Source organism: Pseudophryne corroboree, chromosome 10 (assembly GCF_028390025.1).
Source record: "Pseudophryne corroboree isolate aPseCor3 chromosome 10, aPseCor3.hap2, whole genome shotgun sequence".
NCBI classification, from domain to species: domain Eukaryota; kingdom Metazoa; phylum Chordata; class Amphibia; order Anura; family Myobatrachidae; genus Pseudophryne; species Pseudophryne corroboree.
In genome coordinates this window covers 351,884,804-352,026,026 of record NC_086453.1, presented here as the reverse complement: position 1 = coordinate 352,026,026, position 141,223 = coordinate 351,884,804, and the positions used below count along the sequence as shown (strand labels likewise).

Genomic DNA, 141,223 nt, shown 5'->3' with positions numbered 1-141,223 from the left:
TGAAATATAGCACCTGAGATTGAATGGTAGGATCCAGGTAGAACATTCTCTTTTCAACCTGGTACATAAATGCGTTGGCGTACGACGGGGCCACTGCGGACCCCATCGCACACCCCGCTAATTGAAGCATGAATTTGCCATTAAACACAAAGTAATTACGTTTGAGAACCTTATCCAGAAGGGAGAAAAAGAAAGGTATGTCAGGGCCAGAATAGGCCTCACTTTCCTGAATGAGGAGTCTAACGGCCTCCATGCCTGCCTCATGCGGAATACATATGCTATATTTCAAGAGGTATATAGACGACTTGATAGTATTGTGGCAGGGATCTAGAGAGGATCTTATTGCATTGTGGGAGGAGCATAATTTAACGCAGCACCCAGTACAATTTACATATGTCATTGATGATACTAGCATCAATTATCTTGATGTGACTATTACAGCCAGGGAGGGCCATTTGTCTACCACCCTTTTCATGAAAAAGACAGATAGAAACATGCTCCTGGACCATCGCAGCTTCCACCCTGACTCATTACGTAAAGGTTTGCCTTATTCCCAATTCATGCGGGTACGCCGCATCACCTCAGACCCAGATCAAACCATGAAAGCCATGGATAATATGCTAATTAAGTTTGCGGAGAGAGGCTACCCTTTAGGAGAATTACAAAGTGCAAAGGCTAGAGCTATGAAGGGTTCTCGGGAACAGGCACATAACCCCCCACACAGCCAACAGAGGGAGTCTAGTCCCAAACTCCCCTGGGTCAATAGATTTTCGACAGCTACTAAGAAGATGGTGGGTAGGGCTAAAGCCCTGTGGCCCATAATTCAGTCTGAGGCAGCTCTATCGTCCTTGGCTAAAACGTCGCTCCTACCTAGTTACACCAGGGGTAGGAACATTGGAGATCATATTGTTAAATTGGATGTAACACGCCTAACGGGTGTACAGGAAACACATTTTTTAAGAACTAGATTGGGCTGTTTCCGATGTCTTGGATGTGCCACTTGCAATACACTTATGATAGGGAGCACGTTCAATCACCCCCTCACAGGCAAGAAGCTAGCTATAAAACACCGTCTTACATGCACCTTTACCCACGTGGTGTATTTGTTGACCTGCTCGTGTGGTCTTGCCTACGTGGGCAAAACGATCCGTCAATTTCGGGAACGTATGGCGCTACACAGAAGTGCCATAAAAAAAGCTTTTGAGAAAGGGAGTAGTGACCAACCCTTCGCCCGCCACTGTCTAGCGTTCAAACATGGGGTGGCCAGTATCAGAGCCATCCTGATTGATCAAGTCCCTAAATCATTAAGAGGGGGTGATAGGGATCGTACCCTCTTACAACGGGAATCCAGATGGATCCATAAGTTGGGTACATTATCCCCCCGTGGCTTGAATGAAAACCTTGGCTTACAATGCTTTTTATGATATGCTTTTTATGATATGCTTGCTATCCAATCTGATTAACAAAGGTATGAGTTATATAGTGCATAATGTCCTCAGTTAGCGCTAGTTGTCCTTCAATTAACTTTGTTTTAATGATCGATTTATATACATTACAATATCAGCCCTATAGGCTTTGATCTGTCTACTTTGTGCTATGAGATGTAAAAGTTATTTGTTTTAATGTATCACGTTTTGTTTGCTTTGCTTTTCTCTTCCACTTTGTTTTGCAGGTTGCTTAGTTACTGCCCTGCGACATGGCGCCGTATGACGTCACGGGCCGGCAGCGTGAGACCCGTGGTACAGCCTGTAATGACGAACGAGCGAGGCCTGTGAGTTGCCAAGGTGACGGACTCCGGGCGCCGCTTGATGACGTCACCGAGGGGCGACGAGGGAGCGCTGCTGAGTGTCCGGACGAACAGGATGGCGCCACCGAGCAGGTGAGTCACATTAGGGCTTTTTGATTGTTTGTCATTTGGTGATGTATATATGTCTCACTTGTGGTTCAGCTAGGGTTGTTTGAGGCCCTGAGGAAGGGGTATAGCCCCGAAACATGTCGGTTCAATAGAGCTGACCTTTTTTCATACCGCCTACAAGTCTGCTGAGTGCCGCCTTTATTCTGCTGCATATATATATATATACACATATATATATATATATATTTATTTATTGTATGTGATGTCTGGAGGAGGGGTTGAGGAGGGTGGGCAGAGGTAGGTTGAGGGGGGGGGGGCAGAGATATTGGTGTACTGGGCCCCATGATTTCTGTTGCCGGCCCTGATCACAGGCCCCACTCCTAGATGGTGTTGGTGCAGGTGTGGGGTTGGCACAACTACTGGCAGTACTTGATTCCTCAGGAAGGTAACAAATAATTTGCTGTCCTAGGAATTTGAAATTTTCATTCATGTCCCTAAGAAAATTGTTTTGGCTTTCAAATAGATATACGAAGTTTTGTTGAAGGGCCATATCTGAATTTGTTTGTGCCTCTCAAAGACGGTGGTTTGCTTTTAGGATTCTGGTCATAATATGAAAACTCTCTGACAAATTGGTATTAACATGGCTGACATTTTGATTCAAAGAACACATTTTTTCATTAAAGAGCATGAAATTGCATTAATTTACTGTCATGTTTTCACCAAATATGATATTATCGTGATAAGTGCTTCATTTGTGTATCTAATAGTGTCACAAGCTGGTCATGGAATGAAGCCATGGAAGAGAGGAAGCCACAGGCAGCATCAGCACCTACTTGTCTTGTTGGCATCTGTAAGTCTGGGCTGGGTGGGCTTAAAGTTTGGGGCTGTGGTAGTGTCATGGCAAGCAATTGTAAACTGAATGTTCCATCCTCTTCTGTTTCCGCAGGGTCAGCTCTTGGGGACCAAGACTCATTGCTCTGTGGGTGTAAAAAAAAACATGAGGTCAGATTGAATCAATGTAGGAAATACAAGGGCACATACAGCAGAATGACCAATAGCGGTGTCTGGAACAGAAAACAAAGTTAACAAAACTGCACGTCCCTAAAACAGTTTGGCATTGTAATATGCAGTCCATTGTTTTGTGTTCAAATGGAAACAGGATGAAGTATGATGGTTCTTTCTTCATCATCCAAAAAGACGGACACTTGTCCAGTTCAGATTCCAGACTTTTATTTCCATTATTTGCAGATTTTTTTTGTCTAAGATAATCTACTTCATTTTGCAACTTTGAAAATGTACTAGGGCCCTCATTCCGAGTTGATCGGTCTCAAGGCGAATTTAGCAGAGTTACACACGCTAAGCCTACGCCTACTCGGAGTGTATCTTAGCTTCTTAAAATTGCGACCGATGTAATCGCAATATTGCGAATACAAACTACTTTGCAGTTTCTGAGTAACTTCAACCTTACTCTGCCTGTGCGATCAGTTCAGTGCTTGTCGTTCCTGGTTTGACGTCACAAACACACCCAGCGTTCGCTCAGACACTCCCCCGTTTCTCCAGCCACTCCTGCGTTTTTTCCGGAAACGGTAGCGTTTTCATCCACACGCCCATAAAACGCCGTGTTTCCGCCCAGTAACACCCTTTTCCTGTCAATCACATTACGATCGCCGGAGCGATGAAAAAGCCGTGAGTAAAAATACTATCTTCATTGTTAAATTACTTGGCGCAGTCGCAGTGCGAATATTGCGCATGCATACTAAGCGGATTTTCATTGCGATGCGATGAAAAATACCGAGCGAAAGACTCGGAATGAGGGCCTAGATACAAAGATAAGGTTGCAGGTGCGCAAGTCAAACACTACCAATTTATTAATAATAATCATTGCAATAAAATTTTGCATTTTGAGCGAGGGTCTTCGCATACTGTAGGTATGGCCATAAATAACAGCTTGCTCACCGCGTCCAGGTGACCTCATTAGTCGGGCAAGTCCCTGGACGTGGTGGGCAAGCCGTTATTTATGCGAAGAACCTCGCTCAAAATTGAAAATTTTATTGCAATGGTTATTATTAATAAATTGGTGTTTGAATTGTGCACCTGCAACCTTTGTCTTTGTACGCAGTACTACTGAAAGGTCTCCGTAGGGTCGCACCTCTCATTACCGGTGTGCACCCCAGGATCCCTCCCCTGTATACCCAACTTTGAAAATGTATTAGGGACTTCAAACATGTAAGTGTACATTTGTAAAATAAAAATTGCTGAAAAAGACATTTGCCTGGGGCGTGGCCTAAAAAGCTCAGAGAGAATACGCGTTCAGCTTGTGCTCTGGCCTGAAAAGGGCAATTTCATCACCTAATCTCTACCCAGGGGCTCCTCTCTGCACCTTCTCTGCATCTTCTCTCCCAACTACCCTTTACCAGTTACTGCAACTGCTGGACCCGGGGACCACCGCTTACAGCCCCTACAGCGTTCGGCCTACCTGCTCTCCAGAATCCAGGGGCTAGTTTACTCAGCGTGGCCAGCGCTGACTCCCAGGGGTCGTAAACTGGAAGTTCGTGCCCTGTGACTATTGCTGCATCCCTCTGACCATCTTTCCTCTGGGCGGTGATCCTCTGGTTGCTGCCACCCAGGGATACTTCTAACCGCTGCCTGCACCAGGGGAGGTGGTCTGTGCGGCTCTGTCCTCATCTGGAGTGCAACATCAGCTCTTGGCAGCAATCTTTGTTGAGGCTCCTACCAGATCTCTGTTGCGATGCAACGCCAGCAATCGGGGTGGTCACTGGAGGGGCCTGGTCACTGCAGGTCCGTGACCGGCACCCTTCACCCGCCTGCAACACAAAGAGGTCCGGGATCAGTGAGCCCAGGACATTATTGAAAGAGGGTAAGTCTGCCAAAGTGCTCACAGCTCCCTTCTGTCACCCACTGTGAAGTCTATTGCTGACATATTTTCAGCTGTTTCTGCAGTGCAGGAGCTCCCTCTTGCATCCAATTGTTTGTACTACATGTAACTAGTATTTAGAAAGCTGACAGCACTTCTCATTTGTTTTTTTTTCTTGCTGCATTGAGACTTAACTACCATTTGATTCATACGCCAGTGTCGTACCTGTTTCTGCCAGTCTACAGAGTAATTCATCACAGTTGTGATAAAATATCTGTAAAGGCTTCACCCATGCTTTGAATACATCCATCCCTCCCCACCACTCTTTACTTGATTACACATGAACTGAGGGTTTATCAGCAAGGATCTGTTCCACTTTACTCTCTAGCTACACCCAATCCACTATTTCTTTTTTCTTTTTTTTGAGTGGCTACCTACTTTGAGTCATCATGCCTCCCAAACATCAGAAGGAACACTGTGGAGTTTCCCTTAGTGAGCTTCTTTAAAAACCCATCTCCCACACAGGGTCTTAAACCTACTACTTCCGGTGAAAAAAATCACAAACTACTTTCAGCATTAACAGCTCCATTCCAACCAACGACATCAACGCGTTTCGGAAACTGACCTGGGTGACGATGCGCCACTGACCATCGAATCCATGAAACAACTACTTCCCTCATTCAAAACTGACATTTATATGGAATTCAAAACTGCTTTCCAATCCTGCCAACAATATATCGATAATATCAGCCAACGAATCGATAATCTTGAATCTAAGGGGGTCATTCCGAGTTGATCATAGCTGTGCTAAATTTAGCACAGTTATGATCATTCACACTGACATTCGAGTAAACACCCAGCACAGGACTTGCCCACCCTGCATGTCAGTGCCGCCCACCCCCCCCCCCACAGAAGTGTAAAGGCATCGCACAGCGGCGATGCCTTTGCACTTCAAGAGTAGCTCCCGGCCAGTGCAGCTTTAGAATGCTGGCCGGGAACTACTCATCGCTCCCCGGTCCGCAGCGCCTGCGTTGGCCGGACCGCTCCCCCTATACGGTGGCTTAACGCCGCCGTTCAGCCCCCTCCTGCCCAGCAACCGCCTCTGTCTCAGAGGTGATCGCTAGGCACCGACGGCTGCCATGCGCCAGTGCACTGTGGTGCTGGCGCATGCGCAGTCCCGACCCGATCGCTGCGCTGCGACAAACTGCAGCGAGCAATTGGGTCGGAATGACCCCCTAAATCCGAAGAAGTACTGTAGTTCGATCTCATAATGATCTTATAACTCAACATGAGGACCTACAAACAGAAGTGTCAACGCTACATAGCAAAGCCAGAGATTTGTATGACAAGTCACGCCGTAACAACGTTAAAGTCCGTGAGATTCCAAAATCCATTTCCAACTCCGAGTAGGATGATTATGTCATGGACGTCTTTAAAAAGCTGCTCCCGCATGTCCCTGTCAAAGACCTTCTCTTGGACCATATACATCGCCTTCCTAAGGCCAGAGCTGCACCTTCCAATGCTCCTAAAGACACCTTCATGCGGTTCCATTACTATCACATAAAAGAAATGGTGATCCATGCAGCTAGGTCTTTAGATACGGCCTCTCCCAACTTAGGACACCTTCAGAGTTTCAGTGATTTATCGGCTGCTACACTAGCTCTCCACCGGTCCTTTTTACCGGTCACTAGGGCCCTCCAAAAGGCTGAAATTCTCTACAGATGGGGTTTTCCAACTAAGCTTCTTATTCATCTAAATGGTACCACAACGGTTGTGAATACAACTGATGATGAAAAACACATTTGCCTGATAAAGAACAAACTAAGCCTTTCATTCTTCTATGTAGATACTCACCAAGTGGCTGTGCACAACTAGGTGTGTGTGGGCCTTCCACTAGGTGCTCCTCCCACTCCTCACTGAAGAAGCCGGCGGTAGTGTTGGACATCTGCCAGATGGACCATAAAATATATTTGGTAAAGTTACTAATTGACATTTCCAGCCCAGCACAATACACATGTTACTATTTGTAAAGCACTATTCAGAATTTGGGTAAAACACATATATTTATCCAGCAACATTTGCTAGCTAGCATGACATTGTATAACAAGCATTGTTAACAAGCATTAGTATATGACTACCCTGTTTTGTGCAGCATCCTAGTCCTACATATGGAGCACCGGAACCACTTCTTGGGGAAGTGGCTCTTCATACCCCAGCCCCTCCTGCTGGAAGGGAGAGCCAGTGCCACTCTGCCTATTCAGCCGGGCCTCTGTGGCCATTTTACGGCTTCACACAATGTATTATGTAGTTAAAGCACTTTTTGGCCACCTCCATAGTTGTCTCAGTGTGCTGGAGCAATTTACCTCCTCCAAGATTTGGTGCCACTTCCTCTGGCTACAGGTCCTGGAGCAGTAGTGCCCATAGAAGTTGTCATAATGGCACATGACTCCCTTATAAGGGCATCTTTATCTCTCACATTGATTATTATAATAGTCTCCTGACTGGTCTTCCCAAACATAGGCTCTCTCCACTACAATCCATTTTGAATGCAGCTGAAAGGCTAATCTTCCTCACTAGATGTTCATCGTCTGCAGAGCTACTCTACTGCCATTGGCTACCGGTATTTTACCGTATTAAATATAACATACTTCTACTTACATACAAGGCTATTAACCAGACTGCAGATACATACATCTCTTCACTCATCTCAAAATATCTCCCTACCCGATCTCTCCGCTCTACACAAGATCTGCGTCTTTCATCCACACTGTCACGATCCGGGTATCTGGACGCCATTACCTGCCGTTTAGGTGTCTTCTGAGACTGGCCCAGCGTTCCAAGTCTGGATCTCATCTGTGTCAACACTCTGCACATCCCTCCTGTCATTCTGAGATACTACCGCAGCGGCGCCATGTTTGAATCCAACATGGCGTCTCCCGTCCTCCGCGGCCTCCGCCGCCATTCCTGTGTTATTGCTGCAGGTTCTCAGTGTAGTGTATCAAGCCTGCCGGGGCCACTGCTGCCCTCCAAGTGTCTCTGCAGATAACAGTCATCTGGTGCCGCCATTATCACTATGTTTGCACATTTCATTTCAAACCAGTTTTCCCTCCAGGTTCCAGCATGGGCGCAGCCATGTTGGATTTGATCACATGCTCCAATTCCTCCAATCCACCTTCTCTGGAATCTGAATAATTGCCTAGCCAATGCCTGCATAGCAGCAGGTATAAGTATCCTGTGTCTAGGCCAGATAGATGTCAGTGCTTTGAATGTCATACCTTGTTCCAGTCTCTCTCTCCTGTGGTTTGTTTCTCCAGGTTCTAGTTCCTGTCTCCAGCATCCACAAAGAGACCCCCACCTGCTTTCCATCTTGCGGTGCAGCCTGACTCTACAGTCTTCCGTGGCTGTCCAGTTTCCAGCTATCTACTTTCTGCTTCCAAGCAGCCAGCTTACAAACAGATTCCAGCTCCTACAAAACACCGGTGCTGATCCAGCGGATCTTATCTTACCAGCAGTATCCACTACCACCGGTAATCAGCTATCAGCTATTCTGTTTCATCACCTCTCTGGTTCCACCCAGCATTCATTCAGTGACTTTACCATCTGGCTGATTCCATTCCGCATCCACTCCGTGTCTTACCACCTGGCTGGTTCTATCCAGCAAATACAACAGCTGATTCAAGTTACCAATTTCATCTGTTCCATCTACTGGCATGTTCTTTGGATATCTTCACTACTACAGCCAGGCCTGGTAAGGTTATTCCATCTAAGGACTTTAACAGCTGTTCTTACCTACCAGTGTCCTGTGTAACCATTTCATGACCAGAGTGCTCCAGGAATCATATTAATTATCATTGCCATTATTTACCTTGAATGCTGTTTGTTTACACGGAGTCTGTTAATAAACTTTTATTTTGACTTTTACCTGGTTGTCATGGTCACACCTTCGGGTTTCATTTTAACACTTACATGTCCAGGGGTCTGATTAAACCTCCCCGGTTTAAGTTCCTCTCAGCCCATACAACTGAGGCTTTCTCCTGTCAGTCAAAATCCTCAGTTGTGACAGTAAGCACTGACCATATGAATTCAGCCGGAGACCAGGATCAAGCGGCTAGACCTATGCAAGAACTGGCAGCCAGACTCGAACATCAGGAGGCTGCACAAGGTCAAACCATCCGCTGTCTCCAGGATCTCTCTACTCGGCTAGATGGGATTCAGACGACCCTCCGTGGAGCTGGCGCGTCTGGTGCGTCCACCACAGTGACTCCAGCTGTAACCCCACCCACCTTACCCATTTCCATACCACGTCTTCATCTTCCAACGCCAGCAAAATTTGACGGATCTCCAAAGTTCTGCAGGGGATTTCTCAACCAATGCGAAATCCATTTTGAGCTTCAACCTGGCAACTTCCCCAGTGACCGTACCAAAGTTGCTTATATTATTTCTCTTTTCAGTGGCTCAGCCCTTGATTGGGCATCAACGTTATGGGAGAAATCTGATCCCCTGCTGTCCTCCTATACTGACTTTGTAGCATCATTCAGGCGCATCTTCGACGAGCTAGTCCGGGTATCCTCTGCTTCATCTGAGATTCTCCATCTACGCCAGGGAACATGTACTGTGGGACAGTATCTTATACAGTTCAAAATCCTGGCATTTGAACTGGCCTGGAACGACGAGGCCCTGTATGCTGCATTCTGGCATGGCTTGTCAGAACGCATTAAAGATGAGTTAGCTACCAGAGACTTGCCTTTTAAGTTGGATGAGCTAATTTCACTATGCACGAAGGTTGATCTACGGTTCAGAGAGAGAGCAACCCAGCGAGGAAGATCATCCGTTCCTAAATCTTCTGCTCCTCCTCCTCGTCAACCATCTCCATCCAAGGATGAGCCTATGCAAATTGGTCATTCCCGTCTATCTCCCGCTGAGCGCCGAAGACGCCTCTCCAAGTCTCTATGTCTCTACTGTGCAGCTCCGTCGCACACTATCAACGCCTGTCCCAAACGCTCGGGAAAACTCCAGACCCTAGCTCGCCAAGGAGAGGGCCGGCTAGGAGTAATGATCTCCTCTCCATCTCCTCATGATTGTAACCTCCCAGTGTCGCTCCAAATTGCTCAACGTTACAGGAACATCATTGCCCTCCTTGATTCCCGAGCAGCTGGGAATTTCATAACCGAAGCTTATGTTAAACGGTGGTCCCTACCCACCGAGAGACTGTCCTCGTCCATCTCTTTGACTGCCATGGATGGCAGCAAGATCTTTGACGCAGTCATTTCCTTAAGGACTCTTCCAGTTCGTCTGAGAGTGGGAGTTCTTCATTCTGAGTATATTTCTTTTCTAGTGATTCCAAGAGCCACACATCCAGTGGTTTTAGGCCTTCCATGGCTCCGTCTCCACAACCCATCGATTGACTGGTCGACTTCGCAAAAACTGGCATGGGGTCCCTCCTGTGCTGAGACTTGTTTAGCCAAAGTTCTTCCTGTTTGTTCTTCCTTCCCCAGGTCATCTGATGTTCCACCTCCTCCATATCAAGACTTCACGGACGTGTTCAGTAAAGCCTCTGCTGATATCCTTCCTCCTCATAGAGAATGGGACTGCCCAATCGACCTCATTCCAGGGAAGGTTCCACCGCGAGGCCGAACTTATCCGTTGTCTCTGCCTGAGACACACTCCATGGAAGAGTACATCAAAGAGAACCTGGCGAAGGGTTTCATCCGACCATCTTCTTCTCCAGCCGGCGCAGGCTTCTTCTTCGTTAAGAAGAAAGACGGTGGTCTGCGTCCGTGCATCGACTACAGAGGTCTGAACGACATTACCGTCAAGAACCGATACCCTTTACCCCTGATTACAGAGCTCTCTGATAGAGTTAGTGGTGCAACCATTTTTACAAAGCTGGACTTGAGGGGTGCCTACAATCTCATCTGAATCCGTGAGGGTGACGAGATGAAGACCGCCTTTAACACCCGTGACGGACATTATGAGTACCTCGTCATGCCCTTCGGATTGAGCAACGCTCCAGCAGTCTTCCAGCACTTCGTGAATGAGATCTTCAGGGACATCTTATACCTCCATGTCGTAGTTTATCTAGATGACATCCTCATCTTTGCTAATAGAAGATCATCGTTTCTGGGTAAAGGAGGTTCTTTCCCGTCTCCGTGTCAATCACCTCTATTGTAAATTGGAGAAGTGTGTGTTTGAAGTTAAAACCATTCCGTTTCTAGGTTACATTGTGTCCGGTTCCGGACTAGAGATGGATCCTGAGAAACTCCAAGCAATCCAGAATTGGCCTATACCCTTAACCCTCAAAGGGGTCCAGAGGTTCTTAGGGTTCGCCAATTATTATAGAAAGTTTATACGAGACTTTTCCACCATTGTGGCACCTATCACTGCATTAAACAAGAAAGGTGCTAATCCGTCCAAGTGGTCCGAAGAAGCTACGCAGGCCTTTCACCTTCTGAAGCAACGGTTCATCTCTGCACCAGTTCTGAAACAGCCCGACACCGACTCTCCTTTTATCTTAGAGGTAGATGCCTCCTCCGTTGGAGTAGGAGCGGTGTTATCCCAGAGGGCCAAAGATGGACATCTACATCCTTGCAGTTTCTTCTCCCGGAAGTTCTCCCCAGCTGAGCGCAACTATGCCATTGGCGATCAGGAGTTGCTAGCCATCAAGCTCGCTCTGGAGGAGTGGAGATACCTGTTGGAGGGAGCTTCTCATTCAATCACCATACTTACCGACCATAAAAATCTTTTATATCTCAAAGGCGTACAATGTCTGAACCCTCGTCAGGCCAGATGGGCACTTTTCTTCTCTAGGTTTGACTTTAAACTCCAGTTCTGTCCGGATTCTCAGAATTGTAAGGCCGATGCCCTTTCCCGCTCATGGGAGCAAGAAAATGAGTCAGAGTCTGCAGACAAGCATCCTATTATTAATCCGTTGGCATTCTCCACGGTAGGGATGGACTCTATGCCCCCACCAGGGAAAAGTTTTGTTAAGCCAGTTCTAAGGAAGAAGCTCATGCATTGGGCCCATGCTTCCCGTTTTGCTGGACATACAGGCATTCAGAAAACCCTTGAATTTATCTCTAGGTCCTACTGGTGGCCAACTCTGAAGAAGGATGTTATGGAATTTATTGCCTCCTGCCCAAAGTGTGCCCAACACAAAGTCTCCTGCCAGCCGCCTGTGGGGCAACTGGTTCCATTATCTGTTCCCCGTCGACCATGGACCCATTTGTCGATGGACTTTGATTCCGATCTACCTATCTGCAACAAGTTTAATACCATCTGGGTGGTAGTTGACCGGTTCACCAAGATGGCACATTTCATCCCTCTCACCGGTCTTCCGTCAGCTTCCAAGTTGGCTCAAGTGTTTATACACTTCCGACTTCACTGTCTTCCTGAAGAGATCATCTCGGATCGTGGAGTACAATTTGTAGCCAAATTTTGGCGAAGTTTGTGTCAAGCCCTCCAAGTCAAGTTAAAGTTTTCCACAGCTTACCATCCTCAGACCAATGGTCAAACCGAGAGGGTGAATCAGGACTTGGAGGCCTTCCTCCGTATATATGTGTCTTCCTCTCAAGATGACTGGGTTCAACTCCTTCCTTGGGCCGAGTTCAGCCACAACAATCAATACCATTCCTCGTCTTCTTCGACACCATTCTTCATCAATTATGGATTCCACCCTAAAGTCCCAGAATTTCAACCGCTTCTCGCAACTTCTGTTCCAGCAGTGGATGTCACCTTGCGTCAGTTTTCAAATAACTGGAAGAACGTCCGCGCAGCCCTGCTTAAAGCCTCATTCAGGTATAAGAAGTTTGCCGATAGGAAGCATAGAGCGGTTCCTGCTCTCAAGGTGGGTGATCGTGTGTGGATGTCCACGAAGAATTTGAGGTTGAGAGTTCCCAGCATGAAATTTGCACCTCGCTACATCGGTCCCTTCAAGATTGAACAAGTCATCAATCCTGTTTTCTACAGATTACAGTTACCACCCTTCTTGAAAACACCCAGGACATTTCATGTTTCCTTGTTGAAACCGCTGATCCTGAATCAGTTTCATTCCGCACTTCCTCCAGCTCCCAAAGTTCAGACTCAACGGGGAGTCGAGTACGAGGTGGCCAAGATTTTGGACTCACGTTTCCGTTACGGTCAGTTACAGTATCTCATTGACTGGAAGGGCTATGGTCCTGAAGAACGCTCTTGGACCAATGCCTCAGACGTCCATGCTCCTGCCTTGGTCCGAAATTTCCACTCAAAGTTTCCTTTAAAGCCTAAGAAGTGTCCTGGGGCCACTCCTAAAGGGGGGGGGTGCTGTCACGATCCGGGTATCTGGACGCCATTACCTGCCGTTTAGGTGTCTTCTGAGACTGGCCCAGCGTTCCAAGTCTGGATCTCATCTGTGTCAACACTCTGCACATACCTCCTGTCATTCTGAGACACTACCGCAGCGGCGCCATGTTTGAATTCAACCTGGCGTCTCCCGTCCTCCACGGCCTCCGCCGTCGTTCCTGTGTTATTGCTGCAGGTTCTTAGTGTAGTGTATCAAGCCTGCCGTGGCCTCTGCTGCCCTCCAAGTGTCTCAGCAGATAACAGTCATCTGGCGCCGCCATTATCACTATGTTTGCACATTTCATTTCAAACCAGTTTTCCCTCCAGGTTCCAGCATGGGCGCAGCCATGTTGGATTTGATCACATGCTCCAATTCCTCCAATCCACCTTCTCTCGAATCTGCATAATTGCCTAGCCAATGCCTGCATAGCAGCAGGTATAAGAATCCTGTGTCTAGGCCAGATAGATGTCAGTGCTTTGAATGTCATACCTTGTTCCTGTCTCTCTCTCCTGTGGTTTGTTTCTCCAGGTTTCAGTTACTGTCTCCAGCATCCACAAAGAGACCCCCACCTGCTTTCCATCTTGCGGTGCAGCCTGACTCTACAGTCTTCCGTGGCTGTCCAGTTTCCAGCTATCTACTTTCTGCTTCCAAGCAGCCAGCTTCCAAACAGATTCCAGCTCCTACAAAACACCGGTGCTGATCCAGCGGATCCTATCTTACCAGCAGTATCCACTACCACCGGTAATCAGCTATCAGCTATTCTGTTTCATCACCTCTCTGGTTCCACCCAGCATTCATTCAGTGACTTTACCATCTGGCTGATTCCATTCCGCATCCACTCCGTGTCTTACCACCTGGCTGGTTCTATCCAGCAAATACAACAGCTGATTCAAGTTACCAATTTCATCTGTTCCATCTACTGGCATGTTCTTTGGATATCTTCACTACTACAGCCAGGCCTGGTAAGGTTATTCCATCTAAGGACTTTAACAGCTGTTCTTACCTACTAGAGATGAGCGCCGGAAATTTTTCGGGTTTTGTGTTTCGGTTTTGGGTTCGGTTCCGCGGCCGTGTTTTGGGTTCGACCGCGTTTTGGCAAAACCTCACCGAATTTTTTTTGTCGGATTCGGGTGTGTTTTGGATTCGGGTGTTTTTTTCAAAAAACCCTAAAAAACAGCTTAAATCATAGAATTTGGGGGTCATTTTGATCCCAAAGTATTATTAACCTCAAAAACCATAATTTCCACTCATTTTCAGTCTATTCTGAATACCTCACACCTCACAATATTATTTTTAGTCCTAAAATTTGCACCGAGGTCGCTGTGTGAGTAAGATAAGCGACCCTAGTGGCCGACACAAACACCGGGCCCATCTAGGAGTGGCACTGCAGTGTCACGCAGGATGTCCCTTCCAAAAAACCCTCCCCAAACAGCACATGACGCAAAGAAAAAAAGAGGCGCAATGAGGTAGCTGTGTGAGTAAGATAAGCGACCCTAGTGGCCGACACAAACACCGGGCCCATCTAGGAGTGCCACTGCAGTGTCACGCAGGATGTCCCTTCCATAAAACCCTCCCCAAACAGCACATGACGCAAAGAAAAAAAGAGGCGCAATGAGGTAGCTGACTGTGTGAGTAAGATAAGCGACCCTAGTGGCCGACACAAACACCGGGCCCATCTAGGAGTGGCACTGCAGTGTCACGCAGGATGTCCCTTCCAAAAAACCCTCCCCAAACAGCACATGACGCAAAGAAAAAAAGAGGCGCAATGAGGTAGCTGTGTGAGTAAGATAAGCGACCCTAGTGGCCGACACAAACACCGGGCCCATCTAGGAGTGCCACTGCAGTGTCACGCAGGATGTCCCTTCCATAAAACCCTCCCCAAACAGCACATGACGCAAAGAAAAAAAGAGGCGCAATGAGGTAGCTGACTGTGTGAGTAAGATAAGCGACCCTAGTGGCCGACACAAACACCGGGCCCATCTAGGAGTGGCACTGCAGTGTCACGCAGGATGTCCCTTCCAAAAAACCCTCCCCAAACAGCACATGACGCAAAGAAAAAAAGAGGCGCAATGAGGTAGCTGTGTGAGTAAGATAAGCGACCCTAGTGGCCGACACAAACACCGGGCCCATCTAGGAGTGGCACTGCAGTGTCACGCAGGATGTCCCTTCCATAAAACCCTCCCCAAACAGCACATGACGCAAAGAAAAAAAGAGGCGCAATGAGGTAGCTGACTGTGTGAGTAAGATAAGCGACCCTAGTGGCCGACACAAACACCGGGCCCATCTAGGAGTGGCACTGCAGTGTCACGCAGGATGTCCCTTCCAAAAAACCCTCCCCAAACAGCACATGACGCAAAGAAAAAAAGAGGCGCAATGAGGTAGCTGACTGTGTGAGTAAGATAAGCGACCCTAGTGGCCGACACAAACACCGGGCCCATCTAGGAGTGGCACTGCAGTGTCACGCAGGATGGCCCTTCCAAAAAACCCTCCCCAAACAGCACATGACGCAAAGAAAAATAAAAGAAAAAAGAGGTGCAAGATGGAATTGTCCTTGGGCCCTCCCACCCACCCTTATGTTGTATAAACAAAACAGGACATGCACACTTTAACCAACCCATCATTTCAGTGACAGGGTCTGCCACACGACTGTGACTGATATGACGGGTTGGTTTGGACCCCCCCCAAAAAAGAAGCAATTAATCTCTCCTTGCACAAACTGGCTCTACAGAGGCAAGATGTCCACCTCATCATCATCCTCCGATATATCACCGTGTACATCCCCCTCCTCACAGATTATCAATTCGTCCCCACTGGAATCCACCATCTCAGCTCCCTGTGTACTTTGTGGAGGCAATTGCTGCTGGTCAATGTCTCCGCGGAGGAATTGATTATAATTCATTTTAATGAACATCATCTTCTCCACATTTTCTGGATGTAACCTCGTACGCCGATTGCTGACAAGGTGAGCGGCGGCACTAACCACTCTTTCGGAGTACACACTTGTGGGATGGCAACTTAGGTAGAATAAAGCCAGTTTGTGCAAGGGCCTCCAAATTGCCTCTTTTTCCTGCCACTATAAGTACGGACTGTGTGACGTGCCTACTTGGATGCGGTCACTCATATAATCCTCCACCATTCTTTCAATGTTGAGAGAATCATATGCAGTGACAGTAGACGACATGTCCGTAATCGTTGTCAGGTCCTTCAGTCCGGACCAGATGTCAGCATCAGCAGTCGCTCCAGACTGCCCTGCATCACCGCCAGCGGGTGGGCTCGGAATTCTGAGCCTTTTCCTCGCACCCCCAGTTGCGGGAGAATGTGAAGGAGGAGATGTTGACAGGTCGCGTTCCGCTTGACTTGACAATTTTCTCACCAGCAGGTCTTCCAACCCCAGCAGACTTGTGTCTGCCGGAAAGAGAGATCCAAGGTAGGCTTTAAATCTAGGATCGAGCATGGTGGCCAAAATGTAGTGCTCTGATTTCAACAGATTGACCACCCGTGAATCCCTGTTAAGCGAATTAAGGGCTCCATCCACAAGTCCCACATGCCTAGCGGAATCGCTCCGTGTTAGCTCCTCCTTCAATGTCTCCAGCTTCTTCTGCAAAAGCCTGATGAGGGGAATGACCTGACTCAGGCTGGCAGTGTCTGAACTGACTTCACGTGTGGCAAGTTCAAAGGGCAGCAGAACCTTGCACAACGTTGAAATCATTCTCCACTGCGCTTGAGACAGGTGCATTCCACCTCCTATATCGTGCTCAATTGTATAGGCTTGAATGGCCTTTTGCTGCTCCTCCAACCTCTAAAGCATATAGAGGGTTGAATTCCACCTCGTTACCACTTCTTGCTTCAGATGATGGCAGGGCAGGTTCAGTAGTTTTTGGTGGTGCTCCAGTCTTCTGTACGTGGTGCCTGTACGCCGAAAGTGTCCCGCAATTCTTCTGGCCACCGACAGCATCTCTTGCACGCCCCTGTCGTTTTTTAAAAAATTCTGCACCACCAAATTCAAGGTATGTGCAAAACATGGGACGTGCTGGAATTTGCCCATATTTAATGCACACACAATATTGCTGGCATTGTCCGATGCCACAAATCCACAGGAGAGTCCAATTGGGGTAAGCCATTCCGCGATGATCTTCCTCAGTTGCCGTAAGAGGTTTTCAGCTGTGTGCGTATTCTGGAAACCGGTGATACAAAGCGTAGCCTGCCTAGGAAAGAGTTGGTGTTTGCGAGATGCTGCTACTGGTGCCGCCGCTGCTGTTCTTGCGGCGGGAGTCCATACATCTACCCAGTGGGCTGTCACAGTCATATAGTCCTGACCCTGCCCTGCTCCACTTGTCCACATGTCCGTGGTTAAGTGGACATTGGGTACAGCTGCATTTTTTAGGACACTGGTGACTCTTTTTCTGAGGTCTGTGTACATTTTCGGTATCGCCTGCCTAGAGAAATGGAACCTAGATGGTATTTGGTACCGGGGACACAGTACCTCCAACAAGTCTCTAGTTGGCTCTGCAGTAATGATGGATACCGGAACCACGTTTCTCACCACCCAGGATGCCAAGGCCTCAGTTATCCGCTTTGCAGTAGGATGACTGCTGTGATATTTCATCTTCCTCGCAAAGGACTGTTGGACAGTCAATTGCTTGGTGGAAGTAGTAAAAGTGGTCTTACGACTTCCCCTCTGGGATGACCATCGACTCCCAGCAGCAACAACAGCAGCGCCAGCAGCAGTAGGCGTTACACGCAAGGATGCATCGGAGGAATCCCAGGCAGGAGAGGAATCATCAGAATTGCCAGTGACATGGCCTGCAGGACTATTGGCATTCCTGGGGAAGGAGGAAATTGACACTGAGGGAGTTGGTGGGGTGGTTTGCGTGAGCTTGGTTACAAGAGGAAGGAATTTACTGGTCAGTGGACTGCTTCCGCTGTCGGCCAAAGTTTTTGAACTTGTCACTGACTTATTATGAATGCGCTGCAGGTGACGTATAAGGGAGGATGTTCCGAGGTGGTTAACGTCCTTACCCCTACTTATTACAGCTTGACAAAGGGAACACACGGCTTGACAAATGTTGTCCGCATTTCTGGTGAAATACTTCCACACCGAAGAGCTGATTTTTTTTGTATTTTCACCAGGCATGTCAACGGCCATATTCCTCCCACGGACAACAGGTGTCTCCCCGGGTGCCTGACTTAAACAAACCACCTCACCATCAGAATCCTCCTGGTCAATTTCCTCCCCAGCGCCAGCAACACCCATATCCTCCTCATCCTGGTGTACTTCAACACTGACATCTTCAATCTGACTATCAGGAACTGGACTGCGGGTGCTCCTTCCAGCACTTGCAGGGGGCGTGCAAATGGTGGAAGGCGCATGCTCTTCACGTCCAGTGTTGGGAAGGTCAGGCATCGCAACCGACACAATTGGACTCTCCTTGTGGATTTGGGATTTCGAAGAACACACAGTTCTTTGCTGTGCTTTTTCCAGCTTGAGTCTTTTCATTTTTCTAGCGAGAGGCTGAGTGCTTCCATCCTCATGTGAAGCTGAACCACTAGCCATGAACATAGGCCAGGGCCTCAGCCGTTCCTTGCCACTCCGTGTGGTAAATGGCATATTGGCAAGTTTACGCTTCTCCTCCGACAATTTTATTTTAGGTTTTGGAGTCCTTTTTTTACTGATATTTGGTGTTTTGGATTTGACATGCTCTGTACTATGACATTGGGCATCGGCCTTGGCAGACGACGTTGCTGGCATTTCATCGTCTCGGCCATGACTAGTGGCAGCAGCTTCAGCACGAGGTGGAAGTGGATCTTGATCTTTCCCTAATTTTGGAACCTCAACATTTTTGTTCTCCATATTTTAATAGGCACAACTAAAAGGCACCTCAGGTAAACAATGGAGATGGATGGATACTAGTATACAATTATGGATGGACTGCCGAGTGCCGACACAGAGGTAGCTACAGCCGTGGACTACCGTACTGTACTGTGTCTGCTGCTAATATAGACTGGATGATAATGAGATGTAGTATGTATAAAGAAGAAAAAAAAAACCACGGGTAGGTGGTATACAATTATGGATGGACTGCCGAGTGCCGACACAGAGGTAGCTACAGCCGTGGACTACCGTACTGTACTGTGTCTGCTGCTAATATAGACTGGTTGATAATGAGATGTAGTATGTATGTATAAAGAAGAAAGAAAAAAAAACCACGGGTAGGTGGTATACAATTATGGACGGACTGCCGAGTGCCGACACAGAGGTAGCTACAGCCGTGGACTACCGTACTGTACTGTGTCTGCTGCTAATATAGACTGGATGATAATGAGATGTAGTATGTATAAAGAAGAAAGAAAAAAAACCACGGGTAGGTGGTATACAATTATGGATGGACTGCCGAGTGCCGACACAGAGGTAGCTACAGCCGTGGACTACCGTACTGTACTGTGTCTGCTGCTAATATAGACTGGATGATAATGAGATGTAGTATGTATAAAGAAGAAAAAAAAACCACGGGTAGGTGGTATACAATTATGGATGGACTGCCGAGTGCCGACACAGAGGTAGCTACAGCCATGGACTACCGTACTGTACTGTGTCTGCTGCTAATATAGACTGGATGATAATGAGATGTAGTATGTATAAAGAAGAAAGAAAAAAAAACCACGGGTAGGTGGTATACAATTATGGACGGACTGCCGAGTGCCGACACAGAGGTAGCTACAGCCGTGGACTACCGTACTGTACTGTGTCTGCTGCTAATATAGACTGGTTGATAATGAGATGTAGTATGTATAAAGAAGAAAGAAAAAAAAACCACGGGTAGGTGGTATACAATTATGGATGGACTGCCGAGTGCCGACACAGAGGTAGCTACAGCCGTGGACTACCGTACTGTACTGTGTCTGCTGCTAATATAGACTGGATGATAATGAGATGTAGTATGTATAAAGAAGGAAAAAAAACCACGGGTAGGTGGTATACAATTATGGATGGACTGCCGAGTGCCGACACAGAGGTAGCTACAGCCGTGGACTACCGTACTGTACTGTGTCTGCTGCTAATATAGACTGGATGATAATGAGATGTAGTATGTATAAAGAAGAAAGAAAAAAAAACCACGGGTAGGTGGTATACAATTATGGACGGACTGCCGAGTGCCGACACAGAGGTAGCTACAGCCGTGGACTACCGTACTGTACTGTGTCTGCTGCTAATATAGACTGGTTGATAATGAGATGTAGTATGTATAAAGAAGAAAGAAAAAAAAACCACGGGTAGGTGGTATACAATTATGGATGGACTGCCGAGTGCCGACACAGAGGTAGCTACAGCCGTGGACTACCGTACTGTACTGTGTCTGCTGCTAATATAGACTGGATGATAATGAGATGTAGTATGTATAAAGAAGAAAGAAAAAAAAAACACGGGTAGGTGGTATACAATTATGGACGAACTGCCGAGTGCCGACACAGAGGTAGCTACAGCCGTGGACTACCGTACTGTACTGTGTCTGCTGCTAATATAGACTGGTTGATAATGAGATGTAGTATGTATAAAGAAGAAAGAAAAAAAAACCACGGGTAGGTGGTATACAATTATGGACGGACTGCCGAGTGCCGACACAGAGGTAGCTACAGCCGTGGACTACCGTACTGTACTGTGTCTGCTGCTAATATAGACTGGTTGATAATGAGATGTAGTATGTATAAAGAAGAAAGAAAAAAAAACCACGGGTAGGTGGTATACAATTATGGATGGACTGCCGAGTGCCGACACAGAGGTAGCTACAGCCGTGGACTACCGTACTGTACTGTGTCTGCTGCTAATATAGACTGGATGATAATGAGATGTAGTATGTATAAAGAAGAAAGAAAAAAAAATCCACGGGTAGGTGGTATACAATTATGGATGGACTGCCGAGTGCCGACACAGAGGTAGCTACAGCCGTGAACTACCGTACTGTGTCTGCTGCGACTGGATGATAAATAATGATATAAAAAATATATATATATCACTACTGCAGCCGGACAGGTATATGTTATATAATGACGGACCTGCTGGACACTGTCTGTCAGCAGAATGAGTTTTTTATAGAATAAAAAAACACCACACAAGTCACACGACGAGTGTTTAACTTTTTCAGGCAATCACAATATAGTATACTATACTGGTGGTCAGTGTGGTCAGGTCACTGGTCAGTCACACTGGCAGTGGCACTCCTGCAGCAAAAGTGTGCACTGTTTAATTTTAATAATATGTACTCCTGGCTCCTGCTATAACCTATAACTGCTCCCCAGTCTCCCCCACAATTAAGCTGTGTGAGCACAGTCAGATATTATACATAGATGATGCAGCACACTGGGCTGAGCACAGATATGGTATGTGACTGAGTCACTGTGTATCGTTTTTTTCAGGCAGAGAACGGATTATATTAAATAAAACTGCACTGGTGGTCACTGGTCAGTGGTCAGTCACTAGTAAACTCTGCACTCTCTAGTACTCATAAGCTCCAGTAAATCAAGTGTCTCTGTCTCAATCTCACTCTCTCTCTTCTAATCTAAATGGAGAGGACGCCAGCCACGTCCTCTCCCTATCAATCTCAATGCACGTGTGAAAATGGCGGCGACGCGCGGCTCCTTATATAGAATCCGAGTCTCGCGATAGAATCCGAGCCTCGCGAGAATCCGACAGCGTCATGATGACGTTCGGGCGCACTCGGGTTAACCGAGCAAGGCGGGAAGATCCGAGTCGCTCGGATCCGTGTAAAAAAAGCTGAAGTTCGGGCGGGTTCGGATTCCGAGGAACCGAACCCGCTCATCTCTATTACCTACCAGTGTCCTGTGTAACCATTTCATGACCAGAGTGCTCGAGGAATCATATTAATTATCATTGCCATTATTTACCTTGAATGCTGTTTGTTTACACGGAGTCTGTTAATAAACTTTTATTTTGACTTTTACCTGGTTGTCATGGTCACACCTTCGGGTTTCATTTTAACACTTACATGTCCAGGGGTCTGATTAAACCTCCCCGGTTTAAGTTCCTATCAGCCCCTACAACTGAGGCTTTCTCCTGTCAGTCAAAATCCTCAGATGTGACACACACGTATTACTTGTTCCCATTCAAAATTACAGGACTTTACCCGGGCTTCACCCACTATGTGGAATGCCCTCCCACGCACAATAAGACTCGCCTCTAGTCTCCAAACCTTTAAACGTTCTCTGAAACGTTCTCTCACCTCTTCAGACTAGCCTATCAAATTCCAGACCCACCCACATAACCTTCATGCTTCCCTATATAATTAGATCCTCTATACAGTAAACATAACATCACATATCTTGTCTTTCTTTACTCTCACACCCTCCTGACCCTTGGCCAACATTGCTGGGTGATCATATCATGTAGCCCATTAAGAACCTAGCAATCTAGTGGACCGTTATGCAATAGGTAGCATCTATCCTTGTGTATCAATGCCTATTTCGCTAGAGATTGTAAGCTTGTGAGCAGGGCCTTCCTACCTCTATGTCTATGTATTTACCGAGTTTTGTTCTATTACTGCTGTTCTAATTGTAATGTGCAACAGAATATGATGCTCTATATAAGGTACTGATAAGAAATAAATCATTCTCCTTATATGTAAAGTGCAAATTGCACTCACTCTCTGTCTTGCCCACAGCCACAAACACCTCACCATCATCCTCCTCCCACTGTCATCCACAGGCTTCAGCCAAGACACGTTCTCTACATCCAACTTTACATCTCCTCAGCCCTCCTGCTCCCACACTCCTCTTCCAGAACAACACAAAACACTTAACATTGCAAAATCAACCAAAAAAAGCACACTAATGGGTAAAACCATGCTGCACTGCAGGGGAGGGGGCAGGTGTAACACATGCAGAGAGATGTAGATTTGGGTGGGGTGTGTTCAAACTGAAATCTAAATTGCAGTATAGAAATTAAGCAGCCAGTATTTACCCTGCACAGAAACAAAATAACCCACCCAAATCTAACTCTCTCTGCACATGTTACATCTGCCCCACCTGCAGTGCAGCATGGTTTTGCCCATTAGTGTGCATTTTTAGTTTGCTAACAACCCTGAATAACCCCCAATTTTTCTATATGTGTTTGCACTAGAAATATGTTTATTTGTCAATATATAAATTTAAAAAAAGCAAAATGTTTATAATGGTAATGTATTCTGTTCTAGGAGATAATCCCACATCACCAGCATTCCCATGACCAGCTCATGAGGATGATAAACCACTGTGATAATATTGATGTTCCGGCTCCTGATGAATAATGTATACATACCTAGGTTCTGCTGAATATAAACAAAGTTCCTGGACCAGTCATATAAAAGAGGGAAGACGTGAGAGTCAGCCAGTCTGTGTCACAGTAATACAAGATGGATTGCAGCTCACATAAATTCTACCCTCAAGATGGCTTTAATTCTAGGGAACATCTGGAAACATATTTTTCCGGTAAAGAAGAAATGGTCTTTACAGAGGATACAATTAAATTTCCAATGGAGACTTTACACCAAATTTTCAATGAGGGTATGTATACTATACTGACTGACAGTAGTTAGTGTTTGTGCATGTAGGTGTGCAGTTGTGTTAGGGCACTTAGAATATAAGCACTAATGGGAAGGGATCTATATACAAGACAAATATCTGCTCGGTGGAGCACTGCATAAAAAATTGGAGCTATATACATTATATTAATAGATAATTTTGAAACTAGGGTTATATGTTTTTATTTTTAGATGAATTTGTTAAAGATAAGAATTCATTTTTTTCAATTACTAAATGAAGTTGTCTTTGATGTACAAACATGTGACCATATCAAGGAGGTCTCTAGACTGCACACCCAAACTGTAATCAGAGGTGTTAACTTGCTGAGGCTTATAGTGCCACACTCAATGAGAAAAAAAGATGCAGGTGCACTATACAAACATTACTACTTATAATATATTTGACAATACATTTTGCAATAAATAGAGGTTTTTAGCATAATCGTGGCCAAGGTTATGGGCTTACCCACCACATCCGGGTAACCTCATCGGGTAAGTTCCTAATATTCTAAGGGTTAAAGTCTAGGATGTGGGACACCTCCAAACCAGCCCAGCCAATACATGGCCGCGGGGGCTTCTGGCTGTTGCCTGGCAATGTGCGCTGCACTTTTTGATGGCCCGGCTGTTCCTAAGCAGCTAGGAAGCTACCCCTGTGTACAAGCAGCCACACAGCTGCACTAGGGCCCTCATTACGAGTTGTTCGCTCGCAAGCTGCTTTTAGCAGCTTTGCACACGCTAAGCCGCCGCCTACTGGGAGTGAATCTTAGCTTCTTAAATTTGCGAACTAAAGATTCTCAAAATTGCGATTACACACCTCTTAGCAGTTTCTGAGTAGCTCCAGACTTACTCGGCATCTGCGATCAGTTCAGTGCTTGTCGTTCCTGGTTTGACGTCACAAACACACCCAGCGTTCGCCCAGACACTCCTTCGTTTCTCCAGCCACTCCTGCGTTTTTCCCAGAAACGGTAGCGTTTTTCCGCACACACCCATAAAACGGGCAGTTTCCGCCCAGAAACACCCACTTCCTGTCAATCACACTACGATCGCCTGAACGAAGAAAAAGCCATGAGTAAAATACCTAACTTCATAGCAAATTTACTTGGCGCAGTCGCAGTGCGAACATTGCGCATGCGCACTAAGCGGAAAATCGCTGCAATGCGAAGAAATTTACCGAGCGAACAACTCGGAATGAGGGCCCAGGTTTTGTAATAGAAGGCAGAGCTGGATGGAACTCTCTGATTGGCTCCTGTTTCTTCTATTAGTCTGCCAGTCCAGTATTTCAATGCCGGTGACAGTTTAATTATGCAACTCTGTATTGTATGCATCCTGGCTCAGCTCTGTGTCCTGAAACCCTGGTCCTGGCTTGGGTGAAATCTCCAGATTTTTCCTGTTAATTTCTGTCTGTGCCTTGTACTGTAACTGGAATTGGAAACTCAGTTATCCCTGCATAATATCCAGCCTCCGTCAGTTGGATCAAGTACTACAGTGTGTTATATTATTATTACTATTATTATTATTATTATTATATTATTATTATTATTATTATTATTATTATTATTCTTTTAAATATATGGCATCAGAAGGGATCCACATCACCCAATTATAGAGTACATAATTAAGTAAAACAGGAAAACAGCGACTTACAGTTGAAGACAATATAGGACAAGTACAGGGTACATAAACATAGCTGCATCAGCAGACGACACTGACATAAGTATCAGGGTGTCACAAATCTGCAGGATTTGGTGTTGTCGAAGATGGTTTAAGTAAGAGAAGGAAAAGTACATAAGGTACATGCCATCCCCTCTGGATATCCACCCAGCTCTTCTCCTCTTTCTACACTGTCTTTGTCCCCATGAAATGCTGCTGAGCTCTTTGTGGGCTTGGGAATTATCATGCAAGCCTGTTATCTAGCTACGGAGCATATGTTCCCCTGTCTCCACTATAATCATATGCTTATTCCTCCATAATGACGGACTACAGCATTACTGATCCTAGCTGCCCAGCTGGAGTGGCAGCAGTTGTGTCTGGCATGTATTTTTTTTGTATGGACCGTTGGATTTTGTGTCTTCTGTAATCTCTCTCTGACTCTCTCTATCTCCTCTCCCCCTCTCTCGGTCCTTCCTCCCTCTCTTCCATGTATTCTCTTTCTGCCTCAGTCTCTCTCTCTCTCTCTGCTTCTTTACTCTACGCTCTCTCTCTCTCTCTCTCTCTCTGTACTTTCTCTCTCTTCTCTGCCCTTCTCTCTCTCTGCTAATCTTGCTCTCTCTCTCTTATTAAATGTCTACCGCCAGCTCCCATCTCGCTACTTGTACCTGTCCACTGTCTCTCTCTCTCCTTTTGTTGTTGACCCCTCAGGGATGCCAGAAAGGTGGAGAAACACAGTAGTCCAGTTTGGAGATGACCAGTGAGTGGAAAAGAGAATTAGCAGCATCCTAGGTTAGAAAGGGTCTCATCCTGCAAATATTTTTGAGATGAACATGGCAGGTTTGTGAGAGGTGCGGAATGTATGGTTTGACTGAGAATGAGAAGTAAAGAATTACTCCAAGACAGCGTACTTGGGGACTAGAGAAGATATTAGTGCCATCAATAGATAATGAGATTGTAGGAGGTGAGGTTATGCGGGAGGATTGGAAGATGATCAGCTCAGTCATAGGCATGTTAAGTTTAAGAAAGCATTGGGACATCCAAGAAGAGAAAGCAGAGAGACAGTTGGAGATACGAGCAAGGAGAGTGGTGGAAAGGTCACAGGAGGAAACAGATTTCAGTAGAGTATAATCAGCATAGAGATATTAGAAGTCCAAAAAGCTATTGAGTTTACCTAAAGAAGAGGTATAGAGAGAGAAAAAGAGAGAGCCAAGAACAGTACCTTGGGGGACACCAACAGTTAGTGGAAGTAGGCAGGGCAGTATTTTCATATGGGCTCAATGAGCAGTTCCCCAAGGGCCCTAGGAGTATATGGAACTTAGGCTGATAGCTCCTTTTTCCAGTGGTACCAGATTTTCAAAATGGGCCCTGGGGAACCGGAGATATCTGACTCCAAAAGCGGTGGTCCCCATCTGAGCCTGTTTATTACGCTTCCCAGAAAGATGTCTTGGGTTCTGCCTGAGTTTTTTTTAGGTAACTTCCAAAAGCTGGAACTCTCCCCTTTGGGTGGACAGTGGCAGCTTCTCTTTAATATGCCCAGAACCAGAGATATCAGCCTTGCAGCAGTTGGTCCCTGCTCCAGCTCCACACGCCTGGTATGCAGTTTTATATTTTCATTGTGGATTGCTCTGGCTCCTGCACTCTGATCCCCAGTACCTCTAAAAGGTGAGACTCTCTAGTTTTTAATCTCATTGAAAGCCAAGAAATCTATTTCCAGGAACTAGAAAAATCTTAAGTCAAGCAAGCTGCCCTCCCATCGGAAAATTATGAATCTTAAGTCCACTCCACTATCCATCCCTCCCCTGCATATTAAACACCTCCTAAGTCATGTACCGGGGCCCCTTTATTCAGCCCACTGCCCTCTTCTACAGTTTAGTGTTCTCGCTCCTGCTCCATCTCACACCATCTGTGCTGTGAAGGACATCAAAGCTGCCACTAATAGCACCCCCACCCCTACCACTGGAGAATGAGTAGGGACCCCAGAGCATTGCTTTGCCCAGGGGCCTACACACTGCTGTTAAGATGGCCCTGGAAGTGGGGAAAGATGGAGTCATGAGAGGAGACAGAGGAGGAATGGTCTGGGGGGTAGGAGGACAGCCAGGAGAGGGCAGTAGCACACAGACCAAGGAAGTAAAGGATTTGCAGAAGCAGAATGTGGTCCAGAGTGTCAAAAGCAGCAAATAGGTAAAAAATCAAATAAAATAGTAGTGGCCCTCAGATTTGGCAGCATGGAGGTCTTTGCAGACTTTTGTTAGAGCAGTTTCAATGGACTGGAGAAGATGGAATGGGTCAAGCAGTGAGTGGGAGAAAATAAAGATAGTAAGGTGGTTACAGGCAAAAGGTTTAAGGAGATTAGAGGCAAAAGGGTGGACAGAGATAGGTCGGCAGTTGGAGAGGATATTTTGATCAAGAGATTTTTTTTAAGAATAGGGGAGATGAGAGCATGTTTGAATGCAGAGAGGACAGTGCCTGATAACAGGGATAGATTGAGAAATTGGGCAAGATGGAAACAGTCAGAAAGAGAGAGGCAGCAGAGGAGGTGAGAGGGTATAGGGTCAAGTGGGGAGGTGGTAGTGGGGAGGGGGAATGGATGAGGCTCATGACTTCCACACCAGATACATAAGATAAAGATGTCAGAGTTGGAAAGATGGATGGGAAGGGGTGGTAAGGGAAAGGAGGTGGCTGGTTGCTTATGGTCCAGTGAGATGTCATGTCCTGATATGGAGTAAATTTTGGATTTGAAGTACAGATGGAGCTGCGCTCATCTGAGGTGGCTCCATTGCAAACAAGCACTCCCGGCGTGACTAGGCGATCCGTCCGTCTAGTCACGCTGGGAGTGCACAGAGACGCTCCCATTCAGAGCGTATCTGTCCAGGCACGCAGATGGAGATGCTCTCTATTCAAGTGAATGGGGCATGTCTCGATCACGGGCGCGCACGCCCAAGTGGACAGAGATGCTCTTGGTGGTAGGCGCACCCGGGCAGGTGCGCCTAGTCACAGACGGAGCCATGACTAGCGTGGCTCCATCTGTAAGTGGAAAAGTCAAGAACAGATAGAAAGGAGGGAAGACAAGGTGGGAAGGGGAAGAATTTGACAGTGGAAAAGTGGCACTGGAGGGTTGGAAGACTGGGAGGAGATGAATTTCTAGAAGTATGACTGTTTATTATTATTATTATTATTATCCTTTATTTATATGGCGCCACAAGGGTTCCGCAGCGCCCAATTACAGAGTACATACAGTATACGCGTAATCAAAACAGGAAGACAGTGACTTACAGTTGAAGACAATATAGGTCAAGTACAGGGTAACTAAGCAAAACTACACCAGTAAATGACAGAGATAAGTTCCAAGGTGGCCACAAAACGGGATTTGGGCAGTTGAGGATTATTAAAGTAAGAAAAGGATAAGCACATGAGGGAAGAGGACCCTGCTCGTGAGAGCTTACATTCTAAAGGGGAGGGGTAGACAGACAGGGGTGACACGAGGGAACGGGCAGCACTGAAGCATGAAACCATAAGTTAGAAATTGAGGAAGTCTGCCTCAGAGCATGATTTCCTACACTGTCGCTTGGCAGTACGTGAGCATTTTTGCAGATATCTGGGGCATTTGGAATGCCAGGGTTGAGGTGATGATCTGCAAGGATGAATAGTGGTCAGTGGAGTGACAGAGCCAAGAGCAGAAGTAAGGGATGCATTTTATATAGGGTAGAGGCTTGTTCAGGGCATAACAGAGAGAGAGAGAGAAAATAGGAGAAAAAGAGAAAGAATTGAGTCAAACAGGGAGGATAAAGAGGTGGTGTTGATAGTCCAAATGTTATGCCTCGTAATGGTGCTTTAGGAGATAGAGAAAGAGAACCAGAGAGGGTAACTTAAGAGAGAGAAGCTAGCATTTAGAAAGGAGAAATGGGGAGTTGGAAAATCAGATATCACAATGGTAGGTAAGACCAGGTCAAGTGGGTTCCCATTCACATGGGCGTGTGAGGCGGTCCACTGGGAGAGACCAAGTGAAAACATGAGATTCAGGAGTTTATAGGCAGGGGATTTTGTGGGATAGCGATAGAGATGTTAAAATCACTTAAGATAAGATGTTGAGGAAATTGGAAGGGATGCCTGGGACGCAGTAAATAACAGCAACTAAAAATATTAGCAGGTTGGAAGAGGTGTATAACATGGACCTCAAATGTAGAGAATGTAAGGAATGGTTCTGGGGTTATAAGTTGGTAGGAGAATCTAGAAGGAAAAAGAACCCCAACACAACCACCATGGTGACCTCTGAGTCGGGGGGGGGGGGGTGATGGAAATGTGAGGACCCCATTAGAGAGAGCAGCAAGAGAAGTAGTCTCAGAGGGGGTTATCCAAGTCTCAGTGATAGCTATAAGATGTTGGGAGTTGGAAATGAAAAGGTCATGAGTGGGGACCAGTTTGTTACAACAGATTTGGCATCCCAGGGGCAGAGGCGTATTTATGGCAGGGCGAGCAGGGCACTTGCCCTGGGCGCCATAACAGGTCCGACAGAGGGGGGCGCAGCCGGCCAATGGCTGTGTTCCCTGGGCAGTGTCTGCGCTGGACTCTCTCACTACTCCGCCTCTACCTCCGAGTTGTACTGCCCAGGGTGGTGTGGGACTGGGTAGCCACGCCCGCAATGCATTTTGCCGGGCCAATAGGTATATGCAAGGGCGGGGATGGGGAAGTATCTACCAGAGCCAGCATTAGTGGATGGGCGGGATGTCCGGACGACGGAGGTTTCTTGTGTGTGTGTTTGCGCTGCCGCTGGCCCCGGCAGAAGAAGGGGGGGGGGGGCGGCGGCCATGCTCCTGCGGGTGTGACTGACACCAGAGTGAGTGGCAGCGGTGTCCGCGGGCCGGGTATATTTGCTGATTCAGGCGTGCAGCAGCCGCCGGATCACACCACCCGGCACACGCTCCTTTCCTCGAGTCTTGACACCACCTCCTCACTCACTGCTGCGGAAGTATGCTGCCGCGGGTCCTAACTCCCGCTCCTCCTCCACGGCATCCATTAATGCAGGCTGCAATGACAGGTTGAATAGAGCAAGGAGCGGAATTCCTTAATGAGATGGTGGTTATTATTACATTGTCCATGCTCTGTCTCTCCCTGCTGTCTCTCTCTGACTCCGCTCTCTCGCTCTCTCTCTCTCTCTCTCTCTCTCTCCTGTTGTCTGCCACTTTATATCCCTGCTGTGTCTCTCTGTCCCTGATGTCTCTCTCTGTCCCTGATCTCTCTCTGTCCCTGATGCCCCTCTCTCTTTGTCCCTGTTGTCTCTCTCAGTCCCCGCTGCTTCTCTCTCTGTCCCTGTTGTCTCTCTCAGTCCCCGCTGCTTCTCTCTCTGTCCCTGATGTCTCACTCTGTCCCCGCTGCCTCTCTCTGTCCCTGATGTCTCACTCTGTCCCCACTGCCTCTCTCTGTCCCTGATGTCTCTCTCTGTCCCCGCTTCCTCTCTCTCTCTCTCTCTAATGTCTCTCTCTGTCCCCGCTTCCTCCCTCTCTCTCTGTCTCTAATGTCTCACTCTGTCCCCGCTGCCTCTCTCTCTCTGTCCCTGATGTCTCTCTCTGACCCTGATGTCTCACTCTGTCCCCGCTGCCTCTCTCTCTGTCCCTGATATCTCACTCTGTTCCCGCTGTCTCTCTCTCTGTCCCCGCTGCCTGTCTCTCTCTGTCCCCGCTGCCTGTCTCTCTCTGTCCCTGATGTCTCACTCTGTCCCCGCTGCCTCTCTATGTCCCTGATGTCTTTCTCTGTCCCCGCTGCCTCTCTATCTCTGTCCCTAATGTCTCTCTCTGTCCCCGCTGCCTGTCTCTCTTTGTCCTTGATGTCTCTCTCTGTCCCCGCTGCCTGTCTCTCTCTGTCCTTGATGTCTCTCTCTGTCCCCGCTGCCTCTCTCTGTCCCCGCTGCCTGTCTCTCTCTGTCCCCGCTGCCTGTCTCTCTCTGTCCCTGCTGCCTGTTTCTCTCTGTCCCTGATGTCTCTCTCTGTCCCCGCTGCCTCTCTCTGTCCCTGATGTCTTTCTCTGTCCCCGCTGCCTGTCTCTCTCTGTCCTTGATGTCTCTCTCTGTCCCCGCTGCCTCTCTCTCTGTCCCTGATGTCTCACTCTGTTCCCGCTGCCTCTCTCTGTCCCTGATGTCTCTCTCTGTCCCCGCTGTCTCTCTCTGTCCCCGCTGCCTGTCTCTCTCTGTCCCCGCTGCCTGTCTCTCTCTGTCCCTGATGTCTCACTCTGTCCCCGCTGCCTCTCTCTGTCCCTGATGTCTTTCTCTGTCCCCGCTGCCTGTCTCTCTCTGTCCTTGATGTCTCTCTCTGTCCCCACTGCCTCTCTCTCTGTCCCCGCTGCCTGTCTCTCTCTGTCCCTGATGTCTCACTCTGTCCCTGATGTCTCACTCTGTCCCTGATGTCTCACTCTGTCCTTGATGTCTCTCTCTCTGTCCTTGATGTCTCTCTCTGTCCTTGATGTCTCTCTCTGTCCCCGCTGCCTCTCGCTCTGTCGCTGATGTCTCTCTCTGTCCCTGATGTGTCTCTCTGTCCCTGATGTCTCTCTCTCTGTTCCTGATGTCTCACTCTGTCCCCGCTGCCTCTCTCTGTCCTTGATGTCTCTCTGTCCTGACTGCCTGTCTCTCTATGTCCTTGATGTCTCTCTGTCCCTGCTGCCTCTCTCTCTGTCCCTGATGTCTCTCTCTGTCCCCGCTGCCTCTCTCTGTCCCTGATGTCTTTCTCTGTCCCCGCTGCCTCTCTCTCTGTTCCTGATGTCTCACTCTGTCCCTGCTGCCTCTCTCTGTCCCTTATGTCTCTCTCTGTCCCCGCTGCCTGTCTCTCTCTGTCCCTGATGTGTTTCTCTGTCCCCGCTGCCTGTCTCTCTCTGTCCCTGATGTCTCTCTCTGTCTATGCTGACTCTCTCTCTCTGTCCCTGATGTCTCAATCTTTCCCCGCTGCCTCTCTCTGTCCCTTATGTCTCTCTCTGTCCCCGCTGCTTGTCTCTCTCTGTCCCTGATGTCTTTCTCTGTCCCCGTTGCCTCTCTTTCCCTTATGTCTCTCTCTGTCCCCGCTGCCTGTCTCTCTCTGTCCCTGATGTCTCACTCTGTACCTGCTGCCTCTCTCTGTCCCTTATGTCTCTCTCTCTGTCCCCGCTGCCTGTCTCTCTCTGTCCCTGATGTCTTTCTCTGTCCCCGCTGCCTCTCTCTCTGTCCCTGATGTCTCTCTCTGTCCCCGCTGCCTCCCTCTCTCTGTCCCTGATGTGTCTCTCTCTGTCCCCGCTGCCTCTCTCTTCCTGCCCCTGATGTGTCTCTCTGTCCCTGCTGCCTATCTCTCTATTCCTGCTGCCTCTCTCTCTGTCCCTGATGTCTCTCTCTGTCCCCACTGCCTCTCTCTCTGTCCCTGATGTCTCTCTCTGTCCCCACTGCCTCTCTCTCTGTCCCTGATGTCTCACTCTGTTCCCGCTGCCTCTCTCTGTCCCTGATGTCTCTCTCTGTCCCCGCTGCCTGTCTCTCTCTGTCCCCACTGCCTCTCTCTCTGTCCCTGATGTTTCTCTCTGTCCCCACTGCCTCTCTCTCTGTCCCAACTAGAGGCATAACTAGGGCGTCATGGCAGGTCCAGTAGAGGGGGCCGCCGCCGGTCAGGGACTGTGCACCGGACTACCCATCGCCTATCCACCATGTTCACCCAGTCAGGGCTCTGCCTCCCCTGTCTTCTAAAAAATGAAATCCGCCCCTTCTGATGACGTCACCCGCGTGCACTCCACTGTGTCAGGGGAAGAAGAACCTCGCTGGAGCTGCGGACCCATGCCATAGAACGGAGGTCACCACACAGTTAGAGGGACTGCTGACAGCTGCCTGTCCCTGGCATAGGAGAGAGATCCAGTCACAGAAGCCTCAGATTTCAGGTGAGTATATTTTTTAATCTGTCTTTATTTTAATGATTTTTTCTTTGCTCTTACTCTCCCCACCCATATCCTCTGCTCTGTTCCTGGTCACCCCACAGCCTGTCACCCCACTCCCACTGACCCCACTCACAGCCTGTCACCCCAGCCCCGCTGCGCTCTCCTCCCCTCACATAGAAGACAGCACAGGCACTGTGGGGCAATGTGTATCTGGCACTGTGGGGCACTGTGTATCTGGCACTGTGGGGCACTGTGTATCTGGCACTGTGGGGCACTGTGTATCTGGCACTGTGGGGCATTGTGTATCTGGCACTGTGGGGCACTGTGTATCTGGCACTGTGTATCTGGCACTGTGGGACACTGTGTATCTGGCACTGTGTATCTGGCACTGTGGGGCACTGTGTATCTGACACTGTGGGGCACTGTGTATCTGGCACTGTGGGGCACTGTGTATCTGGCACTGTGGGGGCACTGTGTATCTGGCACTGTGTATCTGGCACTGTGGGACACTGTGTATCTGGCACTGTGGGGCACTGTGTATCTGGCACTGTGTATCTGGCACTGTGGGGCACTGTGTATCTGGCACTGTGTATCTGGCACTGTGGGGCACTGTGTACCTGGCACTGTGGGGCACTGTGTATCTGGCACTGTGGGGCAATATGTATCTGGCACTGTGGGGCATTGTGTATCTGGCACTGTGGGGCAATTGTGTATCTGGCACTGTGTGTACTGTGTAAAAAGGGGACTCTGCCTGCGTACTGTGTAAAAAGAAGACTGCCTGCGTACTGTGTAAAAAGGGGACTGCCTGCGTACTGTGTAAAAAGGGGACTCTGCCTGCGTACTGTGTAAAAAGGGAACTCTGCCTGCATACTGTGTAAAAAGGGCACTCTACTGCCATAATGTGCAAAAATTGAATGAAGGTGTGCTGAGAGACGACACAAGGGGTAGGTGATAGTGTGACTAGAGGCGACACGGGGTAGGTAATAGTAATGTTGGCACGCCCCATTTTCAGTGGCCAAGCACCTTCTGGTATGTGGCCACGCCCCTTCTGGTGTGTGACCACGCCCATTTTCATAGTTAAATTTGCTTTTTTTTGGGGGGGGGGCGCCACTCTTCATCTTGCCCTGGGCTCCGAAAACCCTAGTTACGCCTCTGCCCAGGGGGAATAGGAGAGGGGATAGGAATTTGTGGGAGAGATGTGAATAAATTCATTTGAAATGCAGGGATATAGATGGTGTAGTGGTGGTGCTTGGTCCTGGAGTACTGTAGGAAGGTAAACTGCAAGAGTCAGACAGGGAGGGAGAATAGTGTGATACTGATGAAGAGGTAACGTGACAGGGAGAGGAGGGAGACTTTTATGTAACACCGGAGTCATGCCAAATAGGTTCTGTTAAAGCATAGAGAACACCATTTATATGCCAAGCTGGAGAAATGTGAATTCAAAGTCAAGGAGGTGTCCTAACTAAGTTACAGCATTACCCCAAAAGGGTTCTTGGTGGACCCTGGGAAACTCCAGTCCATCATTAACTAGGTAAGGCTTATGCCCCATACACACGGGACGACTTGTGCCTGCGTGCTAAGTGATCTAGTTAGCACCGATCGCTAAGCACACATCACTATACACACAGCGATGTGTGCTGATCGATCTGTGCTAACCAGTGTTTTCTTTATGCATGCTAGGTGATCTGACTAGATTTATACTGCATGCATGCATGAATGATCTGAGCCGGCGATAGCGATGCACGGGGCCATGCATCGCTATCGCTATGGGACATACTATACACACGGAGCGATTTGTGCTTCATTTCTAAGCAACCTGGTCAGAAAATAGGCAAAAATCGCTCAGTGTGCAGCCTCCACTAGTAACCTAAAAGCCGTCCAAAGGATTTTGGGCTTTGTAAATTATTATAGACAATTTATTATCTCATTTTCTGCATTAGTAGCTCCAATTACTGCTTTGACCAAGAAAGGTACTGACCCATTCAACTGGTCCCCTCAAGCTATCCAAGCCTTTGAAACAAGTTTTCATCTCAGCTATAGTTCTCCAGCATCCAAACCTAGAACTATCCTTTGTCATGGAGGTGGATGCCTCAGAAGTAAGAGTTGGAGCAATCCCGCCTCAGAGGGTCTCCAAGTATAATCAGTTACACCCCTGGGCCTTCTGGGAAATTTTCAGCTACAGAAGTAACATACTATGTTGAGTATCATAAATTTATAGCAATCAAATGGGCCTTTGAGGACTGGGGACCTTGGTTAGAGTCAAGCACAGTGTCGGGAAGCAGAGCTGCTCGGTCTGCCCCTGTCAATATGAGCCATGCAGCCCAGCCGAGTGCTCAGCCAACACTGTTCCCTCTGCCAGGGCTACCATCAGAAATTGTGGGGCCCGGGACTGACAAAATAGACAGGGCCCCTCCCTTATAAAAAAAGAGATACTACCACACTGCTCCACCCCCATGTGATGTCATACATTGTGACATTACATATAGGTGGGGTGTTGCGGACCAGCAGGAATGGTTTACAGAGAGCTGATGTGCATATAAGACTTGTTTTAAGAAGTCCTCCATGCACATCAGCCTGCTGTTGATTCACAGACTGGTGCAGCTCTACAGGTATTGGCGGTAGGAGCCATGGGTGGGTCCCCCTCTCTGTAAGGGCCCAGGACACCAGTCCCCACAGCCCGCCCTGATTGCTGCCCTGCCCTCTGCCAACCACCTTTTTGGCATTTGCCAGAAGTGCTAGATGGACAGTCTATCCCTGTGCTACTGTGAGTTGCCACCTTTATCCCATTGTTCCTGTGTGCAGCACATCACTGATTTATGAACCTTGCGCTACTGAGTTACACTACCTGCTAAATCCCAGTGTTTCCTGTATGCTGCACTGAACTGATTCATGGACTATGCTACAGTGATCTATCTATTATACTCCAGCGTCTACCTGTGTGTTTGCCTGCATAGTCCTAGTGCTTGTATCAACTGCAAGAATCCTCCATACTCAAAGTGCCTGCGTTAACTGCTTAGAACCTGCTTCACGATGCACTAACTTGTGTGTGTTCAATAACGCCTTCAGTTCACTTATCTCTGTTGTTCTTGAATGTTTCCCGCATTACACACACAGGAATTTTCTCATGAACCAAAGCTATTATCTTCCCAAACTGACAAGTGCCACAGTCATCGACAAAAAGAAAAGACACTTTATAAAAATGGCATACCTACAGATGGGGTGTATTCATGATCCAGACGGTCAGCATACTAACACTGGGATCCCGGCCGCTAGAATGCCGGCCGAGGGATGTTCCCACTCGTGGGTGTCCAAGACACCCATAGGGTGGGAATAGAACCTGTGGTGACCGCAGCAAGCCACTGAGACTGCAGCATGGCGAGCACAATGAGCCCACAAGGGGCTGCGTTGAAGTTCGCCACTCTGCCGGCATTCTGGTGGACGGGATCCCGGCATCGGTATGCTGAATGCCAGGATACCAGACCCAACCCCTACAGATGTGTCCTCCTTCATGCTACACTCAACGCATATGCATACTCATCATGTGCAAGTTTAGCCACGCTGCGATGCATATAGTCACCCAGCGATTATAGAATGCTGTGTCTATGGGATGCAGGTGTGACCGTATGCATGCATCTGTTGGTGGGCAATCTTGCCGCATCTGCATTACCACAATGCATACGCATTACAGATAGGCCCAACACGGACACAACTTACTGACTATGACATACGAGATCTAGACTTTCACCAATGAATGGGACATCTCACATGATACCAGTACACGGGTGTCACCCTCGGAAAGGGTGACAACAAAGCACCCACTCTTCTGCAGTGACAGGAGCCGGGTGCTGCAGTGTGACATACTCATGCAGTACTCGGCTCCTGTCACTACACACAGACCAAACCCCGAGGAAGCCAGCATCTCTTTAAATGCTGAACATTCCCCCAGAATGACAGAACAGAGATCCCTGCAAGGCCAGGCCCCTTTTTTATTAGGTCACACCCCCTTTTGGATGGCTTTGTCTCTGGCACGGAGGAGTAAGGCTGAGTGCACACCGGGTGTCACCACACCCAGTGACACCTATGTTCTGATGTGTTGATGGTGCTTCTGAATTTGAGAAACAATTTGTGAGATATATAACACCCATAGTATGTTAGAAGTTCAGCTGGTGTGGGATGCTGCGTTTGATGAGTCACTCAAGTTGCTTCTTCTGGACTTCGCACACGCCCACAGCAGAGAGGCAGGTGATCTCCAAAACTCAACTCAGTAAATAACACAATAGATAAAAGTCACAATCACTTTATTGAACAGGAAGTCTTTAGCAGAAGGGGTTGTCTTTGGAATCTTTACCTTAATGTTCCTATAATAACACTAACAGATGACTTAACGCACACACACATATATATATATATATATATTAAGTAACAATTACTATGCAATCTTATTTAGAAAAGTGTGCCAGACCATTTTTGCTGGCTTTTGGTTTTGGTTTTAATTCATCATCTGGTTTTGGTTTTGTATTTTTTTTTCCAATCAGGGGAGTCAGATGTTTTGTGGTTGGGGGGAATGAAGAAAATAAATTTTGTCGCTCCCACCGATTATCTCTCCCCCCCCCCCCCTGCAGGAAGCACTTACCACAGGATCCCCACGGAGACTCCTACTTCAGAGAGAGTTTTCTGTGCTGCTGCAGCGTGCTGTCCCCTGTCCTGTCCTGGTCGGCTTTTCACTGAGGCATTACTGGGAGGAGGCGTGGCCATGCTGAGCCTGCTGGGACATCCCCGCCTCCTCCCAGTAATGCATCAGTGAAGAGCTGATGAGATGGCTCTCTCAGCCAATCAGTGATCATTGAATTTAGTAGGACATTGTAGTCTGGTGCCCGAGGCAGAACCCGCGAGAACCAACAGCGGGATCATAAGGTTTTGCCTGGGTTAGGGATCCAGGGCAGAGCGGGAGATCTGAGCTAAGGCTCAGATTAGCTCGGATCCCAGAAGTTTGGGTGGGTTCAGCTTCCTTAGAAACTGAACCGCTCATCTTAATCCTATTACCTATACTTATCTACTAACTTTATCTTTTACCACTGTTAAACCACAAAATCATGTCAATATCGCACATACAGTGTAAATATCAATCTTCCACCAAGAATAATGTTAGGAAACAAGCTATAACTCTTTACATCAACATGCATACAACTGTAATTTATTAATCAACTATACACCACTCCCAGGCTAGTCCTGGTAGTTCTGCCTGGCCAGGTCTTTCAATGATGCACTAGAAAACACAGGTAGGTTAAATGTTTTGGTACTGTAACTTGCCAAAAAAATCCCTCTGTGTTTTCCTGGTAGGCTGTATTTTGTTGTTTATCAACTTTAGGAGAGAGAATTGACAGCATAGGAAAGGAATAAGTTAAACATCTTTGGAAAAGGGGAGGGTTAGTATATATATATAGGGAAGATTAGCCATTTTGTATCTCTCTTGTTGGTGAAATTGCCTTTGAGTGGGTGAGTGCTGCATAGCAGGCTTCCCAACTTTTACTGTGCTTTCCCCTGGGGCTCATTGAATTTTTCTTAAAACTCTCCCCTGCATTCCTCCTCTGCCCTTCAACATGACTGTCCGCCCTCGCCGTTCCGCCGGGATCCCAGCTCGTTACCGCGCGTCTGGCGGTGGGGCTGGGCCCGCGGAAGGGGTGGCTGGCCTGGGGGACGGGGCCACGTCCCCCGGGGCCTCCACGGGCTCGGGCAGGGCCGCGGTGTGGCGGTCCAGGTCAGCTTTGTCGCTGGGGTCCAGGCAGGACTTGAGCAGCGGGGTAGGCCAGCGGTGCGTCCCGGCCACCCGGAGGCGGAAGGGCGGCTGCCCTCACCTCCGAGCGCGGCGAGTGATCAGTGGGAGTTGGGCAACCGAAGGCGCGCGCATGCGCGCCGCGGTGGGCGCCCGTCCGTGGAGCCGCACTATGCTCCTATTCAGCTACTTCTGATGAGGCAGCGTGGAGGGGCCAGAGGGGAGTCGGCTGCCAGCCGCGCGAGGTCTGTCACTGGGCCTCGCGCGGCGGATCTGCAGGAGGATGCGGCCGGGAGTTCACGGGCGGGAAGCGGTGGGTCGCGCGCACCCACGCTCGCTTCTGGCGTCACCGTTCGCGCGGGTGCGCGCAGTGGCGTCGTTAGCCTCCCTGTCTCCCCAGCTCGCTCCCCTGCAGCCGGAGTCCGGCGGGGGGTGGGGGGGGGGAGAGGCAGGGCTCAGAGGGGTGATATCAGGGCTCTGCATACAGGGAGGAACGGCCAGGGGGAACACGGGGGTTAGCGGCACTAGGAGTCGGGGCGCGTGCACGAGGTGCGCAGGTGCCCGTACTCACGACAGGTGGCGCCGTTCGCGCACGTGCGCGCGCAGCGGCGCCGCACGTCTCTCTGTCTCCCCAACTTGCTCCCCTGGAACCGGATTCCAGCAGCTTGCGGGGGGAGGAGGGGGGGCAGGGAAGGGGTTGGTGGCCGCAGGGCTGCTGCGGGCGCTAACCGGCCTCGCCGCCGCTCCCTCCCATCTTGTGAGGGGTGGACCTAGCTGGAAGGAAAGTACAGCCCTTTGGAAAAGGGGAGGGTTAGTATATATAGGGAAGATTAGCCATTTTGTATCTCTCTTGTTGGTGAAATTGCCTTTGAGTGGGTGAGTGCTGCATAGCAGGCTTCCCAACTTTTACTGTGCTTTCCCCTGGGGCTCATTGAATTTTTCTTAAAACTCTCCCCTGCATTCCTCCTCTGCCCTTCAACATGACTGCCCGCAGCGGCGCCGCACATCTCTCTGTCTCCTCAACTCGCTCCCCTGGAACCGGATTCCAGCGGCTTGCGGGGGGAGGAGGGGGGGCAGGGAAGGGGTTGGTGGCCGCAGGGCTGCTGCGGGCGCTAACCGGCCTTGCCGCCGCTCCCTCCCAGCGGGCGGAGATGGCTCCGGTCTGCAGGGGGTGGGGGCGAGTGTATGCTCGGAGAGCGAGGGCAGCGCTGGCGCCGACGGCCAGTCCCTCGGTAGAGGCGGAGTTTGGTGGGGGACTGGTTCGCAGTGGGTCAGGGGCGCCCCCTTTTCCCCGCCAAGGCGGACGGGTCGGCAGACGTCGGGTTTCCGGATGACGCCCGTCGGGCATCATGCGGGTAGGCGCGAGCGGGCCCCGGCTGGGGGTACAGAGAGATCCGGCGCCACAGTTTGGGGCGGTCAGGGCCCCTCCGGAGCACTGGCGTCAACTCTGGCCACGGTGGTGGTGGCGTTAGGGCCGCTGGCTGCGCCTGCATCACCGGGGGTAGCGGCAAGCTCTGACGCGGCCGTGATGGAAGGCGGGTCCGGAAGGCGGTCAGCTTCAGCGGCGCAGCAAATTGCCCGCGCCTGCAGGGAGCTCGGGGAGGCCGCCGTGGACCTGGATCATTGTCCGGGACAGGACGGGCAGGGACGCGCTGCGGGGACAACCCCCTCACGAGTTGCTCGGCATGCGCCGCGGTTGCTTCCTGGGTCTTTTGCCCCTTTCTCGCCTGCAGGGGATCGAGGCGAAGTGGAGATGGTGGGGTACGAGAAAGAAGACATCGGTTTTGCCACGCCGGAGGATACCGTGTCGGTGCAGTCGACGGGATCAGGTGAGGTGTTACAGTCGGTAGCGGGCTAGTCCACGAGCTCCAGTTCTCGCAGCTTTTCCTCTTCCTCCTCTTCCTCTTCTCTGTCGTCGCAGGCGTCCGAAGTCAGTAGTTTGACTAGGGCGAGGAAGCGGGCGACTAAATTCGCCAAGAGGGTCGGCGAGTCAGCAGAAGAGGCGGAAGAGGCGCAGGCGGCTTAGTGAGGAAGCTCGCAGGGCCAAGAAACGCAGCGATTTGCCCGGGGTTGTTCACTGCGACTACACTGCAGTGATGCGGGGGCTGCAGGATAGCTGCCGCAGGAAGATTCGCAGAGGGGACTTCGTGGATGTGGTCGTCTTGGCGAAGGAAGCGAAGAAGGAGTATAAGTCGGCGGCTGCAAAGAAGGGCATCGGGGTGAGGCCTTCCGTACCTTCGATAACTGGCTGTCCGGTTTTCAGGTCTTCGCGGCGTGTTACCTGGAAGATAGGCCGGACGAGCACATGAACGTGATTCGGTACCTGCATCTCATACATGATATGCAGCGCACATCTTCGGGCTCAGAGTGGCGTAGGTATGACCAGGAATTCAGGGAGAAGCAGGACGGTTTGCAGGTCATGGACTTTGGGTTCAAGGACGTTTAGGTCTGGCTCAAAGTCACTCGAGGGTCGCAGCAGGCGGAGGAGCCCCGGAAACCAGGGGCGGACGGGCACCGCGCAGGGTCGTCCGCCCAAGGGTCCGGCGCGGACGGTGGATCGGCCAAACCAGGTAGGTCGGCCGTCCATGCAGGGGGGCGAGCCGCCACAAAAGGAAATGTTTCGCGTTTAACAACGCGGCCTGTTCCTTCGGCAAGCAGTGTCGTTTTCGACACTTGTGCTTGCAATACGGCGGATCCCACCCAGCCTCCTCCTGCTTCAAAGGCAGTCGTCAAGGTGCTTGGGGTAAGCAAACTTATCCCAGGCAGGCCGCGGGCGGGAGCGCTCCACAGAGCTCCAACGCCAATTAATTTAGAGACGATGGGCAAGTGGTTAAATTGGTATCCAAATAAGGCGGATGCGAAATTTCTGTTTTCCGGTTTTAGTTTTGGTTATCGCTTGCCTGTTGCGAGCGAGGTGTCGGTTCAGGCCCAGCGGAACCTCCAGTCTGCCCGAGCCTTGCCGTTGGTGCTGAGGGAGAAAGTAGATAAGGAGGTCAGGTTGGGCAGGATGGAGGGACCGTTCATCGCACCCCCGCTGGATGGTTTGGTCATCTCTCCCGTGGGGGTGGTTCCCAAGAAGACTCCAGGCGCTTTCCGGCTCATTCAGCATCTTTCTTACCCGTCGGGGGCGTCGGTCAATGACGCAATACCGCCGGCTCATTGCTCGTGGTGTATCAGTCGTTTGACGAGGCGTTGGAGTTGGTCCGCAGTTACGGGACTGGGGCCCTCATGGCTAAGATTGATGTTGAGTCCGCTTTTCGGTTGCTGCCGCTACATCCGGACTCATTCCGTTTTATGGGTTTCCGGATTGGAGCGGAGTATTTCATCGATAAATGTTTGCCGATGGGATGTTCCGTTTCCTGCTCGTTTTTCGAGCGGTTTAGCACGTTTCTACATTGGTGCGTGGAGTCTTCGTCAGGGGGTCACGGGGTCACCCATTACCTCGATGACTTTGTGTGTGCGGGTCCGGCATATTCTTCACATTGCGGCGACTTGCTTTTCAGCATTCGAGCGCTGTTTTTCCACTTCGGCGTTCCTGTAGCCGAGGAGAAAACAGAGGGCCCGGCCTCCTGTTTGTCCTTTTTGGGGATTGAGATTGACACAGTGGCAGGATCGTGTCGGCTGCCTCGGGACAAGGTGGTGAAGCTCCACGACCCTATTTGCCGGTTCGTGGGGTCGCGTAAGGTCACACTGCGGCAGGCGCAGTCCTTGCTGGGCATGTTGAACTTTGCTTGTCGGGTAATCCCGATGGGCAGGGTTTTCTGCCGGAAGCTAGAAAGGGCGACGGTGGGGTGTGCCAGACCACACCATTTCGTGCGATTGTCCTCCGAGATTAAGAGGGATTTGGCCGTATGGGCCTCGTTCCTGGAGGACTTCAACGGGGTGTGTATATGGCAGGCCCCAATGGTGGACAGCGCTAGGTTGCAGCTGTTCACCGATGCAGCGGGTGCCTCTTGTATTCGGTTGCTATCTGGAGGGATCTTGATGCGTGGCCTCGTGGCCGGCGGAATGGCATCGCGAAGGTTTCACTAAGGACCTTTTGCTTCTGGAGCTTTTCCCCATTATGGTGGCGCTGGAGGTCTGGGGCGATCGGCTGGCTCATCGCAGCATCTTGTTTAGATGTGACAATTTGGGCGTGGTGCATGCGATAAATAACCAGAGGGCGAAGTCACTGGTCGTTCTGCGGGTGCTGGGGCAGTTGCTGTTGACATGCCTACATCAGAACGTGTGGTTTCGCGCGCAGCATGTGCCTGGGCTGGAGAACGGAATTGCTGATGCGTTGTCACGAGGGCAGTGGGAAAGGTTTTGTTTGTTGGCACCCGAGGCCGACGTACATGGTTTTCATTGTCCCGGTTATGTTTGGCAGGTGATCGGGCCGAACTGGGGGGTCTAACGTTGCGGTCAGTCGCGCCAACCACGCTTAAGGCTTACAGGCAAGCTTGTGATTGAGTGGGAGGAGTTTGTTCAAGGACGAAATTCACAAGGTAAGAGCGGGCATCGGATGATGCTTTCTTTTATTTGGCAGCTGTATGTTTCGGGTAGGTCCAGAGCGGTGGTATCCTGGTACTTGGCTGGTATTTCGTTTTTCAGCAAAATAACGGGCGTCCCAGACGTGACGAAAAGTGGGATTCTGCTGAAGGCGATGAAAGGATGGGCGCGAGTTGCGCCGCCGCCGCCTGACAGGAGGCGGCCCATTGATGCGGCCTTGTTGCCGGCTGTCATCAGGGCGGTGGGAGGTGTCGCATCGTCCAGGTTTGAGTCGCTGTTGTTCAGTTTGGCGTTCTCAATGGCTTACCACGGGGCCTTTAGGGTTTCGGAATTGGTAGCGCCTTCTAAGCGAGCAGATTCGCGCATGCTTGTCGGGGACGTGGTGGTGGGTGAGAGGTCCTTGCTTTGCAGATTGCGTCGCTCTAAGACGGACCAAGTGGGGAGAGGTCGATGGGTCACCTTGGTTCCGGCACTTGATGAGAGCATTTGCCCAGGAAGTTTGGCAGTGCAGTATGAGGCAGTACGGCCTGACGGTCGGGGGTCATGGCTGCTGCATTATGACGGGCTGCCGATGACGAAGTATCAATTTCGTTGGATGCTGGGATGCTGTCTTGCGAGCTTGGGCCTTCCACCCGCTGCGTTCGGGACGCATTCCTTCGGCATAGGGGCTGCGACGTCGGCTGCGGCGGTGGGATTTTCCATGGCTGAGATCCAGGCGGTGGGGCGATGGAAGTCGTCAAGTTACAGACGGTATATTCGCCCCGTTGCATGAGATGTTGGCTCGCGCGTACTTTTTGTTCAATTGCAGTTGTTTAATCATGTTCTTACAGTTCAGTACGTTATGGTGTTGTGCGTTTGTTTGTCTTCCCGTTTTTTATCCTACTCAGGGATTAGCTACTTGCCATTGCGGGCATGAGCCGGCAGCAGGGGTCTGGAGTTATTTTGCGATTTTTTGCCTGACTTGACGGACTGAATTCTAATCCACAATTCGGCTAATCTGTTCTAATCAGAGTCCCTCAGCAGGTCTTTACGCTTTCACCTCCAGCTGAGTTCTTACATGTTTTACCCCTTTTTTACCCCCCCCCCCCCTTTATTTTCTTAATTTTGTTTTCATCTTTCCCATTTGTGTGTTCATGTTTTGCTTCAAATTGGCAGGAAGCTCGTGCAGATCGGCTAGGCCGAGACTGCTGCAATATGCGGAAACAAAATTTTTCTTTTTGGCAGATCCTTCAGGTTAATGCAGTAAATTAAACAATGGTATAGATGATTAGTAACCAATTTTACCCCCTTTTCCTCCTCTTCAGGTTGGTTGGAAGATGACTTGTCTATTTGGGTGGTTGGCCACTCTTATGTGTATTGGGCCGCCCAGTTTTTGGCCTCGGAGGGGGCTCAGATGTTTCCAAGGGCTCGAGGAGTTCGTTGGGATGATGTGGACGGAGTTGAGAAGTAGACTAGTCAGTCAGGCCGGCAAGCATGGAGTCCCTATGGTGTTGGTTGTCCATTTAGGTGGCAACGACCTGGGGAAGAGGACTTCTTTGGAGATGCGGTGGGCCATGATACAGGATCTGGCAAGTGTGGCCGCAGCATGGACCAATTGTGTATTGGTGTTCTCCTTGATGGTGCCAAGGTTGAGTTGGCTAGGTGTGGCGGACGGTCGCGTAATTGATGAGGCCAGAAAGAAGGTGAATGGGGCGGTGGCGAAGTGGGTGCTGTCCCACGGAGGCAAGGTAGTTCGCCACCCTAGGATTCTGTTCCGAGACAGTCACCTTTTTCGGCCTGATGGTGTGCATCTATCCAATGAGGGGATGATGCTTTTACTGGAGGATCTGTTCCTAGTGTTGCAGGAGTTAGGGTGAGGTTATGGTGGCGGTGCGAAGAATCTGGGGAGGAGTCTTTCGCTGTTGGCAGAAAAGAACGGCAGTTTGTAGCTGTATGGTAAGCTGTAGTGATTTACAGTTTGATTTGGTTTAGGTGCACTCACCTCCATCGATTTATTGGCCGCTCGACCACCCGACCGGGAGGCAGCGGAATGGGCACCCATCAGGGTGGGTAGTCACTGTGGGGGTTGAGCTAGCACCTATTACCATTTTTGATAGTTTGTAGTTAAATTAGGATGGTTTTGATTTTAGCATTTTAAGGTTAGCGTCAGTTTAATAGAGCCGTTCTTTTTTCTGCCACCATATGCCGGCTGGATCGGCATCTTAACAAAGTTTTATTTACAGGTTTGCTTTGGTTAGGGTCAAATAAATAGCTAGCAATTTTTCTGCCAAATTCAAGTCTCCGTGTCTTTATTTCTTGGTATTAGAGGTAACGAATGCTTTACTTAGAATGAAGGGGTCCACCAAATGTCACTAGGATGTTTAGGAGAGAGAATTGACAGCATAGGAAAGGAATGAGTTAGACATCTTGTGAGGGGTGGACCTAGCTGGAAGGAAAGTACAGCCCTTTGGAAAAGGGGAGGGTTAGTATATATAGGGCAGGATAGCCATTTTCTCTCTCTCTCTCTCTTGTTGTTGAAATTGCCTTCCCGCCCTCCCGCCCTGTTGGTAGAGGTTCTGGCATGGAGTGCCTTGGCATTGAATTGTTGGCTGGTTTTATCGTTGGCTATTTATTGGCGGAAAAGAACGGCAGTTTGTAGTTGTATGGTAAGCTGTAGTGATTTACAGTTTGATTTAGTTTAGGTGCACTCACCTCCATCGACTTATTGGCCGCTCGACCACCCGACCGGGAGGCAGCAGAATGGGAACCCATCAGGGTGGGTAGTCACTGTGGGGGTTGAGCTAGCACCTATTAGCGTTTTTGATAGTTTGTAGTAAAATTAGGATGGTTTTGATTTTAGCATTTTAAGGTTAGCGTCAGTTTAATAGAGCAGTTCTTTTTTCTGCCACCATATGCTGGCTGGATCGGCATCTTAACAAAGTTTTCATTTACAGGTTTGCTTTGGTTAGGGTCAAATAAATAGCTAGCAATTTTTCTGCCAAATTCAAGTCTCCGTGTCTTTATTTCTGGGTATTAGAGGTAACAAATGCTTTACTTAGAATGAAGGGGTCCACCAAATGTCACTAGGATGTTCAATACTCCCTGGCTTGGTCTCAAAACTGTACAGACGTTATTGTTTCAGTAGTTGAGTAATCGCTGAATGAAATATATATGTGTCCTTGTTTAGTTGAGAGGGCTTGGCACAGGATAATTTCTCTGGCGGCGTTCATTCACCTATACTAGCCTAGAGTGTGCTTCACTCCACTTTGATCCCCAAGATCTACTTTGAAAGTTCCAAATCACACTTGTTTTATAGCTAAAGGGGTGTACTCACGGAGCGATATTCTAAGCAATCTGACTAGATTGCTTAGAATATCAGCATGATCGCTCTGTGTGTAGCCCCCTCAGCGATAGCGATGCGCGGCCCCGCACATCGCTATCACTGCTGCTAGATTGGCCTGCATGCAGGCCAATCTAGCGAATCGCTCACTTCACCCGCTGGGTGAAGTGAGCGGTCCCCCGTCTCCTCCCGCACGCTCAGCACAGATCGCACTGTGCTGAGCGGCGGGAGAGATGTGTGCTGAGCGGTTCACTCAGCACACATCTCTCCTGCATCGGCCCGTCTATATGGGCCTTAAGACTTCAGTTTTGATGAATGCCTGCAGAGTACTGTAGATTATTGACAATGTTTAATGTTCTGAAAGGGTGTGAATAACTTTCCACAGGCCTGTCTCAGCAGTCACTGGCAAGCTGAACCTCTGCTGCCTTAGTCCTCCTCCTCACTGAAAATAGCCTGCACTCTAAGGTCATATTGATATTTGTTCCTAGATCCCTGCCTTCAGTGAAACCTCCTGAGCCAATTCATAAGTGTATTTTAGCTGGATATATACTGTGTATGAGTTTGACCTTTAGGGAAGTCCTAAAGCAGGGATGGGGAACCTTCATCCCTCCAGCTGTTGTTAAACTACACATCCCAGCATGCCATGCAACAGTTTATAGCAAATCTATTGCAAGGCATGCTGGTATGCAGTGGCGTAACTACTGCCCCCGCACCCCTCGCGGTGGCTCGGGAGCGAAGGGCTGCGGGGGCGCCACTGATTTAGCGCAGATTGACATGCGGTCTCCTTCCCTCCGCTGCTGCCTGCTGTAAGGAGGGACACGGAAGGCACAGAGCGCACCTCTCCTGTGTCCCTCCTGGGTCTCCGGCGGCGGCGGGTCTGTTAAAGGAAGTGCCGTTCGTGAGCTCTGATTGGCTCACGAACCGGCACTTCCTTTAACACAGGGGTGGGGAACCTCCGGCCCGCGGGCCGTATACGGCCCGCGAAGCCGTTTGGTCCGGCCCACCAGCTTGTCAGTGAGACACGCTGCCGCTCAGTCTGGCGGCAGCATGTCTCAGCTGTCAGAATAGGGAGACGGAGGAGAGCGCGGCTGTGTCGAGTGGGACCAGCGGCGTGTAGTACTTCAAACCAGCCGCCGGTCCGTGAGCCAATCAGAGCTCGCGGACCGGCAGCCAATCAGGAGCTGCGGCTGCCGGTCGGCGAGCTCTGATTGGCTCTCGAACCGGCGGCTGATTTGAAGTATTACACGCCGCCGCTTTCACCCGACAGCCGCGCTCTCCTCCGTCCATGGTAAGCAGCACGGAGGGGAGAGGGGGGAGGACATCTGTATACCTGGCACTGTGGGGGCATCTGTATACCTGGCACTGTGGGGGCATCTGTATACCTGGCACTGTGGGGGCATCTGTATACCTGGCACTGCGGGGGGAATCTGTATACCTGGCACTGTGGGGGCATTTGTATACCTGGCACTGCGGGGGGAATCTGTATACCTGGCACTGTGGGGGCATTTGTATACCTGGCACTGTGGGGGCATCTGTATACCTGGCACTGTGGGGGCATCTGTATACCTCGCACTGTGAGGGGCATCTGTATACCTGGCACTGTGAGGGGCATCTGTATACCTGGCACTGTGGGGGCATCTGTATACCTGGCACTGTGGGGGCATCTGTATACCTGGCACTGTGGGGGCATTTGTATACCAGGCACTGCGGGGGGAATCTGTATACCTGGCACTGTGGGGGCATCTGAATACCTGGCACTGTGGGGGCAATTGTGGATCGGGCACCGCACTATTGGGGGCATATGTGTATCACGTCCCATTTTAACTGGCCACACCCATTTTTTTGGCGCGTGCTCGCCTCCGGCGCGCACACACAGTACCTCTAAGGGGCAGACCTACTGGGGGGCAGGGTAATTTTTTAAGTTGAGAATTTTTGTATGGCCCCCGAAGGATTTTACAAATATCCAAATGGCCCTCGGTAGAAAAAAGGTTCCCCACCCCTGCTTTAACACATCCACTGCCGCCGGAGACCCAGGAGGGACACAGGAGAGGCGCGCGCTGTGCCCTCCGTGTCCCTAGAAAACACAAAACGGGGGGGGGCACTGGGGGAGCGTCACAGGCATGCGCAGACTGAGACTGACTGGCGGGTGCCACTCCGGACTTCCCCCCTCCACGGCATTATAGTGTTCTCTCACCTCCCCTGTCCTGTATATAGACTGCTCACCTGGTCCGCTCACCTGGGCCGCCCAGGTAATCAGTCTATATCCAGGACAGGGGAGGTGAGAGAACACTATATTGCCGTGGAGGAGGGGGGGGGGGGAGTCCGGAGCGGCACCCGCCAGTCAGTCTCTGCGCATGCCTGTGGGGAGCAAATGCGGCACAGTGGGAGGGGGGCATATAATGTGGCACTGAGGGGGCAAATGTGGCACTGGGGGGGTATATTTGCATTGGGGGCACGTGAGTACCTGGCATGAAACCCCTGGCAATGAGCATGACACCCAGTGCATGAAACCCCTGGCAACGAGCATGACACCTAGTGCATGAAACCCCTGGCAACGAGCATGACACCCTGAGCATGAAAATCCCTGGCACCGTGCATGGAACCAAGAGCATGAAACCCCTGGCAACGAGCAGGTATTTTAATTTAAAAGTAATTAGAAGCCTTACTGTAGGACTTAATGTGTAATGGGCATTACGGTGTGTGGCATAATGTATCACGGACATTTTGGTGGTGTCATAATGTGTCACAGGCATTACGGTGTGTGGCATACTATATCACAGGCATTGTGGTATGTGGTATAATGGTTCAGGGGCATTGCAGTGTGGCATAATGTATAACGGGCATTACGGTGTGTGACATAGGGTATAACGGGCATTGCGGTATGTGTCACAGGTATTACGGTGTATGGTATACTATATCACGGGCTTTGTGATATGTGGTATAATAATGTCTCAGGGTCATTGTAGTGTGTGGCATAATGTATCACGGACATTGTGGTGTGTGTAATAATGTGTCAGGCATTACGGTGTGTTGTATACTATATCACGGGCATTGTGGTATGTGGTATAATGTCTCAGGGTCATTGCAGTGTGTGTCATAATGTGTCACAGGCATGGTATGTGGTATAATGTATCAGGGGCATTGCAGTGTGTAGCATAATGTATAACGGGCATTGCGATTCCTGTCATAATGTGTCACAGGCATTACGGTGTGTGGCATAATGTGTCGGGGGCATTACAGTGTGTGCATATTGTGTCATGTGCATTATTGTGTGCGGCATAATGTCTAAGGGCCATTGCAGTATGTGGCATAATGTATACTGGGCATTACTATAAGGAGGAAAAATGACAAATAATGTAAGGGGCTTGAATCAGGATTATTTTTCTTTCCTGTGTGGCTAACGTCTGGGCGTGCAGTTTGCAAAACTGGGGTATAAGGTAGTCTTTTGCTGCAATACCACGCCCCTTTATGCGAAGCCACGCCCATTCCAATGAAGCCACACACCCTTTTTGCGACGCACGCGCTTTGGTGCGCGCATATTTATCCCTTTAATAGTGCCAATTATGGGGGATGGGGGGGGGGGGGGGCGCCAAAGAATTTTTTGGCTTGGGTGAGAAAAATTTCTAGTTACGCCACTGCTGGTATGTGTAGTTCAACAACAGCTGGAGGGCTGAAGGTTCCCCATCCCTGTTCTAAAGAGACATCTAAAAGCAGTAGGGATTCACGCCTGACATCAGTTCATATGGGAAGTACCCAGTGGATTCATCCTTAGTGCAGCTATAAGAATGCACTAAATGGCAAATATTCCTACTACACTGTGTTCTGCACCAGGGGACCAAGTTGCCCATCTATATAAAGGATGTAACATATACTGTAGCTTTTGTGCAGTCAGCATATGCTTTAAAAGCCTGAGAGGCAGTGGGTTGGGGGCCAAACGGGGAACCAGCGCATGCTGACTGCTCAAAACCTATAGTAAGATCCTATCAATTATATAGAAAGTCAGTTGAGGGGTGAACTTTGGATATGATAATGATTATTATTATAATGTTGGTTATTATAATGTTACTGGTTGTATGGTGTACCTCCGCCCTTGTTCCTATATTGTAGTACTATATCCCAGCAAGGTAGCACATCCCATTATAAGAAGCTACAGTAGGGTGTGCAGTCCAGACCACCTCCCCACAACATTTATCCAGTGCCATGCACAAGGTATCCATTTGGCAGGTCAACCCTACTTAGGTCAACAGTCACTAGGTCGACCACTATTGGTCGACATTGACATGGTCAACATGGACAAATGGTTGACATGTGAAAATGGTAAACAAAGGACAGCTCGACACATGAAAAGGTGGACATGGCATTTTTTATAAATAATTGACTTTTATCTTTTTCATAATTTATTATTTACGTGGACTATGATTTGGTATAGTAACCTGTGCGAGGCACCTTGCCCGCAGCATGGCTATCGAAGCGAGGCAGGTAAAGGGACATGGTACTCTAATTGAGATTCCTGGTCATGTTATGGAAAAATTACACCAAAAACAGTTCAAAATTCTATGTTAACCTTTTCATGCGTCGAACTGTCCCACGTCGACCATTTCATGTGTCGACTATTTGCCCATGTCGATCATGTCAATGTCGACCAATAGTGGTCAACCTAATGACTGTCGACCTTAACATGGTCGACCATGCATACCAGGACCCATGCACAATTGTACCATCTGCACCACTGCCCATTACAAGAAAACTAGCCCAAACCCTCTAATGTGTACACTAGTTGTTTTCATTGCCATTTAGTAATGAATATATTGTGAAGCGGATATTGTTTTATTATTGTTTATATATATATATATATATATATATATATATATCCACAAAGAAGGAGTGGCACTCGTGGGACTTCAGTCAAACAACAAAGGACACAGCAGTCACTAGTTGGGTCTAATCGACGTTTCGATAATTTAATATCGTCATCCTGAAGACGATATTAAATTATCGAAACGTCGATTAGACCCAACTAGTGACCGCTGTGTCCTTTGTTGTTTGACTGAAGTCCCACGAGTGCCACTCCTTCTTTGTGGATATACATGGTCCTTGGATCACTTGAGGAGGCACCGGGGCAATTGTGTTTGTGTTTGAGAGTGCCGGTCCCCACATCGTACTATATATATATATATATATATATATATATATATATATATATATATATATTTGAAATCCAGAGGTCTTTGTAACATACATTTGCAAATAAATGACAAAGCCACCAATCCCTGAAAAGGCTCCTCTGATATGCTGGTGGTCCCTACCTCTAGGTCTGGGCCTGGGGTGCACAACCCCACAAACCAGCAAAGGCCCAAGGGCAGCGCTATGCGAGAAGGTAAAGTGTTAGTAAGTGTTAATATATACAAAGTTAAAAGGATGGGGTGGATCTATTTAGGGCGCTCCCGGCTGCTGAAAATGTGTAGCTCTAGAAAGAATACACCACTCTCCAAATCAATCTAGAAACATGCACAATTTCAGCAGACACTTATATTCAAAGTATATCAAGGTTTCTTTAGGTGGTTCTAGGAATAACAACGTACCTCAACTCACAGCTCAGAAGGTGCTCTCAATCACATAAAGGGATCTTTCAACATCCACAAGTACAAACGATATGTAGAACTTGAAAACACCAAGCTCATGAAATCCCTGGCAACAAGCATTACCCTCTAGCAACGAGCATGACAACCAGTGCATGAAACCCCTGGCAACGAATATTACCACCTGACAACAATCTTGAAACCCAGCACATGTATCATGTTATGCTCTGGCAACAAGCATAACACCTACCGCGTGAAACCCCAATCAGAGCTCACGAACGGGCACTTCATTTAACAGACACGCCGCTGCCGCCGGAGACCCAGGAGGGACAAACAGGAGAGGCACGCACTGTGACCTCCGTGTCCTTCCCAAAACAGCTGCACTAGGGGGCCACAGCCGCTGTGGTCGTTTGGAGGTGCAGGGCGGAGCCCCCTGAAGCAGTGCACCTCCAAGTGACCGCAGTGGCTGCAGCCCTCTAGTTACGCCAGTGAATTAACCACAATATTATTTAAAAAACACTTATTAAAAATATATTGAACATGCATTGATCACATGAAAAAATACAATTAAAACATCAATAATTAATTACATTACAGTAAAACTTATATTAAAAGGGCTCTTTTAGAATAATTCCTTTAGTAAATATTAACCATTCCAAGCCAGCTGAAAGTGCATTAGTACTGAATACAGTTAATGGTCAATGATTTAAAGGCGGAAATATCTTAATACTTGATCTAAATAATTGTCCACATTGACTTCTGCTGGTAGTGTACAGTATGTCTCTTATATGGGGTATGTAGCTCCTCAGCTCATACAAAAACTTACATTCCTGATACACTGAAGTAGTAACAGGAGTGTAGCGAGTCACTGTAGTTACCTACCCATCACATCACGTTACTGAATGATGCATGGAATAGATGCTACATAGCTTACTGTATTGCACTTTACAATCACTGTAATCTTTCCCTGCAGGTCGCATTAAGGGAGACATTTTGATTGACCTCAGTAATGGATCCTTCATTCATCATCTCTATACAGCCAGTCAATTTTTCAAGCAGATCCTTGTGCTGAAGTGCTCTGAGCAATGTATGATGGAGCTGAACAAATATATTAACACACATACAGGAGCGTTTGATTGGGATCACCTAGAACAATATGCTAAAGGCAAAGAAGGAAACAGGTAATGTATCTGCCCAAACCTCTCTCTACCTAAGAGTAAACCCATACCTCCCAACATGACCCTCTCCAGGAGGGACAGAATGATCTGCTCCTGGACTTCCCACTTAATTTATGATTGCCAGCACCTGTGCAGAAACGCCTTTCTTATCCCTTACCTGCTCAACACAGGTGATGGCAATCATAAATTAGGAGAAAAGTCCAGAAGCAGAGCATTGTGTCCCTCCTGGAGAGGGTCATGTTGGGAGATATGATAAACCCAGTGTCAGTACACACTACACTTTATGCTTGGGCTGAAAAAAATACCCCCTGTTGTTCAGGTACATGCCAGGGTCTACTGGAACATGTAGTTCACCAGACTTAGCTAACATTAATAAATCCCTAGAGTATTTATTTAAAAAAAAATATTTGCCTAAACCACTCGGTTTCAACTTTAATCCAAATCCGCATGGAATCTTCTCTACTCTCCTGAAAAGAAACAAATCCATTGTGAATGACTTGAATTTGCTACAGGTGGAGTCTAGACATAAATTAATGAATTGGGGCCTTGCAGCAAATATCTAATCTGTAGGGCTTTACTCTGATTGGTTGCTGCATGGGAAAGTCACACTTGTCTGTTCACCTATCCACCTCTTGTGGTCAATGAATGAACATACTTTTAAGGCAATTAAGGTGTTGGTTGCTACACTTGCTGGGGATGCAGTATCTGCATTAGTAGGATCCATCCCCGTCTATAGCACTGATGCTTGATACTCATTTTAGTCTGCTGTACTTAAAAAAAAAAGTCACCTACTTTTGTAAAAATTAAGTAGTCAGTAATGAAATCTAGTGTAACCCTGGCTTTCCTTGGATATTCTGATGTGAGTCAGATTTTCAGCTAGGGTTATCAAACATTATAAATATTTCTAATTATATAAAGGGAGCTAACATGAGATCTGTTTATTGAGAGATCTCAACACAGGACACATGGACACCCTCTGAGGTTAGAGGACAGGAAATTTCATACACAATGTAGGAGGGGGGTTTTCACCGTAAGGGCAGGAATTCTTTGCCAGAAAAGGTAGTAATGGAGGACTCAGTCAATAAATGTAAAAACGGGTCAGATAAATTTCTAACTGATAAAGATATCCAAGGATATAACATCTAAAATGAATGTATTTTAGAAAAACCATGCATTCTAGTTGTCAGCTAAACTAAAAATGGTTTTCACTTGAGTCACTTGAGTAAATCTATGGTTATATGGAGAATAGTTGTGATCAACAAAAAGGTTGAATTCGATGGATACTGAAGTCCTCATTTTCACCTCATTAACTACTGTATGTTACTATAGGGTCTATTCATGAAGCAGACAAAAGATGAAGAAGTGAGCCTGTGGAGAAGTTGCCCATGGCAACCAACCAGCATTGAAGTAACATTTATAATTTGCATACTATACAATTGTACGGAGCAGGTGGGCATCTTCTCCACAGGCTCACTTCTTCACTTTTTTTGCTGCATCATAAATAGATTCCCTTTGTTACTAAATCTTCCTGTTGGTGCCTCCAACCAATCCTCTATAACAGGTTGCTAGTAATCCACCAGGGGATGACTTGGGTAACCCTACATCCTAGAACTAAAGGATCAGTGAATTATTTCATTAACAACTCTCCCCTAAGTAATTAAACACAAGTATCTCTGTTTGGTCTGTAGCAAGTCAACACACAATATTTCACAGTATCATTTCCATAAGATGATATAGTGGTCCATATTATTCTGTCAGGACATGGATTGTTGATAGCAAATAACATTAAAATAAATCAATGAGTACAAATTTAGGTAAAGATGTAAACATAGGCAGAGTGAAGAACATAGCTAGGAACAGGAAAAGCACAAAGAAAACTCTAAAAGCTACGTATGTGTGCAAATGCTAGGAGCTTAGGAAATAAAATCCCAGAACTAACTGCAATAATGACAAGGGATGATCTACATATTGTGGAAATACAAAGTCATGGTGAAATGAAAATCATGACTGGGACATAGCTATACAGGGATATACTTTATTTAGGAAGGACAGAATGGGAAAAATCGGAGGAGGGGTAGCAATGTATGTAAAAAAAACATAAATACTACCTTAATACAAAGTATTGGAGAAAAAACTGAGGCCCTTTGGGTGACCATAGACACAGGGGAGAAGTCAATTATTCATATTGGTGTGATATACAGGCCACCAGGACAGGAAGAAGAACTGGACAAGAACCTACTGCAAGACATAACTAAAATGGCATTAAAAAGAGAGTTAATAATCATGGGAGACTTTAATCTTCCTGATGTGAACTGGGAGGCATCGGTTGCTAGTTCCACTAAAAGTAGCGACATTTTAAATTCCCTTCAGGGAGCATCCCTCCACCGATTGGTGAGGGAGCCCACTCGGAAAGATGCAATAGTAGACTTAATACTTACAAATGGAGACAGAATATCTGACGTAAAAGTGGTTAAAAACCTGGGATCCAGTGATCATCAAGCAGTATGGTTCAGCATAAAGACAGAGACTGACTCAGCCCATACAAAAACAAAGGTGTTGGAGTTTAGGAAGGCGGATTTTGTAGGGATGGGAAAATGTGTAACCAATTCCTTGGCAGAGTGGAGGAACTTGGAAGCAGTGCAGGAGAGGTGGGAGACATTATAAAGTGCAATATTAAAGGCAACAGACAATTGTATCAAAAGTGTTAGGAAAAACACAAGGAAAAGGAAGCCAGTGTGTTTTGCGAAATGAGTAGCAAATATTGTGAAAGCAAAAAAGATGGCTTTTAGGAAATACTGTATAAGCAGACACAAAATAATGAAGGCAAAGAGATATATCGTGTTAGACAGAAGGAGACTAAGAAGGTAATCAGGTGTGCAAAGACACAAGCTGCGGAGAAAATGGCTGAGTCAGTGGGTAAAGGAGGCAAAACTTTTTTTAGGTATATAAATGAAAGGTGAAAAACAAAAGGCAGAACAATAAAACTAAAGACAGAGACTTGGAGTCTTGTTGAGGGTGACAATGTAATAGCAGATCATCTTAATAATTATTTTTTGCTCAGTATTCACTACTGAAAGAGAGGGGAAGGGGCCACAGTTAAGTTTCAGGGATATTCAGGAAAATGAAACAAGTATATTTACAGAGGAGAAGGTCCTAATAGAACTCCCAAAGCTGAAAGTGGACAAATCTATGGTGCCAGATAGGAAACATCCAAGGATACTAAAGGAACTTAAAGAGGTGCTGGTAGCACAACTGACATAATTATTCAACCAGTCATTAGCTACAGGAGCTATTCCAGAGGACTGGAAAAGTGTGAATGTAGTCCCACTGCACAAAAGTGGAAGCAAGGAAGAGGCAAATAGCTACAGACTAATGAGTCTTACATCAGTAGTAGGGAAAGAGATGAAGATTATCTCAAATCCAGCAATTTACAGGATCCCAAACAGCATGATTCACTGGGAGGAGATCATGTCAAACAAATCTTATTGACTTTTTTGTGGAGATGAGCGGATTCGGGTCTTACTCGGATTTACTCGGTTCCCAAAATGGCATCTTATTGGATATCCAAAACATGAGACATCCGTGAGCCAATAAGATGCCGTTTTGAGAACCAAGTAAATCCGAGTAAAACCGAGTAAAACCCAAGCCCGCTCATCTCTACTTTTTTGACTGTGTGACTAAAGTGATGGATAAAAGTGGAGCCATGGATATAGCTTATCTAGACTTTAGTAAGGCTTTTGACACTATGCCACATCGCAGACTGATAAATAAACTTGGAATCTTGGGATTGGATAATAGGATTATTGAATGGATAAGATCTTGGTTGAAGGATAGAAAACAGAGAGTTGTGGTAAATGGAGTGCATTCACAGGAGAGAAACGTTACCAATGGAGTACCCCAGGGATCTGTACTTGGACCAGAGATTTGCAATATCTTTATTTGTGACATTGCAAATGGCATTAAAGATAAAGTATGCCTTTTTGCAGATGACACAAAGGTATGCAACAGGGTAGACACACCAGGTGGGGTAAAACAAATGATTGAGTATCTAGGTAGACTAGAGGAATGGCCAAGAGTGTGGCAATTACAGTTTAATGCCAAAAAATGTAAAATCATGCACTTGGGTCTCAAAAATCCAAAGGCTAAATATAATATCAATGGCACTATGGCCCTCATTCCGAGTTGTTCGCTCGCTAGCTGCTTTTAGCAGCAGTGCACACGCTAGGCCGCCACCCTCTTGGAGTGTATCTTAGCTTAGAAGAATTGCAAACGAAAGATTAGCAGTTCTGCTATTAAATATATTCCTGCAGTTTCTGAGTAGCTCCAGACCTACTCCTAGATTGCGATCACCTCAGTCCATTTAGTTCCTGCTTTGACGTCACAAACACGCCCTGCTTTCGGCCAGCCACTCCTGCGTTTTTGCCTGACACGCCTGCGTTTTTTTAAGCACACCCCTGGAAAACGCTCAGTTTTCGCCCAGAAACACCCACTTCCTGTCAATCACACAACGATCACTCGAGCGAGGAAAAAAAGTTGCTCGAGCTCTAGGAGTAGGTCTGGAGCTACTCAGAAACTGCAGGGAATTATTTAATAACAGCTCTGCTAATCTTTCGTTCGCTATTCTGCTAAACTAAGATATACTCCCAGAGCAGCTAGCGAGCGAACAACTCGGAAAGACCACCCATATCTTTAAAAGGATATTAGTAAATTAGAGAGTGTACAAAGAAGAGCAACTAAAATGGTGCATGGCCTACATCACAAAACATACCCAGAAAGACTAAGAAATCTCAGGGCGGGATGTATTAACATGCATCGTCGGCCCTCACCGCCCATCGCAGCGATGTTGATCGCATATGTACTAGTGATGAGCGGGTTCGGTTTCTCGGAAACCGAACCCCCCCGAACTTCAGCCTTTTTACACGGGTCCGAGGCAGACTCGGATCTTCCCGCCTTGCTCGGTTAACCCGAGCGCGCCTGAACGTCATCATCCCGCTGTCGGATTCTCGCGAGGCTCGGATTCTATCGCGAGACTCGGATTCTATATAAGGAGCCGCGCGTTGCCGCCATTTTCACACGTGCATTGAGATTGATAGGGAGAGGACGTGGCTGGCGTCCTCTCCGTTTAGACTAGAGTACTAGAGACACTTGATTTACTAATTTTGGGGAGCATATTAGGAGTACTACTTGCTGATAGTGTGACCAGTGACCACCAGTTTAATTAATCCGTTCTCTGCCTGAAAAAAAACGATACACAGTGTGACACAGTCACATACCATATCTGTGCTCAGCCTCAGTGTGCTGCATCATATGTAATACTGTATATCTGACTGTGCTGAGTGCTCACTGCTCACACAGCTTAATTGTGGGGGAGACTGGGGAGCAGTTATAGCAGGGGTACATATTTTAAGTACAGTGCACACTTTTGCTGCCAGAGTGCCACTGCCAGTGTGACTGACCAGTGACCACTGACCACCAGTATATTGTGATTGTCTGCTGACCACCAGTATATTGTGATTGTCTGCCTGAAAAAGTTAAACACTCGTCGTGTGGTGTTTTTATAAACGCATTCTGCTGACAGTGTCCAGCAGGTCCGTCATTATATAATATATACCTGTCCGGCTGCAGTAGTGATATATATATATTTTATATCTCATTATCATCCAGTCTATATTAGCAGCAGACGCAGTACAGTAGTCCACGGCTGTAGCTACCTCTGTGTCGGCAGTCGCTCGTCCATCCATAATTGTATACCACCTACCCGTGGTGTTTTTTTTTTTCTATCTTCTTGATACTAGTAGCTTACTTTAGGAGTCTGCAGTGCTGAGCTGACAGTGTCCAGCAGGTCCGTCATTATATAATATATACCTGTCCGGCTGCAGTAGTGATATATATATATATTTTATATCTCATTATCATCCAGTCTATATTAGCAGCAGACGCAGTACGGTAGTCCTTGGCTGTAGCTACCTCTGTGTCGGCAGTCGCTCGTCCATCCATAATTGTATACCACCTACCCGTGGTGTTTTTTTTTTTCTATCTTCTTGATACTAGTAGCTTACTTTAGGAGTCTGCAGTGCTGAGCTGACAGTGTCCAGCAGGTCCGTCATTATATAATATATACACGTCCAGCTGCAGTAGTGATATATATATATTTTATATCTCATTATCATCCAGTCTATATTAGCAGCAGACGCAGTACGGTAGTCCACGGCTGTAACTACCTCTGTGTCGGCAGTCGCTCGTCCATCCGTAATTGTATACCACCTACCCGTGGTGTTTTTTTTTCTATCTTCTTGATACTAGTAGCTTACTTTAGGAGTCTGCAGTGCTGAGCTGACAGTGTCCAGCAGGTCCATCATTATATAATATATACCTGTCCGGCTGCAGTAGTGATATATATATATTTTATATCTCATTATCATCCAGTCTATATTAGCAGCAGATGCAGTACGGTAGTCTACGGCTGTAGCTACCTCTGTGTCGGCAGTCGCTCGTCCATCCATAATTGTATACCACCTACCCGTGGTGTTTTTTTTTTTCTATCTTCTTGATACTAGTAGCTTACTTTAGGAGTCTGCAGTGCTGAGCTGACAGTGTCCAGCAGGTCCGTCATTATATAATATATACCTGTCCAGCTGCAGTAGTGATATATATATATTTTATATCTCATTATCATCCAGTCTATATTAGCAGCAGACGCAGTATGGTAGTCCACGGCTGTAGCTACCTCTGTGTCGGCAGTCGCTCGTCCATCCATAATTGTATACCACCTACCCGTGGTGGTTTTTTTTTCTATCTTCTTGATACTAGTAGCTTACTTTAGGAGTCTGCAGTGCTGAGCTGACAGTGTCCAGCAGGTCCGTCATTTTATAATATATACCTGTCCGGCTGCAGTAGTGATATATATATATTTTATATCTCATTATCATCCAGTCTATATTAGCAGCAGACGCAGTACGGTAGTCCACGGCTGTAGCTACCTCTGTGTCGGCAGTCGCCCGTCCATCCATAATTGTATACCACCTACCCATGGTGGGTTTTTTTTTTTCTATCTTCTTGATACTAGTAGCTTACTTTAGGAGTCTGCAGTGCTGAGCTGACAGTGTCCAGCAGGTCCGTCATTATATAATATATACCTGTCCGGCTGCAGTAGTGATATATATATATATTTTATATCTCATTATCATCCAGTCTATATTAGCAGCAGACGCAGTACGGTAGTCCACGGCTGTAGCTACCTCTGTGTCGGCAGTCGCTCGTCATCCATAAGTATACTAGTATCCATCCATCTCCATTGTTTACCTGAGGTGCCTTTTAGTTGTGCCTATTAAAATATGGAGAACAAAAATGTTGAGGTTCCAAAAATAGGGAAAGATCAAGATCCACTTACACCTCGTGCTGAAGCTGCTGCCACTAGTCATGGCCGAGATGATGAAATGCCATCAACGTCGTCTGCCAAGGCCGATGCCCAATGTCATAGTACAGAGCATGTAAAATCCAAAACACCAAATATCAGTAAAAAAAGGACTCAAAAATCTAAAATAAAATTGTCGGAGGAGAAGCGTAAACTTGCCAAGATGCCATTTACCACACGGAGTGGCAAGGAACGGCTGAGGCCCTGGCCTATGTTCATGGCTAGTGGTTCAGCTTCACATGAGGATGGAAGCACTCAGCCTCTCGCTAGAAAAATGAAAAGACTCAAGCTGGCAAAAGCACAGCAAAGAACTGTGCGTTCTTCGAAATCCCAAATCCACAAGGAGAGTCCAATTGTGTCGGTTGCGATGCCTGACCTTCCCAACACTGGACGTGAAGAGCATGCGCCTTCCACCATTTGCACGCCCCCTGCAAGTGCTGGAAGGAGCACCCGCAGTCCAGTTCCTGATAGTCAGATTGAAGATGTCAGTGTTGAAGTACACCAGGATGAGGAGGATATGGGTGTTGCTGGCGCTGGGGAGGAAATTGACCAGGAGGATTCTGATGGTGAGGTGGTTTGTTTAAGTCAGGCACCCGGGGAGACACCTGTTGTCCGTGGGAGGAATATGGCCATGGACATGCCTGGTGAAAATACCAAAAAAATCAGCTCTTCGGTGTGGAAGTATTTCAACAGAAATGCGGACAACATTTGTCAAGCCGTGTGTTGCCTTTGTCAAGCTGTAATAAGTAGGGGTAAGGACGTTAACCACCTCGGAACATCCTCCCTTATACGTCACCTGCAGCGCATTCATCATAAGTCAGTGACAAGTTCTAAAACTTTGGGCGACAGCGGAAGCAGTCCACTGACCAGTAAATCCCTTCCTCTTGTAACCAAGCACATGCAAACCACCCCACCAACTCCCTCAGTGTCAATTTCCTCCTTCCCCAGGAATGCCAATAGTCCTGCAGGCCATGTCACTGGCAATTCTGACGAGTCCTCTCCTGCCTGGGATTCCTCCGATGCATCCTTGCGTGTAACGCCTACTGCTGCTGGCGCTGCTGTTGTTGCTGCTGGGAGTCGATGGTCATCCCAGAGGGGAAGTCGTAAGACCACTTTTACTACTTCCACCAAGCAATTGACTGTCCAACAGTCCTTTGCGAGGAAGATGAAATATCACAGCAGTCATCCTGCTGCAAAGCGGATAACTGAGGCCTTGGCAGCCTGGGCGGTGAGAAACGTGGTTCCGGTATCCATCATTACTGCAGAGCCAACTATAGACTTGTTTGAGATACTGTGTCCCCGGTACCAAATACCATCTAGGTTCCATTTCTCAAGGCAGGCGATACCGAAAATGTACACAGACCTCAGAAAAAGACTCACCAGTGTCCTAAAAAATGCAGTTGTACCCAATGTCCACTTAACCACGGACATGTGGACAAGTGGAGCAGGGCAGACTCAGGACTATATGACTGTGACAGCCCACTGGGTAGATGTATTGACTCCCGCCGCAAGAACAGCAGCGGCGGCACCAGTAGCAGCATCTCGCAAACGCCAACTCGTTCCTAGGCAGGCTACGCTTTGTATCACCTCTTTCCAGAATACGCACACAGCTAAAAACGTCTTACGGCAACTGAGGAAGATCATCGCAGAATGGCTTACCCCAATTGGACTCTCCTGTGGATTTGTGGCATCGGACAACGCCAGCAATATTGTGTGTGCATTAAATCTGGGCAAATTCCAGCACGTCCCATGTTTTGCACATACCTTGAATTTGGTGGTGCAGAATTATTTAAAAAACGACAGGGGCGTGCAAGAGATGCTGTTGGTGGCCAGAAGAATTGCAGGACACTTTCGGCGTACAGGCACCACGTACAGAAGACTGGAGCACCACCAAAAACGCCTGAACCTGCCCTGCCATCATCTGAAGCAAGAAGTGGTAACGAGGTGGAATTCAACCCTCTATATGCTTCAGAGGTTGGAGGAGCACCAAAAGGCCATTCAAGCCTATACAATTGAGCACGATATAGGAGGTGGAATGCACCTGTCTCAAGCGCAGTGGAGAATGATTTCAACGTTGTGCAAGGTTCTGCTGCCCTTTGAACTTGCCACACGTGAAGTCAGTTCAGACACTGCCAGCCTGAGTCAGGTCATTCCCCTCATCAGGCTTTTGCAGAAGAAGCTGGAGACATTGAAGGAGGAGCTAAGACAGAGCGATTCCGCTAGGCATGTGGGACTTGTGGATGGAGCCCTTAATTCGCTTAACAAGGATTCACGGGTGGTCAATCTGTTGAAATCAGAGCACTACATTTTGGCCACCGTGCTCGATCCTAGATTTAAAACCTACCTTGGATCTCTCTTTCCGGCAGACACAAGTCTGCTGGGGTTCAAAGAACTGCTGGTGAGAAAATTGTCAAGTCAAGCGGAACGCGACCTGTCAACATCTCCTCCTTCACATTCTCCCGCAACTGGGGGTGCGAGGAAAAGGCTCAGAATTCCGAGCCCACCCGCTGGCGGTGATGCAGGGCAGTCTGGAGCGACTGCTGATGCAGGGCAGTCTGGAGCGACTGCTGATGCTGACATCTGGTCCGGACTGAAGGACCTGACAACGATTACGGACATGTCGTCTACTGTCACTGCATATGATTTTCTCCCCATTGAAAGAATGGTGGAGGATTATATGAGTGACCGCATCCAAGTAGGCACGTCAGACAGTCCGTACTTATACTAGCAGGAAAAAGAGGCAATTTGGAGGCCCTTGCACAAACTGGCTTTATTCTACCTAAGTTGTCCTCCCACAAGTGTGTACTCCGAAAGAGTGTTTAGTGCCGCCGCTCACCTTGTCAGCAATCGGCGTACGAGGTTACATCCAGAAAATGTGGAGAAGATGATGTTCATTAAAATGAATTATAATCAATTCCTCCGTGGAGACATTGACCAGCAGCTATTGCCTCCACAAAGTACACAGGGAGCTGAGATGGTGGATTCCAGTGGGGACGAATTGATAATCTGTGAGGAGGGGGATGTACACGGTGATATATCGGAGGATGATGATGAGGTGGACATCTTGCCTCTGTAGAGCCAGTTTGTGCAAGGAGAGATTAATTGCTTCTTTTTTGGTGGGGGTCCAAACCAACCCGTCATTTCAGTCACAGTCGTGTGGCAGACCCTGTCACTGAAATGATGGGTTGGTTAAAGTGTGCATGTCCTGTTTATACAACATAAGGGTGGGTGGGAGGGCCCAAGGACAATTCCATCTTGCACCTCTTTTTTCTTTAATTTTTCTTTGCATCATGTGCTGTTTGGGGAGTAGTTTTTTGAAGGGCCATCCTGCGTGACACTGCAGTGCCACTCCTAGATGGGCCAGGTGTTTGTGTCGGCCACTAGGGTCGCTTAGCTTACTCACACAGCTACCTCATTGCGCCTCTTTTTTTCTTTGCGTCATGTGCTGTTTGGGGAGTAGTTTTTTGAAGGGCCAGCCTGCGTGACACTGCAGTGCCACTCCTAGATGGGCCAGGTGTTTGTGTCGGCCACTAGGGTCGCTTAGCTTACTCACACAGCTACCTCATTGCGCCTCTTTTTTTCTTTGCGTCATGTGCTGTTTGGGGAGTAGTTTTTTGAAGGGCCAGCCTGCGTGACACTGCAGTGCCACTCCTAGATGGGCCAGGTGTTTGTGTCGGCCACTAGGGTCGCTTAGCTTACTCACACAGCTACCTCATTGCGCCTCTTTTTTTCTTTGCATCATGTGCTGTTTGGGGAGTAGTTTTTTGAAGGGCTAGCCTGCGTGACACTGCAGTGCCACTCCTAGATGGGCCAGGTGTTTGTGTCGGCCACTAGAGTCGCTTAGCTTACTCACACAGCTACCTCATTGCGCCTCTTTTTTTCTTTGCGTCATGTGCTGTTTGGGGAGTAGTTTTTTGAAGGGCCAGCCTGCGTGACACTGCAGTGCCACTCCTAGATGGGCCAGGTGTTTGTGTCGGCCACTTGGGTCGCTTAGCTTAGCCATCCAGCGACCTCGGTGCAAATTTTAGGACTAAAAATAATATTGTGAGGTGTGAGGTGTTCAGAATAGACTGAAAATGAGTGGAAATTATGGTTATTGAGGTTAATAATACTTTGGGATCAAAATGACCCCCAAATTCTATGATTTAAGCTGTTTTTGAGGGTTTTTTGAAAAAAACACCCGAATCCAAAACACACCCGAATCCGACAAAAAAAATTCGGTGAGGTTTTGCCAAAACGCGTTCGAACCCAAAACACGGCCGCGGAACCGAACCCAAAACCAAAACACAAAACCCGAAAAATTTCCGGCGCTCATCACTAATATGTACTAACATATGCAATCAACATCGCAATGCGGTAACGGAGCCCCCTGCGATACCTGTGAGGTGGTGTGCAGGGGGTCTCCGTCACTTCCCTGGGGTCTCCGCCTGTTCACCTGCCGGGAAGCAGGCAGCAGGCTGTCCCCGGCGCCTACTTTTCCTCCCTGCAGCCGGAAGGACCTCCAGCTGTGCTGCTATGGGGGGGAGGAGTTTGCCTTCCGGGTCCAGGCTTCCTGGAAGAAGGTATATAGGGAGGGGAGAGGGGGAGGCATCTGTGATGAGAGGCGGCGGAGACGGGGTTTAGCCGCTGCTGGCCATCCAAACCATGGGCGAAAACGCGGCGGCTGGGTGGTATTACATATGAAAATTCAATAAATCCCCAGAAAATGGGGATTTTATCGCATTTCCCCTTTAGTACATCCCACCCTCAATATGTATAGTTTGGAGCAGAGACGGGAAAGGGGGGACACGATAGACACTTTCAAATATATCAAGGGTCCAGGAGGGAAACATTCTTCAAATGAAGAGAATCAATAGTGCATGAGGACATGCACTTAGATTGGAGGGGGGGGGTTCAGGGGAAATTTGAGGAAAAATAACTTCACAGAAAGGGTAGTGGACAAGTGGAATAGCCTCCCATCAGAGGTGGTAGAGGCTAAGACAGTAGAGCAATTTAAGCATGCATGGGACAGACATAAGGATATCCTTACAAAGAAATAAGGATTAAATAAGGTTTGAGATAAAAATATGGTAAAAAAGGTGCAGACTAGAAGGGCCAAGTGGTTCTTATCTGCCGTCAAATTCTATGTTTCTATGTTAAGTACAGAGTCAATACAGTACCATGCAAATCACTTTCTGGTAAGAAATCTTACTCCTATATTTACCCTAAGAATCCACCCCCAGTTCCACCAATGGGCCATATCTTGTCAACCTGTAGCCTACCATATATACTCTTACTTACATTTACTATGACGAATAACACTAAACACTGTGCAGCTACCAAGCTATGTATAAGTAACTTAGGCCCCCATTTAGCCTTTGAGAGTAATAAATAGCACGGAGATAAAGTACCAACCAATCAGCTCCTAACTTCCTTGTCACAGGCTGTGTTTAAAAAATGACAGTTATGAGCTGATTGGCTGCTACTTTATCACCGTGCTATTTCTCACTCTCCAAAGCTTGATAAATCTGGGCCTTTATGTTTTCTTAACAGTCTGTAGTCCATAACTCATATTTATATGTAAGGTGGGCCAAATATTTGGTGGTGCACTTTTTTTATTTATGTGCAGTAAGTCAAACCTTGTATGATGTTTACTAGAGAGCAGCAGCTATTATCATTTATTTAAAGTTGTCTTAAATTGCAACAATATTACTGATTCCTGGCTCAGTGAGAAAGAGGTTTCATAGGTCTCTTAGAAGCAATCTTCCCTAACATCTCCTCAGACAGTCTAGCTGTGCGTTGAACTTTTTCCATGGCAAATATCCATCATCAGAAGCCGACCTGAGTTATTTTCTAGTGCTTTTGTAGAGATTATCAAGTTCTGTGTATTACTCAGATAGTTATGTGGCATTTAGCTAACTTCTCTTGTATAGAAATATAACCCCAACTCATCTGAAAATTCTGATTAGTTACTCCTTTGACGACTATGCCCACCCAAGCATGTACAGAATTTAGATGTTTGGTATATATGGTTCTACTTGGGAAAACCCATGGTTGTTGTTATGAGCCACTGCAACCACTCATCTCTCCTGCAGGTCCCGGCCATTGCTCAGTGACCGGTATGTCACGACACTCACCTGCACTGCCCAACGGTCCTGCCTTTCGCTAGGATATTCTGAAGCTGGGTGGCCACAGGGAATCCTGGTACTGTTGCTCTATGACAGCTGCATGAAGTTACTCATTAAGCGGGGGGTCTTTACTCACTGACTCTGCTGATTGGTGATATCTCTTAAAAGGCAATTAATCCTGCAATTTCCTAACAATTATAGTTTATGCAATGGTATAAGCTGCTGACCCATGTCCCAGGTTGGTGCCTGTTTGGTGGATACCCTGCCTGTTAGACGCCTAGGGGTATATTCAATTGATGTCGGATCCTTTCCGACGTAAAGGATCTGACATCTCAGTATTTAATGAGCAGCCAAATCCTATCGAATTTGGCCATTCCCAATAATGCCAATATTACTTTTTTAAAGTCGGATTGACATTATTGGACACAGGGCTAAAACCTGTTGGATTTGACTGCCATTCCAACAAAACATGTGGATCCGCAGTTATCCCGCTGATCCACGTGTTTTCCGACAAGTCGGGATTGCCAACTTGTCGGAAAAATGGCAGGGGGGATTGAATACTGTAGGTTGGAATATTTTCCGACCTAAAAAAGTCAGAAACTGACATCTTTCCGACAAGACAGCAGTTCCGACTACAGCTGAATACCCCCCTACCCTCTACTGCTGGGGATTTAAGACCTGGCAGCATCCAAAGTACCGCTGTGTGTGTCGTACACTAAGGGAACAACAGGCAGCTATTGCAGGCAGAAGACCCTCAAAGTAGCTCTAGGGCTCATATGGAGTTTCTTCAATTCATTTCTATATTATGGAGTTTCATTGCCATAAGTGGTAGACTTTGGGGGATTTAATGGTAATTAAGCATGTATATAATCTTAAACATCATAGGACTTGAACATCGGTGATCATGATATTATTATTAGTAATACTGGGGTATCTCGAACATAAATTTTACTTTTCACCCCTTATACCCTGGTTCTGCTCCACAATGCCATACTTTGGTTTGGTATAACAATTTAAGTACCCTTACTGGTCACCTTTATTCAGTATATTTAGGGGGTGATTCAGTGACTGCTGTGCATTTTTGGGGTGACTGCTGTGCAATTTCGCACAGCGGGCAATCAGTGATAGACTGCGCATGCATATGCATCGCAATGTGCAAGTTCGTCGGCAAACAGGCATCACCAGACAGGAGCGAAAATGTCATTCACACAGCCAATTGCATGCTGATTGACAGGAAGAGGCTGTTTGTGGGTGGTGACTGACCGTTTTCGGGGAGTGACAGGGAAAATGCACGCGTTCCCAGCCTGTTCTCATTGCACTGTAGGCTTAAGTCCTGGGCTGTGCACAGACTGCACACAGTGGAAAAAACATTTGATGGTGAGTGAGTTGCGAACGGATTGTCAGCTGTCCGCTGACTGAGGGACATTTGTAGCATGGCGTATACATGCGATCGCACAGCGAATATACACTCCCCTATATAGATATTGTACTCTTTACCCAGATACACCATGGTTAGTGCTGAGCTTGCTGATAGACCCTGAATGTTTATAAGTGAATCTCTGTGGGTTATCACCATATAGGTAGTTTACTGAAAGTGAAGGTAATGATCTGGGTATAAGGGGTTATCCCCAGTGTCGAAGGGCCCACTGGGGTAATGCTGCTGTAGGGGCCCATGCTTAAAGGAGTAGCCAGATTCCAGTGGGGGCATAGCCAGCCAACACAGAGGTTTGGCTAACCATTACATGTTCTGCACCCCTTGGTAAATATATAATAAACCAAATTATTGCATAAATCCAGTGCAGTAGGATAGTCTGGAACTTGATCCCTAGAAGAGAAGGAGGGCCCACAGGTAGTAGGGTCCACCGGTGGTTTCGCCTGTTCCCCTGTAAGCCAGTCAGACCCTGGTTATCCCTGGTAGATTTTGAATATACAGCATTGTATTTGTACAGTCATAATAATGCCTCCCCCCAAGCCTCAAAAGTTATGTTTCGCATATTTACTGCTCTCATGGGACAATCCCCTGAGAGCAGTAAATACATTACACCAAATTATCAAGCAGATATTGTGTAACTGCAATCACAGTAGCATACTGTAAGTATAGATCACAGAGTAAACAAAAATGTGTGTGGATTATTAGATCTACACTAGAAAGGTCTACAGTCAATAGGTGTTAAATTCCTACGGTTAATTAAATTAACCATCTTGTTGCTGTTTGGGTTGTTGTTAGGTAAAAGAATGAATTGAAAATACATTTCTAAAAATCAATAATTATTTATTAAAAAGGCCACGCCCGTATACAGGTTGAGAGGTAACATCCTCTCAGCCTGGGTCAAATCCTTTTAACAACAGATACACGTAACAACAATGAGTTTTATATAATACACAGTTACGCCCCATTCTTATAACCATCCCATATGATTTCATACATCTGGAATACAGTGTTATGCAATAGTGTTATGCAATATTAGAACAATTGTCAAGAATACTCAAAGATACTCGTGATCTTCAGCTATGTGTCCATATTAGGAATTAAGCTGGACTCTATGAGCTTATCGGATGTGCGTATGTGGAATTAATACTGCCAAGAAAATTGTTATTGTACTTTGTTAGTGTGTACAAAGTTCAATATGAATCTGCTGTATCATCTAGCTAGAACCAAGATGGATTCTCTTATGCTTTTATACTATACTAGTGAATATGAGAACCTTTTGCTACTGTGATTATTGGGTGTATACATAATATACGTACTATCCCTTAGTACATATATATAACTGTTAGGCCTTCAGCAGGTTGCCTCTGTCACAGTATTCGACATAGGTCTACCACTAATGGTAGACATGCATTAGGGCAACAGGGTCAAAAGGTCATAGAATAGGTAAACTGCAGGAAGTGTCAAAAGGTCAACATGGGAATGGTCAACACAAAAATGGTAGGCAATTTTTATTTTTTATTTTTTAGGGTGATTATTTGTCACTTTTCTGCCACAAACAAGCCCCATTAGTATACTGCTTCACTCGCCATGCTTCAGGCAAGGTGCCTCGCTCCACCACTGCTGTGCTCAGCATAGGTTACTTAACCCAATCGTAGCCTACGTAGATTGTGAAGTATTAATAAGTAGAAAAAAATAAATAAAAAAACTTGTGTCTACCATAAGTGTGTCGATCTTTTGACCCTGATGACCTAATGCATGTCTACCATTAGTGGTAGACCTATTGACTGTAGACCTTTTTTTAGTGTAGATCTATAGTCTGGATACCAACAAAAACATAGGGGGTAATTCCAAGTTGATCGCAACAGGAAATTTTTTTAGCAGTTGGGCAAAACCATGTGCACTGCAGTGGGGGGGGGGCAGATATAACATGTGCAGAGAGAGTTAGACTTGGGTGGGTCATTTTGTTTCTGTGCAGGGTAAATACTGTCTGCTTTATTTTTACACTGCAATTTAGATTTCAGATTGAACACACCCTACCCAAATCTATCTCTCTCTGCACATGTTATATCTGCCCCCCCTCCCCTGCAGTGCGCATGGTTTTGCCCAACTGCTAAAAAATTTCCTGCTGCAATCAACTTGGAATTGCCCCCATAGTTTGATTTCTCAGGAACCCTTCTTACTTCTGCAATACTTTAAATAAAACTACAGGTTTGACAGAAAATAACAATTAAAACATCTTACTAACACTGCAATGACATTGGCACCTTCTGAAGCAATTTTCTTCTAACAATAGATTCACCCTGCATGTAACCTTCAAAATCTACAGTAAATCTCTGTTACTACTACATTTCTCCAGGATAACTTTGTCCACCTTCTGTGGGCTAATTGACTATAGGGGTCATTCCGAGTTGATCGCTCACTGCCGTTTTTCGCAGCACAGCAAACAGGTTACTACTGCGCATGCATATGCACCGCAATGCGCACGCACGTCGTATGGGTACAAAGCGGATCGTTGCTGGGCGATGGATTTAACGAAGAATCCATTTGCACAGCAAATCACAAGGAGATTGACAGGAAGAGGGCGTTTGTGGGTGTCAACTGACCATTTTCGGTGAGTGTTTGGAAAAACGCAGGCGTGTCCAGGCGTTTGCAGGGCGGGTGTCTGACGTCAATTCCGGGACCAAAAAGACTGAAGTGATCGCAAGAGCTGAGTAACTGCAGAGCTACTCAGAAACTGCAAAAAAACATTTTCGAACCGCTCGGCTGCACACGCGTTCGCACACTTGCAAAGCGAAAATATACTCTGCCGTGGGCGGCGACTATGCGTTTGCACGGCTGCTAAAAGTAGCTAGCGAGTGATCAACTCGGAATGAACCTCTATGTTCCTCACAGCTAACTAGCTGCACAGCCTACTGCTAGTAATTTCCTTTACCCACCTCTCGCTCCCCAACTCTCCACATTCTTACTGTACCTGCCCATCATATCAATAAAGCATCAAAATATTACAATCTCAAGATATGTGAATATACAGTTTATCCCCTTTCACATATATGATACTGGTACCAGTATCTTTTTTAGTACACCTTAAATATATACACATTATCACGTCCTGTTAGATCTGTGTTTATGGCCAGGAAACGGTGGTGCACATAAACATCTGAGGTATCCTGAGCTGTTTCCAAGGTACAAAGTATAATTGTTCAATATAGATACAGTACTTTCAGGAAATTTAGAAAACCGGTCATCGCTCCACTTGAGACATATACAATATGTACAGTATATACTGCTGTAGATAGGTGGAAATTAAAGTGTACACAGAAACATACGTAACTTTATCAATGGGTGTGAGGTCCATGTCTTTCTCATCTGGTGGCAGGCTCAGTTCTTATGACCAGAGGCTACAAGCTGATCCTCTGGTCCTCACCAGAGCCGGCCCTAGGCATAGGCAAACTAGACAAATGCCTAGGGCATTTGGAATGCCTAGGGGCACAAGCAGCTTCTGCTGATTAAAATGATATGCAGCATGCCTATATTCTGTGTGTGACTGCGGCTCTATCTGCATACGAAATGCATCACTAATATGCGGCATTATGTGTATAAGGTGTACAACAGTACTTTGTGGCGTAACATATAGAAAGGGCACTACTGCGTGGTCTAATGTGAATAAAGAGCAATATGGTGTGGAGCAATGTGAATAAGGGGCACTACTGTGAAGAGTAACGTGAATAAGAGACAATATTGCATGATATAATGTGAATAAAGTTGCACTACTGTGAGGCGCAATTTCAACTGGGGGTATTATTGTGTGGCCATGCCCCTTCCCAGCAAGAACACGCACCGTTTTGGGATGCACACTGAATGTGCACACTGTTCCTATTTAAAATATAGGGGGTAGGAGCACCAAATGAGGACTGCTATGGGTGAGGGGTGATGGTGCTGGGAAAGGGGTACAGGGTCAGAGGCGCAACTAGCATCTATACAAGGTGGCACCAGCCAAAATCTTGCCTAGGGCATCATATTGGTTAGGGCCAGCTCTGCCCCTCACTCAGTGACATCCGCTCCCCCCAGTGCCACAAATGCTCCTTTACCTCAGGAGCTGCTCCCCCTTTCCCTGGGGGAAACCAGGACACCTTCAAATCAGTCCACAGCCAATCACAAAATGGACATGCCCACTTTAGGCCCCTCACTGCCATCTAAATCCCAGCACTTGGGGCTTCTGGAGATCTGTAGGAAGCTGACTGCTACATGTATAGTGGCCCCGCTTCAATGTTAAATATTAAAATTCGGTCCATCTCTCCTTTGATCAGATAAAAAGTTCTTTCCTGCTCATTTTAAATATTGATATAATAGTAACAGTCCTTAACACATCCGTGTTTAGCCGGCATCCCGCATAGCCACAGAAGTCAGACTACATTACATCCCAGCCTATATCTGATCCACGTGTATGATTGGCTAGTTCTAGATATAAATTAACCTTATTGTGTTTGTATATTTCAGTGACCAGCGTCAGGGCAAGAACGTAACATTGAAGACAGCAATAACAAATGTCATAAAATGTGACTTCTACAAAGAGAATATCACAGACCCAGAGGTGCTTCCACCAGCAGATTGTGTCATCAGTGCATGGCTGCTAGAACTCATCAACAAAGACCAAGATGATTATATAAGGAATATCAGGAAATTTATCAAGCTGCTAAAACCTGATGGAACCCTGATATTGGTGGGGTCTCTCAATACAACTTATATTAAGATTGGCCAGGACAAGATACATGTATTTAAATATGATGAGAACTTTGTAAGACAAGTTCTCGCTGATGAAGGGTTCATTATTGACCACTGTGCAGTGCAGAAAAGAACAGCAGTGAGTGATGCTATTGACTATAGTGCATTTGTTGTTATCTCAGCTCACAGAAAGAATTAAGGCTGGGAAGCAAATAGAGGGCAGTGTAGGCGTTTGCTGTATCTGATACAGGTGTACCGCTATGGGACTACCCCACTCTGATGGGTCACAGACCACCTCCTTCACCCCTTGCTCTGGGACAAAGACTGCTCACCGGAGCCACCCAGGAAAGCAGTCTATGTCCTGGAGAAGGGGAGGCAGCTCAGGAGGGAAGTCCCATAGCAGCACTCCTATGTCACTTCCTGCACACGACTATGGATGGCAGTAAAGAACATGTAATGGTTAGCATTACTGCCTCACAGCATTGAGGTCATGGGTTCCATTCCCACCATGGCCCTAACTGTGTGGAGTTTGTCTATTCTCCCCGACTTACGTGGGTTTCCTCTGGGTACTCCGGTTTCCTCCCACACTCCAAAAATATACTGTTACGTTAATTGTCCACCTACAAAAATTTACCCTAGTGTGTAAGTGTGTGTGTACATGATCAGACTAGATGGGCCAAGTGATTCTTATCTGTATGTTTCTATGCAACATAAATGTAACAATTCTTCCTATCAAATTCCAAATGCTAAACCTTAATAAAAATGATTAAAATGTATAACTGAAGTTTTGCAGTTTATTGGACTTTGGTTGATTAACCCTTTGCCTGGTGTCGTTGTATGAGATGTGACCATGCTGAGCATGATTGCATCTATTGTGACTGTCAGAAATGCCCATTGGCGCTACTGGCAGGTAATCTTCAAGCAGTAACTGGGCTCAGGTGTCAGTGCTGAGCCTTTGCCACCATCAGATCCCCCAGGTACCCTTATTCCACCTCACCCACAGAGAAGTGCTATCCTAACAGGAAAATACATTTGTAACTGCAGGAAGACAATCTTCCTGCAGCCGGACCTCACAGGGTCCATGGCAGTTGCGGACCACACTCCACGGCCACCCCTTTGTGATGCGTGTTATCTATGGTAGTCTGTACTGGTTTGGTCGGTGGTATATGACTGTGTACTAACTTTTTCTTGATATCTAGAGCCTTCCGAAAAACTACTCTAGGTTCTACCGGTAGGATCTCTGATAAAGTGTGGCCTTGTAGGAGAATGGGCCAAAGTTTCTTCAAGATATTTTTTATTTGATTTGCTTTGTTTGAATATTGTGTGATGAAAAATGGATCATCATTGGTGGCTTTTGTGTTGGGTTTCTTCTTGTAATTTAGGAGAGGTGCCCTTTCATCTTTCCTAGCTGTTTGAAAGCCCAAATGGATTTTATCATTGTGGTATTTTCTCTCCTTGAATTTCTTACTCGAAAGCTGCCCTTGTGTCTCAAAATCTTCTTTCCTGGAACAATTCCTCCTGAGTCTTTTGAATTGTCCCATAGGTATACCATTTAACCATGTTGGGTGATGACCGCTTGAAGCTAGAGTGAAGCTGTTGACGTCAACTTGTTTATTGAATGTAATCATGTGTATCTGATTTCCATGAATGAAAATATTGAGGTCTAAAAACTCGACTTTCTTTTGGCTGTATGTAGTAGTGAATAGAAGGTTGCGATTGTTCTGATTGAGATGTGTGGTGAAGTAAATTAAGGAATTTTCGTTTCCCTGCCAGATGTAAAAAACATCATCTATGTACCTAGGCCAGAGGACGAGGTTCGCGTTGAGACTACGGTCAGACCAGATGACATCATCCTCCCACTTACTCATGAAGAGATTCGCGTAGCTCAGCGCAAACCTCGTCTCCATTGCTGTGCCAGTAACCTGGAGATAATGCTTGTTGTTGAACCACACATAATTATGCATTAATATGTATTCAATGCCTTTGAGGATGAAAGCACGTTGTTCAAATGTCATCCCAGGATCCTGCTCTAAAAAGTGTTGTGTGATGTCCAAACCCTGTGTATGGTCAATGATAGAATATAATGACTATACATCACTGGTAGCTAGCCAGTAATTGTCCTTTCATGCAATAGGTTTGAGTCTTGTGAGAATGTCTGTGGTGTCTCTAAGGTAGGCCTTTTGTTGCCTGACGTATGGCTACAAAAAGGTATCAATATATTGAGATAGGTTGGAAGTAATGGAACCTATTCCGGAAATTATGGGTCTGCCTGGTGGTTTGGTGGAATCTTTGTGCATTTTTGGTAGATAATAAAAGACTGGTATGATGGGATGTTGGATATTTAAATATGCGTATTCCTGAGTTGTGAGTATCTCTGTTTCTTGTCCCTCTTTTAATATCTGTTGTAATTGCTGCTGGAAAGTGTTGGTGGAGTCCCCTTTTAATTCCTGATAAGTGTTTTTGTCTTGTAAGATGTTGTTGGCCTCTTCTAGGTAGTCATCCTTGTTGAGGATGACTATCCCCCCCCCCCTTTATAGGCTGGTTTGATTATGATACTCGTGTTTTTACTCAGATCCTCCAGTGCTTTCCTCTCTTTGCCTGTTATGTTCTGCGATTTTCCCTTACTCTGTTTGGTTTCTAATTTCATGATATCTTTCTCTATCATGCTTGTAAAGGTGGCTATATGGTTGCCCATCATGTAGCTGGGGTAAAACTGTGATTTGGGTTTAAAATCAGTGTGTACAAATGGGTCATTGTTTGGTGGTTTATACTGCGGTAGTGGTGTTTTGTGAAAGTATTTTTTCAGAGTAAGTTTGCGTGTGAATTTCTGTATGTCCATATATGTATCAAATTTGTTCAGTGATGTGGTTGGTGCAAATTTTTGCCTTTGTCTAATGCACTGATTTGATGTTCATCCAAAACATGGTAATCTGAGTAAAAACACGAGTATCATAATCAAATCAGCCGATAAAGGGGGGAGGATAGTCATCCTCAACAAGGATAACTACCTAGAAGAGGCCAACAACATCTTACAAGACAAGAACACATATCAGGAATTAAAAGGGGACCCCACCAACACTTTCCAGCAGCAATTACAACAGATATTAAAAGAGGGACAAGAAACAGGGATACTCACAACTCAGGAATACGCATATTTAAATATCCAACATCCCATCATACCAGTGTTTTATTATCTACCAAAAATGCACAAAGATTCCACCAAACCCCAGGCAGACCCATAATTTCCGGAATAGGTTTAATTGCTTCCAACCTATCTCAATATATTGATACCTTTTTGCAGCCATACGTCAGACAATAAAAGGCCTACCTTAGAGACACCACAGACATTCTCACAAGACTCAAACCCATTGCATGGAAGGACAATTACTGGCTAGCTACCAGTGATGTAAAGTTATTATATTCTATCATTGACCATACACAGGGTTTGGACATCACACAACACTTTTTAGAGCAGGATCCTGGGATGACATTTGAACAACGTGCTTTCAGCCTCAAAGGCATTGAATACATATTAATGCATAATTATGTGTGGTTCAACAACAAGCATTATCTCCAGGTCACTGACACAGCAATGGGGACGAGGTTTGCGCCGAGCTACACGAATCTCTTCATGAGTAAGTGGAAGGATGATGTCATCTGGTCTGACCGTAGTCTTGACACAAACCTCATCCTCTGGGCCAGGTACATATATGATGTTTTTTTCATCTGGCAGGGAAACAAAAATTCCTTAATTGACTTCACCACACATCTCAATCAGAACAATTGCAACCTTCTATTCACTACTACATACAGCCAAAAGAAAGTTGAGTTTTTAGACCTCAATATTTTCATTCATGGAAATCAGATACACACGAATACATTCAATAAACAAGTTGACGTCAACAGCTTCACTCTAGCTTCAAGCGGTCATCACCCAACATGGTTAAATGGTATAACTATGGGACAATTCAAAATAGTCCGGAGGAATTGTTCCAGGATAGATTTTGAGACACAAGGGCAGCTTTTGAGTAAGAAATTCAAGGAGAGAAAATACCACAATGATAAAATCCATTTGGGCTTTGAAACAATTAGGAAAGATGAAAGGGCACCTCTCCTAAATTACAAGAAGAAACCCAACACAAAAGCCACCAACGATGATCCACTTTTCATCACACAATATTCAAACAAAGCAAATCAAATAAAAAATATCTTGAAGAAACATTGGCCCATTCTCCTACAAGACCACACTTTATCAGAGATCCTACCGGTAGAACCTAGAGTAGTTTTTCGGAAGGCTCTAGATATCAAGAAAAAGTTAGTACACAGTCATATACCACCGACCAAACCAGTACAGACTACCATAGATAACACGCATCACAAAGGGATTTTTTTTCACTGTGGCACATGCATAGGAAGCAAAACGACAAAAGCAAGGAGCACAAGGCCCACAGTTATCAAAAAGTTGACATCCAATTCCCAAATCTACAAAATCAGGGATAGAATCACATGCCACAGCAAGGGCGTCATTTATCTGTTGGAATGCCCAATGCAGTACATAGGACAAACCATCAGACCCCTTAAGGTAAGGGTAGGAGAACATAACCGCAACATAAAAAAAGGGTAGAGGATCATCCTCTCTTGGTACACTTTAGAGATCACCATGGGTCTAATCCCTCAGGGTTAAGCTTTGTAGGACTCAAAGAGGTTAAGAAGAACTGGAGAGGGGGCGATTATTTAAACAGCATCAACAAAGAAGAACTCTGCACAATTATAGCACTAGGTACTCTCGCACCCAAAGGCCTGACCCTTGACAATTAAATTAGGTCCATTATATGTAAATAAGGTCTTGGAACCACGAGTGTTACGGGTTCCTTTAGGGTTCTTTTTGGTCCCACTGCAAAACAAACCCCCCTCCCTTGTTTATTCTACCCCAGTAACCTTCACAACAGCAGCATCGTTATTTCTTTGTACATTTAGTCATACTTACTTTACTCTACTAACAATATATCTGCTTTTGACCAACTAACCTTCATGTTAGGAGATAGGATTCATCAGTGATAGAACAATATATCCAATGAAGAGCACTAGATATTTTAACATACAAGAAGGAATTAGGGAACACACTTTTTTGACATTTACTAGGTTAGACTGGGGACTAGAACTAAGGGATTCAGACAATCAAGCTCCACTTCAAAATAACTTTTCTGTCATGCAACACCTATCTATCTATTCTTTCTCAGCTATTAGTATGGCAAAATGTTTCTGTTGTTTAATATCTATTCATTGTATCTCACCAACCATTATGGCAACAGTATCCATATCGAGCCATATATTTAAACACACTCAAAAGGAAATATTGCCCTCTTCAATGTGACATCAAGGAAAAACATAGACGGTAAACACTTCATAACAAAAGTATTTACAATAATAAGATTTTACTCACTGGTAAATCTATTTCTCGTAGTCTGTAGTGGATGCTGGGAACTCCGTAAGGACCATGGGGAATAGACGGCTCCGCAGGAGACTGGGCACATCTAAAGAAAGATTTAGGACTATCTGGTGTGCACTGGCTCCTCCCCCTATGGCCCTCCTCCAAGCCTCAGTTAGGACACTGTGCCCGGAAAAGCTGACACAATAAGGAAGGATTTTGAATCCCGGGTAAGACTCATACCAGCCACACCAATCACACCGTACAACTCGTGATATGAACCCCGGTTAACAGTATGATAACAACGGAGCCTCTGAACAGATGGCTCGCCATAACAACCTGATTTGTGTAACAATAACTATTTACAAGTATTGCAGACAATCCGCACTTGGGATGGGCGCCCAGCATCCACTACGGACTACGAGAAATAGATTTACCGGTGAGTAAAATCTTATTTTCTCTGACGTCCTAGTGGATGCTGGGAACTCCGTAAGGACCATGGGGATTATACCAAAGCTCCCAAACGGGCGGGAGAGTGCGGATGACTCTGCAGCACCGAATGAGAGAACTCAAGGTCCTCCTCAGCCAGGGTATCAAATTTGTAGAATTTTGCAAACGTGTTTGCCCCTGACCAAGTAGCAGCTCGGCCAAGTTGTAAAGCCGAGACCCCTCGGGCAGCCGCCCAAGATGAGCCCACCTTCCTTGTGGAATGGGCTTTTACAGATTTAGGCTGCGGTAGTCCCACCGCAGAATGCGCAAGCTGAATAGTGCTAAAAATCCAGCGCGCAACTGTCTGCTTAGAAGCAGGAGCACCCAGCTTGTTGGGTGCATACAGGATAAACAGCGAGTCAGTTTTCCTGACTCCAGCCGTCCTGGAAACATAAATTTTCAGGGCCCTGACTACGTCCAGTAACTTGGAATCCTCCAAGTCCCTAGTAGCCGCAGGAACCACAATAGGTTGGTTCAAGTGAAAAGCTGATACCACCTTCAGGAGAAAAGTGAGGACGAGTCCTCAACTCTGCCCTATCCATATGGAAAGTCAGGCAAGGGCTTTTACATGACAAAGCCGCAAATTCTGACACACGCCTGGCCGAAGCCAGAGCCAACAACATGACCACTCTCCATGTGAGATATTTCAAATCCACGGTTTTAAGTGGCTCAAACCAATGTGATTTCAGGAACTACAAAAACACATTGAGATCTCAAGGTGCCCCTGGGGACACAAAAGGGGGGCTGAATATGCAGCACTCCCTTTACAACGTCTGACTTTCAGGCTGAGATCCTTCCTGGCTTTGATCAGGGTAGGAATGACTTCCTCCGGAATGCCTTTTTCACTCAGGATCCGGTGTTCAACCGCCATGCCATCAACGCAGCCGCGGTAAGTCTTGGAACAGACAGGGCCCCTGCTGCAGCAGGTCTTGTCTGAGTGGCAGAGGCCATGGGTCCTCTGAGATCATTTCTTGAAGTTCCGGGTACCTTGCCCTTCTTGGCCAATCCGGAAAAATTAGTATAGTTCTTACTCCTCTTTTCCTTATTATCCTCATTACCTTGGGTATGAGAGGAAGGGGAGGGAACACATAAACCGACTGGTACACCCACGGTGTCACTAGAGCGTCCACAGCGATCGCCTGAGGGTCCCTTGACCTGGCGCAATATCTTAGCTTTTTTGTTGAGGCGGGACGCCATCATGTCCACCTGTGGTCTTTCCCAACGGTTTACCAGCATTTGGAAGACTTCTGGATGAAGTCCCCATTCTCCCGGGTGGAGGTCGTGCCTGCTGCGGAAGTCTGCTTCCCAGTTGTCCACTCCCGGAATGAACACTGCTGCCAGTGCTACCACCTGATTTTCCACCCAACGGAGAATCCTTGTGGCTTATGCCATTACCCTCCTGCTTCATGTGCCGCCCTGCCTGTTTACATGGCCGACCGCCGTGATGTTGTCTGATTGGATCAGTACCGACTGGTTTTTAAGCAAGGGCCTTGCTTGGCTTAGGGCCTTGTAAATGGCTCTTAACTCCAGAATATTTATGTGAAGTGAAATCTCCTGTTTTGACCACAGTCCTTGGAAATTTACTCCCTGTGTGACTGCACCCCAGCCCCGAAGGCTGGCATCCGTGGTCACCAGGACCCAGTCCTATTATTCCGAATCTGCGGCCCTCAGATGAGCCCTCTGCAGCCACCAAAGCAGCGACACCCTGGTCCTTGCCGACAGGGTTATCCGCTGCTGCATCTGGAGATGTGACCCGGACCATTTGTCCAACAGGTCCCACTGGAAAATCCTTGCGTGGAACCTTCCGAATGGAATTGCTTCGTACGAAGCTACCATTTTTCCCAGGACTCGTGTGCATTGATGTACCGACACCTGTCTCGGTTTTAGGAGGTTTCTGACTAGAGATGACAACTCCTCGGCTTTTTCCACTGGAAGAAACACTTTATTGTGGTCTGTGTCCAGAATCATTCCCAGGAACAGAAGAGAGAAGACGTGTCGTCGGGACCAGCTGTGACTTTGGAATATTGAGAATCCAGCCGTGCTGTTGCAGCACTTCCCGAGAAAGTGCTACCCCCACTACCAACTGCTCCTTGGACCTCGCCTTTATGAGGAGATCGTCCAAGTATGGGATAATTAAAACTCCCTTCTTGCAAAGGTGTATCATCATTTCGGCCATTACCTTGTTAAAGACCCTCGGTGCCGTGGATAACCCAAACGGCAGCATTTGGAACTGATAGTGACAGTCCTGTACCACAAACCTGAGGTACTCCTGGTGAGGAGGGTAAATGGGGACATGCAGGTAAGCATCCTTGATGTCCAGAGAGACCATGTAATTCCCCTCGTCCAGGTTCGCAATAACCGCCCTGAGCGATTCCATCTTGAACTTGAATCTTTAGATATTGTGTTCAAGGATTTTAAATTTAATATGGGTCTCACCGAACCTTCCGGTTTCGGTACCACAAACATTGTGGAATAGTAACCCTTTCCTTGTTGAAGGAGGGGTACCGTGACAATCACTTGCTGTGAATACAGTTTTTGGATAACCACCAACACTGCCTCCCTGGCAGAGGAAGTTGCCGGTAAGGCAGATTTTAGGAAATGGCGGGGGGAAGACGTCTCCAATTCAAGCCTGTACCCCTGAGATAATGTTTGAAGAACCCAGGGATCCACCTGTGAGAGAGCCCACTGTGCGCTGAAATTTTTGAGATGGGCCCCCACCGTACTCGGGTCTGCCTGAGCAGTCCCAGCGTCATGCTGTGGACTTACCGGACGCAGGGGAGGACTTCTGCTCTTGGGAACTAGCTGTGTGCTGCAGCTTTTTCCCTCTACCTTTTCCTCTTGGCAGAAAAGATGAGCCTCTAGCCCTCTTGCTTTTCTGGGGCCGAAGGGACTGTACCTGATAATACAGTGCTTTCTTTTGCTGTGGGGTAGCTTGTGGCAAAAAGTTTGATTTCCCAACCGTAGCTGTGGAAACGAGGTCTGAAAGACCCTCCCCAAACAGTTCCAACTCCTTATAGGGCAAACTTCCATGTGCCGTTTTGAATCGGCATCGCCTGACCATTGCCGAGTCCATAACCCCCGCCTGGCGGCAATGGTTTTACATAGCGCTTATTTGTGATGCCAGCCGGCAAATATCCCTCAGTGCATCACGCATGTATAAGACAGCGTCTTTTATATGCTCTATTGTCAGCAAAATATTGTCCCTATCCATAGTATCAATATTATCCGACAGGGAATCTGACCACGCAGCTGCCGCACTGCACATCCATGCCGAGGCAATAGCAGGTCTCAATATAATGCCCGTGTGTGTGTATATAGCTTTAAGGGTAGTTTTCTGCTTTCTATCAGCAGGTCCTTCAGGGCGGCCGTATCCGGAGACGGTAGTGCCACCTTTTTTAATAAGCGTGTAACCGCTTTATCTACCCTAGTAGGTATTTCCCAACGTGACCTATCCTCTGGCGGAAAAGGGTACGCTGCTTAGAAATTATCAATTTCTTATCGGGGAAGTTCATGCTTCCTCACACACCTCATATTAGTTCCTCAGATGCAGGAAAAACTACTGGTAGTTTTTTCTCACCAAACATAATACCCTTTTTTGTGGTACCTGGGGTATTATCAGAAATGTGTAATACATTTTTCATTGCCTCAATCATGTAACGGGTGGCCCTATTGGAAGGTACACTAGTCTCAACGTCGTCGACACTGGAGTCGGTGTCCGTGTCAACATCTGTGTCTGCCATCTGAGGTAGCGGGCGTTTTAGAGCCCCTGATGACATTTGAGACGCTTGGACAGGCACAAGCTGAGTAGCCGGTTGTCCTATGTCGTCAAACCTTTTATGTAAGGAGTTGACACTGTCACGTAATTCCTTCCATAAGTCCATCCACACCGGTGTCGACCCCGCAGGGGGTGACATCCCATTCACAGGCATTTGCTCCGCCTCCACATCATTATCCTCATCATACATGTCGACACAGCAGTACCGACACACAGCACATACACAGGGAATGCTCTGACAGAGGACAGGACCCCACAAAGCCCTTTGGGGAGACAGAGGGAGAGTATGCCAGCACACACCAGAGCGCTATATATCACAGGGATATCACCTATAGAGAGTGTTTTCCCTTATAGCTGCATATATATTCTATACTGCGCCTAAATTTGTGCCCCCCCCTCTCTTTTTTACCCTTTCTGTAGTGCAGGACTGCAGGGGAGAGCCAGGGAGCGATCCTTCCAGCGGAGCTGTGAGGGAAAATGGCGCCAGTGTGCTAAAGGAGATGGCTCCGCCCCTTTCTCGGCGGGCTTTCTCCAGCTGTTTTGGTAATTCTGGCAGGGGTATTTTTACACCTATATAGCCCCTGGGGTTATATATGGTGTTAGTTTTGCCAGCCAAGGTGTAAATATTGCTGCTCAGGGCGCCCCCCCCCCCCAGCGCCCTGCACCCATCAGTGACCGCAGTGTGTGGTGTGCATGAGGAGCAATGGCGCACAGCTGCAGTGCTGTGCGCTACCTTGGAGAAGCCAGAAGTCTTCAGCCGCCGATTTTCCGGACCTTCTTGCTTCTGGCTCTGTAAGGGGGACGGCGGCGCGGCTCCGGGAACGGACGACGAGGTCGGGTACTGTGTGCGATCCCTCTGGAGCTAATGGTGTCCAGTAGCCTAAGAAGCCCAAGCTACCACCACTTAGGTAGGTTCGCTTCTTCTCCCCTTAGTCCCTCGTTGTAGTGAGCCTGTTGCCAGCAGGTCTCACTGTAAAATAAAAAACCTAAACTATACTTTCTTTCTAGGAGCTCAGGAGAGCCCCTAGTGTGCATCCAGCTCGGCCGGGCACAGAAATCTAACTGAGGCTTGGAGGAGGGTCATAAGGGGAGGAGCCAGTGCACACCAGATAGTCCTAAATCTTTCTTTAGATGTGCCCAGTCTCCTGCGGAGCCGTCTATACCCCATGGTCCTTACGGAGTTCCCAGCATCCACTAGGACATCAGAGAAAAGAACAATATTTGTATTACTTACAGGGGACATAGTGTCACAGATACAGCAGTTCGTATAGTTAGTTAATGGGTAATTTAACAGTAGGATAATGGTAACAGCACTTTTAACACTCCAAATACAAACACACCTTATAATAAGTTACTATGGGATCCGACTAAACAAATAAAAATGTTTAGAACTCAACAACCCTCAGTGGACACAGTGTTATCACCAGCTAATACAGACTGTCAGACATCTATGATGGACATTTGGAAAAACTAATCAGGCACTAAGACAGGGACGAATGAATGAAGATCCCGCCCCTGCACCATGATTTAAAAACCCTGATGGCATGAACATTCTTAATTGCAAACTCCCAGAGGAAGGCCAGACCCGGCTGAAACGCGTTGGAGGACACCAAGGAAAGCAACTACATCAAAGCGGTCAGTGGATACAAGAGGAACCCTGGAGCACCGACGACGAGCTTGCAGTAACAGCACAGCAAGACGGGTAAGTGAGTGCAGGCGGACGGGTGGCGAGGAGGGAGACTGCAGGTGCAGCTCGACAAGTGGACTGGTGTGCCTCGCTGTGGATTCCCGGACAGGTTCCACAGCGGCGCACCCTCTCCACGGACACAGGATCGGCACGGTGAAGGCAGCAGGCTCACGGTGAATCCATACAAGGATGAACCGAGCGAGCAAGTGCTGACCGCCGTCAGCTGACCGGTCCAGAGCCCCTCCAGAATCCCGGCGCAGACCCGCACCCGGACTCCTTACGAACACGGCTGCAACGGTAAGGACTTTAATCCACTAGACCTCAACAGAGACATGGGACGCTGGTCTCTGTTAAGAATCAAAGACTGTCAATTCAATGTGAACTATTTCTAGGAAAAGGACGTTTTGAAGTTATTACTCCTTCCATCAAAAAGGGCACTTTCAGTAATAGAAAGAGCTTGTTGGACTTTCACTTAAGATAAGGACGGCATTTGGACTTTGTTTGGAACGCATACCCTGTCCAATTAGCAATCAATAAAACACCTTTTAGTTATACTTTTCCACTTACTGGTATTATTGATCTCAAGCTAAGAAATTGCACAGGTATTCCCGATATAAACAGATTGAGACATATGAACATCAGTAGTAGTGCGCAAGTTAAATTTCTCACATTGTGTTCTCGCATTGTGTACCCGTTCTTTAAGACTGTAATAATAGGGACTGGACATCCCCTGAACTTGCAGCACACCCCAACCCAGCTGACACCTAACACCTCAGTGCGCAGATTACCATCACCTGTTCTAATTATCTATTGAGACTGGTTGGTTATCACCATAGGGGTATCCTATTAAATGGCAATTTTAACTGCAAATACCAATGTTAAAGCTGAATATTAAAAATGTAAAACTAATACTCAAAAAAAGGTGATGGACTGTTGCCTATATAGGTTATTAAACACCCTCTGCTCTAATGTCAGGCAGAGGTGTCACCATAAGGCATTTGCTTCAGTGGATAGTTGCCCAAATTTTACTCAGTCATAAATTTGAGTACTGGTACTTAGGCTTTGGAATGAATCTCCTAGAATTATAAGAACAAAAAGAAGGAGAAATCTTAATGTGTTGTGTCACCTATTATTTAAGAATTGCTAAGACTGGTTGAATGCTGTATGGGACAATGGGGGTCATTCCGAGTTGATAGCTCGCTGCCGATTTTCGCAGCACAGCGATCAGGTGAAAAAAATGCATTAATGTGCATGTGCATGCCCCGCAATACGAACGTGCGACGTACAGGTACAAAGCCCTTTGTGGTTGTGCTCAGGATCTAGCAAAGTTTTTCTTCGCACTGACGGCTGCAAGAAGATTGACAGTAAGGGGGCGTTTCAGGGTGTCAACTGACTGTTTTCAGGGAGTGTTTGAAAAAACGCACGTGTGTCTGAAAAAATGCAGGCATGGCTGGGCATTCACTGGGCGGGTGTATGACGTCAAATCTGGACATTAATAGGCTGAAGTGATCGCAAGTGCTGAGTAGGTTCAGAGATACTCTGAAACTGCACAAACTGTTTTTGCAGAGCTCGGCTGCACAAGCGTTCACACTTCTGCTAAGCTAAAATGCACTCCCCAGTGGGCAGCGGAATAGCGTTTGCATGGCTGCTAAAACTAGCTAGCGGGCGATCAACTTGGAATAACCCCCAATATCCCTAAAATGTCTGACTAAGTTTTAGCCAGAGCACAGGGATTAATAGCCTTGTATATAGGAGAAGAAAGAAGAAAGAATGGGAAAAAATTAAGATGGATAACTTCCTTCTGCTGTTCAGCATGTCTGTTTACTGTACCTAGTCTTCATTGGTGGTCTCCCAGCCAATTACTGACCCGGACTACCATAGATTTGCTTCTCAGATCAGACGAGATTGGGCGTATCCCATGGACTATGACAGTAATCTGCTGAATGAGAGAGTACTGGTTCTCTGAAATGGGAAAATGTGCTTCTGCTGTCCAAAAGAGACAATAAACTTTGTGTCTCTAGTTTCAAAAGAACTTTCTTTGAATGAGAGAGCACGTTGATAGATAAGCAAAGAGGATAAGATATAAGTCTAGAACATAAGATTAGTGAAGATACAGAAAGATCTGCAGAGGTAGAAAATCAAGTAGAAATATACCCCATAGGGTGATAAATAGAAAAGAGCTATATAATTATGGTAACTTTGCTAAATAATGTAGATATCCCAATTATTCTGCAAAGGTATAAAAAAAAGAGCTATAATTCAACAGAAAAATGTTCAACCTATCAGGGAAGAATTCACTGTCAAGCATTACAGAGTGGTTCTCCTATGCAATCAAACTAGGATGACAGATTAATCCTTAGGTAAAATTCTGCGTGTAAATAACCAATTTCCAAAGTTCAGATGAAATAAAGTACAGAGTAATCTGTTATGCTTGAGCCAGAGCATTGCCCTAAGACAGATAGGTTTAGTCTTCCTGTTGTTACCGGAAAAACATACAAAATAAACTTGTTACCAATTTTTGCTCATTGGTATATAGTATGTTAACTATTAGACTAATCACAGTGTATTTGTAATAGAGCAATATTTGGCAGTAAAAATTATATGTATAGGTAAAGTAGGCACAGAAAAAATTATTAAAGCCCAAATGGGCGCTTACTGGACCAGGGTATCCCCTCAATGGGTATGGGCTGCACAATGCCCAATACCCACACTGACCTAACGGACCGTTTCACCTCTTGGTGGGCTTGTTCACTGGTAAAGGCCAGAGTCCCGTTGTGGGTGTATAAATAGTAGGGATAATTGGTAACAATTACCTCCATTTGTTCCTGTTTCCCTGGACTGCCAGGTCCCTGTGTCCACCCTTTCCGGGATCATATCACTTATGGTGATCGCGTCACTTTTGGGATCACGTCACTTCCGGTGACGCGTCATTCACATCACGATGTGGCCGCCATATTGCTATATAGTAGAAGTGAGAGGGGCCGGGAACATGCGCAATGGATATTGCGATCTCCTATCTACTGCTCAATTAACAAATGTTATACATAAAACTACACAAGCCGCATCCCACTTCCGGTGACGTGCACCTGGGAGCTTACTCACAGTATTGGTTGGCAAATGGCTGCCGGTTTGTGTTGCATAGAGTAAACATGCCAACCATGTAATAGGGGCAGATCCATGTTGCTCAGAAGGTGTGCTCACCACCCTCCTTGGTTGGCAAATGGCTGCATTATTAAATAACATATGGTTGGCAAAGTTACTGCTTTAAATACCTACATTTATGGAATGGCAGCAAACAGCAGAATTAGCTATGTGTGGGAGAAAAAAGTAAATATGAGATAAAATAAAATACATTTAAAGCCTGGAGCTTAATATTATAAGCCAATTACCACAATACTTATAAAACGGATATTATAAGACTTAGCAGAATAAGCAGACTTATATCACGAAAGAATACCGAGATCTGGTGGCATTACAAATAAATAGATGGCAATAAATGGATCAATCACAGGGGACAGCAAGGATGTGGGCTGTTATGTTTAACAGTATACATTAATATCCAAGTTTTAATGCTTAGGTGATATTAAATAATTTGTCCTGAAGGGGTTTGTATTAACCCCTCAGAGGATATTATTGCACTGGAAGACCACTAAGTTTGGATGGCATGGAGAATTCTTTATATAAAAGTGAAACCACAAAAAGTACCTCATGGATTATCACTGTTATATATTCTATAGATTAATCAACCAGAGAGAAGAAAGGAATAATATTAACCGATAGTTAAATTAGGCCTATATATATATATATATATATATATATAAAGGACCTCTGTTGCTAAATAAGCAAGCTGCACGTCACTCCATGAAAAAAAGTGCTTTTAATGAGTAAGGATTACATGAAAAAATTCAGCCTTTCCGTCATGTCAACGGCTCGTTTCGGGACTTTGCATTGTCCCTTCGTCAGGATAACATTTGGCTGCTATAATCTGTAATGAAGAAGCGTGCTGAAAAGACGCTTCTTCATTACAGATTATAGCAGCCAAATGTTATCCTGACGAAGGGACAATGCAAAGTCCCGAAACGAGCCGTTGACATGACGGAAAGGCTGAATTTTTTCATGTAATCCATACTCATTGAAAGCACTTTTTTTCATGGAGTGACGTGCAGCTTGCTTATTTAGCAACAGAGGTCCTTTATCTAATATAGCACGAGCACCCAGCATTACATGAACCAGCAAAGGAGTGCCGGATTATCAAAGATACATATATATATATATATATATATATATATATGCAAGCAATAGGGATAGGGCACCACATGCGTATGTAAAACAGCAATAATAAAAACGTCACTATTGACCTATATAAAACACTCCCTTAATTTTTTAGGGTGTCAGCTATCCCCTAAGTATTAGGCATAGGTAAAGTGCCCATAAAAAGGAATATTAACGCAGGAATAGGTGTAACAGCGGCCAACAGTGTTAAAAAGTGTTGTTTAGTTAGAAAAAAGCCTTAAAAGTATGGAGAGTGATTATACAACTAGAAGATCTAAAAAAATCCTCATTACTTTTTAAAAATTGAGGCAAATCCACTTTTTAAAAATAAAAAATATATAACAATAATTTTTATTCTAAGAATAGAGGTAGAGACAATCAAATATAAAAACAATTCAAGGGACACATATAGATTGCAATTTCTATATGAAGATAAAAATAGGATACAGACTGAAATAAAGATCTAAAAGTAAAAAAAAACATAAAACATTATAAAATGAGAACTTGAAGCTTATCTTATTGTGAAGAGTCAATGAGATACTCCAACGCGTTTCATCTATCTGACTTCATCAAGGGGTGATAAGCAACTGACCAGGACTGAAATTTATACCTGGTATAATTAGGGGAATGGGTTGTGACATAATTTCCTGTGTTAATTTGTATACTGCATAAAATGATTCATTTTTATATAGGAACTAGTTGGAGGAATCAAAAATATAAGGTTAGGATATTCAGCATCAAGTTAATATGAAAACGAATAGTGTAAAGAGTGAAAATTATAAAAAAAACAGTTCAGTGTATAAGGAAGTGGCACTGCTGCCACACTTCCTGTGTTTTTTAGCGTCCAATGCGCATGCATATATAGTCAGACACAGTATATATATATATAAATAATACATTTAAAAATAAATAAATAAAATAAAGGTAAATATCACAGCTTGAGGTGTTGGTTTATATGACTAAAAAAGGGGGGAGAAGAGAAGTGAAAGAGGGATGTAGATATTGGAAATAAGAAAAAACATAAAAATTATGACAAACCAGTGCGTGTCCTTTAACCACATAACTGACGATTTAGTTTGCTGAAAACCGCTCCAAAATTGTCGGGGTTTTTTTTATGAGTGAATTAGGTGAAGAACATGACTTTAACCCTATCCCAAATGATTTTAGTTAAAAAAAGGAGAAAATTTATTTTTTTATTTAAATCCCCCCCCCAATCATCGAAACATCGATCGGGAACATAGCAACCATCGGAACATCAGGAACATCGTGACTATCGTGGCTTTCAATTTGAGAGCCGGGAGCCGGGACAGCCTGCAGGTATGCTGACCGATCAGCAGTGATCGGCAGTATGGTAGACACAGGGGTAGAGTGCAGGGAGGCAGAGGGACCTTTCGGTCCCTCTGACAGAAGCAGCGAAGGGAAGTTTTTCTTCCCTGCCGCTGCTAACACTCTCTATCTGACTGGTCGCATCCTGTGCGAACAGGTCAGATAGAGCACCTGCCGGCATAGTCGCATCTGATGCGACCATGCCAGGTAAGTGGTTAAATAATCATTAAGACACAGATACAGATAAATCTGTGATGAGTGAGGTGAGTCATGATATCATCTTAAAGTTAATAAGTATGCAAAAATAATTGCCGTTTTTTAGTGAAAAGAAAGGGCGTGCCGAGGTTGGTGAAAATAAGGTGTTCGATATTATTGTGTTTATGAGTACAAAATACAAAAATAAAGCAAAGCTGGTGTTTATAATATGCTGACATTAGATGGACTTAAATGAACACCCCATAATTTGTGTATTCATTCATCCCTTGGGGTGCTATGCTGTTTAAACTGTAGGTCCACTCCGACTCTTTTTTCAAAAGTTCCTGGGTTAGGTCTCCACCACGTATCCCTAATTTGACTTGTTCCAGAACAAATGCCTTTAGATACTTAGGGTTATTCTTATGGTAGCAATGAAAATGTCTTGCCACCGATGTGAGATTCCTCATTCTTAGGTCAGTTGGGATATTCCTAACTGATCCCACGTGTTCAAATATATGGTGTTTGGGGTTCCTTGTTGTCATCCCCACATATTTTAGACCACAGGTGCAGACTAGGCAATATATCACCCCTGTTGAGTTGCAATTTATGAATTGGTTAATTGTCCTCACATTTCCATACCTGTCGGTGACATTTTTGGTTTTCATCATGTGGGAACATGCTGTACAGTTTCCACATGGGTAGGAACCAGTGATGGCTGGAGTCCGTCTTGGATGGTTAGTGAAATTACTGGATACTAGATGGTCTCTCAGGTTGTTGGATTGTTGCCAGCTCACTGCTGCTTTCGAATCCAGACTTTTGCACAGGTCATCATCTAATAGAAGGACTGGTCAGTGTTTCTGAATTGAATCATTTATTTTTATTTTCCATGCCCTGCAAAAGGTTCCTGCCAATCTTAGTTTGTTTTTCTCTGATTGTCTAGATTTCTTTTTCCTCTTGTCACTATTGGGAAAATAAGAGAGTCTCTTCCAGTTGCCATTGTAAGTTGTTTGGCCTTCTTCATCGATCGATGACTGTAGCCCCTTTCTTGAAGTCTGAGAGATAGATCTTCACTCTTCTCCTTGAAGACTTGTATGTCCTAAAAGTTTCTTCTGAGGTGTAGAGACTCCCCTTTTCAAATTTTTTCCACTGTTGGTGGAAAATGTGTACTTTTTTGATGAAGTACGCTGTTTGAGGCCGTTTCCTTATGGTACAGTTTTGTGTGCACTTGTCCTTCTATATCCGTTTATATAGTAAGAACCAGAAAAGGAATTGATGTCTCGCTAATATGGTGTGTCAATTTTAAGTTGATATTATTTTGATTTAGTTCTTCTATAAATCTTAACAAAGATGTTTTGTCTCCTTTCCATATTAGTAGAATGTCATCAATATATCTCCACCAAGTTGTTATGAATTGAGTGTATTTTTCATTTTTGGGGGTATGTACTATTTCCCTCTCCCACCAGCCAAGGTAGAGATTGGCATAGGTGATAGCACATGCCGCCCCCATTGCTGTACCTCTAGTTTGAAGAAAGAAATGATCATTGAAAGTGAAGTCATTATTTGTCAGAAGTTGGATCAGTAATTCATGGAAATCATTGTGACCCTACATATCGAAGAAGTATTTAACCACCTGTATTCCTATTGTGTGGTCAATGCTGGTATATAATGACTCTACATCCAGTGTCACCAAAATATGTTTCTTGTCCAGTTTCATGTCATGGAGTTTATGTAGGACATCCATGGTGTCTTTAAGATATGATGGTAAGGTCAGCACATGCTTCCTTAGATGGAGATCAAGGAAAGAACTTGGTTTTTCCAAAAGTCCACCTTGGCCTGATACTATAGGTCTACCCGGTGGTGTAGTGATGTTTTTATGTACCTTTGGCAAGAGATAGTCAGAGTCTTAGGATTGTTAACCAGTAAATGTTCCAATTCTTGGCTTGTTATAGTACCTGTTATAGTCCCTGCATTGGAAACACTGTTTAGAATTCTCTTCAATTCCATTTTGACGTTGTTTGTCGGATTGAAGAGTATAGATTTGTAACACTTCTGGTCACCCAGTTGTCACATTACCTCTTTAGTGTACATTTCAACTGGCCAAGGCACAATGTTTTCACGTTTGTCCGATGGCTTGATTACCACATCGGTCCATGATCCAATTTCTTGTAGAGCTCGTCTCTCTTCTTTATTCATGTTGTCATCTACGTGTGGTCTATTCCTGGCTTTATTGTATATATGATCCAGGTATCATGAGATTAATCTTGAAATCCTATTACTTCTGGACAGATGTTCTCTGTAGGGAAAAAAGTCATTTTTTTCTTGCATATTGGTCTACCTTCTAGTTTGGGTTCCTCTGTTTCTAATTCATCTAGTATTGCTAGAGCTTTCAAATCCTCAGCTGTCATGAGCTCATCACTACCCACCTCCAGGATTTCCAATGTAGGAAAGTCTCTCTTTTTCACACAAAAAAAATTTTGTAAAAGTTTATGACCAAAGAGTTTGAGATCCCTTTCCCATTGGAATCTATATAGTGATTTGATGGGTGAGAAAGATAGTCCCTTTCCGAGTACCTTGATATGATCTTCAGTAAGGTTCCTAGTTGATAAATTGATCATCTTTAAATTGGTGTTCTCCTGTCTGTCTGTTGGTAATTCTGAATTGGGTATATCGTGACCAATCTGGTTGGTCCCTGGAGTCTCTTCTTGCCCCTCCGCGTCTTCCTCCTGTGCATAACCTCTGTCTGCCTCTTCTTCTGCCAGCCCCTAAAAAGAGCCCGTACTATCACTCGAGTTGGCATTTCCATATCGGTATGGTTCCAAATCATTATTATTCAAGTCTGAGAAGTATTCACCACCAGAGGAGTCTGCCTCAGAGGAAGTATATCCCTCATAGGTGCATTCGTAGTCCCTTCTTGGGACATGTTCATGCTCCCTTCTTGGGACAGGTTTTCTCCATTTAAAGATGTTTCCTGTTTGGAAATCCTTAGTGTCTCTCACAAATTTGCTACGTTTGCGATCTATGATATTTTGCTCATAGGGTTCAAGATTAGAGATGTGCACCGAAAATTTTTCGGGTTTTGTGTATTGGTTTTGGAATTGGACGCGTTTTGGCAAAATCTCCCTGAAAATTTTTTGTCGGATTCGGGTGTGTTTTGGATTCGGGTGGTTTTTTTTTTCAAAACCCCCTCAAAAACAGCTTAAATCATAGAATTTGGGGGTCATTTTGATCCTATAGTATTATTAACCTCAAAAAACACAATTTCCACTCATTTCCAGTCTATTCTGAACACCTCACACCTCACAATATTATTTTTTGTCCTAAAATTTGCACAGAGGTTGCTGGATGACTAAGCTAAGCAACCCAAGTGGCTGGCACAAACACCTGGCCCATCTAGGAGTGGCACTGCAGTGTCAGACAGGATGGCACTTAAAAAAAATTGGCCCCAAACAGTACATGATGCAAAGAAAAGAGAAAAAGAGGAGCACTGTGGTCGCTGGACGGCTAAGCTAAGCGACACAAACACCTCAATATCACAGGAATTATTCGTTCTAATCAATGGTATTATTGGTCCAAATCACTGGAAGAAAATGACAAAATCACTGGAATTATTCGTTCTAATCAATGGTATTATTGATCCAAATTACTGGAAGAAAATGACAAAATCACTGGAATTATTTGTTCTAATCAATGGTATTATTGGTCCAAATCACTGGAAGAAAATGACAAAATCACTGGAGTTATTTGTTCTAGTCAATGGTATTATTGGTCCAAATCACTGGAAGAAAATGACAAAATCACTGGAATTATTTGGCAAGATCACTGTAATTAATAATTATAAATCACTGATATTAATTGGTAAAATATCGCTATCGCCTGCCTAGTGAAGTGGAATCTAGATGGGATTTTGTACCGGGGACACAATAACTTAATCAATTGTCTAAATCCCACTGTACTAATGGCGGAAAACGGGCACACGTCTAACAGCGCACTGATTATACTGAGAACTGATTATACTGGTCACTGATGATACTATGGAGAACTGACACTGAGCAGCGAGAACAGCACTGGACTATTGTACTGTAGTATACTGGTCACTACAATGCAGCACTGACACTGAGCACAGATATTAGGCACTGATCAGGATACTAGAAGTGATACAGAGCTGCAAGATACAGCAATGGCCTACTGTACTGTACCATTATATACTGGTGGTCACCACAGTGCTGCACTGTACTACTATATACTGGTCACAACAATGCAGCAGATATTGAGCACTGATCAGGATACTAGAACTGAGTCTGACACAGAGCTGCAAGATACAGCAATGTCCTACTGTACTGTACTATATGTATACTGCTGGTGACCAAAATGCTGCACTGTCCTACTATATACTGCTCACAACAATGTAGCACAGATATGGAATGGATACGTGCAGTGACACAGAGCTGCAAGATACAGCAGTGGCCTACTATACTGTACTACTATAATTATATACTGGTGGTCCCCACAATGCAGCACACTGAGCACAGATATTACCAGGTGTATCTCACACATTGCTCAGTACAGATTACAGGATGTATAATCACCAGGTGTATAACACACGTCGCACAGTACAGTATACAGTATGCAGCTGTCAAAGTCGAAAAATATCATGATGCATATGCTTTGCACTAACCCCATGCACATGCCCGCTGCGCGTGCACTCAGTCCCCCGTACGTGCACATCCCCGCAGGTTGCGTAAGGGACGCACCAGCGTCTCGTGCGCATAAGATATGTATTTACGGCGGAGTTTGTAAACGTGTAGCGTGCGACTCGATTATAGCATATTTAACCCATATAGTGCATTTTGTAGTTAATATTCCCCTAGACCATGTCAGCGAGTATGATTAGTTTAAACAGTTCCTGGACAGAGAGATTCCTCTTTGCATGATAGGAAGGGTCAGATAAAGGTTGAAAGGTGGTGTCTATTATCCAGCTGTAGGGTATTTTAAGGGTAACCTTCCGGTGTTAGTTAGGAAAGAATCGCATGTTCCTGCGTATAGTTATGCGCAGAAGTAGAAAATAGATAAATTGTATTTTAAAATATATTACGAATGGGGTGGGAACTCCACATCCCAAGTCCTAGCCATCGCCCACTTCTTGAACTAACCAATGGTCCCCGGTGCAGGACATGTCCCACCCCCTAACCAATGGAAGAAGAACACATAGTGTCTATTGTATTATGTCTTGAGCTAGTGAATAAATAGAGCTTGCAGCAGGCTTGGGCACACAAGACTCTGAAGGCTTTCTCCCTGATAGCTGAGGACTGAATTCAGGTTGCGCCTGCGAAACATTCTCACGTATGTATATTTCTCTGTAGCCATTATTCTCCATTACTCTGTTTAGATTTACTTGTTAGTTTATAGTGTATGACTTGTATTGTTTTACCTTTTTATTAGAAATAATCCACGGCAGTGTTAGAACTGCTGCGGTTATAACCAAATTCGGTGTAGAGTATTCACTTTCCTGCAAAGGGCTTTCTTAGCATCTTAATCGCTCAAACAAGCATACACATTGTTAAGATTTTTAAGCGTTACACCATTACAGTATTTGACTATTAAGGTTTAGAGTATAAGTATATTCTTACTGTGTTTTATCAACAAGGTTTACTGTATATCATTCTGTGAGCGTCTGCGCCGCTCGTGTCTCACTCTCACGGCGCAGCGTCTGCTACGCTAAGTGCGTACCCCTACGGCACTCAGTGCGCAAATAGCGTACTCAGTCCGTAATAGTGTATAGCTTTATGTTTAAAGATAATAATTGACATTATCAATTGGGGGCAATCGTCCGGTTCTCCTCATATCCGCAGCCTAGCAGGACAAGGCAGACTTTACCTATTAGCAAAGGGTGGGAAGGTATGAAGGTATCCCCTGTTAACCCTTTCATGGTCAGGTGGATACATTGGTGCTGATTATATAAGCATCTGCTCTGCAAGGTTTGTAGGGATGCTGGTGGGATCCAGAAGGTAAGAACGCAAAGCTATTTTTAAAGTCTGTGAATTTCTGAATACAAGCATACACCTGTACTCTGCATATCTGATTATATTGTTGCAAAACAAGGTTCAAATGAGTCATATTGTGTTTGATTCAGATTGGATTGCTTATCTGTTTAAGTAGGTTTAAAAGTATATTTAAAAGTTGCTGCAAAAGCCTTGATATAGTGTTGTTGTTTTTTTAACTCAGGCCTAAAATAACTTCAGGGGCTTGCATGGTGATTTTTTTTTGTGACAAAGGAAGCCGCATGGTCTGCCCTCCATTTTGTATAACCCTCATGGATGTGGAAGGGGGAGGAGCAGCGGCCATTTTGGGAAGGTCATTTTTTTCTAAATGGCTGATTTTCACTGCCCGAATAATCAGCCGTCCTTGGTCAAAAAGAAATCACCATTTATGAGTTACCAATGCATTTATGCCATAGTCAATTACAAATAGATTCAGATGGGGCTTAATAAAAGTTAATAGTAAGATGAATATTTGATGTAAGAACGACACACAGATATAAACAAAGTTGTTTTTGTTTTGTTTTTCTTTACCTCTAGGATTCAGTTAAACTCTGCTTGTTGTAAGATAGCCATTGAAATGCAAATTAACCTGTGCAACTGCTTTTTCCTAGCAGTGAAAAACCACCTTCACAGACAGTCAAAAGCACATTCATATGCAAATTAGAAGCACTTAATGAGTAAATTAGTCTCAGGAGACCAGTGAATGGTACATAGATATAATATTATAATTATGTGTGTGTGTTTATATCAATGTATGTTCTGCAAGATAGCTATCCAATATGAATCATACTATTGGAAGCATTGATTACTAGATTCATTCAGACCTGTATTTTGTGTATTCTGCATATCTACCCGCTTGTTTGCCATTAGCATTGATTACGTGCTGAGAAATTTGTTGCTATTTAGTTAAAAGTAAAGAATAATATTTAAGGGAGTAATTGTAAAACACACACGCAGCCTGACCCAGTTATAAAGGTTTATACAGGAGATACTGTGTGGTGCTTGGTAAGCGATTATAGTTAAATATCGTTTACATTTATAGAAGCGTGTTATTTGTGTTACTGCGGGCGTATCCGGCCTTTGTACATGTGTCTCGGACAGCGTGCGAGACTGCGTATGCAACGCAAAGGCCTACACACGTGGCGTATATTACGCAATGTGCGTACAGATACGCCCACTAAATACAAATCACACGATAGCATTGTTTTAGTTTAGGCGATACGGTAGCCACGCGATAGTAGCACAAATTGATCAGTATCCAATATTTAGTTTTAAAACACTTTTTTTTCTGTATTACCTCTGGGGGAAGCTATCAGTTAACAAGAAATGATTTTTCTGATCAGAAAACTATAGAATGATAGTGTGGGCTGAAAAAGGTATGAGTGTATTGAACCCCGCTTGGTGGTCTTGGTGGTCTTGGTGATCTTGGTGAGCTTGGTGAATCTTGGTGAAGCTTGGTGAAGCACGGTCTAGGTGAAAACGTGCGAGCATGGTCCAGGTGTACACGTGCAACGGAGTGTGATAAAGTTTTCGTGGTATTACGCTCCGGCTGTTGTGGAGCACAGTAGGGAGACTCCAATGATCCTACCATTTATAGATAACAAGTGTCTATAAGTGGTACGATTGGACCGCACGGTTGTATGTGTAAACCCGTGATGCAACATGATATGAGGTTGCACATTCGTGCGTAAATCTTGTCCTCATACGTGTTGTAGGGAGCACATGCAAGCGTGATTTGTGTAAAGTAAAAGTTTAGGGAATTTTCGCTGGTCTCTCAGGAAAATCTCTAGAGGTAGGGCCTGCAACGACTACACGTGTCTGCTAGAAGGCGGACCGGGGATACTCTGAGCAGAAGAAGCTGGTGGAAGAGCTTGGAGAACTTCCACCGTAGACTACTGTGTTTGGTGCATTTTATGAAGTTTTTCTATGTTAAAAAGGTCCACAATGGAAGCCAAGTGCACAACACAGGGACGTTACTCCGCCAGGGTTCAGGCAGAGACTTTCAGACCCCGGGGGTCTGCTCAGTTAGTAATGTGGGGGAAGTATGGTCCCCACACTGAGACCTTTTGTGATGAATGGACACGAATGACTGTGGGGGATAAAGCACCATTTCCTGGGATAGGTAGTTTTAACTCAGAGGTATTGCATAATCTAAGGCTTAGGATCTGTCTCATAAAATCCCAAAAACAGAGGATCAGACACACAAACTGTTTACATTTATGGCAACAAGAGAGTGATATACAGAGGGAATTAGCTTACACAGCTGGTTCCAACCCTAGCAGGAAACTGATGGCAACTGCACAACCACCGTACACTACAGGAGAATTGCATACTGGTATATGATGGTAATAGTGCACTTAATAAATGTATTAATAACAATAAGAGTAAATGTAATAAATGTATTAATGACGATAGGGGTAAAACTGATAAATGTATAAATTCTAACCCGTGCAAGTTGCACCCCTTGTTAAACTTCCCTCAGGACTACAAGCAAGAAAGTGAGCCCAGCACGATGTCGGCACTTTCTCCAGCAGCCACCATACAAGACACCCAGGTGGGCACGGCCCAATCGGTAAGGGCAGTAGTAAAGCCCCCTAACGGAGGGTCAGGTGAGGTCGTGTCCACAGGTAAGTACGGTATTGTACATTATGCACAGACAATTGTAACTCACATTGTAGAATCAACCCAGAGCGATGTGTTGAACTTAGTCCTGTCAGGGTGATTGCAGTCCCAAATGGAAAGACTGACGCTCAGGGAGTCACTCCCGTCAGAGACATTGCTATGCATTGTCCCTGGTCCCGGACAGAATTGAGGACAATTATGTCTGAATTTCCCGATCCCAGGAGAGATTTAGCCGCATGTCAAAGGTTTATTAAAGAACTAGGTAATGCCACCGAACCCACAAACAAAGATTGGCGAACAGTGCTACGAGTATGTCTACCCTCCAACATTGACCCTGCGAAATTCATTACTGATTGTAAGTTAGACGCAGAAGTACTTCTCACTGAGGAACACACTCAGGAGAATGTACGACAAATCAATCTGCAATTAGGAATATATTTCCCAACTGTTGTCAAGTGGAACAAAATTTTCTCCATTAGACAAAAAGAAGGTGTAACTGCTTCTGACTATTTCCACCGAGCACTGCAGGAAATGGCTAGATACATTGGGATCGCGGACACTGAGGTAAGTGTACATCATAGAGAGGTAGCGGTGTCCGTATTAATGGAAGGTTTAAAAGAAACGTTGAGAACCAGAGTACAAACCACTCAACCTAACTGGAGAGGTATCTCGGTGGCTGCATTAAGAGAGTCCGCTATCAAGCATGACCGTAATATCCAAAGAACCAGGGAAGCACAGGGAGAGCAGTTGATGGTGATGAGCATCCAAGCACTGGAAGAGGCATCAACTCGACCAAAACCCCCCGGCCCCTGGCACATGGAGGAAGCCAAGGGTTTGTTATCTGTGTAAAAGGGAAGGGCATTATGCCAGCAACTGTAACAGCACACATAAAGTCAGACCCCCAAGACAAGAACACGAGCAAAGTTATGACACACGTAATTGGAATCAGGGATCATATAGGAGAGATTTTGGGCCGCACCTGTAGTCTACAGCCAGTGAAATTAATTGCGAGCCGTGGAAGTAAAGCTGAGGTCCCAAGTTGATATAATTGGTAGGTCTTTCCTTGTGGATACAGGGGCGGCCAGGTAAACTCTGTGATTTATCTTTACATGTTTCCTCTTCATCTCTGACGTTCACCAGCAGAACTACAGCTCAAACGTCACATGTCTATTTGGTCTTTTCAGAGGTCTGCCCAACCCCAGTATATCTTACCAGCATCATTGTGCCTGGCCATGCACAGAGGGTGGAGAGTGGAAATACTGGTGGGGGAGACTGTGCAGAGATACCGATAGACATCTTGGTGTGACAGCCTGATGGTGAACGGAAATCTGACAATTTTTCTATTTTTCTATTATTCTCTCTCTTTTTGTTTTCTCATGTTCTAAGGATGGTATGTCACACAACAGTTAAACAAATGGTAATGCAAGATTTATGCTCCTTACAGAAAGGTCGCTGATTCGGAAAGAATATCGTATCACTGGAGTGTCCGTTTTGGGAAGACTGAGAGGCAGCACTGTTGAGACTGCATCTGAGCAAGAAGAACAACAAGACTAGAGGACAATTATCGTACCAATTTTCTTTCCCTTCTAATTATTTTCTTTACCTCCCATTACCACTCTTTTTTTCTCCTCCTGCAAGATGGACTTACCCCATGAGACTGCGTTCCGGGTTTTCCTGTTGACAGTGTTGTTGACCAGAGCAGTCTATTTTGGTGAGAGTACCAGAGAGGTCGAGAAAGGATCTGGAATGGGTTCTGATGACAAGGGCGGACTCGTAGAATTCCAAGAGCAACACAATCACCGAGCAAAGGCGAGTATCAGAAAATGATCTGGTAGTCATGACACTAGGAGACATTGTGAAGGATTGTTAGCTGAAGAGAATTGTATCTGTAGGAATTGTGACAACATAGTTGAGGATGGGTGCATCCAGAGATGTCAGTCCAGCCTTAATATCAACATGGACCGTCATCCATTGAGTTACTATCACTCATTAGTGGGTAAGGTTTTAAACCAAACGGAATGCTGGGTGTGCTCACAAGTACCTCAAGGTCATAGAAAGTCAGGACTAGTGCCATACCCTTTAACAATAGATGAGGTACTTGAATTAAGGGGTGGGAGACCGGTGGACAAGAAATGTAATATTTCTAGGCCTCCTAGTTTGAAGCTCCACCAATATCATGTGGATAGGTCCTTAATATGTTTTAACATTTCCAATCCCCGAAAGCCGGGAAATTGGGAAGTGACATGGAACAACCAAACCATGACATTCTCACACAGAGCCGATAGAATGCCCATAGACTCAGAGCTTATACGCCAAATAGCCAATGGTGGGAGATATTTTCAGTATAGGTATACTCTAGGAAGTAGGACCATGCGGGTTGGAGAAGTATCACCACGATACTGTGTGCATATCATACAGCCTGATACGTGTACTGAACAGATGAGAGTATTAGGGATAGGTTTTTTCACCTGGAAGGTTTGCAATATGGTGATGTCATATTCAGTCCCATATGTTCTCCCCGATGATGCATATTTCATATGTGGGAGGAAGGCTTATAAGTGGCTTGCCCCAAACTCAGAGGGATTGTGTTACATTGGAACAGTGTTGCCAGAAGTAATGAACATTACCCATGAAAAGATGAAAGACGTTAACCGCAATGCTCAAGCTCCTTACACTCACACTCATTACGAACACATTGTTAAGAGACACCTTATAGATAGGACAGAGCACGCAGCCTCTGATTTGATCCACGAATCCATCAGGATTCAACTCCTACTCGCGCTAGATATCACCCGTACCGCCAGAGGAGTTATAAATTTTAGATATATTAATGCGCTAGCGAACCTGATAGACAATATCACCGAGATGTATGATGACACCTTCAGGTATACCGGGAGGGAATTGCAAGCTTACAAAACGGAACTGATCCAGCACAGGATGGTTCTCAATTACATCACAGCGGTGACAGGTGGGTATTGTGTCACCCTAGCAACTCAGTATGGTGTGAAGTGCTGTACATATATCACGAACAGCACTGATGACCCAACCGAGGTCATAGATCAAAAGATGGACGATATCTTGCAATTGAAGTGGGAGTTCCGAAGGAGACACAACCTTACCCTTACTGCTGTGAGTAATGAACTGACCGACTGGGTTTCATGGTTGAACCCACGCAATTGGTTCTCAGGTTTAGGAGAATGGGCTCAAAATGTTATCGTGAATGTAGGGAAATTTCTCCTTTGTATCCTTGGATTTGTCATAATGATTGGTTTGATATTTAGATGTGTTCGGATTTTAATGCATTGCAAGCGTAGTACCAAATTGATGAGTTTGAGGAGCGAGGGCATTGTTACAACAACTGGTTTAATTTATGACCCATCAATCGAGACAATGTTGTGATAAGACGTGATTCCATGGTCCGTTTCTTTCACCCGTTTCTCCTTTGTTTTTCTCCAAGGTAAAAAGACATCCACCCGGAAGAAGATTGTAATGCACATTTCTACAGACCATTGATGAACATTTTCTACAGACATTTGATGAACTTTTTCACAGACTTTGCAAGATACTTTAGAGACTTTAACTTTCTATGGACACTTGAAAAACTTTGCTTACCACTTACAGCAAAGATACAGCAATCCGGACAAGACTTCAACAGACGCCCAAGGACAATCACACACATTATCATAAGAATGCATTTATAACACATGTTTCTTATCCTCATCTCTACGATCTTCAGGTAGTGACACACATAGTCGACAGGTGATATAGGTACATATATTAGCACTCACATATTTTCCCCCCTCCATGTATCATCAACTAATGTGCACCCCATTTGCTGGAACAAGAAGCCGAAAAGAGCTCGGAAGTGTTTGTTAGCCCACATACAGACCCTTAATACGGGATAAGAAGGATTTAATGTATACTTCGCAATACCTCGAAGCTTATTTAGAACATGTACGGCACAATGATACATGGCCCCTCAGACATGAATTTCATACATACATGCTTTTACTATCCCACTAGGTCATACATTTCCCACCTTCTCCTCTCCTCCCTCCACCCAATCATTTATAGGTATTTCATTGTATTGTATATTTTTCTGCTTAATTGTTTAGATAGTGGCAGTTATTGTTGACTGCCAAAGGGTGGACTGTCAAAGTCGTAAAATATCATGATGCATATGCTTTGCACTAACCCCATGCACATGCCCGCTGCGCGTGCACTCAGTCCCCCGTACGTGCACATCCCCGCAGGTTGCGTAAGGGACGCACCAGCGTCTCGTGTGCATAAGATGTGTATTTACAGCGGAGTTTGTAAACGTGTAGCGTGGGACTCGATTGTAGCATATTTAACCCATATAGTGCATTTTGTAGTTAATATTCCCCTAGACCATGTCAGCGAGTATGATTAGTTTAAACAGTTCCTGGACAGAGAGATTCCTCTTTGCATGATAGGAAGGGTCAGATAAAGGTTGAAAGGTGGTGTCTAGTATCCAGCTGTAGGGTATTTTAAGGGTAACCTTCCGGTGTTAGTTAGAAAAGAATCGCATGTTCCTGCGTATAGTTATGCGCAGAAGTAGAAAATAGATAAATTGTATTTTTAAATATATTACGAATGGGGCGGGAACTCCACATCCCAAGTCCTAGCCATCGCCCACTTCTTGAACTAACCAATGGTCCCCGGTGCAGGACATGTCCCACCCCCTAACCAATGGAAGAAGAGCACATAGTGTCTATTGTATTATGTCTTGAGCTAGTGAATAAATAGAGCTTGCAGCAGGCTTGGGCACACAAGACTCTGAAGGCTTTCTCCCTGATAGCTGAGGACTGAATTCAGGTTGCGCCTGCGAAACATTCTCATGTATGTATATTTCTCTGTAGCCATTATTCTCCATTACTCTGTTTAGATTTACTTGTTAGTTTGTAGTGTATGACTTGTATTGTTTTACCTTTTTATTAGAAATAATCCACGGCAGTGTTAGAACTGCTGCGGTTATAACCAAATTCGGTGTTGAGTATTCACTTTCCTGCAAAGGGCTTTCTTAGCATCTTAATCGCTCAAACAAGCATACACATTGTTAAGATTTTTAAGCGTTACACCATTACAGTATTTGACTGTAATAGCGTACTCAGTCCGTAATAGTGTATAGCTTTATGTTTAAAGATAATAATTGACATTATCACTAGAGATGAGCGGGTTCGGTTTTACTCGGTTTTACTCGGTTCTCAAAACGGCATCTAATTGGCTCACGGATGTCACGTGTTTTGGATAGCCAATAAGATACGGTTTTGAGAACCGAGTAAAACCGAGTAAAACCGAATCCGCTCATCTCTAATTATCACAGCTCTGGAGGGATCAGTATTTGGCAGGAAGGCGAGGCCTGGTCCTGGCAGCAGAGTGACAGGCGGCCGTATAGTAGCAGCCAGCTCCAAATCTGGCAGCGTGTGGAAAGGGAGGGGGTGAGAGAAGGGAACAAGCGCCGGAGTGTTTGAGCGGAGGGCTTGGAAGGTCAGAGGGAGTGAGGCGAGAGCTGCTCTTCCATAGCAGCGCACAATGGTGGTGACGGAGTCTGGCAAAGGAGGGAGAGGAGGATTGGGGCAACTGGCTGCAGGGGAGCACTGTGCCGCAGCCATCACCTGCAGGGGGAGTGGAGGGAAACACATCCTATCTGCCCAAGATAAGTGACTTCTGATCAGAGCAATTGAGGGTCAGAGTTTTTCTGAAAGGTGGAAAGGAATGGGTTCTTTTTCATGTAGACTGGAAGGACTACAACAAACTTGGAGTGATTACACTTTTCACCCTAGTTCGGCAGCCCTGCTGCCCTTTAATACACAGATGAATGAAGACTCCGATCAAGAGCTGATGCAGCACATGCAAGTGTTTCTGCAAATATGATGAAGAAAAGAACATCTCATAAGAAACATCGAAACAATATGGGACCAAGTAAACCAATCTCCCAGCCAAGGTGAAATATTGTAGGCTGTAGAATACAGCATGGGTGGAAAGAGGGCAGTGGGCCAATAACCCAGTGGAAAGGAACAGTTCTGGATCAAGTACCAGTGAATCCCTCCATCTTATAAAGTATGATGGATTTGATTGTGTCTATGGACTTGTTATGAGCCACGGCTGTGGCTCATTCCTGTTTTGCAGTTTTGTTCTGTATTTCATGTTATACTTCTGTTTATGTTCCCCGTGGGTGTCATGGGGTGCTCGGAGCTCACCCTTAAGGAGGGGATACTGTTATGAACCACAGGTAGTGGTTCATTCCTATTTTATGTTTATAAAGTTGTCTTGCATGCCAGGATTTCCTGTTGCTCTGTTTTAGAATACTCTTGTCTGCTGCCGCTGGTGAGTCTGTGTAATTGCAGCTTGTTCCCTTGTGTTCAGCCTCACCTGGCTGCTAATTGCATCTGGTCAGTTTGGAATCATGCAACAAGGCAGCTGCATGGGATTATTAATTAGGCCTCTCTGTTATATGCTGGCTGTTTGCAATTCACAGATGCTGGTGATATTCCTGGGTTTTCAGTCTGCTTGAGTTCTGAGCTTGGTTCCTGCTAGTTCCTGAGCTTCCTGTGTCGATTCCTGTGTCAGTCCCTGTGTCGATTCCTATGTCTGATCCCGTGTCCTGCCGTGAGGCGTTCCTGTCCTGAGGTCCAGTACCTTTGCCTGTGCAAGTTTCTGGCTTCTTGGTGTCCACCGGTCTGTCGTTTGGGATTCTGCCTGTCCTCCAGTTCTGAGAGTCTGTGTCAGCAGCATTGGGAGTTCCTGTCCGTTTGCCAGTATTCGTACCGGTTCCGTGAGTAGCGGCACGGCCGCGTCCGTTGGCTTAGGCCGCTGTATTCCCTTATTATTTCTGTCACTGGTGTTTTGCAGAGGGTTCTGCTTATGCTGTCACCGCCGGTTCACAAAAGTATTGTGTCGGCGTGTGGTCAGCATTTCCTTTGTTGTTCTTTTCCTTTGGCGGCAAGCCGCACATACTTTGGTTTTAGGTTTGTTAGTAGCCCCTGGCCTTGTTGTTTAGTCAGAGGGCCCCTTGTTATCACCCTGTCTCGGTTCACTCTTTGTCTCTCATTAAGACCTGAGGGGGCATCGAAGTTGGGCAGACGTAATCCGCCCTTCAAACGCTGCTGCCATGGGCTCAAGCAACCATAGTCTCGCAAGAGTGTACTGACAGCACGGGTGAGACAACGGAGATAGGGCGCCAGGGGCTATTCCCTTTCCATTTCCCTTTCCCAGCATTACGTCCTGGTGCTCTGGACTCGCTTCATAACATCTCCCTTGTTCTGAGCACCAGGAACCTAACAGGACTTGAGCTTCACAAGGATGAAAGGGTGTCTGCTCTTGAAGTTCTACCAGACAGAGTTGCCTCATCCCGAATCAGCGATGCCCATTTGGCTGACACAATGATTGGTAAAGCAGTGGAGCATATGTTTGAAACAGAGGATGGTTCCAAGGATGAGTGGCGAGGGATGGTATTAGCACGAGCACCTATTATGAACACATGGTTTTATATAACCTATGAATTTTAGAACTGGTGATGTTGCCCATAGCAACCAATCAGATTATATCTATTATCTGCTAGAAGCAGCTAGATAAATGGTAAGTAGAATCTGACTGGTTGCCATGGGCAACATCACCAGTTCTAAAAATCTCCCACCTTAGTAAATTTACCCCATGCTCTTAGTTTGTGCAGATCTTGTGTCCAGTCTTTGTTCTCCAGAATAAATGATCCAGTATTCCTGTTGCATAGCTCATTCCATAAGTTAAAGGCAGCCATGATTAATTGGAAGAATAGATAATATATTAGATAATATTTAATAATAAGATAGTGTGTAGTAAAAATGTTGATAAAGTCACTAGCGAATGTCGGTTTTTATTAAGTGTATATTATTATGTAATCGTCTTAACCGAGCTGGAACTTGAAGCTGAATTTAATCAGATAGAGACTGAATTTGTACAAAAGGTAGGTCGTTCCACATCGGGTAAATGTATCAGACACAACCTCTAAGAGGATATTGGTCTGTTACCGACAATAACTATAATTTGCACAGTGTGTTAATATTCTGTCGGTGGTCCTCCCAGAGTCAGTAAACAGTACATATACAGGAAACGAGAAAAAAAGAAAAACTCTATGTTGGGGCACTCTTATCTTACACTTGAAGAGACAATAAAATGTAACTTTTTCTTAAATATGCCATAAAATTATTGTGACCAAATAACAATAAAATATAGTAACTATACAGTAGGTAGCTATAAAAATTCATAACATTAGTTGTCCTTGTTGTTGTGCAAAAGGAAAGATTGCTTCAAGCCTTGGTGAAGATTATTATCATAAGTAATTCATTATAGTGGGTGAAACCTGTCTATCGTAATTATCTATTGAGACTGGTTGGTTATCACCATAGGGGTCTCTTATTAAATGGTCCTTTTAACTGCAAATACCAATGTTAAAGCTGAATATTAAAAATTGAAAACTAATACCATGATAGATTGTTGCCTATATAGGTTATCAAACACCCTCTGCTCTAATGTCAGACAGTGGTGTCACCACGAGGCATTTGCTTCAATAGATACTGTAGTTGCCCAAATTTTACTCGGTCATAAATTTGAGAACTGGTACTAACTGTAGGCTTCAGAATGAATCTCCCACAATTAAAAGCACTAAAAAGAAGGAGAAATATCAATGTATTGTGTTACCTATTATTTAAGAATTGCTAAGACTGGTTGAATGCTTTATGGGACAATAATCCTAAAATGTCTGACTAAGGTTGAGCCAGAGCACAGGGATTAATAGCCTCGTATATAGGAGAAGAAAGAATTTAGAAAGAATGGGAAAAAATAAAGATGGATAACTTCCTTCTGCTGTTCAGCATGTCTGTTTACTGTAACTGGTCTTCATTGGTTGTCTCCCGCCAATTACTGACCTGGTCTACCATAGATTTGCTTCCAAGATCAGACGAGATTGGGTGTATCCCATGAAGTATGAATGAGAAAGTACTGGTACGCTGAAATGGGAAAATGTGCTTTGCTGTCCAAAACAGACAATGTACTTCATGTCTCTAGTTCCAAAAGAACTTTCTTTGAATGAGAGAGCACATTGATAGAGAAGCAAAGAGGATAAGATATAAGTCTAGGACATAAGATTAGTGAAGATACAGAAAGATCTGCAGAGGTAGAAAATCAAGAAGAAATATACCCCAAATGGTGATAAATAGAAAAGAGCTATATAATTATGGTTAAATTGTAAAATAATGTAGATATTCCAATTACTCTGCAATGGTATAAAAAAAGAGCTATATTTAAACAGAAAAAAATGTTCAACCTATCAGGGAAGAATTCACTGTCAAGCATTACAGTGTGGTTCTCCTATGCAATCAAACTAGGATGACAGATTAATCCTTATGTAAAATTCTGCATGTAAATAACCAATTTCCAAAGTTCAGATGAAATAAAGTACAGAGTAATCTGTTATGCTTGAGCCAGAGCATTGCCCTTAGACAGATAGGTTTAGTCTTCCTGTTGTTACCGGAAAAACATACAAAATAAACTTGTTACCAATTTTTGCTCATGGTATATAGTATGTTAACAATTAGTCTAATCACAGTGTATTTGTAATAGAGCAATATTCGGCAGTAAAAGTTATATGTATAGGTAAAGTAAGCACAGAAAAAATTATTCAAGCCCAAATGGGTGCTTACTGCACCAGGGTATCCCCTCAATGGGTATGGGCTGCGCAATGCCCAATACCCACACTGACCAAACGGACCGTTTCACCTCTTGGTGGTCTTGTTCACTGGTAAAGGTCAGTGTCCCGTTGTGGGACTTCGAGAAACTTCTCAGACTTTGAGAAAGGGGCTACAGTCATTGATCGATTAAGAAGGCCAAACAACTTACAATGGCAACTGGAAGAGACTCTCTTATTTTCCCAAGTAGTGACAAGAGGAAAAAGAAATGTAGACAATCAGCAGAAAACAAACTAAGATTTGTAGGAAACTTTTGCAGGGAATGGAAATAAATAAATGATCAATTCAGAAACACTGGCCAGGCCTTCTATTAGACGATGACCTGTGCAAAAGTCTGGATTTGAAAGCAGCAATGAGCTGGTGACGATCCAACAACAACCTGAGACATCATCTAGTATCCAGTAATTTTACTAACCATCCCAGATGGACTCCAGCCAGCACTGGTTCCTACCCATGTGGAAACTGTAGAGCATGTTCCCACATGATGAAAACCAAAAATTTCACTGACAGGTATGGAAATGTGAGGGCAATTAACCAATACATAAATTGCAACTCAACAGGGCTAATATATTGCCTGGTCTGCACCTGTGGTCTAAAATGTGTGGGGATGACAACAAGGAACCTCAAACACCGTACATTGGAACACGTGGGATCAGTTAGGAATATCCCAACCGACCTGATAAGAATGAGGAAACTCACATCGGTGGCAAGACATTTTCATCGCCACCATAAGAATAACCCTAAGGATCTAAAGGCATTTGGTCTGGAACAAGTCAAATTAGGGATACGTGGTGGAGACCTAACCCAGGAACTTCTGAAAAAAGAGTCGGAGTGGACCTACAGTTTAAACAGCGTAGCACCCCAAGGGATGAATGAAAACACAAAATATGGGGTGTTCATTTAAGTCCATCTAATGTCAGCATAATAATATAAACACCAACTTTGCTTTATTTTTGTATTTTGAACTCATAAACACAATAATATCTAACACCTTATTTTCACCAACCTTGGCACGCCCTTTCTTTTCACTAAAAAATGGCAATTATTTTTGCATACTTATTATCTTTACATTGGTATCATGACTCACCTCACTCATCACAGATTTATCTGTATCTGTGTCTTATTGATTATTTAAAGGGCACTCACTTGTTTGTCACAATTTTTATGTTTTATTTTTATTTCCAATATCTACATCCTCTTGATATATACATATCAGTGGCGTAAGTTTGTCCCAGCTGCCCAGAGGCAAGATAAATATTGGTGCCCCCCCTATATTTAGATAAATATATGTATGTACTGTAAGTGTGTATGGAGTGTTCTGAAAAAAAAAATATATTGTGTATATATACATTTCAGTGTCTTTTATTTTAAATCACACATTTCTTAGCAGTCAAATCCAGGATTAGAACCAATGACCTGTTACACTGACAGCAGACACTTTACTGATGGAGCTATTTGCTCCTGTACAGTAAGCATGAAAATTCTAACTATATCAAGTTATGTGTAATTGTCAGAGAAGTATCTTCATGTAGTTAGAATTCTCATATTTCCTATACAGGTGCAAACATCTTCATTAGTAAGGTCTCTGCTTCCAGTGTAATAGGTTGTGGTTTCTAATCCTGGGTATGACACTTGTAAAATGTGTATCTACAGTATAATAAAAAGGGTGTGATTTGTAAGGTGCAGGGACGAGTGAGTAAGTTGTTAATTGAGAAGTAGATAGGAGAGTGCGATATCCATTGAGCATGTACCCGGCCCCTGGCCCTCATTCCGAGTTGTTTGCTCGCAAGCTGCTTTTAGCAGCATTGCACACGCTAAGCCGCCGCCTACTGGGAGTGAATCTTAGCTTCTCAAAATTGCGAAAAGACTTCTCTGTGCAGTTTCTGAGTAGCTCGAGACTTACTCTTCCAGTGCGATCAGTTCAGTGCTTGTCGTTCCTGGTTTGACGTCACAAACACACCCAGCGTTCACCCAGACACTCCTCCGTTTCTCCAGCCACTCCCGCGTTTTTCCCAGAAACTGTAGCGTTTTTTCAAACACTCCCATAAAACGGCCAGTTTCCGCCCAGAAACACCCACTTCCTGTCAATCACATTACGATCACCAGAATGAAGAAAAAACCTCGTAATGCCGTGAGTAAAATACCAAACTTCTTAGCAAATTTACTTGGCGCAGTCGCAGTGCGAACATTGCGCATGCGCAATTAGCGGAAAATCGCTGCAATGCGAAGAAAATTACCGAGCGAACAACTCGGAATGACCACCCCTATCACTTCTACTATATAGCAATACGGCGGCCACATCGTGACGCGGATGACGCGTCACCAGAAGTGACACAATCCCATAAGTGACGCGATCACCGGAAAGGATGGACAGAGAGACCTGGTGGTCAAGGGAACCAGGAACAAGTGGAGGTAATTTGTTACCAATTATCCCTACTATTTATACACCCACAACGGGACACTGACCTTTACCAGTGAACAAGCCCACCAAGAGGTGAAATGGTCTCTTTGGTCAGTGTGGGCATTGAAACAAAACCTACCAAGAAAAGGCACCTACCTATGTTGAAATGCTGCCTGCTGCTCTGAAAAGAATAGGTTATTAGCAAACCCTATGCAAATACAGGACAAAGAGGAAGAGAGATAGCGCAAGCAGACTCCACTATAATTAGACAAATTTAATTATAAAATATACAAAATCACAACATATTAAAATTGTATACATATAACTAATGATGCATAACATATAACCAATAGATTAGTAGATTAGTATTAGTATAGGATCCGCACTGAAGTTCATAAATTTCCACAAAACCAGTGCACTTACCTGATATAATTATCTTTAAATTAGAACCAACGTGCCCATCAGTTCAAAAAGAAGCCAACAACTGATGGTTATCACGGAAAATCTAAGATATTGATCATAGTTCAGTCACGTGGTTAGAAGTACTTTTATCAGGTAGAAATCAATAGATGTATAACAAGTGCACTGTTACTTTTAAGAAGTTGAGCCTCTATTTGTTAAACAACGTATATCTAAATACACCGCAGCTACTCTGTCTGCCACTCTTTCACTGTAGCAGCGTGTCAGGATGGTGGACGCTTACCGCTTCCAAAGATATTCAGGTGGCACTGACAAATAACCAGATACTGCTTGCTCTGGCGGATGCGTCTGTCGCTCACTCCCTGTAGCAGCGTGTCAGAGCGGTTAAAGCTTGCCGCTTCCAGAAGTCATCTAGCGGTGCTATAGATAACCAGGCGCCGCTGGTACAAGGAGGTAGGCTGGCGGCCACGGTCCCTGTATTGCAAAGGGGACCAGTGCTGGTGGCTCTAGTTGGGCAGACCGGACCCGGCAGTGTGGATGAAACTGAAACAGGTGGAGGCCGTGGAAATGTATAGGAACTTGGATCCTGAAGCAGCCCTGACGCGTTTCTCGACCGGCACAGACTGGTCGTTTCCTCAGAGGGTTATTCTACTGGACAAGTGGACGTGATTCTCGGCGTAAGATGTAGGTAAGTATGTATGAGTGTGTAAGTGTCTTTGAATAAAATTATACTTTTAAGGTGTGTCTTTTGATTTTATTTGGGTATTTTTTTGTAGTAGAACTACTGGTACCAGCGGGCCCGTTATTTCCCCACATACCAGTACTTGTGGTTCTCCAAGTACCAGCTTGCGGGGGAGGCTTGCTGGAACTTGTAGTTCTATGACAAAAAACAATATTCTTTATTTTACACAAACAAAGGCTATTAGCCCCCCCATGCACCGCCCAGGGATGGGGGGGACAGCCTTGAGCTTCACCCCTGGTCCTTGGGTGCCTGGAGGGGGGACCCCTTGATTTAAGGGGTCCCCACTCCCCCAGGGTACAACGATCAGGGGTGACTAGTTAGGGGGGTAATGCCATGGCTGCAGGGACCAATATAAAAGCGTCCCCCGGCTGTGGCATTATCTCTCTGGCTAGTGGAGCCCGGTGCTGTTTTACAAATATGGGGGACCCCTACATCTTTTGTCCCCCATATTTTTGGAACCAGGACCAGACGCAGAGCCCGGTGCTGGTTGGCTAAATATTGGGAACCCCTAACCAATTTTTCCCTGGTATTTAAACAACCAAGGCCGGATCAAAGAGCCCAAGGCTGGTTATGCTTAGGAGGGGGCACCCCACACAAAAAAATTGTAACACTTTTAACTCTATTCATACTGTACACAATGAAACCCTGCATGGATCTCACTGATCCGGCTGGTCTTCTTTGTGTTATGTCCAGCATAACACAATGAGGGGGGATGGGAGTAGGAAGAGGCGGTGGGAAGGGGGATTGGAGTAGGGGGAGGCTGTGGAAAATACTGTGTTTTGCTATATGAGCATCTGAGTCCACTTACAGCATAAAGGGGAGGGGGAAGGGTGAGGAGGGAGGTGGGGATTAACCAGTGAAGGTCAGAGACGTTGTCGAAAATATTAATTGACTGCCAGGACCCAAAAAAATAAACCAATAAATCGACAAAATAAAAGTAGCGTGGACAGACACAAATGAACGTGTTAAAGCAATGGTCCAATGACATTCAGTTTATGTGAACTATTAAATTCAATTAAAATGGGCTTGAAGCTTAATGTCTCCAGTTTTGAGGGTCCAATCAGGTCATAATTAGGTTGGTATGGAAGGGGAGACAATTAGTTACCGGAGGATACCAACCCCAAGTTTCTGTGACCCCCACAAGGCTCATGGCAAGCGTCAGAACCCATGGTAAGTCTGAATTAACGGGCCCATTATAGTCTATGGGAAAATGGGTCCACTTTGCGTACTGATATCTCTGGTTCTGGGTGTCCCAGGACTGGTACCATACAAAAGAGGAAACTCTTGGCTTTCGGGGCAGACAAACCACTAGTTTATGTGCCACTGCAAAGGGAAACGGCAAGCAACCGTGTGTCAGGTCCCCTCCAGCTGTCCGCCCAGCTTGCACGGGATGCGAGGTTTCTGGCTAGATAGGAAATACTGTACAGAAATGCAAATGTGACCCTGTGGTATATGTCCTATTTAATAAGTATGAATAATAGGGGTATTGTAAATATTGTGTAAATATATGAATATGTAATGAACTATAGGGGGGCCAGGTCTTATACATCAAAATAAGCTTATGGGTGTCTGAGGTAAATGGAAGATATTGCTGGCTGTTTATGGCATTGACATTGAGCTATACACCCCCCTCCCCTTCCCCTATAATCAGCATGAGACAGTTACTGACTGGATGTGCCTCGCGCTGTGAGCGGGAATACTCTGGGACTCACGAGGACTGCACAGGCCCTATAAAAGGGGAAGATTTAGCGCAGATCGGAGTAATTCTTTACCGGGATGTAGTCAAAATGTCAACACTTATAATGCTGACAGTCAAAATGTCAACACAAAGTTGACAGTAATTGTGCAGACAGGCAACATGTCGACATGCTCAGAATCTCAACAGGTGAAATATTGACAATCTCACAATGTCTACATTAGGGTTAGGCTGTGGGTGGAAGGGTTAGGGTTATGCTGCAAGGGGAGGTTAAGGTTAGTCAGTGGGGATGGGCAGAGACTAAAGTTAGGCACTAGATGGAGGGTTAGGGGTAGGATCAGGGCCAGTGCTAGGGTGTTCGGCGCCCCCCTGCAAACTATAAATTTGCACCTTCCCGTACTTGACAGAGGGCCAGCGCATACCTTCGGTGTTTGTCTGGAAAAGGGGTGTAGTCTCACAAGGAAGGTGCGTGGTCACACAATAGTACTCCCATTGGAATTTACGCACACCGTAGCTCAATCATATTCACATTATACCGCACATAGTAGTGCTGCTCAATCACATAATGGCCCCCAGTAGCAGCGTCATTATACATAATGCCCGCCAGTAGTAGCATCCTTATCTGTAATGCCCGCCAGTAGTTGCATCCTTATCCGTAATGCCTGCCACTAGTCCTTATCTGCAATGCATCATTTCTCTCTCACCCTCCACTTACCAGGTCTGGCAGGCCACCACTGTTGATGCTCCCCCTGTACAGCAACCTGGTCCTGTGTAGCTCCACCCCCTCCATTTTGTGTAGCTCCATCCCTCATTAAGAGTAGCTCCACCCCCTTTCCGGGCTATCAGCCCCCCATCCACCGCCCAGGGATGGTGGGGACAGCCTCAGGCTTCACCCCTGGCCCTTGGGTGCCTGGAGGGGGGAACCCTTGATATAAGGGGTCCCCACTCCTCCAGGGAACCCTGGCCAGGGGTGACTAGTTGGGGGGGTAATGCCACAGCCGCAAGGACCTATATAAAAGTGTCCCCCGGCTGTGGCATTATCTCTCTGGCTAGTGGAACCCGGTGCTGGTTTAAAAAATACGGGGGACCCCACATCTTTTGTCCCCCGTATTTTTTGAACCAGGACCAGACGCAGAGCCTGGTGCTGGTTGCATAAATATGAGGGGACCCTACGCATTTTTCTCCCTGTATTTTTACAACCAGGATTAGCTCAAAGAGCCAGAGGCTGGTTAGACATAGGAGAGGGGACCCCACGCAATTTAAAAAAAAAAATATTTTAAGCTAAACAGACCCTTTCCCACTGATAAGCATGCACGGATCTCACAGATCTGTGCATGACTATCCAAACATGCCAGGAAAAAGCAAGTCTATTTTTAAGCTGATCTTTTTTAACGAATTCTATGCTTTCCCGGCAGTGTTTGGCTATTGGCCCTCATTCCGAGTTGTTCGCTCGGTAATTTTCATCGCATCGCAGCGATTTTCCGCTAATTGCACATGCGCAATGTTCACACTGCGAGTGCGCCAAGTAAATTTGCTAAGAAGTTTGGTATTTTACTCACGGCATTACGAGGTTTTTTCTTCGTTTTGGTGATCGGAGTGTGATTGACAGGAAGTGGGTGTTTCTGGGCGGAAACTGGCCGTTTTATGGGAGTGTGTGAAAAAACGCTACAGTTTCTGGGAAAAACGCGGGAGTGGCTGGAGAAACGGGGGAGTGTCTGGGCGAACGCTGGGTGTGTTTGTGACGTCAAACCAGGAACGACAAGCACTGAACCGATCGCACTGGAAGAGTAAGTCTCGAACTACTCAGAAACTGCACAGATAAATCTTTTCGCAATATTGCGAATATTTCGTTCGCAATTTTGCTAAGCTAAGATTCACTCCCAGTAGGCCGCGCCTTAGCGTGTGCAATGCTGCTAAAAGCAGCTTGCGAGCGAACAACTCGGAATGAGGGCCATTGTCAGGATGGGGATTTGGTATCTAGGAACTTAGGGAGGCGCTTTTATCTCTCCATTATACATAGAAAGATTAAACTTGCCACTGTACGTTACAAGCTGTTCATGCTAATTAGTACACTAGAAGAACATACTGGAGACTTGGACTCATACAGTACTTGCATTTCAAAAGCAAGGTATTTTCCACCACCTCCCGTTAGCCCATCGCCCTTCCCCCCTGGGAGCCTGCACAGGTCATGCAGTAGACAGGGAGGGAGTTATTCACATAAACCAGGGCAAAGCTGCAGGAGCGGTTGTACTGTTAAGGTTCTATGCACCATACGGTACACATACAATTCTGTAGCAGGGCAGACTCAATTGAAATTGCTACGGACTGTGACTCCTTGCCCCATGGAGGCCCTCGGCTATGGAGCAAGTAACAGCACAGATTTTGTAGGTCACGGGGCAATGCTGAAGGAGCGTCAGAATCCCCTAGCTAAAATACACGATAGGGATAAGTGAGGTCTATGCACTTAACGATACCCCAGACCCCATTGCATCACAAAGTGACAAAATGTCCAAGGCACATGAACATCCGCGTTGTGTCAGCACTCAGCTATGGAGTGAGTGACGGCATAGGTTTTGCAGGCTATGGGGCAGTGCTAAAGGAGCTTCGGAATCCCCTAGCTAAAATACACAGGGGCGATAGGGTTAAGCGAGGTCTATGCACATAATGCTACAAGGCGGGGGTTCATGTGCCTCGGACATTTTGTCACTTTGTGATGCGATGGGGTCTGGTGTATCGTTATGTGCATAGACCTCGCTTATCCCTATCGACCCAGTGTATTTTAGCTTTGGGATTCTGACGTTCCTTCAGCATTGGCCCGTTCTTTGAACACGGTATTTTCCACTGCCTCGCCCTACCCCATCCCACTTTCCCCTTCCCTCCTGGGAGCCTGCACAGTTCATGCAGTAGACAGGTAGGGAGTTCCGATCAGGTTACAAGACAAGATTTATGTGAAACCTGTGTGCACTCTTCCATTGATTGTATAACAAAGAAAAAAAATTATAATAAAGTGAATGTCACCGGAACTCGGACGCTCATACTGTACATGTATTTCAAAAGCACGGTGTTTATGCATTGTACATACTTCCTTTTACACAATTAGTTGCGTATCCATACACAATCTTGCGTCTGCATACACAAGTGTTTTAACATGTTCGTTTGTGTCTGTATAAACTATTTATTTATATTGAGAACTCTAATGGTCTGACCATTGGTCACCATCTATTAACATTACAGTCGTCACTGACCATTTGCCAGAGCTGTAGATCAATCCGCCGCTATACGATCTAAAGTACTGGATTAGTGGAGCATTAGCCACCTAGTGGTGGAGATGTGTAATGCATGCTGAGTATCTAGAATCGCCTCAACGCGCCTGCCTGTGATTAAACTCAGCAAGCTAAGCTATCACCTTAGTGTGACTAAACATCCGTCTAGGCGGAGAATCGGTCAAGATAAAGGTGGCTACATCTGTATATTTTGTGGCAGATGCATTTTTTTCATTTTTCACAGCTCCCAGTTACACGCATGTGTGTATACCTGTGTGTCCCAGTTGCATACATGTGAGCATACCTGTGTGTCTTGTTTATTGTATTCATATTTTATTTTTAAATGAAGCAGACCCCTAGATGTTTTAGCAGCCCCTTGGGAGCCACAACAGCAGACCCGGATCGGTCAAGTTGAGTTCAGGTGGGTTTTGGTATAGTACTAAACAGGACTATGCAGTGAATTTTTTGTTATTGAGCCTCTGCCAAGTTGAGCTTACCACTCTAGTCGAAACTCATTTCATACTATAAGTAGGACTGTGGGAGGAAGCAATGCTAACCTCTGTGCCCCCGCATACCTCAGCCTGGCATGCCAGACAGCTTCCTGGCTGTAAGCCACCATGAGACTCCATATTGGGCCCTTATTCAGTAGCTCACAGGAGCTTCTTGCCCATATAGTGCTGCAATGCAATGGAAAGCTGATACAATGCAAGATCACTAAAACTCAGTTCTTCTAACACCGCAAGGTCTTGCAATAACCCTACGCAGCCCTTACATTGTACAATTATTAAGCAGAAAACATTTACAAAATAAAGGAAAAGAACCTTGTACAACAAAAGCGCATCTTGTAAATAATCCCAAAATGTGGAATATTAATAATAAATCAAATTTAAGGTTGACTAATTGGTGCCATTCATTTGAGTCCCTAACATAAAATAATTGAGAAGAACCTCTCTCTAATACTGGGTACAAAGTACACACTAAAAGATACTGTATATCTTCTAGAGATGAGTGGGATCAGACAGGGCACCCCTGGAATTAAATGGCAGACATACTGTATAGACATACAGTAGGTGTGTTTGGAAAATCTAGCTTTCTCCGGCAGTTGCCAGAGAAAATGAAGTAGGAGATGTTGCCATGTCATGTTTCACTGGATTATGATTCTGTCTCTTTTGAGTCTGACTGACTTTGGCCACAAATGCAGTCTCTCCCCACTTTATTGGAAAACTATTTGTCAAACTTGGAATTTCCATTTTCATCTTTGCGGTTATATGTTTTCACAAATCTGATTTTGATGTTAAAACTTGTTTCATATTCTGCTTAAGGCTTTAGTTTAAACCTAGGATCAAGTACAGCGGCACTCTTGGAATTATACAGCATCGCCTCTGGATTTATACAGCAGATATGCAGCACCCCTGGACTTATACAGCATATGCAGCACCCCTGGAGATTTACACAGCACAGCAGATAAGCAACAGCCCCCCAGGACTTAATTGGCAGTGAGGCAGCACCCTTGGACTGATAGGGCAGAGGGGCAGGACCCCATATAGAGCAGCACACTTGGAATGATGTGGCAGACAAAGAAAAGACGTGCAAGATGGAATTGTCCTTGGGCCCTGATGCTGTATAAACAGTACATGCACACTTTAACAAACCAATCATTTCAGCAGCAGAGTCTGCCACACAACTGTGGCTGAAATTATGTTTTTTTGGGCCCCCACCAAAAAAGAAGCAATTAATCTCTCCTTGCACAAACTGGCTCGACAGAGGCAAGATGTCATCCTCATCCTCCGATTCCTCACCCCCTTCAATGTTCACATCCTCATCCTCACAGAGAAATAATTCCACACCAAAGAGGTGGATTTTTTTGGTATTTTGCATGACAATGGGCTTTTTCATCCTATGTCCAACAACTGTCTCCACTGGTGCCTTAATCAAACAAACCACATCACTATCAGAATACTCATTGTCAACTTCCTCCTCAGTGCCAGCTACACCAATATCCTCCTCATCCTGGTGTACTTCTTGTCAGTGCCCGGAGTGTTACCGGTACGCTGGGGCCACGGGGCTGGCTTCTCTGGCGGTGTGCGGGCAGCAGTGGAGGTGGGCTGCTGCGCCGGGTCCATGGGCAGCAGTGGCTGTGGTGAGGGGGTCCGCGCGTGGCAGCGGGACGCCGCTACAGCAGGTCGCTCTTGCTGAGCCATTGCTAGGAGACCAGAGGCAGTGAGCAATGTGGCTTTGCAGAAAGGTCTGCATTACTGGGCGCCGCCATGTTGGAGACCAAGTTTTAAGCATAGTTCCTGTTTCCTGTTTCTTCCAGCCAATCCAGGGGAAGCTCTCCCTATAAAAGGGGGCTGGTTTATGACAGAGATGCCAGTGCTTCAAGTTACAACTCTGTTTTAGGTGCTTTAGTATGTGCTCCCAGGATCCTTGTCGTATTCTGGTTACTCCTGCTCCTGCTTGGTCAGTTCTCTGTTGCTGCTGCAGTCCTGCCGTTCCTAACCTGCTACTGCCTGTGGAAGCGCTCCTGGAAAACCCGGTCAAGTAAGACTCTTTCGGCACAGTCAGCCCTGGGTCTTCTGCCTCGTCTTTCAAGCCACACTCCACAGATCTACTTCACCAGCCACGTCTTTGTACCACCGACCACAACCTGCAGATTGTTATCTTCAGCCTCATCCTCCAAACCACAGTCCACAGTCCTTGTCTCCAGCCACGTCTTCAACTACCATCCACAGTTCCACAGTTCATCATCTACAGTCTCGTCTTTCAAATTACAGTCCACAGTTCATTACCTCCAGCCACGTCTTTTAACCACCATCCACACTTCCGCAGTTCATTATTCACAACCTCGTCTTTCAAGCCACAACCTGCAGTTCTTTATCCGCAACTACGTTCTTTAACCATCGTGCTCCAGCCATAGTTCTCTACCTCAGCCCTGTACATAATAAATACTATTCATTGACTTTCAACCCCACCTACATTCTTCATTGCTCCATGCCCCATGAAAAGGAACTATATCCAACCCCCTCCTGTTGTTCACCCACAGCCATCTACCTCCTCGGGCAAGTCTCAGCTGCCGGATCCTCAAACTTTGCTAGACGTGACAGTAAGCACTGGCCCAATGGATTCGACGGGTGATCAGGCCTCTGGAGGGGAATCAACTGCAGATATCTGGTCTCGCTTAAGTAAGCAGGAGGCCACACAATCTCAGATTGTGCAGTTCATGCAGAATATGTCTGAATGTCTCGACTCTCTCTGTGCTGCCATGACAGCCCCTCAAGTATCTACGGCTGCTCCCACATTAGCACCTCCGGTCCTGCTTCCTCCTGTACCAGTACCACTTCCACGGTTGCATTTGCCATCTACCAGTAAGTTCGATGGGAATCCAAAACAATGCCGCGGGTTTCTTAACCAGTGCGAAATCCAGTTCGAACTACAGTTGGCCAACTATTCATCAGCATGAACCAAGGTAGCCTATATAATTTCTTTACTTACCGGGCAAGCGCAGGAATGGGCTTCACCCTTGTGGGAGAGGATGGATCCCATCCTGTCTAACTATTCAGAATTTGTGGCCACCTTTCGAAGAATCTTCAACGAACCGGGCAGGACTTCTGCCTCCTCATTGGAGATTCTGCGCCTGTGTCAGGGCACACGTACATACGTACGTACGTACGTACGTACGTATGTACGTACGTACGTACGGTCAGTCAGTACGTGATCCAGTTTCGTACTCTCTCCTCAGAACTGAACTGAAACGAGGAGGCTCTCATTGCAGCTTTCTGGAGTGGTCTCTCCGAAAAGATCAAAGATGACCTCGCAACTCAGGACGTACCGGATAAGTTGGATAAATTAATTTCTTTATGCAATAAATTAGACCTGAGGTACAGAGAACACTGTATGGAGAGGTCGCGGTCAGATCGCCCTAAGCCTAGAGTTGTTCTTCCACCAACACCATCATCACCAACTGCGGAAGAACCCATGCAGATCAATCGCTCCCACCTCTCCAACGAAGAACGTCAGAGACAGCGACAAGGGAACCTCTGCTTGTATTGTGGTACATCTGATCACTTTGTCAAAACTTGCAATCTACGTCCGGGAAACGCCCGCTCCTAGCTTGTCCTGGAGAGGTCAAGCTAGGAGAATTCTCAGAATTACATACCATGAAAGAGTCTGTCTTGTTAACCCAATTGGAGCTCCCTTCTTCTTCTCTTCTCATCCCTGCACTACTCGACTCCGGAGCCGCCGAAAGCTTCATTACATCAGATCTGGTCAAACGATCTGGAATACAAATGGTTCCCTTGGATCGTACCATTTCTGTTACTGCGGTGGATGGACGTTATATCCCTGAGGGTATTATATCCTTTCGTAGTATTTCTCTCAAGATGAAGGTCGGAGTTCTTCATTCAGAAAAAATCTCTTTCCTTGTAATTCCTAAAGCCTCTCATTAACTGATCCTAGGGTTTCCATGGTTAATCAGACACAATCCCCACATAGACTGGCAAACTATGGATGTTCTTTCTTGGGGACAAGACTGCTTCCAGATCTGTTTACCTTCAGTAAGACCTCTCTGTTCTTCCAGTCCTTCCAGCCTTCCTGTGGAATACCAAGCCTTTCAAGATGTTTTTTGTAAGCATGGGGCGGACACCTTGCCCCCGTATTGTACTTGGGATTGTCCCATTGAGCTAGTACCTGGTAAGACTCCTCCCCGAGGTCGTATCTACCCTCTCTCACTTCCCGAGACACAGGCTATGTCGGAGTATATCCGGGAGAACTTGGATAAAGGGTTCATCAGGTCTTCCACATCTCTGGCCGGGGCGGGGTTTTTCTTCGTCAAAAAGAAGGATGGGGGTTTGCGGCCCTGTATTGACTATAGAGGTCTCAATGACATAACAATTAAGAACAGATATTCGTTACCCCTGATTCCAGAACTGTTCGACCGTGTTAAAGGAGCTACTGTATTTACTAAGCTGGACTTACAGGGGGCCTACAATTTTATACGTATTCGCCCAGGTGACGAATGGAAGACAGCATTTAATACCCGCAACGACCATTACGAATACCTGGTAATGCCTTTTGGCCTATGTAATGCTCCAGCCGTCTTTAAAGAGTTCATTAACAAAATCTTCAGAGACCTCCTCTATGACTGCTTGGTAGAGTATCTGGATGACATCCTCATTTTTTCTAGGGATCTGAAGACCCATCGGGAACAAATCAGAGAAGTGCTAACTCGTTTACGAAGGAATCAATTATTCTGTAAATTAGAGAAGTGCAGCTTCGAAGTACCCACAATTCCATTGCACCTCTGAATTTTTACAGCATACAAGACAGGGCCAGTGTACATTTATTTTCATTTCACCCCTGAATTTTTACAGCATACAGGACAAGGCCAGTGTACATTTATTTTAATTTCACCCCTGAATTTTTACAGCATACAGGACAGGGCCAGTGTACATTTATTTTCATTGCACCTCTGAAATTTTACAGCATACAAGACAGGGCCAGTGTACATTTATTTTCACTGCACCCCTGAATTTTTACAGCATACAGGACAAGGCCAGTGTACATTTATTTTCATTTCACCCCTGAATTTTTACAGCATACAAGACAGGGCCAGTGTACATTTATTTTCATTTCACCCCAGAATTTTTACAGCATACAGGACAGGGCCAGTGTACATTTATTTTCATTGCACCTCTGAAATTTTACAGCATACAAGACAGGGCCAGTGTACATTTATTTTCACTGCACCCCGCCCCGTAAAATGAAATAAGCCTAATCCATGTATGGACAGAAGGTGTACCCTAATATGTAGATCAACAAAATGTCCACTAGATTGTCATTATTTCCTGCTGCAAAAAGAATGACAAACAAAGAGAAAAATATAGAAGGGAGAGAAGAAAAACAGACAGATTTCTGATTCACAGCTCACAAAATGGATTCCTAGAACCTCCTCCTCCCCTCCCCTCAAACCTCCTTGTTGGACAAACTGCAACCAATAAATTAACCCTACACCTCCATGCTCTGTGACTCACAATTAAGCCATACTTGCCTACCTGACCCTCTCCATGAGGGAGAAAATGCTCTGTTCCTGGACTTTCCTGGTAATGTATGATTGCCATTACCTGTGGTGAGCTACTTAATTGATAAGGAAAGTGTTTCACCACAGGTGATGGCAATCATACATTACCAGAAAAGTCCAGGAACAGAGCATTTTCTCCCTCATGGAGAGGGTCAGGTAGGCAAGTATGAATTAAGCACTCCCTAAGTACCTTTCTGCTCACTGATTGATTTTAGGTAGGGAAAATAGCATTATCTGACTGCACATTTTGAACAAGGCACAATTAAGGTAAGACCTATATATTTATATAATATGTCAGTACTGGATGAGTTTTGAGGCATGGGTCCATCTGAATTGCTTTGAATGGGTTGCTCCAGGGCATCACAAATATAAAACTTAATTTAGCACAATATAGCACTTTTATTGTTAGTTTGTTATATACAGTATGTAACAGTTTTCACACATTTATTTTTCACCCCTGTAACACTCCAACACATGCAGTTATCTTTCTAAAGGTGCGTACACACGGTACAATGTGTGCTTACAATTTTTACTATATACTCAAAATCGTACGAAAAGTTAGCACATATCGCACCGTGTGTATATAGCTTGTGATACCGATGTACACTTCCATGGGATCGGTATCGCAAGCAAAAATAGACTGTGCATGCATGACAATTTTGACTATATTGTGTAGTTTCTAGTATAGTCAAAATTGGATATAGTCAAAATCGCACCATGTGTATAGTCAATATCGGTGGTTCTGGGCCCCGGGGAGTTCAAGAGAAATCGCAAAGTCAAAATCGTCCCTAGCCAGAATCTCACCGTGTGTATGCCCCTTATCTATCTTACACACTGCACTTTCCTCACTAATGTGAATCCTTGGGGCGGTTTGGTTGGGCAGTTTTTGGGGGTGTACCATGCCCTAGACTTGAACCCTTAGAATGTTAGGGACTTACCCGACTAGGAGGCTACAACAAAGTTGTGGGTAAGCCGTAATTTTGGCCAAGAATATGCAAGAAAACTCTATTTTATTGCAAAATATATTAGAACTCGAATCGGTACAGGTTGAGTATCCTTTATCCAAAATCCCACATTTTTGAGTCCCCTACTGAGATAATGATATATATATATATGCCGGCCATTGTTGGTCCATATATATATATATATATATATATATATATATATTATATGTATATATAAATATATTATATAGATATGTAATCTAATATACATATATATGTGTCATTATCTCAGTAGGGGAACTGATTTTGAATTTTGGATAAGGGATACTCAACCTGTAATATCTGAATAGTGCACCTGCATTCTTTCTCTTTGTAAGTGGCACTATAGGTCTCAGCAAGGTATCACCTCTCATTACTTGCAGTTAGGGTGTGCAGTCTAAGGCCACTTCCCTATATATCCTCTCTGCTCATCGCTAGCACTTACTCATCATTTAGGGGTAGATAAATCAGCTGGTAACTGGATATTGTGCTTTTCTATTTTCGAGGGAGAAGTCTAATCCAACACACCTCATTTATCATATGTTGTTTTGTTTTGTTTTGTTTGTTTTTTGTATTTCATTAAATGTTGATTTTCATCATATGAGAATCTTGTGAGAGCAAAGCCCAAAGCACTGAGGTGAAATTATTGCAAAACTCTAGATTCATTCACAGAGTGTGAAGTGTCATCTACTGATTATCATTAGAGCTGCATTGGTCAGGTGCGCTGCTGTTTTCAGTTATCATGTTAACTTCGCATGCTTTATATATCTTTGGTATCAGTTATGCTGGGCATACACTTAAAGTGCATACACATGGAACGATAATACCTACGATATGGGCGCTCACGATCGATCGGAATGACGCATCGTTTACACCGTTCCGTGTGTATGAATGATAACGATGCCGGCGCATGCCCCCGCAGTTCGTTTGCGGCAGCCTCAGATCTTTTGTACTAGCAATGCCATGCTGCTGAATGCAGCATAACACCCACCCCCCTCCTCCCTCCTCCAATCATCGTTTGTCACTGTCGGCATCAACAAGTGTGTATGCCATTGCCGATGCCAGCCCCCCGATGTGTTGTGTGTACACACCATTACACTGTCAGATAAAATATCTACCAGATGGACAGACATTTAATCTGGCAAGCTGAAACCCATCAGATATCAAGGCCATACACTGCGAGATATCTGGGATCCTTCATGGGGGGAGGAAATAGTTCCCCATTCTTCCCCTGCAAAATAACAGGGGAAAGATCAAGAAGTTGGTAGCGCATATGCTGCACGTTGCAGCCAACTAATTATCAACTCTTTCGGTCATGCTGGAAGATTTCAGCATACCCGTCATATCTATTGGTCAGCAATCTTGGCGATCCCCCAAGATGCAACAGATCTGCAAGATAATTGTATAAGTATATTCCCAGCATTAGACAGACAGAACACTTATCTAATGTGCAAAATGCAATACCGTGTGAAAAGCAGAAAGTGCAGGACTTCATACAAATCTGGCTGTATATTTAAAGTGGCAATAATTTATATTAAAACCAACCTGGTTATGCTGTGTAAATTATTGCCGCTTTAAAAATCTAGCCAGACTCACACTAAGGGGAACATTTACTAAGCATTAATAAGAGCGGAGAAGTGAGCCAGTGGAGAAGTTGCCCATGGCAACCAATCAGCACTGAAGTAACATCTATAATTTGCATACTATAAAATGATACAGAGCTGCTGATTGGTTGATGGGGAAATTTCTCCACTGGCTCACTTCTCCGCTCTTATCACTTCTTAGTAAATGTTCCCCTAAGTAGCTTCCCGCAGGCTATTACCATTAGACCTTGGGCTCTGTTTCCAATGGTGAGTATAGTACACATGATAACTGACTGATCAGCCCACTATATAAAGAGTGTGTATGCAGGAGCATTATCTGATAAAAGGTTTCAAACGCTTCTAAAACGGTCAGATCAGAGTTAGGGATCTGATGTGCTGCACACGCTATCTCTTTCCCAATCAGCCAATCCCATTGAAGAGATCTGAAGGTAGCAAACACTGAGATTGAAATTGCTCACTCATCCGATAATTACTCGGTCAGATTAGATCATTTTCGGGAACAGCAGAATTTATCTGCTAGTGTGTACCCAGCATGAATCCACTATCCTAGTACCAATTATCAGATCTATCAGGCATGCTAAAAGATTTTTTATGCCCCACAGAGGGATAATTGGGTCTTGGTTGTGGCAGTAGGGATGCGGTCAATTTACCAACAATCAAAATCTCAACGGTCAAAATACTGACAACCATTGACCGACGGTCAAAATCCAGAAATGGTCAAAATACCGACATTTGAAATACCAACAAGGTCAAAATACCAACATTTAAAATATTGACAGGTCAAAAAGTCAATATGAGTTTTTCATGATTTTTTCATTGAAACCGACTTGTACATATTTTACCTTCTCGGTGGACCTGGAGCGTGAATATAATAGTGTGCCGAGCCCAGCGAGGTACCGTGCCCGAAGCGTGGCGAGCGCAGCGAGCCATGTCAGGGGATGCAGTACACTTACACGGTGCCCATGTTGACCTATGTCGACATACACACACAAAAAAAAAACAATCAAAAACCCTTGTTGATTTTTTGATCAGTCGACATTTTAAATGTTGGTATTTTGACCTTGTCGGGATTTTGACCATCAGGATTTTGATTGTAGGTATTTCATACTAAACCTGTGGCCGTATACTGTGCAATTATAGGTATAACGAGCTAAAACAATGCCTTGTGAGTGATTGTCTACTAAAAATAAACCACCGATATCGAACAGCATCCCTCACCTCCGGCGAACTCGGACCATATTACATCCCACCCTATATATCCATCTAATTGAAAATACAGACACTTCTCAAGAAAGAGCAAATCTAGGACCTGATTCAGCTTCATTTACAAAACTGCAAATTCCCAAATCGGAATGCGTTGTGAGCGCATTGCGCATGCACAAAGGCCAAAATGCATTTGCAATGTGATCGCAGGCCCAGCAAAGTGCGATCACATAGCGATTGTCAGGAACTGATCGTTCGTGGGAGGTTACATGATGTTTGTGGGGAGTGGTTGGGAAAATTCAGGCATTTCATGGCCGTTTTTGGGGTGTGTATGTGACGTCAGCTGCAATTGCTGTGATTAAAAACATGGAACCGCTGTGACTGCAGTCACATATATTCTGCATATGCATGGGTCAACTGGTACAGGCTGAGTATCCCTTACCCAAAATCACACATTTTTGGCTCCCCTACTAAGATAATGACACACACATATATATATTATATAGAGATGAGAGGGTTCGGTTCGTTAATATCCGAACCCCCCCCCCCCCCCCAAACTTCAACTATTTTACACGTGTCCGAGGCATCCTCGGATCTTCCCGCCTTGCTCGGTTAACCCGAACGAGGACGAACGTCATCATCCCGCTGTCGGATTCTCGCGAGATTCGTATTCCATATAAAGAGCCGGGCGTCGCCGCCATTTTCACTCGTGCATTGGAGATTGAACGGAGAGGACGTGGCCACGTTCTTTGCCTGAAAAGCTCCATATCTCTGCTCAGTGTGCTGCAAATATCTGTGCTCAGTGTGCTGCAAATATCTACGTTCTCTGCCTGAAAAGCTCCATAATTGTGCTCGGTGTGCTGCAAATATCTGTGCTCAGTGTGTTGCATTGTGGGGACCACCAGTATATAATTATAGTAGTACAGTACAGTAGGCCATTGCTGTATCTTGCAGCTCCGTGTCAGACTCAGTTGTAGACAGTATCCTGATCATCAGTGCTCAATATCTGCTGCATTGTTGTGTGACCAGTATATACTATTATATACCAGACCAGTACGCCTTACATCAGTAGTAGGGAAAGTAATGGAAAAACTACTAAAAGAAAGAGTTGTGGAATATCTTAAATCAAACAACTTACAGGATCCAAAACAGCATGGATTTACTGGTGGGAGATCATGCCAAACAAATCTTATTGACTTTTTTGACTCTGTGATGAAAATAATAGATCAAGGGGGAGCTGTAGATGTAGCATATCTAGACTTTAGTAAGGCATTTGACACTTTCCCACATCGCAGACTGCTAAATAAACTTGAAAGTGTGGGGGTGGATTATAGAATAGTTAAATGGATAAGAACCTGGTTACAGGATAGGAAACAGACAGTTGTAGTAAATGGAGTGCAATCTATGGAGGGAAATGTTACCAGTGGAGTACCCCAGGGATCTGTACTTGGACCAGTTCTCTTTAATATCTTTGTTCGTGACATTGCAAATGGTATTGAAGGGAAAGTATGCCTTTTTGCAGATAATACAAAGATATGCAACAGGGTAGACACACCAGGAGGGGTAAAACAAATGATCAATGACCTAGCTAGGCTTGAAAAATGGTCAAGAACATGGCAACTACAGTTTAATGCTAAAAAATGCAAAATCATGCACTTGGGTCTCAAAAACCCAAAGGCTAAATATAGTATCAAGGGTACTATAATGGAAACTACTGAGGAGGAAAGGGATTTAGGAGTCACTATTTCAAGTGACTTAAAGGCAGAAAAGCAATGCAACAAAGCAATGAGAAAGGCAAGTCAGATGCTTGGTTGCATAGGGAGAGGAATCAGTAGCAGGAAAAGAGAAGTAATATTGCCACTGTATAGGTCATTGGTGCGGCCTCATCTGGAATACTGTGTCCAGTTCTGGAGACCATATCTCCAGAAGGATATAAATACATTAGAGAGTGTACAAAGAAGGGCAACTAAAATGGTGCATGGCCTACATCACAAAACTTACCCGGAAAGGCTAAAAGATCTTAACATGTATAGTATGGAGGAGAGAAGGGAAAGGGGAGACATGATAGAATCTTTCAAATATACCAAAGGTTTTAACAAAGTTCAGGAGGGAAACATTTTTCAAAGGAAGAGAATTATTAGAACTCGAGGACATACACTGAAACTGGAGGGAGGCAGGTTCAGGGGAAATTTAAGGAAAAATTATTTCACAGAAAGGGTAGTGGATAAGTGGAATAGCCTCCCATCAGAGGTGGTAGAGGCTAAGACTGTGGAGCAGTTTAAACATGCTTGGGATATGCATGTGAATATCCTTACAAGGAATTAAGGTTCAAAGAGGGTTGCGATTACCTAAAGGATAAAAAAAATGGGCAGACTAGATGGGCCAAGTAGTTCTTATCTGCCGTCAAATTCTATATTTCTATGTTTCTATATATTATATATAGTAGGACAGTGCAGCATTTTGGTGACCACCAGTAGTAGTACAGTACAGTAGTCCATTGCTGTATCTTGCAGCTCCGTGTCACTTCAGGTATCCATATCTGTGCTGCATTTTTGTGAGCAGTATATAGTAGGACAGTGCAGCATTTTGGTGACCACCAGTAGTAGTACAGTACAGTAGGCCATTGCTGTATCTTGCAGCTCCGTGTCACTTCAAGTATCCATATCTGTGCTGCATTGTTGTGAGCAGTATATAGTAGGACAGTGCAGCATTTTGGTGACAAACAGTATATAGTTGTACAGTACAGTAGGCCATTGCTGTATCTTGCAGCTCTGTGTCACTTCAAGTATCCATATCTGTGCCTTATTGTTGTGAGCAGTATATAGTAGGACAGTGCAGCATTTTGGTGACCAACAGTATATAGTTGTACAGTACAGTAGGCCATTGCTGTATTTTGCAGCTCCATGTCACTTCAAGTATCCATATCTGTGCTGCATTGTTGTGAGCAGTATATAGTAAGACAGTGCAGCATTTTGGTGACCACCAGTAGTAGTACAGTACAGTAGGCCATTGCTGTATCTTGCAGCTCCATGTCAGTTTAAGTATCCATATCTGTGCTGCATTGTTGTGAGCAGTATATAGTAGGACAGTGCAGCATTTTGGTGACCAACAGTAAATAGTTTTACAGTACAGTAGGCCATTGCTGTATCTTGCAGCTCCGTGTCACTTCAAGTATCCATATCTGTGCTGCATTGTTGTGAGCAGTATATACTAGGACAGTGCAGCATTTTGGTGACCACCAGTAGTAGTACAGTACAGTAGGCCATTGCTGTATCTTGCAGCTCCGTGTCACTTCAAGTATCCATATTTGTGCTGCATTGTTGTGAGCAGTATATAGTAGGACAGTGCAGCATTTTGGTGACCAACAGTATATAGTTGTACAGTACAGTAGTCCATTGCTGTATCTTGCAGCTCCGTGTCACTTCAAGTATCCATATCTGTGCTGCATTGTTGTGAGCAGTATATAGTAGGACAGTGCAGCATTTTGGTGACCAACAGTATATAGTTTTACAGTACAGTAGTTCATTGCTGTATCCTGCAGCTCCGTGTCACTTCAAGTATCCATATCTGTGCTGCATTGTTGTAAGCAGTATATAGTAGGACAGTACAGTAGGCTATTGCTATTGATATAATAATATTACTGGCATATAATTCCACACATTAAAAATGTGGAGGGTAAAATAGGGAAAGATCAAGATCCACTTCCACTTAGTGCTGAAGCTGCTGCCACTAGTCATGGCAGAGACGATGAAATGCCATCAATGTCGTAGTAGAGAGCGTGTAAAATCCAAAAAGCAAAAGTTCAGAAATATGATGACCCAAAAATCTAAATTAAAAGCATCTGAGGAGAAGCGTAAACTTGCCAATGTGCCATTTACGACACGGAGTGGCAAGGAACGGCTAAGGCCCTGGTCTGCGTTCATGGCTAGTGGTTCAGCTTCACATGAGGATGGAAGCACTCATTCTCCCGCTAGAAAAATGAAAAGAGTTAAGCTGGCAAAAGCACAGCAAAGAACTGTGCGTTCTTCTAAATCACAAATCCCCAAGGAAAGTCCAATTGTGTCGGTTGCGATGCCTGACCTTCTCAACACTGAACGGGAAGAGGTGGCTCCTTCCACCATTTGCACGCCCCCTGGAAGTGCTGGAAGGAGCACCCACAGTCCAGTTCCTGATAGTCATATTGAAGATGTCACTGTTGAAGTACACCAGGATGAGGATATGGGTGTTGCTGGTGCTGAGGAGGAAATTGACAAGGAGGATTCTGATGGTGAGGTGGTTTGTTTAAGTCAGGCACCCGGGGAGACACCTGTTGTCTATGGGATGAATAAGGCCATTGACATTCCTGGTCAAAATACCAAAAAACATCCCCTCTTCGGTGTGGAATTATTTCAACAGAAATGCGGACAACTGGTGTCAAGCCGTATGTTGCCTTTGTCAAGCTGTAATATGTAGGGGTAAGGACATTAACCACCTAGGAACATCCTCCCTTATAGGTCACCTGGAGCGCATTCATCAGAAGTCATTGACAAGTTCAAAAACTTTGGGTGACAGCGGTAGCAGTCCACTGACAACTAAATCCCTTCCTCTTGTACACAAGCTCCTGCAAACCACACCACCAACTCCCTCAGTGTCAATTTCCTCCTTAGACAGGAAAGCCAATAGTCCTGCAGGCCATGTCACTGGCAAGTCTGACGAGTCCTCTCCTGACTGGGATTCCTCCGATGGATCTTTGAGTGTAACGTCTACTGCTGCTGGCGCTGCTTTTGTTGCTGCTGGGAGTCGATCATCATCCCAGAGGGGAAGTCGGAAGACCACTTGTACTACTTCCAGTAAGCAATTGACTGTCCAACAGTCCTTTGCGAGGAAGATGAAATATCACAGCAGTCATCCTGTTGCAAAGTGGATAACTCAGGCCTTGGCAGCTGTGTTGGTGTTAGACGTGCATCCGGTATCCGCCGTTAGTTCACAGGGACTTAGAGAATTTCTTGAGATACTGTGTCCCCGGTACCAAATACCATCTAGGTTCAATTTCTCTAGGCAGGCGATACCGAAAATGTACACAGACCTCAGAAAAAGAGTCACCAGTGTCCTAAAAAATGCAGTTGTACCCAATGTCCACTTAATCACGGACATGTGGACAAGTGGAGCAGGGCAGACTCCGGACTATATGACTGTGACAGCCCATTGGGTAGATGTATTGCCTCCCGCAGCAAGAACAGCAGTGGCGGCACCAGTAGCAGCATCTCGCAAACGCCAACTCGTTCCTAGGCAGGCTACGCTTTGTATCACCGCTTTCCATAAGAGGCACACAGCTGATAACCTCTTACAGAAACTGAGGAACATCATCGCAGAATGGCTTACCCCAATTGGACTCTCCTGGGGATTTGTGACATTGGACAATGCCACCAATATTGTGCGTGTATTACATGTGGGCAAATTCTAGCATGTCCCATGTTTTGCACATACATTGAATTTGGTGGTGCAGATTTTTTTTTTTAAATGACAGGGGCATGCAAGAGATGCTGTTGGTGGCCCGAAGAATTGCGGGCCACTTTCGGCATTCAGCCACCACGTGCCGAAGACTGGAGCACCAGCAAACACTCCTGAACCTGCCCCGCCATCATCTGAAGCAAGAGGTGGTAACGAGGTGGAATTCAACCCTCTATATGCTTCAGAGGATGGAGGAGCAGCAAAAGGCCATTCAAGCCTATACATCTGCCTACGATATAGGCAAAGGAGGGGGAATGCACCTGTCTCAAGCGCAGTGGAGAATGATTTCAACGTTGTGCAAGGTTCTGCAACCCTTTGAACTTGCCACACGTGAAGACAGTTCAGACACTGTCAGCCTGAGTCAGGTTATTCCCCTCATCAGGCTTTTGCAGAAGCAGCTGGAGAGATTGAAGGAGGAGCTAAAACAGAGCGATTCCGCTAGGCATGTGGGACTTGTGGATGAAGCCCTTCATTCGCTTAACCAGGATTCACGGGTGGTCAATCTGATGAAATCAGAGCACTACATTTTGGCAACCGTGCTCGATCCTAGGTTTAAAGCCTACGTTGTATATCTCTTTCCGGCAGACACAAATCTGCACATGTTCAAAGACCTGCTGGTGAGACACTTGTCAAGTCAAGCGGAACGTGACCCGCCAACAGCTCCTCCTTCCTTTTCTACCGCCACTGAAGCTGCCAGGAAAAGGATCAGATTTCCAAAACCACCCACTGGCGGTGATGCAGGGCAGTCAGGAGCGAATTCTGACATCTAGTCCGGACTGAAGGACCTTCCAACGATTACTGACATGTCGTCTACTGTCACTGCATATGATTCTGTCACCATTGAAAGAATGGTGGAGGATTATATGAGTGACAGCATCCAAGTAGGCACGTCAGACAGCCCGTACGTATACAGGCAGGATAAAGAGGCAATTTGGAGGCCCTTGCACAAACTGGCTTTATTTTACCTAAGTTGCCCCCCCCCCCCCTTCTCCAGTGTGTACTCCGAAAATGTGTTTAGTGCAGCCGGTCACCTTGTCAGAGATTGGCGTACGAGGTTACTTCCACAAAATGTGGAGAAGATGATGTTCATCAAAATGAATTATATAATCAATTCCTCCGTAGAGACATTCACCAGCAATTGCCTCCAGAAAGTACACAGGGACCTGAGATGGTGGATTCCAGTGGGGACGAATTAATACTCTGTGAGGAGGGGGATGTACACAGTGAAAGGGGTGAGGAATCGGAGGATGATGATGAGGTCGACATCTTGCCTCTGTAGAGCCTGTTTGAGCAAGGAGAGATTGCTTCTTTTTTCGGTGGGGGCCCAAACCAACCAGTCATTTCAGCCACAGTCGTGTGGCAGACCCTGTGGCTGAAATGATGGGTTTGTTAAAGTATGCATGTCCTGTTTATACAACATAAGGGTGGGTGGGAGGGCCCAAGGTCAATTCCATCTTGCACCTCTTTTTTATTTATTTATCTTTGCATCATGTGATAATTGGGGCCAATTTTTTTAAGTTCCATCCTATCTGACACTGCAGTGCCACTCCTAGATGGGCCAGGTGTTTGTGCCGCCCACTTGTGTTGCTTAGCTTAGCCATCCAGCGATCACAGTGCACCTCTTTTTCTCTTTTCTTTGCATCATGTGCTGTTTGGGGACTAATTTTTTAAGTGCCATCCTGTCTGACAAGTGCCACTCCTAGTTGGGCCGGGTGTTTGTGCCGCCCACTTGGGTCGCTTAGCTTGGTCATCCAGCAACCTTGGTGCAAATTTTAGGACTAAAAATAATGGCCCTCATTCCGAGTTGATCGGTCGCAAGGCGAGTTTAGCAGAGTTACACACGCTAAGCCGCCGCCTACTGGGAGTGAATCTTAGCTTCTTAAAATTGCGACCGATGTATTCGCAATAATGCGATTACTAACTACTTAGCAGTTTCAGAGTAGCTCCAGACTTACTCTGCCTGTGCGATCAGTTCAGTGCTTGTCGTTCCTGTTTGACGTCACAAACACACCCAGCGTTCGCCCAGGCACTCCCACCGTTTCTCCGGCCACTCCTGCGTTTTTTCCGGAAACGGTAGCGTTTTCAGCCACACGCCCCTGAAACGCCGTGTTTCCGCCCAGTAACACCCATTTCCTGTCAATCACATTACGATCGCCGGAGCGATGAAAAAGCCGTGAGTAAAATTACTTTCTACATAGCAAAGTTACTTGGCGCAGTCGCAGTGCGAACATTGCGCATGCGTACTAAGCGGATTTTCATTGCGATGCGATGAAAAATACCGAGCGAACAACTCGGAATGAGGGCCAATATTGTGAGGTGTGAGGTGTTCAGAATAGACTGTAAATGAGTGGAAATTATGGTTATTGAGGTTAATAATACTACAGGATCAAAATTACCCCCAAATTCTATGATTTAAGCTGTTTTTGAGGGGTCTTTGAAAAAAAAACCCGAATCCAAAACACACCCGAATCCGACAAAAAATTTTCAGGGAGGTTTTGCCAAAACGCGTCCGAATCCAAAAGACGGCCGCGGAACCGAATCCAAAACCAAAACACTAAACCCGAAAAATTTCCGGTGCACATCTCAAATATTATATTATATATCTATATAATATATCTATATATACACATAATATATAATATATATGTCATTATCTCAGTAGGAGACCCCAAAATTAGGGAATTTGAATTTTGGATAAGGGATACACAACCTGTATTGTCAATGGTGGTCAATTTCTGCGTATGCATCACAATAATGTGAACGCATACGTAAATTTATGAATGCATCGGTGGGCATTTTTTTACCTTTGTGGGTGTGTTTTTTTTAGCAGAAGCAGTACTGAGAAAATCGCAATTTCTGTCTCAATAGTGATCCGAGCTGAATGAGGTCCCTAACCCATTGACAGTTCACTAAAGGTGAATTGTAATTAAAGGGTTGCTCTATTTGTTTACCAGTTCTAGTATAATGAAATAAACTTAAGTGTTTGTTTTCATCTGTTAAATATACTTTGATTATTTATTCTACATTAGAAGAATATGATACTTAAACCTGAATTCCCATGATCAGCCTATGTGATGATAAAGGTGTTTCAGTAGACGGTAAATAGCTGGATCATAGTAAATATATACAGATTTCCTGGGAAAGTCAAATATAACAAACCAAAGATATGAGAGTCAGGATGTCAAGATGGATTCTAGATCCCATAAACTCCATCATGTATATGGGGTGGATGCCAGTTCTAGATTCTTATGTTTATGACAACCCAGAAGTGATCTTTGGAAATGAAACATTGATTGATATACAGTATCACATGCAGAAACCTCACTATTGTTTTAGTATCTTTGTACTAACATTGTTATTTCTTTATGAGGTGCATTTGTTAAATGGAATAAACACATTTTATATTTTCTACTACAGTTGGTAATTACATAAAATCCAACTCTGTTCCAAACTTGTCTCACACATCTCATTCCAAAAAGAATGCTTTGCAAACTAGACTGTCATTGAAGACAGAACATGCCAGAATACATAAAATCAGGGCCGGATTAACGGGGGTGCGACAGGGGTGGTCATCAGGGCCGACAATAGAAATCTTGGGCCCGTACAGTGATATCACTGGGGACCCCCATCAGATGAGATATATATATATATATATATATATATATATATATTAGGGGTGAGCGGGTTCTGTTCTCAGAGAACCATACTGTACCGAACTTCAATATTGAAGTCCGGTTCTGAGCCAGGCTTGGGTTTTCCCGCCTGACTCGGAAACCAGAACGAAGCAAAATGTCATCATCCCGCTGTCGGATTCTCACGGGATTTGGATTCCATATAAGGAGCCGCGCGTCCCCGCCATTTTCACTCTGGCATTGGAGAGTGTAGAGAGAGGACGTGTCTCTGTTCTCTCAGTGTCCGTGTCTTGTGCAGAATCTGTCGAGTCGCAGTGCTTGTGTCCTCTGCTGCCATAAGTCCAGTGCTGTCCAGTGGTGCTGTGTTGTGCTGCATCAGTTTAGTGGTGGTGTGTTGTGCTGCATCAGTCACAGTGGTGGTGTCCTCTGCTGCCATATGTCCAGTGCTGTCCAGTGGTGCTGTGTTGTGCTGCATCAGTTCAGTGGTGGTGTGTTGTGCTGCATCAGTTTAGTGGTGGTGTGTTGTGCTGCATTAGTCACAGTGGTGGTGTCCTCTTCTGCCATATGTCCAGTGCTGTCCAGTGGTGCTGTGTTGTGCTGCATCAGTTTAGTGGTGGTGTGTTGTGCTGCATCAGTCACAGTGGTGGTGTCCTCTGCTGCCATATGTCCAGTGCTGTCCAGTGGTGCTGTGTTGTGCTGCATCAGTTCAGTGGTGTGTGTTGTGCTGCATCAGTTTAGTGGTGGTGTGTTGTGCTGCATTAGTCACAGTGGTGGTGTCCTCTTCTGCCATATGTCCAGTGCTGCTGTATTATAAGTTCCTTACAGTGTTGCTGTGTTGTGCTGCATCAGACCAGTGGTATTGTCCTGGCCATCAGTCATTCCAGTGACTAGGCAGTCACAGTGGTATACGCTGCTGCTATATGTCCACTGCTGCCATATTACAATAATAATAATAATAATAACAACAACAAGAAGACCCTTACAGTGTTGCTGTGTTGTGCTGTATGAGCATAGGCGTGCACAGACGCCGACATGCGGGTGCCACTCCGGACTTCCCTCTTCCCCCTCCGCGGCATTATAGTCACCTCCCCTGTCCTGGATATAGACTGCTTACCCAGGTAAGCAGTCTTATGTCCCAGTGGAGGGGGTGGAGGATGTAGTCAGTTACCTGGCAGAAAGGGGTAAGTTCGGAGCAAGCACCCGCATGTCGGCGTCTGCACACACCTATCTACATGAGACCAGTAGTAGTGTCCTGGCCATCAGTCATTCCAGTGACTAGGCAGTCACAGTGATATACGCTGCTGATATATGTCCACTGCTGCAGTATTATAATAATAATATCAACAACAAGATACTTACAGTGTTGCTGTATTGTGCTGCATCAGACCAGTAGTAGTGTCCTGGCCATGAGTCATTCCAGTGACCAGGCAGTCACAGTGGTATACACTGCTGCTATATGTCCACTGCTGCCGTATTATAATAATAATAATAACAACAACAAGTCCCTTGCAGTGTTGCTGTGTTGTGCTGCATCAGACCAGTGGTAGTGTCCTGGCCATCAGCCAGCTGTCACTCCTGTGCCACATATTGTGTTATATAACTCCCCAAAAAATAATGGAAAACAAAATTTTGGAGGATAAAATAGGAAAAGATCAAGAACCACTTCCTCCTAGTGCTGAAGCAGCTGCCACTAGCCATGACATAGATGATGAAATGCCATCAACGTCGTCTGCCAAGGCCGATGCCCAATGTGATAGTAGAGGGCATGTAAAATCCTAAAAGCCAAAAGTTCAGCAAAAGATCCAAAAAAAGAAATTTGGTCTGAGGAGAAACGTAAACTTGCCAATATGCCATTTACGACACAGAGTGGTAAGGAACGGCTGAGGCCCTGGCCTATGTTCATGACTAGTGGTTCTGCTTCACATGACGATGGCAGCCCTCATCCTCCTGCTAGAAAAATTAAAAGAGTTAAGCTGGAAAGAGCACACTGTGCGTTCTGAGATGGTATCACAAATCCCCAAGGAGAGTCCAAGTGTGTCGGCGGTTGAGATGCCTGACCTTCCCAACACTAGATGGGAAGAGGTGGCTCCTTACACCATTTGCACACCCCCTGCAAGTGCTGGAAAGAGCACCCACAGTACAGTACCTGATATTTAAAATGAAGATATCACTGTTGAAGTACACCAGGATAAGGATATGGGTGTTGCTGGCACTCAGGAGGAAGTTGACGAGGATTCTGGTGGTGATGTAGATTGTTTAAGTCAGGCATCAGGGTAGACACCTGTTGTCCGTGGGATGAAGAAGCCCATTGTGATGCCTGGGCAAACTACCAAAAAAGACACCTCTTCGTTGTGGAATTATTTCTCCACAAATCCGGACAACAGGTGTCAAGCCATCTGTTGCCTCTGTCAATCTATAATAAGTAGGGGTAAGGATGTTAACCACCTAGGAACATCCTCCCTTATACGTCACCTGCAGCGCATTCATCATGTCAGTTTCAAGTTGTTAAAGTTTGGGTAAGAACGTAAGCAGTCCATTGACACCTAAATCCCTTCTTCCTCTTGTTCCCAAGCTCCTGCAAGCCACACCTCCAACTCCCTCAACGTCAACTTCCTCCTCGTCAGGAACGTCAGTAGTCCTGCAGGCCATGTCACTGTCAAGACTGAGGAGTCCTCTCCTAACCAGGATTCCTCCGGAGGATCCTTGAGTGGTACACTTGCTGTTGCTGCCACTGCTGTTGTTGCTGCTGGGAGTCAACCGTCATCCCAGAGGGGGAAGTCGGAAGACCATGTGTACTACTTCAAATAAGCAACTGACTGTCCAACAGTCCTTTGTGAGAAAGATGAAATATGACGGCAGTCATCCTGATGCAAAGCGGATAACTGAGGCCTTGACACTTATGTTGGTGTTAGATGTGCATCCGGTCAGGGCCGGCTCCAGGCCTACTAGCACCCTGAGCGAAAACATGTAAAAGCGACCCCCCCCATGCGCGCGCCGAAGGCGCGCGCGTGCTCCAGGAAAAGTGGGCGTGTCCTCTTGGAAAGTAGGCGTGGCCTCATAACTTCATATTATTAGACTATAAATAAATATGTTTTCACACCCCCTCTACGCACACAATTAGCAGCCTTACACATAACAGCCACAGTAGTGTTCCTTACACACAATGTCTCCAGTATAGTGTCAGATACACATAATGTCTCCAGTATAGTGCCAGATACACAATGTGCAGTGCCAGACAGACATGATATGCCCCCCAGCAGTGCCAGCTACACACAATATGCCCCCCAGCAGTGCCAGCTACACGATAGTGTTCACTTTTTAGGGCAGGGAGGGCACATTTTTAAGTTAGGAGGGCAAAATGATGTACATACTGTAATGCTTGTTGCTCATCTACCTACATGGTAAAGCATGGACAGTGCGCGCCTTAGGCGCGCAGCAAAAATTTAGGGGCGTTGCTTCGTGGGGAAGGTGCGTGGCCACATAATAGTGGCAATTTGCATTACACCACACAGTAGTGCAGTTAATACACACTGCACCAGGTAGAACCTCCTAGACACTTTGCGCCAGGCAGAGCACGTTAGACACTTTGCGCCAGGCAGAGCACGTTAGACACTTTGCGCCAGGCAGAGCACGTTAGACACATTGCCTAGCCACAGACGCCTAGCGGGAACACTACATGATATGCTCCCCAGCCGTGTCAGCTACACATGACATGCCCCCCAGCAGTGCCAGCAACACATGACATGCCCCCCGGCAATGCCAGATACATAAATGGCCACACAGTGCCAGATATGTAGATACAGAAAAGCCCCCACAGTGCCAGATAAATGCCCCCACAGTGCCAGATAAATGCCCCCACAGTGCTACATAAATGCCCCCACAATGCCAGATACGACCCCACAGTGCTACATAAATGCCCCCACAATCCCAGATACGACCCCACAGTGCTACATAAATGCCCCCAGTGCCAGATAAATGCCCCCACAGTGCCAGATAATGCCCCCACAGTGCCAGATAAATGTCCCCACAGTGCCAGATAAATGCCCCCACAGTGCCAGATAAATGCCCCACAGTGCCAGATAAATGCCCCCACAGTGCCAGATAAATGCCCCCAGTGCCAGATAAATGTCCCCACAGTGCCAGATAAATGTCCCCACAGTGCCAGATAAATGCCTCCAGTGCCAGATAAATGTCCCCACAGTGCCAGATAAATGTCCCCACAGTGCCAGATAAATGCCCCCAGTGCCAGATAAATGCCCCCAGTGCCAGATAAATGCCCCCACAGTGCCAGATAAATGCCCCCACAGTGCCAGATAAATGCCCCCAGTGCCAGATAAATGCCCCCACAGTGCCAGATAAATGCCCCCAGTGCCAGATAAATGTCCCCACAGTGCCAGATAAATGCCCCCAGTGCCAGATAAATGCCCCCACAGTGCCAGATAAATGCCCCCACAGTGCCAGATAAATGCCCCCACAGTGCCAGATAAATGCCCCCACAGTGCCAGATAAATGCCCCCAGTGCCCCCACAGTGCCAGATAAATGTCCCCACAGTGCCAGATAAAAGTCCCCACAGTGCCAGATAAATGCCTCCACAGTGCCATAAATTCACTCACCCCCCCCCCCAAATACCTGCGGCGTTGGAGGGGGAGGAGTACTGCTGTGCGGGGGTGCGGGCGTGTGGGCGGGTGCAGTGCCGGTCCGGGTGCGGGCGGGCAGCTAGGAAGCCTCTTGAGTGCGCTGTGCGCGCTGCGCGGCGCCGGCGTCTGACGTTAGACACCGGCGCCGCTCAGCGCGTATAGCGCACTCAAGTCACACTCGATGCTGCAGTGCACAGGGCCGGCTCCATGTTCGAATATGGCGGCGCCCCTTAAGGGTGGTGCCCTGCGCTGCCGCTCTATTCGAACATGCCTAGAGCCGGCCCTGCATCCGGTATCCGCCATTAGTGCAGTGGGATTTTGACAATTGATGGAGGTTTTGTGTCC

General features: G+C 45.7%; 1 protein-coding gene and 1 long non-coding RNA gene across 2 annotated transcripts in view; both read left to right on the top strand.

The window, feature by feature from the left end:
* LOC134965626 (uncharacterized) overlaps positions 1-2,990 on the top strand; it is a 6,110-nt gene extending 3,120 nt beyond the window's left edge. Inside the window, exons 2-3 of the long non-coding RNA XR_010188471.1 lie at positions 2,623-2,705; positions 2,802-2,990. This is a non-coding gene — a long non-coding RNA (uncharacterized LOC134965626). The remainder of the gene's footprint in view (positions 1-2,622; positions 2,706-2,801) is intronic.
* Positions 2,991-23,444: 20,454 nt separating this feature from the next.
* Positions 23,445-73,907, top strand: LOC134965625 (indolethylamine N-methyltransferase-like). Its single transcript, XM_063941967.1, has 3 exons — positions 23,445-23,601; positions 53,276-53,483; positions 72,931-73,907. The coding sequence occupies exons 1-3, from the start codon at positions 23,451-23,453 to the stop codon at positions 73,352-73,354; spliced, it is 783 nt and encodes a 260-aa protein (XP_063798037.1). The 5' UTR covers positions 23,445-23,450; the 3' UTR covers positions 73,355-73,907.
* Positions 73,908-141,223: the final 67,316 nt, after the last annotated feature.

Bases quoted from the DNA above. Each gene is read 5' to 3' on its own strand.
- LOC134965625 (XM_063941967.1), top strand. From the start codon at position 23,451: ATGGATTGCAGCTCACATAAATTCTACCCTCAAGATGGCTTTAATTCT. The intron at 23,602-53,275 runs GTATGTATACTA...CTTTCCCTGCAG, and splicing joins ACACCAAATTTTCAATGAGG to GTCGCATTAAGGGAGACATT. The intron at 53,484-72,930 runs GTAATGTATCTG...TGTATATTTCAG, and splicing joins AAAGGCAAAGAAGGAAACAG to TGACCAGCGTCAGGGCAAGA.